This window comes from Hetaerina americana, unplaced genomic scaffold (assembly GCF_022747635.1).
Source record: "Hetaerina americana unplaced genomic scaffold, ioHetAmer1.1.p SCAF_81, whole genome shotgun sequence".
NCBI classification, from domain to species: domain Eukaryota; kingdom Metazoa; phylum Arthropoda; class Insecta; order Odonata; family Calopterygidae; genus Hetaerina; species Hetaerina americana.
Genome location: NW_027287439.1, coordinates 1,604,956 through 1,706,896, shown reverse-complemented (window position 1 = coordinate 1,706,896; position 101,941 = coordinate 1,604,956). Strand labels below are relative to the sequence as shown.

Genomic DNA, 101,941 nt, shown 5'->3' with positions numbered 1-101,941 from the left:
TATAAAAGCTAATGAAAAATCCTCAGCGAGTGAGCTCATATTTGAATAGTTCCATCAATCTTTAAGTATATACGTACGACCTTTTACTTGCACTAAGAAAGGAAACTTACTATTTAAACTTATTTGTGTGTATACATTCCTATCTATACATGCTTCTTTCACCTCTAAGACATTCATACATGGTTTTACCCGCACCTTTCTACTCGTGAGACTCCTAATATTCCTTTTCTTGGCTGTCTTTTCAACCACGATTAACCATGACTTTCTCGGTCTATGCCTTCCTCACCAGCCATTTACTCTTCTCTCTTAAGTAGGGTTAGGTGGAAGAAAGGACTATAAGTCTCAACCTCGCCCAATAAGTCGATTAATAGGTTAATTAAGTACGCAAATTGGTTAGGTGATTCGATTCTCATCTCTTTATTTCTTATGGGGCAAATGCGTAATAGGGGCAACTGTGCAAGCATGTTCTTCCCTGCGAACAATACTCGATTGCACAACTTTTCTATTCTCAACCCTTTCCATGACAAATTACCCCCCCCCCCTAGCCATACCATGCTTATATGGTTGACCATTTAAGGTATACATATACTAGTGGATGACAATTTTTATCACTCTGCAACGGTGGAAGTTCAAGGTGCATTTTTGTAGCTGGTAAGGAGAAGGATCAAGAACAGGGTGTTTGTTGGTACTTCCGTGGAGCGGAGGCAAATGTCTTCCGCAGATCAAGCTAAAACGAGCTGATCATGGAGACCTCAAGTACCTCTATTCAGTACCAACAGTTAAAAGGATAAGGGTTTGTTAAGCATATTGGTGTGCCAACATTTTTTAGGTCTCTATGTTAAAATAATCTGAAAATCCCCGTCACTCTAGTTTAGCGATTAGTATTTATCACATATTTTACGAAAGTTAACGCAATTTAATGACAGTATATTCCGAAGTACCAAGCAAATTACCGATATTCTAAAATAATATTTTGACATCATGCGTATCATATAATCCACAAAAGAATCCTTGCTTAAGGATCTTGAGAATGATTTTAATTACACCTCTATGGGAAATAAAAATTCAAGTAAATATTACATTCATTTAAAGTCCATTTATTTAATCTATTTCAAATTTTTCCTTTCTCTTACTCTCATGTCTTTTGCCACCTCTCCTTCTGTCTTTTTCTATTTCCGGGTATACTATTCGCCATTTGTTGCTGTTCCTTTAAATTTTCATGGGAAAATAATTGAGACTGTTTTCCAAAGTTATTTCTGAAGTAGAGGAAGGCAGAAAGAGCGGGTGGGGGATATTTCGAGGTGTAGCGTGATCCACGACGGCCATAGTTCAGAATATTGGGTTACTAAGGAGAGAGAAGAAGGGTACGTTTTGGGGGAGCCTATATGTTTGTATGCATACAGGTATATTTATGAAGTAAAGTCAAAATTATAAATAACTGGAGAAAATAATGTAGGTCAAACGCCAGGAAGTCCCCACGATACGTAGAACATGATAATTGTCAGGGGAATTCACATTTCTATATTTAATTAAATCTGGTGATGAATATTTACACCTCCTTAAGGCGTGTTATAATATCAGAAAAATGAGTAATCTGTACAGTTACTCGTATGGATTGTTTCCGTTTGCTACCATAGCTACACCGTATAATAAAAATAGCAAAAGTAAAATATTCTTTAAGCTAAATGGTATAAGTTAAGAAAATTAAAAAGAGCACCTAAGCTAAAAATAATTACCGCCGCTACTATCAATGCTTCCATTAATATTTCCACAAGTATAGTTCATTACGATCGTATAATATTATTGACGGTGGCATTTTTTCCTAGGGGTATTTCTATCTTAATGATGTTGATGCCAAAGAGATGTTAAAGCCAAACATTAGTACATATGAAAGAAGTTCATTCGCAGGAGGAGGCTCATAAACATAATATAAATATCCATGCATATATATATATATTTATATTTATATATATATATATATATATATATATATATATATATATATATATATATATATATATATATATATATATTCTATATACACACACACACACATAAAAAATTACTTAATTTTGTTTTCAAGTGAAAACAGTTCCATCTGGCACCTAAATTTAATAAAAGGTGATAATATTCTCTAAAGGCTGGACGGCAATGCTTTGTAAAAATATTCGGTACGCATCGGGGAAGCCCGAGAGCATATTTTATTGGTGCAAAACGGGTCGCCTCGGCAAACATCAGTCATTTTCCCATTCTTATATCTATTTCAACCGATATCAATAACGCGATAGTGCAGAGTGAACTAGACGTGATACGTTCATCACCTTCGCCTCCTTGCAGGTGCTGTGGCGGACCCTCGACCGTTTGCCTCACACCAGACTCGGCCGACTGCGCGACTGCAATACCCACGAGGCCCTCCGAGAGCTTTGCGATGACTACTGCCTCACGGAGAACGAGTACTTCTTCGACCGCCACCCTCGTTCCTTCGGGGCCGTGCTCAACTTTTACCGCACGGGCAAGCTCCACCTGGTGGACGACATGTGCGTGCTAGCCTTCGGTGACGACCTCGAATACTGGGGCGTGGACGAGCTGTACCTGGAGTCGTGCTGCCAGCACCGCTACCACCAGCGAAAAGAACACGTCCACGAGGAGATGAGGAAGGAGGCCGAGTCGCTGAGGCAGCGAGACGAGGAGGACTTCGGCGACGGCAAATGCGCGCAGTACCAGAAGTGCCTGTGGGATCTGCTAGAGAAACCCACCACGTCGATCGCTGCAAGGGTGAGTGGTCGGGGTCGCCGGAAGAGTCATCAATCCTCCTACCCTCCATTCTCCCACAAGTATACCTACCCACTTCATCATTACCCCGGAATTATCGTGTAGGGTCGGGAGCCCTCAAAGATCTCGCCCGGCGACTCTATCCTTGTCTCTATTAAGATTGATTGTTTTTCTTTCCCATTTTTTCAAATATTACCCAGAAAGTATACCTCTACCGTCGAAAACCAAGGGACTTTCCACAGAAATCGTCGATCTGCGATCACGCCGGTTCGCGAGCCTCGTCGCACTTTGAAAAGAACGGAGGACGATGATGGTTTCGCGAGGTAGTCGTCCAATCGTGTCCTCCGCGCGTATTCCGTCGCGGCCATTAAACCGGATAATGGCTTTTGGCCAACGATTTACCCCATTTCTTGAAGCGGTTAAGTGCATGCCCATTATGTAACAAAACTCAGACGTTCACTTCATAATAAGGGCCATATTTTTCCATTTTACGGCCATGTGAAACTGGGATACCTGATTTCGTGTCCCTAATTACGAAAGGGATCCTTTATCGTAGGCGTTTGGGATCGGGTATATGTCGTTGCGCTGTGAAAACGGCACAACGGCATCCATTTCCCTGATTTACCGCACACTAGCGTCTTTACGACGCTAACCATTTGATGACCCGCCTCTAATCCTGATAATCAAAACTATAATCGGCCTTTACCCTGACCGGCTAGATAAAGCACGGTGTAAATGCAGCTTTATGAAGATACGCGTCAATACTTTTGGCCATTGGATACGTAACTTATTGACTGCCTTCAAGTATTGAACCTGGTCTAAAGTAATTAGTACGAGTTTAGTCTCGTATCACGGATTTAAATCATGAAAATCAATTTTTTATTAAATCAGGTATAGTCACTATGCACAACTATACCACGACTGAAATCAGTCAAGAGCTATTGCAAATATCCAAGGGTCAAACATAGAAAAAGTATATATAGAATTAAAATAGGAATTGAAACCATAAAATCATCTGAAGTCACGAAAACAAGGGTGTTCCTTCAAGCGAACGCAAAGCAGTATCATTTGCAAGAGGTAAAATATAAAACTTCCCAAAACGTTCAAACGTTCTCCGATCACGATCATCGGATAAACAGACCTAAGGATATTTTTTATCACCTCCCATCAACTATTTATCTAGAACACGTCGTACTTAAAATCTTCGCAATAGGTCTCCCTTCTCTTCTTAATCAAAGTATTTTAATTCAGATACCAGCAAAATAAGCGTGCTAACAAATTTGGAGCGTGTACGCCAACGCACAGTTGACCTGCTTTCTTAAATAAGCACAGACGATTTTTATTTGAGCATTGCAAATGAAATCAGCTGATTCCCGCGACCATTTCCGGTGAAGTTTAACAATGGGTCTAAGATTCTTCGTCTGTTATATATTTCTACTGCTCAATCACTTGTTGCGGTGGCATATTCCTTTGTCAGCTGCTCGTGTGTACAAATATATATATATATATATATATATATATATATATATATATATATATATATATATATATATATATATATATATATCTTCGAAATGGAACGCTCTTCAGCGACGCACAAATATGTAAAAACACAGATTTAGATTTTTAGAATATAGAAACACAAAGAAAGGACACTCACAATTTGTTATTTGACGTTTCGACAGCACGGCTGTCGTCTTCAGAACCTTGATTCTGAAGACGACAGCCGTGCTGTCGAAACGTCAAATAACAAATTGTGAGTGTCCTTTCTTTGTGTTTCTATATTCTAAAAATCTAAATCTGTGTTTTTGCATACATATATATATATATATATATATATATATATATATACGATTATACGGAAAAACTCACACGAGCGGCACAATAATGGGCTGACACAATATAACACAAATAGAAAAGAATAGACACATTTAAAAGAACACTCACACGGTAAATTGTTCGAGCTTTCGGCCCTCTCAGAGGCCTTCTTCACAAGAGACTCTCTTGAAGAAGGCCTCGAAAGCTCGAACAATTTACCGTGTGAGTGTTCTTTTAAATGTGTCTATTCTTTTCTATTTGTGTTATATTGTGTCAGCCCATTATATATATATATATATATATATATATATATATATATATATATATATATATATATTAGTTTTATTGGACCAAGAGAAATAAGGAGTCAATACATCTCACTAACGTTTATCGAACAACGAGGTGGTGAAATGATTGATTGATTGATGCACTGGATGGTCCAAGGGACGAAGTAAAGCGAAGAATCAGCAGCATTGATAACTTAAATGACATGTTGATGCATTTCACTATGGAAACATGATACAGAGTAATGCATCAATTAATAGTTCTTTGGTTCGAAAAAAATATGATACCATTTGGAAATAGATACCATATATAGAACACGGTCTTCAGGGAAAATGTCAGATTAATAGAAAATTTCGGCAAAAGGAAAAACGAAAGCATTCTTCCCTGCCGTAAAATAAGGTATCGTTTCGGAACCTCAATATATTTCTGCGTGAATAGGAGTTCGTTCCATTTGTTTTACAATCCTCGGAACGAAAAGAAAAATATTTACTTCTGGGGTTATTACTTCACCAACTGCCCCAAATTTATCATTTTATTGACCTAAGGAAACAAAATACGGCGCTAGAGCTCAGCGAAGACAAATGAATACAATAAGTATCAGAAAAAGAAATTTTTGTTGACCACATTCGTTGATGCTGAGTTTACTCGAGTTTTGCTGCGTGCAAGGCCTCTTATGACTCTTATCTCTCGGAAGGCAGGGAGCGTTTTCGTTTCTAAAAACCTTACTGCAACGCTAGAGAAGCGTTGAAACACAAAATACCCCACATTAAGCAAACCTCGAAAGCTAGTTCAGCATTAATAGGTCAATCAATCTAGGAGGTCGGATAGTTGAGTGTGAGAGATGAATCAGCAGAGTAAATAACTAGTTAATTACAAGCGGTAAGGGAGAGCAAAAATTCGCGTTAGATGTAAACCCTGTTTTAATCCCACGTCATCTTAAGGAACATTTTCTCGTGCCCACCCATACTGTCAACCCACAGTTGACTAAGAGCTATGAGGAAATAATAAAGTAGAATTTAGCTAAGAAAATGAAAATAAATGAAGAAAAGGTGGGATAAACGAACGGAAAAGAGGAAATATTTAATATAGGAAGCATATTCTGTATTCTAAAGCACAACACGTTAAAAACCAAGAAAGTAGCTAAACGTATTATTGTCAAATAGATTTTGCAGTTACTCGTGTCCTTCCCTATTATATACAACCAACTACTGTAGCAACGAAAGATGAAATAACTCGGGAAAGATACAGGGTGAAGGACTGTTGTTCTTTTTTTGCCCAAGTGAAAAAATCCTTGACACCGGCTGTAACATTTATCGTCGTCGTGATCCGACCAAAGGATAACGAAGTTAAGATATTTGAAGACCCCGCAGATTGTAATGAAATAAATCGAGGAAACAGAAAATTGGCGCGAAGAAAACAAACAAAAATATTTTAAAAGAGCTTTGGGAGGAAATCCCCAAAGCGAACCTGGCAGCAGACACCCTCGCCGGAACCCACGCCCGAAAACACACACCAGGTCGCGAAAAGCCCGAGAAAACACCGGGAGGAGAGAGAGAGAGATAAAGAGAAAGGAGGGAAAGAAAAATGAAGAAGGCCGGGGACGTTCGCATTACCAAGAGGAAAGGGAATAAAACAGTACGGGAGACGAAAATAAACAAGGAAACTAACTTCAAAAGAGAGGAGGTTTGGCGGGGGTGAGGAGGAGAATGGGTTGAGTGAAACGGTTGAGGGAAGGCGGGAGTAAATGGGGAAATGAGGATGGAAAGTAGGGATTAATGGGAGACAGCCAATGATAGTTGTAAAAGGAGATCCAGAGGCCGGTGGGATTGAGGAGAGGGAGGGTACCGGGGAACCGCTGAGGTGGGGGGGGAGGAAAGGAATGAACCGAATGGATCCGTGAAAACTCGGGGATCACCGAAAGAGAGGAGTCCGTGTGGCGCGAGTAATCAAGGCAACCCTCCCCGCCCCACTCCTCCGCACAACCCAATGCTGATCTTACTTCAGCCCCGCTTTCCCCTCGCCCGTACTCCCACCTCTAGGAACCTCCTCTACCCTCCTCCCCACCCTATTTCAACTTCTCTCCCCCGTACCCTCCCCCCGTTCATCCCCCCTCCTCACCTCACCACACACCCCTCTTTCTCCTTCTGCACCGCCACGGCCACACTGCGGCGGAACTAGAAATCAAGCGGCAAAGGCTGGCGTGCAGAAAAGGGGGTCGGAGTAAAAGCTGTAGGGTTCCCCTTTCTCGCTCTCAATCCCTCAGCCCTCTCCGCCCCTCCCCGCCCTCCTGCCGTGAAGAGATAAGGTAGAATTGTAATGGGTAGGGTCCCACTCACCCTTCCCCCTCCCTCAATCCCTCTCTTTGCCGCTCTCCTTGGACAAGGGCTCTTGGCAGGAAAGGGGAGATAAAGCGAGGGGCGGAGGGGAAATTCGTTTGTGAGGAGACGGTTGGGGGAGAAGGGGGCGTAGATGGGGGCGGCGAAGCAAAAGGGGCGTGGGAGGAGGCAGGGGTGATGGGGAAAGGCGTGAAGGCAGATGAGGACGATATGGAAGAGAAGGGAACTTAGGATGGGAGAGAGATTTGAGGTGGGAAAGAAATGGCCAAGGAGAGACGAAAACAGAAGGGATAAGGTATAGATTTTCAAACAGGAGCACTCGGATCCTCAGTACCCAGTCCAAAATACTTCAAATTACTAACAACTTCCTGGCATCGTGGACGGTGTAATCAATTTCATGTAAACGTGAGACGCAACATTTTGAAAGTTAAGTGGGTTAGGCAGTTTTCTCACCAGACGACGGTATCATCCCTCTGGGGTGGGAAAAAAAGGCTGAATTGGCGAATTAATTTTGCCATCCATTGCCAAGAGTATTTTTTTCACAACAACAATCCAATATAATCAGCTTGCAGATAGCGACACAATCTAGAAACAGACGGTTGTTTCAACGATAAAATTAGTTGTCTTCCTTGGAAAGTTGAAAGTATTATCAAATAAATAAATTTGTATTATTTGATTACCTCGTCAAGTGGTTTGAATTCCCGTTTAATAGTGCATTTACTACACCATAGGGATTTAGATGTAACTTCATGAAAGATACTTAAGATTATTTCCTTTGAACGTTAATTTTTTTTAATCGCCAATTTCCCAAAGTCTCCCATAGCTTGCGGAATATTCAACGTTGGTGTGAACTTCGATGGAAGTCATTCCCACTTTCGCAAAACAAATATTCACCAGCGTAAAGATAAACAGAGCAGTCTTATGTGTATCTATTGCGTTCATCACTTGAGTGATATTTCATTTTTTCATTGTGGTGTACAATTTCTTAGTCGCTTTATTGCTTAATTGTTCAAGAGGGAGACCTACTCGCAAGGTCTAACTTTTCGATCCTCAATCAAAAAGTGTTACATTACGTTATCTCTCACTTGAAAAACATTGAGATAAGGTAGTAAAATGCTTACATTCAGGCTTCAGATGTTAATTCTAGTAAAACTCACCAAAAACGAACGCATTGGACGACCATGAAATAAACATTCCGTACTTCAGCGTAGTGGAAAAAATATCCATTAACCCAGAAGAGATACATACTGTGCATCCGGATGACGTATAGATGCACTTGATGGTTGAAGTGCGCACAAAATATGTCCCTGTAAAGGCATTGGTCATATAAAACTCTTGTTGGTAAGAGGTTTACGCAGAATATGATCTTAGCGTCAGCCTCAAAACCGAGTCCCATCCCTACCACCAAATGAAAATAGCCGGACAAGGCTACGCTATCGACGTTTTAAAAACACGAGAACGAGATAAAAAGTTAAAAACACTTGCGTGACACTGAGATTAAGACTCTCCCAACCCGCAATCTTGAAGTGAGTGAAACATATGTGAGCAAGCGGATTCCATCCTGAAGTAACATTAAGACTCCAAAAGACAAAGGCTAGAGGCGACGAAGATCCATTTACTCAATCCTATTCGATGTAAAATTCGATTTAAGTTTCTCGAATAAATACCGGGTGAAACGAAAGAGTACCAGGAGAAGCGACGGGCTGAGGCGAGCGAATAAATGTGCAGCACGGAAGAGGGCAAAAAACTGACCTTGGGGGGGTTACCAAAGAAACGCCAAGCGCTCGTTGTTGCTTATTAACGAAATGTTAATATGAAGAAATATAATCGCAAACTGGGAATAAAATTTTATATAATGGCCAAAATTAAATAGTGCCCAGCGCGCATGTTTATGGGCCCTCGAAAGGTTCACGCAACAGAGTCACGAATTTCGAAACCACGAATATGTTTCACGAGGTTCATGGAAAGGATAAGTTTCATTTTGCCTCAAGTAAGAGCTCCCGATCAATCTTAGCATGAGCTTGTAATATATAACGCGATCCAGCGTATGACAAAACAATACTAGCAACGAATCGGTACGCTTGTTGAAATATGTTCTCAAAAATACAGTGAAACATGCATGCTCACTCATTGAGGCCAAGGACCAAAGTCATTAAAAATAAAGTTGGCGTCTAACTAAAAATAATTATGATAATTTTTCACCGGCATAAGAACAATATACTTGACTTTTTTTAAACATGCAATGGTGAGCGGTTTCTTACAGCCGGTAATGGTTGGAGAAAGTGAGTTAATTGATCCTGCGGAAGAAAGAGGATTCGTGTAGGGAGCAAGGGAAGGTTTTAAGAGTCGAGGGGAGGAAGTACAGTAGTCCCACCAGTAAACAGGCTCAAATAGTCATGCCAGTAGCGGAATAAACGCTGCACAATAAACGCTTTGCGTGCCAACAGTTTACCATTGCCCACTCAAGTAGCATCGTTAGAGCTGCACTGAGACCCATTGCTGTTTTACTGCTTTGGCATTGATTTCGTTTTGACGTCGCTTAGGGCAAGTGTTTTCATTTTACCCTGATATCTCGTGCCTAACGTTCACTTAAGCTCGCGTTAATGTTGTGTCCAAACTATAGGATATGGTTTCTGGCCTTGTTGCATGCCCAATGGGCTTTCCGTCCCACCAAGAGAAGTTTCCGCGGGTTGAAGTTCCAATCCAAAGGAATTGGTTTTATCGCTCAGTTGTGATAGCAACAAGACGTTATTCTCCAATAACCATTTTTTTCCTATCCATTCTAACTCTCTATAATACAATGGGTGAATTAAGGGCAAAAAATATATTTGAAATGTCTAACCCATGCTTTTTCCTCATCACTGTCTTGTTCCAATACTCCACAACGAGTGGCTGCTTGACGCGAGGCAACCTTACGGGCTACATTCTCGAAATTGTCCGTTCGAGTAAACGCTTACTGCTCCGAGATTGATTTTGTTTCACTGCGAGTCGTCACGAAGCTTTCCTCTTAAAAAATTCAAAAATAACTTTTTAAAAAATTACCGCTAAGATTTTCGTGCTCGATCACTTAACACGAAACAATTGAAATGTGGGTTGAATGTCTATTGTGCCATCCAAAACCAAGAACCCATTATTTTTGTGGAATATTCTAAATACCTATAGTGGAATACTCTAAATGCCTGCCTTATAGTTCGACAGGTAACAATAAGGGTAGGGATGAATAATGATATTAATGGGCTTTCAGGAGATATATCTTTCTAAAATTAAAAGCCGACCGTGAGTCATTGTCATCAACCTGGAGATTGATAGAGCTCACGTCATAATAACGGAGGCTGAGATCATTTATTCACGGTAGTGGTGGGAAGGTAATTTTCTCTGCTTTCCCAATGGTGTCATAGTCTTTTAGTCAACTGTCTTTTCACCCACTACTTATATCTTTTCTATACACTTCAGAGGAATTATTTGAATTTTGAACCTTCAACCTTTCGATCAGCAGTATGTCCACCATGGTTGAAGTCGGTTCATAACGTTAAAGCAGTGGCTAGTCAATACCACACTTCGATAAACTTCCAGTACAATATGAGCAGAAACTTTTGTGCTCGACTTTAAAATTCATGAATGTTCAAATATACGTTAAATTACGACAGGTTGCGAATGTACACTTAATGATTTTTAAATGAAGGGAACTTCACGAAGATGCAGACGAAGGGTGACGGAATTTCCCAATCCCCAGAAGAAGATGTGCGTTTCGTACTTAAAAGAGCTACATACTATGAACAAATTAAAAAATACAAGAGAATAATTTATCTCAAAGTGAATTCATTGAATTATTTTCTCGTCCGTAGAAATAGCCATTCTCTTAATAAGTAAACATAAAGATGAACATGTAAGGGCGCTTCGGATAATAGAGTAACATCGGTGGTTTTGAAATGTCCGAACACAAAATCCTCCACAGTAAATCTGTCCAGGTAAATGATATCGTCCATAGACAAAACTCAAATGTGTCAGCACATTAGGGACACAATTGATTAAGATAAATCATCCGAAGAAATAAATATCTGTATTCCTAAGATACAGTATTTTGTATCTTAGGATTAATTACCCAACTGCTTATTCTATCAATCAGCTCATTTTAAGCTTTCTTTAAGAAGTTCTGAACGAGAGTAAGGGCAACCAGCGCTATATGTGAATTCATTTGTTTCTATTTTGCATTACCGTAAGTTATATTATGACAGGTGTTTAATATTTCAGTCCCTAGGGTTAAAAGACAATCTCCGCTTGTAATCAAGGGAGACAACAACATGAGCAAATCACATCCGACGCTGAATTTCAAGCAGTTTCCAACTAGATCCGACAAAATAACTCATCACCTCGGTAAAATCGACTGCAGTCCATTCCTGTGTGCTTGGGGCATTTTAAATGAAGCCGGGGGACCCGGAGAATAAAAAAAAACGAAACGTAAAAGGATTTAGGAGTGGAAACTGGAAGGTAGATATGGAGGGGGGGGGGAAAAGAAGAAAATTACGATAACATGGAAAGGCTGGAACTGAGTAAGGGACGGAACGATTCCTTTGCGTGAGCTCAGTGAGAGAAGGCATGGATGTGTGTACAGTCGGACTTTCCTTCTTTTTTTGGGGGGTAAATAAAACCAGTAAGGGCCTTAATCTCCTCTCCTCGCTTTTCTGATGGTGCAAATATTGAGTGGCAGTAAGCCATCCCGGGCCCTTTCCTCCGACGTTGGAACGGAGAGGGGGGTCTCCCGCCTCCCCTCCGAAAGGGTTGAATCCTCGCACTCCTGCGCGAGGGTGCTCCGGTGCGGCCTCGTCCCTCTCAAGCCGCAATAAGATTATCCCAAACGTCCGCCCGGTGGAGGGAAAGGCCTTTGAAGATAGCCGTTCCCGTGCTGTCTACCGGAGAAAAATTACCTTGTAACGGCGACGTGCACTGACACTTAGTGGCGTGAGTAAGAGAGGGGAGGGATGCGAGGAGAGCGGTCAGCACTGGAGCAATGGCGGGCGTTGGTGTGCCGATTTTGCCATGAAGCGATAGACGACATTCATTCATCCGCATTTTTTCGCATCCTGAAATTCCCAGGAAATTCAGGTGTCACTACGGATACAATAATTGGTTAAGAGCCAAACTCATTCCCAGTGACTACGTAGGGCGATGTCATTCCGACTAATAAAACTCAATTTCGGACTAATAAAAACTAAACCGTTTTCCCCGCGAGTGGATGTTCCACGAAAAATGTTAGCCGTGAAGACAGATTTGAAAATCGCCTGGTTTTCTGTGGCATGTGCGTACTCAAAACCTCTTGTGAAAAGTAGTATGACGTCTTCAGCTCCATAAGTTCGGAAAATAGTAGCAACAAATATAATACAACACCGTTTAGATACAGTATTCGGCAAATTTTGAAAATAACTATAACATAAATGTATTTAATAAGTAAACCACCGCGGTTTCATTACATGATTTGGATTTGACACTCAGCATTAAAAATTACGTTATTTTCCACTTAACACAGTCTATTCTTTTAGTCGTAGAATTCATCCCGTCGTGTTTAACTCATGCGCTAGGTGACAAATAAAATTCATACGTAAAAGTGAATATTACCCAACACGTTGAAATTTCATTTCTATAAATAACATGCAGTGGATAACCAGAACATTAAAACATCTTTATTTCTATCGAAATAAATGAATTTCACCAATTAATACTGGGAATCTTGTTGTAAAAAGTTAGGTTAGTTAAGTGTGACCGATGGCTCATCTACGCGTGCTTTTAAGTCATGTAGATGAAGCTAAATGCAACATTAGACTGTTAATATATATTAATAAATACCTTTTTCTGTTATGCATCAATTCACATATGTAAAAATAACCCGGCTAAAGATTTTCCAGAAATATAGCAGGTTGGCCCGTTAGTTCATACCTTGAACATTTTCATGTCAGTAGTTTTACTTTTGTTGGTTGGAAAAATTTTTGTCTACGGCTTTTTATGCCTATCTTTTAAGAGATTACGAATAATTATCATTTTAAAAATGTACATGCATGTTTGGAACACTTCAAGTTATCAACAAATTTGTTATCTCTCGTGAATACGTTCAGATTTTTTTCTGTTGGGAAGGAGAATTTCTTTACCATTGTAATGCGACAATATTAAGGTAGAGATTAATATTTTTGAATATGATGCATAGATTGAAAAAATACGTAGCTCAAAACTTGATTCCAAAAAGATTCGGATCACTTTTCAAGGTATCTTGACCATCCTAAACCCGAGTGAGATGAAAGCAAAACGGATGGAAATGAGAACAGCTTGAAAATACATAATCTTCTCTTCGTTCACTGTTCAAAAATCGAGCAAAAAAAAGGGAAAGCAAGGCCAAACCAGGAGGTCATAAGAAAAGTCAAGGAAGATGGAAACTTGATTCAAAGAATTTTGCGACCAAAGAAATCGCGTGACGGTCAACGCATTGAATAAATGTCGCCTCAAGCCACACTAGCCCCGTTAAAATTTCAAATGCAGCAACGTCTGGGAAAATTTACGGATTAATAAGGTGCGCTTAGACGAGTGAACTGGGCATCTCTCTACTTTAATGAAATAATCTACAGAAATACAAGCTTTCATTTAAATGCTCCTTTTGGGTGACATAGAGCGAATAATTGTTCATGGCCGTCGAAAAACCCAAAATGTAGGCATAAAGGAAATCTGAAACGGAATTCCGATCAAAAATAATTAGTTACCAAAGGAACTTACGAAGAAAAAGATGCGTAACTTTTATGAAAAGTCTAACTAAGAGAAAAAATGTCTTCGTACCGGAAGTATTACCTCCAATTTACCGTTTACTTCGTTCATGTCATTCTAATATTTTTATAAGCAGAAAAATGGTGCCATAAACATCGCAATATTAATGTACCGGAGTAAATTGTAATGAAGCTCAGAAGTGGCCAAAAAATAGGCATTTGAATAGGATTATTAAATATTTTAAGCATAATGGAAGGAGCTTCATAGTAAATCAGGTTGGTCTGTGTACATTGCTTTTGAGTTGCAGTTGCATTGGGTAATTAAGTATAAGATCATTATTTACTTTCAACATTTTTTGTCTATACAGTTATATGATCAGTGGAACATGAGCGATCACCACCAAAATCTCTTAATAAAATCAAGCTAGGAAAAATTTCATCAATTTCAAAGTTTACGATTAACAATTACCACTAATTAAGTTAATTTTTAGCATGGATTAGTACGTGAAACTTATTCGAATATATACTCATAATTTTGAGGCAGACAGATAGGTATATAAAAATTGTAATAAGTAGAGATTTTATTCGTTATATTTTGTCAACGGTTTCATGCTATCTTCATGGCTTAGGCGAAAGTACTGTTTAACGAGCACAAACTATCAGAAGGATTCTTTAGCCGAAAAAAAAATAATTTCTTTTTAGAAAAAGATTTGCCAGTGTAATTAGACATTAGTCGTCTACAAACTGAGTCTGAATTTGTGTTCTCTCGTAAATTTCAAAATTTAAAATTTAGTTGATAAATTGAGATGTCTTTTTAAATATAATGCAGCTGAACGCAGTAAAAAAAGCTAATTCCGTCCCTTCACGCCCCCGGAAATGCCCACATTCACAAATAAATTGAACTCTTACGGCAACACTTAAGTACAGTGGTGAAACAATAAAAGGGAACGCTCAGTTCATCTCGGAAAATGCATCGATCACCAAAAATTCAGGACGCCACGAAGCACCGCCAAAATTGTGCACGTAACAAATCAAGCAGAACGAGAGCGAATCGATATTAATGTCAAAACTCGGATGTATCATCGTATTTCATGGAAGTAAAGGTTAGCAAGCAAGGGTGTTTCGATGCCATTCGGATAGACAACGTCGCATTTCCGTCTCACCCTCGGCCCCACGGAAAAGCGACAGCGCTTGAGAGATTGACCGCTCCCCTAATTCCGTTTCTCTGGCCATTAGCCGAAGCTGCATCCCGAAAGCCATAGGTAATTGTCTCCGAAGCCATTGACAAAGGGAACCAGCGTTCAGAGATCTCGGAGGTGGACAGAAAAGTGGGGGAGTGAGACAATCCGATTCGGGAAGTCCGCCAAGGGGCGACGGCGAAGAAAAATACGTCCGCCACCGCGGAGCATGAAAACAAGCGATAGACAATTTGCTGGTCGGGAAAAGTGGGGATTATATGTGTGAGGGAATAGGAACAGTACATTCGTGGAAAAGAGAGAGTGAGTTTCGTCCTCGATAAATGACTCAAAAGAGAGGCTGTTAAAACAAGAGAGCATTGAAAGCCCTGAAAGCTCCTGTCCAGTTAGTAGAGAAGAGGCCTTAAGAGGCGAGACGTTCCCATAATCTTATAAGACAAGAAAATGAAATTTTCCAGCTTTTTCAAAAAAACTCGCCGGGTTTTTTTGTAAAAGTATGCCGAATTCCGTTTTATCGATCTACTTGCTGTAGTTTAAAGGTGCGGCTCGCACGGTGTATGTATGGAAAGCTAAAAATTTACTTAATTTTTTTTAGTTTGCTGAATAATATGGTAATGATAGGACGCGTTTTATGGGCATTAAAGTATGGCAAATTATCCAAAGCATTTGACTCATAAGGAGGCGTTACGTACACAGGCTCGTTCTAGCGTTCACAATTTAAAGCTTTATAACTTCTGATTATGTCAACTCCGCGTAAAAATGATGTGTGGTTGTTAGGTCGATTAAGCAATTTAGTTTTGCCTTTCTCTGTAAACACACAACAATTTGGTCGAAATCTGAGAATGGAAAAGTATCTCACTCACTTCTCACGGACGGTTTGATCGTAGCGTAACTGTTTTCGATTGCTGTGGAATGAACCCTTGGTTTTCTGGTATTTTTACTCTACCAACATCAAAACAACTATACAATCCCATGAGTTTTGGGTTATAAGAGTTTGGCTTACTGATGTTTGTTTCAGTGTGGTTGTTTTTTTTAAGGCTATTCATGTTGTATTACATCTTAAATATTTGTACATAACATTTTGATAAGGGAACCTTCTAACTCTTTTTATGCTAAAGTTCATATTGCATTTATATTACTTCTTCCTCTACTGTATTTCTATGAACTGGCGTATTGCAATACTTGTAAATACTATTTACTCACATTAACTTAGTATAAATCCTTCTTATTCTATCTTTCCATAGCTAATCAAGTATAATTTGCTGCCATTAAATGGCGCAAAAACTGGGCGATTTTTCCGGAAAAGTAAATAATCAAGCTTTTTTATAATATGAAATAATTTATTCATGTATCTCTTTTCTGGGTGCGGCTTTTGGAAGAATAAATAATCTGTCAGTATACGGCTTCATTTCTCAAGAATGGTTACGTGCGGTCAAAAAATGTCATCACCAAGTTGTGCCACTTTATGCTTTCATATTTTTTTTACATGAAAATGTAATAACTTATACTAAATTACTGGTAAACTATGTTACTTCTATCAAAATGAAATAAAAAAATTGCATTGAAATGCATATTAGCGGATGACTCAGTTAAAAGTTACTGCTGTGGCATCTCCCGCAGTTTCTTGGAATTTGATCAAACAAGCATTTGAATGCTATACATTAACTTTGTTACATATATCACAACTCTGGACCCGATAGTAACAAACTTAATGTGTTAATTACCAGGGTATCTCTGTTATGCATCACTGTGTTCTTTGTTTGCAAGTCCTTAGTCAAAACTCATGAGATTTTCAAATCATGACAGGCCGGATTGGCTGCAAAAACACTTTTAATGCGTATTCAAATGATCATTTTTTGACCGTTATGATGACCGAACATTTTTTAAATCACTTTATGCATGTTTCTAAGTGGTAAAATATTAACTTATCTAACACTCTTGAGCAAATGAACTAATTTCAACCCTGAATTAATACATTTCGTTTCGTAAATCATCTTCTATCATCCACTTCACGGATGACAGTAATGAAATAAATACGCTTAGCTCCACGTTCAATGCTTGGACCGGGCACCCAAGATCTAAACTTGTCATCACTCTCTCGCAATAGCGTCCGAGACAGCTCAAGGATATTTTATTGCTGAGCTTTGAAGGCAAGAAACACACGGGACTGGCGCGTGTGTTTGGATTAGCGGGAATCGCCCATCGTAACGTCTTCCTCGTGACTGTATCTTTGTTTTTTCCTCGATGCATTATATACTTGCCCTTCTCTGCCTCCTTGTTCTCTTTTTTCTCTCGCCTTACTAACAGCTCACAGCAACAGACTCCCGCAAAAGGCAAGAAAGCAAGAGAAGAAGAGCGTGTTTTAAAACCATTCTCCTCCTTCTTCGCTGCTTGGACTTTCTTCTTTTTTTAACAAACAAAAAAAATCTTTACCATCTTTGCCACAAGGTGGGACCTGGGGAGTGTGGGAGGGAGATGGGGGGCGTGAGAAACGGGGGCCGACGTACCCCCGTCCAACCCCCTGTACCCGCTCCCCCCTTCCCTCTCCCCATCCCTCTTGCCCACCGAAACCTTCCCTCAAATCCCCGACACCTTAAAAAAAAAATATATATATATATCCCAAAAAAAAATCCTTTCCCGCTCCACCCCCGAACACAAATTCCTAATCCTGCCCTCACCGAAATTTTCCTTCAAACCTCTGTAGAAAAAAAAATCCCTCTTTCCTTTCATGGGAGAGATGCGACGACCAGACTTTGCTGTGCCAAATGAATCCACTGCCTTCCTTCCCTCCGCTTTCAATTCAAATACAAACAAGTGACACTTCATCCCAGCGGCGCCATCTGGGGATCGCGGCGCCTCCGCCCAAGCTATTTATTTCCGTCTCGGCTCTTGAAGAGCGATTCAGAGCACAGGGAAAAACAAAAGACTAAAAATGCGGCCTCCGGATGCCTCACTGCTGCCCTCTACAAACGACGTTCTAAAACTTTCGGTTTTTTTTTCCTATCCGCTTGTCGCTGGAAGAGGGACGGACAGCAAAAAGCGCGCTGGCCGCTTATTTAGCGCGGCCGAGGCACTGCAGATCGGTTTTGACGGGTGACCCGAGCGATTCCAATGTCCTCGTCAGGACGCTTTGACTCTCGTGAGTTTTAAATCGGGTGGGAGAGACGGATGGACGCCCCCTTTTGTTGTTTCTGGCGTCCGCTTAGCTTCTTTTTTTTATTATCTTTCTCCGAGCCTCCACACCCAGCCTTCACGAACGGCTTCCGCTCGCGATTAGCTCCATTGGCCCTCGGGAGCTGCACTTCTGATCAGACGCGCCCCGAGGGGGGTCACTCACCACAACCGCTTTCCAACACAGAAAAAAAAACTAACACCCCCTACCCCACTTTTTGGAGCCCTTGAAAGAAATCTACGAGAATGATGATTAGGGGCTCAGAGAAAAGACTGGGAAAGGGGTTTTCAGTCAAGACATATTCCTTTCATGACAAACATCCACAATGCGTTTCAAATCAAATTGTCTCGATATTTTTTTTCAATCCCTTGCCTTGAGAATGTTCATGCTTGAGTAGTGACCGCAAGCATTTCATCCGAGGGCATGCCTCGAGGTGGCCGCCCGTCGCTATATCCGCTGGGGATCCTCACACCCGCAAAGAAGTAATTTTGCCACCATTGCATATAGTTTTGTGAAACCCTCGAGTATGGAAAAATAATGATAAATCTCGGTGACTTTTTAAATAATTTCAAACTCTGAGTAAAATTTTCCAAGAGGGAAGAAAGAAATAAAGAAAGAGATTGAAATAAAGAAAGAGACCCTTTTTTGATCGGGTGTTTGTAAGCTTGGGACGTGCGGAGGTGACGCGCGGTGCAGATTGACGCAGCGGGGATGTGGTTCAGCGGGGGAGGGCCGCGGCAGAGCGGGAAACAGGTGCAAAGATCAGAAAAAAATGGGGTGGGGCGTTCCAAAAGGGGAAGAGGGGGAACGGGGCCCGTGTCGTACCGATTTTGGGTCAGCGGGTGTCCGAACGGGCGTTGCTTTCAGACAATGCCTACGGTTATTTTTTTGTTTGAGGGGAAAAACATGGGGTTGGGGGGAAGGGACGTCGAAAAGCCTTGATTCCCGTGAGAGAAGGGGTGGGTTTAATAAGCAACATAATGGTAATATTATCATTTTTCACCTCTTTTGAAGAAGACACCTCCAAGCGTGCATTTACAATTTAACGAATTCATGAGTGTTCAAGTGTCCATCTTCGCCGATTTTTTTAAATGTACCTGGAGTCCTTTCATAGCCTCCTAAATAAAAATGTTCAAATGCAAATAAAGTAATTAGAATAATTGAAAATTAAAGAGAGGCCATTCAGCGACTGTGCTCATAGACCTATGCGTGCAACACTAACTGTTTCTGCCTCTTGCTTACTTCACCAACGACATGCCAGTCGCTTTCGAGTGTGAAACCACGATGTGCATCTGGAAAACATCATAGTTCAACAACTGTTTGTCTCGTCCTCCTCCAGTGACTAAGCCAATTCTGATGAACTCGACCCCCTGGCTCAGAGAAATCTCTGTTTGATTGTTGACATCAACGCCACCACTTGAAAACAGCTCGTGCGTCGGTGTCAAAAACTGTGAAGAACCTCGGGAGATAACACCGCCGGGACGAAGCCTTTTCTGCGAATTCGGCCATTCGACTCGTCCTAACTCTCTGCGGAACCCGGCCGCGGACAACCAACCACACCGAGAACATCTCTCCAGACACAAATGAAACCCTACCCAAATCTTCGATTATCCCCAGACACGATCTCAGGGGAAGCATCGGAAAAATTTGGTTAGTACGTGCCGCGACGGTGAGCCGTCAGACCTATTACTCGATCCCTCCCGGAAAAATATACTACTCCCACTCACCAACGTCGGAAGGGTGTCGCACAGTGGTGCTATCACTGACATGGGGAGGGAAGGGGGGTTTGAGATGTATGACCTGAAATGGGTGGAGTGAGAGGGGGGGAATGGAGACTGTGAAATACAGAGGACAACCTCCAGTGAACAGAGCATTCCTCGCGTCTGCGCAGTCGGGAGATGACGTGTGAGACCTTCTACAATTCGACTCCGAAAAACGTCCCAAGTCCTCATCCCCAACCTCTACAGCCCTTCCTGTTTAGGTATGCAATCGAAAGCAGAGAACGGAAAATGAATGGCGTAATTCCCTCATGGAACTTCCGTCTTACGCCCATCCTTTTATACCCCATCGCACCCCACCATCCACGACCCAATCCTACCCTCAACTCTTCCCTTGCGGATACTTCAAAACCCCCCACCCTATGCCTTCTTCCCTCCCTTTCCCGTCCCCCTCCTCCCAGCTCGCTCCTTGAACCCATTCTCCTCCAACAGCCTTACCCCCCGCCACGGTGGCCTCCATCACCTCCTCCCTCTTCGTCCGGCCCGAGTCTTCCGTTCCCCGACTTTCGTTGCCCTACATACCGAGTGGACCCCCAAAAAGTGGTCCGCATTCGATTTTTGCCCTGCCAGTTGGATTTCTATAATTTAGGATGGCCCCAATTTTCTCCCAGAAATAAGTTCATGAATTATACCTTCAAAACCGGCTCTTCGCTCGCAGTGGAGATAATAATCATTCCTATATAATGTCGGATCAAGATGCGATATGGCTAAAGCGGGACACGAAAGCAAATTAACTTTTTGCTGCGAGGAATATTTTACGATTTCATAGCTCTCCTCATATTGTGCACCTCTAGTTACACGAGATTGTCACATTTTGCTAATCAGGGGTTTTGAACTTCGTTTGAGCACTTTCATGTATCCGTTATGTTTTGAACCGTGGTGAAAAACTAGCAATTCCCACATATTAAATAAAAAAAAGTTATTTACTTACGTGGCTTATATAGTATTAGAAAACATAGTGAATATGCTCATTTAAGTTTAAAGGAAGAAATCTATCCCATTACGATGCCATGCAGAAATAATTTATGCATCAGGTTATGAATAACTGGTTTAACTGAATCAAAATTATTAATGTTCTCTATTGAACACCTTTTTCCCATTACATCATATAGCCATGCAGATTATTACTGGAAATATCTCTGTTCATTAGCACTATGGTTATTCCTTTTGCTGAAATAACCTTATTAAAAAAATAAATTTAGTATTGTCGCCTGGAAAGAGGAGTTATACCTTATATTATTTTTTAGTTTTTTAGCCTGTAGCCTGCGTTCGAAGAAAGCGCAACCGGTTTTCTTTTTAAAGTTATCAAATCGATTGATATTTATTGATTACATATTTTTCGGCATAAATATTTCCGGTCCCCGATAGATCAAATTCAAAGAAGACCGTACTTTAGAAAACGTTCAGTTAGAATAAGACCACAGATATAAACAAAAAAAGGCTTTTGTCCGTCACGTTTAATTTTTCGTTATATCGCACGTAATAATTATAGTGCATTTTATAAGCGCGGCATATCATTCGATAGTAGTCTTCCCACGTCAGAATTATAGTACACTTCCCGGCAGAAATATAGTACACTTCAAAAAGAAACCATTGCAATTCTGTCGGCGAATGAAAAACACCATATCTAATTGAGTTGAATTACAAAGTCAGTAATTTCATTTCACTATGTTGTGTTAATTCCATAAAGTTACGCCGGAGATTACAAACTATATTTAATATTCTTCTCTGTTCAAGTATATCTTGCACCAGATGGATTTAATTCCAGCTGTTATCTTTGCATACGATCAAGTGTATCGAATTTTCTCATTTTGAATTCCTATATTCTGTCCATGCCAACTTTTTTACAATCCGAAAATGAATTTAATTTGGGGAATTTGATTAATTGTCCCCCATCCGCTACTAACAATTTATAAGGGTTGAAGTGTATTAAATAGTCGTAGTAGAAGTAGTCGTCCCATGCAAACCGTAAAGATTGCACTACCGAACAGCGTAATTTATATGAAGGTTTTTTGAGCTAGTTTCAACATTGATACCACTGTAACTATGTTGATGTAATTTCGTTTGTGCAGGCAATATTTATCTTCCAAATTAGAGTATGATTCAATAAAAATCGGTCAGTTACGAGACAGCTCTCAACGAAAAACCTACCTACATCTATCGATTCAGTGTTTAATGGGCTTTGACTGAGGAAACAGTCAACTTTCCAAATTCTTCAATACAGTCAGCCCTGAACTTAAACTTGGCGAGTATTCTACTAATACTTGGGTATGATTTTTCAACTATGCATAACTGGTAACGTTCAACCATTACCATTTACCTCTGCAATATATCCGATGAACTTCAACTATCGGTTCTTCAGGTTTTTCCTTTCTTTTGCCTATTCATTCATCTCCAGTCCTCAACTCAATTTCCAACGCAAACTTGTCAACTACTGCCGCAAATCGCGCCCAAGTCAAAAATTTTGAATTCGGATAAGGTGAGGGGGGGCGTTGAAATGATCTTATCAATTCACAGTCGAAAACTCCGGAGCCCAATAGCTGAATGCATGCCGGAGATTCAATTTCCTTGTTTCGCGTGCGGAAGTGGGAAAGGAATGAAGAGGGCCACACCGCTGCGAAGAGGGTCCCAAAATGGTCCCCAGCTTCCTAGCGCCACCGTTCTCGACAGTTCCTGACTTCCGGATTCGGATTATGGACATTTCAACAAATTTCCGGATACTTCGAGCGAAATCCGAAAAGGTGGCAATTCTGATTGCCACGTGCTCCGCTTCTCTTCCTTCCCCAAACGTTCAACCATTGGGCTCGTGGTTCCCCAACTCGCGTTCATTTGATCTTCTGAGGGCTTGTGTATTCATTTTATGCTGAAGAGGAAGTTTGCCTTAACAAAGGCCGAATGCATAATTTTTTGCTTTAATAATGCGTTCCCCAACAGTCGCTTGAATGAATCGTTGAACACATTCAAGGATCAATACTTATCCGTTGTATCTTTCGTAATTTGTAACACGAGTTGGATTTTTCCCCGTGATTAATTTCCCCGAAACAAGCTGGTGCCTTATGGATGCGAGAAGTTGTAGAGAAACAATCCCTCCGTCGTCATCATAGATGATTTTATCCTCAATTATAAAATATCTTCGGACCACGGCCAACCCCATAACGTTCTGAATGTAGTAAATGCTGTCAATAAATCACAGTCTACTAATTCAGATTCGTAACAATTTACTCCAAAGGTTACAAGGTGACTTGAAGGCAACGTTAAATGATTCGAAAATTGGGAAGTATAGGCGCAGCAAATACAAGGGGTGATGCATTTGTATATCGTATCTAAAGAATGACTTCAGTCAGAGAAAATTGCTTCGTCCCTTTATTTTTTCTGCATAATCTCAACTACTTTCAACGTTCTCGTTTAAATCCACTTTTCCTCTTTGTCCTCAATCCCTTCAGTCATTTCTGTGTCCTCAAACTCCTTCCCAAACGATTCTTACCATTTACTCCGCCCCACTGCACTCATTGACGAGACCTTACTGTTGTACATAATACTTCGCTCACTCTATTTAAATAATCAACTGCATTTACTAACTCACCGACTAAATCTCGCTTTACTCTGCATTTTGAATTATCGCGCAAACTTTTTACGCTTTTTGGAAATGTATGCTGCCGACAAGGAATGAAGCTCATACATTGCAAGTTTTTTTTTCATTTACATATAATAATACTAACTTTAAGGTTCCCTGAACAAAACACCTCCACAGATATGCACCAAAATATTTATTATTTGATTACAGCTCTTGTTTTCTACTAAAATAATAGATAGAAATGTACGGGTAAACTTTTGTGTGGTTGTTTCCAGAAAAGCCATCAATTATCGATATACAACACAATATTCATTTTCTGAGACATTGGTACAACAAATTTGTCTCTTCGTGATTCTGTGTATCTTTAAAAATTAATTCATGTATTCTGATGTTATGTTGATATAGTTGTAAATAACAAATTTTTTGCCTATTAACAAATTAAAATTATTACTAATAATTGTAAAATTTAGTGGGCAAAACTTTGCACTAAAATTATCACCGAGAGGAAATAATTTAATAACTAATTTTTAAAATTAAATTTTCAATTTACGATACATAGATATAACTTATGTGCGGAATTGTATAATGAGACAAAATGAATGGATTGAGAGCCTGAAATGAATGAAAACTCGAATGAAGGGAATCTAGCATGAGAATTAATAGGAAGGTAATATATGAAACACGCCCACTTGGAATATTGGATTGTTTCCATGTCTCATAGTATCGCTGCGTTAACCCATGCAAGAGAGGGGTTTTCCGTTGTTAATGGGAAAGTTTTCTCAAAAACCACATGGAGCAAGGTAAGATCCCACTCCGACACTGGAGGGGGCACCTCTCATCTCCTTTTGTACCGTCCCCCGCACAAAACAACTCCCTGGACCACCAAATACACCACCTGCCTCATTAGCTTTCTGTTTCGCCACATCATTGTTCCAGTGCTTCCTATACAGCTTTCAAGTTCTACTTCCTCACTAACGAAAATTATTCTCCGTCAGACCAAAACGGCTGTTTAATGGAAGGAAGAAGAGCATTTAGTTAAATCAAATTTAAATTAATTTTACAGAAAATACATAAAAAACTTCTTCGTAGCATGGGTGCTCTCTTAAGTCTTTGGTAACATGCAGGTCCTCTTTCGTTCATTTTTTGCAGCTTTATTTTATAATCAGTACAGTGATTTCCCGTAGGATCAGAGGTTTGCACCCCATGAAATAGCCTATCTTTTCATGAAACTGTTGCGAAAGGGAATAAGTTCCTGTAATTGCAGCTACAGCCTCAACTCCGGAATATGTCTTATTAATTAATCGCCAATGAAAATGGCATCGCATATAGAAGGTCCGAAGTTAGTCAGCTGAAAATCTGCAAAATTTCCTCTATGAGGTTATTCAGCTGATTGTTTACGAAAGTCCCACCTGTGCTTAGGCATGTGAATGTACTATTTTTCTCAAGATATCACTGAGAATGGGAGCAAGCAAATGATACTCGAAGCTTCGAGTAGGTACATACTGGAAATTCAGCCGGTCAACCTATTGCAATTTTAACCCAGTTCGAAAAATGAAGGAGTGCTCCCTTTCAATATAAATACCCACTCTATTAAATTTCTCAATGAAACTTGTCAAAGGTTTTGTTTCCTCAGCGTAACTTGGCTAATTTTCGCTATCTATTCACTGAAATCGAGAAAATTTAGAGAATATTTTTGTCAATTCTTATGAAACTGCCTTTCCATTTTTCAAAAGAGTTAGAATTAATTCATTTAGTTTTGCAAGTCCATCCCAACGGCTGACCTATTAAAAATTTGGTATTTGATTAAAATGAAGAAAGACACATCTGATGTATTCTTACATCATAAAAAATTCTACCGGATTTCGTCGAAAACTCTGTAAGTTTGGTTTCGAGAAAACACCTTAATTCTTACTTACTTCCGACAGCTTCGGTAAATCATATCATGCTTTTTTTTATTCCTTTCCTACCGTCCCCTTCGCCGCGTAGATCCAAGCCGGAAAATCTCACCCCGACCTCGGGGGAGCCGTATCGTAACGCAAGGAAGGGATTCCTATTCCCTGCGGGGCAACAGGGACAGGTTTTGGCTTTCTACCCATTACCGGATGAGGTTCTATTTGCCAGGGGACGCAAAAATATGTCATCTCTCGACGCACACACCGCGATGCACCCACACGAGGCGGGACGATAACTTTAAACCGCAACCGTGAGGGCATTGCATAACTACACGCGCACAAATTCCCAACCAAATGAAAATCATTCATTCATGAGCGCGGAGCGACAACCACCGGTTGGGGCGGATCGATATGTCCCCTACATTATAAAACGTCCACCGCACGGTTTTTATTGGGGCAGCCTGTGACATCTTTAACGGCTCCCATGTCCCCCGTTTAATGGTTTGCATCCGCTTAGTGAATGGCTTCCCCGAAAGAGGAATTTCGCGACACGAACCTTCCGAGAATCCCCGGTAGCGGCGCTGATTAAAACGCATTTGCTCGAGTCAAAACTTGACTCTTTAATGTAATCCCCGCGTTAACTTTACTTTCGGGGAAAAGTCTTCCCCGAATTTGGAGACAACACAAATGTTAAACCCAAGTTATGTTACGCGACATTCTCAGAAAATGAACGGAAGCCAGTCTAATTCCAAAATAGCATTATTTATTACAATAGAGTCGCGCTGCATTTGCGCGAACAACTAAACAAATAAGTGACAGAAAAACAATGCTGTACAGCCTAATCTTCTGTCGTTGGAAGCTAAAAAATAAATGATGAGGTATTTTTTTTTCAAGTTATTTCACTTGTTATTAATCCATTTACAATTAAAATAATCATGTCCCATAGATACATCTTTATCGAATTTTTGAACGTTTAATAAATTGGAATTTTGGGACTCTCTTCTCCCTCATATTTTCGAATATGCCCACAAATATGTCATCAACCTTCACCTCTTATCAACCGATTTGATGTAAAATATGCGCTTTCCCGTTTTCACTTCGTTCGGTGATGAATGTTGTCCTCGATGCTTTCCGATGAATGTTTCCCATTAATTTAATTGCCTAATTAAATGGGCAGAATTACCATGGGGTTCCGTGAATTATAATTTCTATCAGCAGCACCCACACCCGTCGGGAACAAGCGTCGTGCTAATTTTGAATCCCCGACTAGTTTATCTCGGCTTTCTTTCCCACAGGGATTCGTTGTCTATTTTCCCCTAACTTCATCACATGTAGCGAACAGCACTATTTCTCTCTCCTTTACAGAACCTCACACATGCGTATTGTCTGTGGGCTTCATTTGATGTATACTTCTCAGTAGCCCTACGTAAAATTAGCTTCGTACTCATATTACGCACACTCTAATTACCTTTTGATACTTGCCACCAAGCAATTTTCACTAATCCACAGGAATTTTAAAGCAGAAGGCTTTTCCGAAGGCATTTCATGTTGATTGCGCCGGCAGGATCTATAAATCGCACTCAAAACCATCCCGCGCACTTCCTTCATCCGTTTTTCTCTTCGTTGCACATCGCGTAAACCGTCGCCTTCACCACCCTTAATCAACCTCGCTAACTCAGGGATCACGAAAAAAACTCAACTCAAAACTGCCAATCGCTCTTCTAGCAACAGGCCATCCATCAGCCATCGGATTCCCCTCCATCAAGTCCTCATTTTTCATCTCTTCCTCTTCCGCATGTTCGTACGGCGAGACCGTACCCTATCTCTCTGCCTCTCATGGTCCGTATTGATATTTTCTTTCTTATTCCACCCTTATACATCCCTTAATACATGTTCCATGAAATCCCCTACATTAATCTTCTCATCCCATTCTGCACTCACTTGTGAGTGTGTTCTTCTTCTACGTTCCGTCACCAAAGTTCTTCTGATTCCTATCTTCCACTAAATTCCACACTATTATGTCATCAGTGCTTGTGTGGACTACGATAATTGATGAGGAATCAACCAATCAATCCTCTCAGTTTCTTCTTCTTGATTTAATACCGGTCTTTCAATCGTATTCATATATATTATTCTGCCCATTTATCTATCTTCCTTCCCATACGTCCTAGGACTTCCCATTTTCTTCCCCATAGCCTAAAAGGGTGAGACAATGGGGACAAAACTAAAGAGATAAACCGCAGAGAAAAAATACTTGCTTTCCCTCGCACAATCCACGATCAAAATATAAATGGCAGAAAACACTGCAGTTCATTTCATCCCTTTAAGAACTGCCTCCTCTTTCTCGTGAACGGTTAAGTAACACCACCTGCAACACGTCCTTGCGTTTGGTTGAGGGATATTGTCCAGTAACATATATATATATATATATATATATATATATATATATATATATAGGCATGTGTGTATAATGTATATGAAGTTAGCACTAGCGAACAAAGACAAAAACACGGAAACACACAAAAAATAAAATAAACTCACCAGTTTTCGAATTTTCGATGATACAAGCCACCTTTATCAAGGAAGAAAAGGAAGGAACTGAGAAAAAGGTTATAACAGAAGGGGCTGGAAACGCTGGATGGAAGGGGAAGGAGGGGAAAAGCTAACCAGGGGAAGAGCTGGGAGGGGGATTTTTAGAAGTGTAGGAATAATATGGAAAGTGTTGGGAGCGGAGTGGGATTGAAAATATGTGAATATTGGGGCAATTAATGTGTAATATTATAAACTGGGTAATTCCAGGAATCCAAGAGCCAGATAAACGCCTGCTGTATTGTTTTGAATTTGAGTGGAGGGTCAGACGGTGAGAGGGAAGCTAAAATGGATACTCTATAGTATGTATCAAAGGGAGTGTTGTGTTCGGAGGCGTGTTTTGGGATTGGGAGCATCCCAATCAGGGAAGAATACTTGCATGAGGCCCAGTTATTATTGATTCTAATATTGAGGTGTGTAGTGCACTGTCCAATAAAAAATGCAGGGCTTAGTTGGCACTTCAGAAGGTAAACTACATCGCTGGAAGTACATGAGGAGTAGAGAATTGGTGGGAGAGAGTTAAAAAGCGGGTGGGAGAGGGATGAGATTCGGGTTTTGAAAATAGGACATGTTTTGAATCTAGGTTTATTGCAGGTCATGGGAGTGGTTGAGTGATGTGTTGAGTTGGATTGACTGGAGTTGAGTGAGAATGGGAGAGTCCCATGCCCTAATTTTTCTGAATTTTTTGGGAGGCTTTGTTCGCATGAACACTATATCTCGTAGGATGAATTAAAAACTATTTAAAATAAATTAAAGGCGAAAGTAAAAACTTCCTCCGCGGAAATGAGCGAAGCAGAAAGACGATTTTCCATATATCCTCTTTCTGTTTTATTTTCTTCTTCTGAGTCATTGGATGTTGCGCCTGGTACATTTTCTAATTTCCAGCCAGCAACTCTTTCTCCATATCCTTCCGGTCTTCCAATAAACTATCCCCAAAATTTTGGAAAAATACCATCCTATCTCCCTTCTCTACTTTTTTCCTTTATTCCTTCCTCGATAAATTTTGAACTAATCTCTGGCAAATATCAGATAAAGTTGTAAGAGTGGGCAATTATTTTGTTCTATCATCATCCTAGTGTTTGACAACATGCCCGCACCTTTTAAATGCTGATGAAATTTGAGGAAATCTTTCAAGCTTTTAACCATTGATCGACCATGTAGAGTAAGCCAATGACGGTCGGGAAAATTTCATTGATGTCAGGATTAGTATAGATCATGGAAAATCGGTTGCAAATAGTCTGATCTCCACATTTTATACTAGGGAAGAAGAAAGTATATGACATTTTTAACAGCTTCTTGTTGCTGTTAGTGCAAACAAAGGAGTACACTATTCGCTTGGGTTTGTGTACGCAGGATTACTGAATCTATGAGAAGCGTAATCCATAAGAGCAAAAACTTCCCAAGAGAAATATTTGGGTCTCTTACCATTGTAAGTAAAATTTTGTTCCGATAAGTTTCTATCATTTTTAGGGAGGTTATATTTTGATACCGCCAAATGTGGAGCATGAAGCCTTGTATTACGCGTCCGACTAGGTATCAACATTATCATTCTCAATAAAAACTAATTTAAATAAATTTGTGCAACTGAACAGTCTTCTAAAAAGAAATAAAATGACTCGGACAAAGGCGTCATAGGGTACATACCCAATAAATTTATTTCAAATTAAAATGTGTAACATTGTTGATCGTAACGATCTCCTTTCATAAATTTACTCTTACCGCCAATTCGCGATTTTTTCCTACTCTTATTTGTTTCTTTTCGTACCCGAAATTGCTAAACACACCGCTCTCTTATACTCCCCATCTACCTCATCGAAGGGCTCTCAGGATTCTAAATATATCAAGCCAAGAGCTCTCATCTCACCACTGTGTTTCCCCATATCGTTCTTCCGACGCAAACACTGAGCTTATTTTTGGATTTCTCCGAGTAAATAAACAGAGAATATGATCATTCCCCTCCCGGTAACTCTTTAATGGTCAACTCTCGTTTTTTTTTGCTGGTCCCACATAGCGATCAAAGCTTCGGATTGACACGCACGGGAATGCAAACATAATTTGCACGTTCCCTGAACTTGAACATGATGTACAAGGAAGTTCCGGGAAGAGGCGAAATGAAAATTAAAAATTAGCCCAAACCCATATTGTAACCAACCTTATTAACCATAACCATTGGTATCGTATCTCCATCTCTTACACATTCTCCACCTCACTCCAAAGTTTACGACCAAAAGCCTTTATACTATTCGTATTTTCACGGCCAATAGTGGCATTGTTAAATCTTATATTAATAATGGCCTCCATGTCGTCGGAACGAATTCTATATTTTAACACTGCCAACATCTAAAACATCTACAAAATAGACTTCCGTATCATCATTCTCAAAAATTGTTGACGCAATAATGTTCAAACCTTAGTTCATTTACTCAGGCTTCCTTTGCGCAGAACCGGTTTCCTTATTATGATTCCATGATTAAATTTAACATATTGATATCAGAAATACATATCTTAAATTCAGATAGCTAAACTTGAGTTAGAAGAACTTAAATAGAATAGAACTTTTCTCCATTTAAAGTTGTCAAAAAACCTTACCGACTGTGAGTTTAACAAATAGCTGACAAATCGATAACAAGTCTACATTGCGATTAAACAATAAATATTACGGCCTGGCGTATTTAATCTACTCACCCGTACATTTTGATGGAAATATCACATATTACGGCACCCGTGTTATTCTTCCTTGATGTTCACCTATTTGCGTTTCTATCTCACATATAGAAAAATAAAGTAGCACTTAATTATCACTTGTATTCAAACCTACCGGTATGAAAAACGTAATCTAATATTGATAAATTTTCAAGACCACATCAATTGTTTGTGGGAATGAATAATGTAATGTATTTCGTGAGGTTATTTTTCCGACATGCAATATTGCCATTAAGTCTTTACAAGTTAGTTATGACTGAGTAACGACACCCTGTACAGAGAATAGGAAGGGAACATACCCACCCTAAAACCGTCCAATTCCTGAAGCTACCTCCTCTCCTCATTCTGTACATCATCCCCTGTTCATTTCCTGTTGTCCCACTTTTCCCATATTTTCCCGATTTGTCTCCTTTTCCACATTTACAATTTAGCTACTTTCTTGCATATTCATCATCCCTTTCCTCTCCCTCTCCTACCGCGTTCAAATTCATCCCCTCTTCTCAGATTCCAATTCTTTCTCATCATATCAGTTCACAAAACTCCTGGACAGAACCCATCTCCTTTGCTCTATATATTTTTTAATCTTTTTTATGTTATTACTCGCATCGCGGCGGCATATCTCATTTTTCCCTAAAATGTAGAAAACATATACTACGCACTGAAATATTACATAGGTTCCCAAATTGTGATTGTGAGGGTCTTAATACCTATGCTACTCAAGAATACTTAATGCCGGCAGTACATTTATGTATTTCTGCGGGGAGTATATTTCAATAATGGTAATAATCCAGTTAGAAGGAGAGCAAACAAAACATTCCGACAGAACTCATTGCTTCAACCACACCAAAGAAGAGTATGAATAACTGGACTAAGACGAACATAGACAAAAATAGACTAGAATAAACTTCGCATTAATCGAATGAAGCGAGTTTTGGATGAATAAAAGGAAGGAAAGAGATTAGGGTAATTTGGATAGGGATCAAAATATATATGGTATAAGATTTATTGGTGGAGCTTAGCAATCAAAGATCATTTTAACTTCAAACATACTATCAGAATATCATCGAATAAAGTCTACATGGGAAAATTTGGAATATTGGGTTACTAAGGAAGTTACAAGGTCGTAACGTAACGTAAAGATAAGGAAACCAAAAACGCCGATGCCCATTTATCTCGGTACGTTTATACGTATATACGCGTGTGTGTATATAGATATATATGCACATGTATATATAAACGTACCGAGGTATATATATATATATATATATATATATATATATATATATATATATATATATATATGTATATATATATATGTATATATATATATGTATATATATATGTATATATATATGTATATATATATATGTATATATATATGTATATATATATATGTATGTATATATACACACACACACACACACTCACAAAATGCTAAGGATTACGTTTTACAATCGGTGGGAGGGACAGGAAATTATTCGGGGAAGTTCAAAGAAGGCAGAATGGAGTAAATATTGAGGGACTGTGGAATGTTAAAGACCGAAATGGAAGAATGAATATCATCAAACAGTAATTCTGGAAGAGACTGATTTTTCACAGTCCAATATTTAGCTCTACTCGGTAGGCTACATATGAAAATTGAATAAGTAGTGAACACAACAGATATCCGTAAACAATACAAGGTAGAACATGATGGTTAAATACGAATAAATTAGAAATGCTAATATATTCTTAAGAAAGAGATGTGGGAAGATTTTTTAAAGAGCGTCCAAGGAACGATGGAGAAAAATGTGACCGGAAAAAAATGGAGTGTTCTCACATGCATCAACAGAAATGGTTACGTGTTCTGTGTCAAATATAACTTCATTAAGGTGTACTATTCCTTCTCCTATGTATTGAGAAATGCATTAGTATTAAGAATGAAGTGTGTACATTTCTCAAAAAATATTAAATACTCATAAGAAGGAGATCAAAAAATCTTCAAGGATAGACCCAAAACTGAAGTCTTGCACAACGAAAAGAACTACAAGGAAGTGACTGAAAGCCTCTAGAAAAAAATTAACCAAGGCATGATTAAGGAAAATAGGAGCAATATACAATTTTAAAAAGCGATTTTAAATCCATTAAATGCAATCATATGGCATACTGTGCTCGAAGACGAAAGTAACATAAGGAAGGAATAAGTCGTTTGGTACGTTTGGTTGAAGTTCAGTCAGTATAAGAGGTTTTCGGAATACAAGATGGTCTGGGAAGAAGAAAAACGGGGCCAAGAATTGTATTTGATAGCGAATTAAAAGATATAATAGAAACTAAGTATAAGAAATGGGCGACATCAACGAATAAATTGACTGATCATTAGAGAAAATGGGAAGAAGAATACACTTAAATATATTAATAAGGCCAAAATATTAAATTAGCAGAGAAACTTGAGTTTATGACATGTCTCCAAAACACTAACGATTTCAATCAGAAGATTTATTGAAGAAAAAATTTATAAAGCATGTTAGAAGCGATTAGAATTAAAAAATATCTTCATAGAAAGCGAAGGATAGCACTAAGAAGGAAACAGAGGACAGTATAAACTACTGCAAGTAAAAGAAAGAAAAGGATATAACTCTTTTCCTGAGCTTCAAAAAAGCAAAAAATTAATCATATTGAACGATGAATAGCATTTTGTTTTCCTGATTACGTTGTTATTAAAGCACAGAAAAGAAAACGAGAACCTTTTAAGCACGTAGAAGCTGAAGGATGAGGATGCATTGAAGGATAATAAGTGGTTCATTCCGCACCCGAAGAAGTTACATTAAATAGAACAAGCTAGAAGCCATTAATGTCGGCAATCCATATTAAAGTATGTGTACGTGATGAAAATCACGGATATAAAAACGTGGACATTTAGAAAAAGGTATTATTAGAAACTATATTTTTTTGTAAATCAGTGCTGGAGGTGATTGCCAAAAATCAAAAAGGGCGGTTAAAAAAATAGAGAATTACAGAAGAATAAAGGAAACATTACGGAACGCCACATAAAAAAGAGAAATAGAATTTTGACATATTATAAAAGCCTATTAACTGTTAAGAAGGAATGGATGTAGAAAGAAAGTTCCAAGGCAGTTAAGCTGTGAATATGCCAAAAAAAATAACGTCGATCAGTGAATAATGAAGAATAACGACTGCATTAATATTCTGAATGAAAATAATACTGATACCCGGAAAAGCATTAATAAAATACCTTCAGGTCAAAGGTCGTTCTTTCAATGGCAGGACTGAAATAAGCAAACCAATCGCTTATGATAAGGCGATAAGTGGCGCAAATAAATTTCAATTAATTAGGTACGATTCCTTCCACTGGCGGGACTGAAAACTAGTGACCAAGATTTTGGTAACTGATTGGATGAGATTCTGTGTAACCAAAACAAACCATTACCCTGTTTTTATTTCCCATAGAAAGGCATCGAAAACTATCTATATGCACAAATCCATCTCCATGTTAGATTAATAGCATTAATCTAACAAGCTTATCAAAAGATCCTTTGCTAAAACGATATGAAAATTGGAATTGCACAAGAGCAATGTTGCAGAAACGAAAGTTCCAATTTTTCTTACAAAATATGGGTGCGCTCAAACTTTTCTCGTACACATCTCCCATCTCCTAAATATGAACGGATGACTACAACCGCAACTGAGAAAATTTTCTGATATTTAAATTATAAATGGCTAGTTTTATGTGATTCATTCCATCTGAGTTGTTTCTGGGTCTTTGTTACACCAGTAGAGGAGCAACTTAACAGCCTGATACGTGCTATGGCAATGTTATTTGACCACTATTAAAACACAGCTTGAATGCTGGAGCAGCTGGAGAATTAAGACCCCGCCTTATTATTCATTCCTACATTCATTTCATCCCTTCCCCTTCCACCATTTGTCTGCTACTTCATTGTTTTTTTATCGCAACTATTTTTTCCAAATTATTTATCTCTTAGTTAGATCTGCGCATTCCCGGAGTATTTCTACACATTTATCCTTTCTTTTCCAAACTCTCTTTTATTTTATATATACTCAATAACTCTACACCCTCCTCACTTCTAATACCATCCCCTCGACTTAGTTCACCTGTTCTGAACCCCTTACCAGCATCCGATCCTAATCCAGTCATACAACGCCCGCCCTCCTCCTATACCTACCGTTTCTACCTCAGGCCCTTCATCACGGAATCTGACCGTAAATGTCCCTCGCTTCGTAAGGCGGATTTGGACCCACCCGGCTAGCCTGGAGTAGACGCCTCCAGTTCAATGGGCAGGAGAAGCCGAGTCCGATGAGCTGAAGAATGAGCGTTCGGTGCCTGCGCCAATGAATAATTAACTCGGTGACCTCAGGGGAAGATGAGGGAAAGGGTTTGGTGGAGGAGTAGGACAGATTGTGAGAAGGGGAGGGGTAAGACGTGTGGGTAGGAACAAACAACTGCTGCATCGCGAAGGGAGCGAGCGACCCGTCGCTCTGAAATGCAGCGTCCACACGAATAATTGAAACGTGCGTAAATAAGAGCCGGACGAGTCACGCGCGAGGACAATGTTTTCCACAAAAAAAAAGAGGAGGAAAGAGACCGGAAAACGGGGTTCTGCAACATCCAGCGCTATTGCAGGGGCCGGTTTCTCAAAACTTAAAGTCAGTTGATGAGTTTTTTTGGCAAATTGCTCATTGCAGAGCCTTCTAGTAAAAATGAATCTATTGAAATGCTTATGGATTTCTGCACAATATCGATAATGAATTACAGAAAGTGACTTAGAAAAAAAGTGACTAATACCCTTTTGTCAGTTTGCTACGGATTTAAGAGTAACTTTTGGCTCCGGTTCGCTCATTGGGATTGTGGTGGGATCGAAACGTTCCTCCACATGTGGCACGTAAAACGACAGTACGGCTGCTTCGCCTTGGTATATATCGGAAAGTAGAACTCCACTTTAAATAGATTTTAGAAATATCTAAGAGAAAGAAAAATGGCATTGGGCTGCTTTCAGGTAAGATTTTCTTCGATAACTGCGAGATGGACTCAAGCCCAAAGAAGACTCAAGTCTTATTACATTAGTTCACTTAGTCGAAAAATTTCGGAAAATCTCACAGATTTTCTCGGAAAATAAAACACCAGCAGCTAAGATAAAAATTAAATTCCAACCATTCATCCATTCAAGACTTTAAAATCGTCATTCACGCTTCCTTGCTCACTCTCGCCCCTACCATGGAAATAAAGGGCTGTAAACCTGACTGCCCTGTGTCGTCGAGAAAATCCTATAATCCCCTGAGTATATTCTAGGGCTTCCGAGGCGCGGCAATAAAAATGAATAGGATGTAAATAAATCGATCGGTCCCGTTTTTATTGAGCTAATAGTGATTGATATAGGTCTTCCGAATACTTAGATAACACGCCAATGATTACAATTAATGGGTTGACTCACTCAGTTGAATAACAAGTCTGCCGAGGAGACGTTTCGCTCGGCTATTCAATGCTCAGCTTTCACTCCGACGTAAATGTATAGCTCTCCAAAATTAACCCTTCAAGTCAGCATTAAAGCTGTCGAACACAGTACCCTGTCGCCCATCGCAGCTTAAGTCGGAGCAATAAAGATTTCAGCCATTTGCAGTGAAAAGGATTTCAACTATGACATTAGTCATTAGGAGATAAAATTCCAACGGAATGTCATGAGGAAATTTCTCAAAATTACGGAGAAAACTATATTAACAGTTAAGAGCTTATTGTGGGCAAGAGGGGAAAAATCTGATGAGGTTTTATCTGTTAGATTTATGGAGAAAAAATACAATAAGGAGTGTAGTTCAGCTCCAAAGCAGAAGAAACAAAGAGAACTCACGTCACACAGCAAAATAACTTTTACGCAATGCTAGTGGCTCTCAAAAAAATATCTTTACAGCATCATCATACAGGGAGAGTACATAAAAGTGTCCTTCGTAAGAGTAAACACATTTTTGTTTTTTCCTTAAATCTTTTATCTTCTAACCCTCCATGGTTAACGATTAGAAAATCACGCTCGTACACAGTGATTCCAATCCAAATAATTGTCTAATTTTATTGAATGGCTACTGATTTATGACCTAAATGTGCGTTTGGATAAACATTTTTATCAAAGAGACCATGTAGGGTTTGTTCGGTGGAAATAATTTATTACCTGAGGAGGAAAAATAAGGTTATTTCATAAACAATCTCAAATAACAAGTTAAATGAGTCCATTCGAACAATTTCTTTCCGATAACCTTAATCGTGAGGAATTCTAATGCAGTTAAACAAGTGTGCGCAGTAAAAACCTACGTGTAATCAGAAAGGCAATAATTTAGCTAAACGTTTTTACTCTCAAATTTTCGAATAAGTTAATAATTAAGACTAGAAGTTATTCATATTTTTCTCAGTAAGAGAACACAAGATTAAAGTAAAACCATAGGAAGAAAGAGGAGCATAGTTTTCATCAACTGCCTCAAATGTTCTGGGTGATACGGAGATTCCTCGAATTATACATTTAATTGGCAGTTAATTAAGTTTTAACCCATATCTACTAACAATTGTTAACCCAAGGCTACTAACATCGATTAAATTGAGAAACTAGGGGCAAGAAGGAGGGCTGAAATGCTCTACCTCCCGGCTCCCTCTCGATTGATATCTTGCTTGAGGAATATATTTGAGTACTGACTCTCGGCGTCTGCAAATAACAGGTCATAGCGGTCATCTCCATTCTGTTCATCGTGTTGTCAACCATCGCTCTCACTCTGAACACCATACCGAGCCTCCAGGTGGTGGACGAGAAAGGCAACCAGGTGGACAACCCCCAGCTGGCAATGATCGAAGCCGTGTGCATCACATGGTTCACCCTCGAGTATGTCCTGAGATTCAGCGCCTCTCCCGACAAGTGGAAGTTCTTCAAGGGCGGTCTCAACGTGATAGATCTCCTAGCCATTCTACCCTACTTTGTGTCCCTCTTTCTCCTCGAGACTAATAAGAACGCCACGGACCAGTTCCAAGACGTCCGCAGGGTCGTGCAGATCTTCCGAATCATGAGGATACTTAGGATCCTCAAGCTGGCGAGACACTCCACTGGGCTCCAGTCCCTCGGATTCACGCTCAGGAATTCATACAAGGAGCTCGGCCTGCTTATGCTCTTCCTCGCCATGGGCGTGCTCATTTTCTCGTCGCTAGCGTATTTTGCGGAGAAGGAGGAGACGGGAACAAAGTTCATTTCCATTCCGGAGACGTTCTGGTGGGCGGGGATTACAATGACCACGGTGGGATACGGGGATATCTACCCGACCACTCCTCTGGGAAAAGTGATAGGCAGTGTGTGCTGCATCTGCGGGGTTCTGGTCATCGCACTCCCCATTCCCATCATCGTCAATAACTTCGCCGAGTTCTACAAGAACCAGATGAGGAGAGAGAAAGCCCTGAAGCGCAGGGAGGCCTTAGAGAGGGCCAAAAGAGAGGGATCCATCGTGTCCTTCCACCATGTCAATCTACGGGACGCGTTCGCCAAAAGCATGGACCTCATCGACGTCATTGTGGACGCTGGTGAGTAGAAAATTTCCTCACTTCCCTTTCCTTACCTTTCACTCAATTTCATCCACCGGCGGAGACACAGGATCACCTTCGACCGGTCGAAGAAGAGAACCTGAGTGTCCGCCGGTACCAATTTGACCGGAGATAAGATTCGGATCCTCCTTTGTTTCATTTCACATTTTTATGCTTAATATGAAAGGAATTCTATGTTCCTGCTAGCACACTGCTTCGATTTTAATCCCTCCTCTAATTAATAAAGAATATTCCTCATATCCGAGGGTTTCAAACATAGATTAAGACCCAAAAAATGCGTTTAAGCTCGATCAATGCGTTTACCAAGCGATCACAGACCGGTATGATCTTATTCCGAACTGGCAATTAGTGGCAAGCTGACTTGGCCCGACATTTTTACCAACAAGGATTTCGAAAATCGATGCAATAGGTTCCTAATCATCCATCTTATATCCAAGGAAGTATGTCAGCTATTTCTTTTTCTGGTCCAGTTCCAATATGTACAGATCTAGTTGAGCTGTGTAATATCGGGTTATTTGAAAGTTTGAGGGAAGCCATCTTATATTGTACGATGTAATATGGTAATTTTATTTATACATCGTATATTATCGGTCAATGATGTCGATGGGCAGAATAGACGTTCTCAATCACATTTTTTTTTCATTCCGCCTCATTTACTACTCAATCTACGCGAGTCATTGGGGATTCTCTGATGCGCTCAAGCGATCCGAGTCAACTGATCCAGATAGATTAATAAAATCGCTTGATTTACGATATCGATCTGAGACTGCTAGATAAATGTCTATTGTAGTCAGTAACCTACACCATCATCTGATAAAAAAGAATTAGGGGTGAACTACCAGCCATTCGGGTTAGAAACACTCCGATTAAATTTAAAATTTGAAAGAGAACTCCCTACTTCCGTCAAAGCAGAGGTATTTTCGTGAAGGATCGAGTGATATAGGGTTTTACAGGAAATTGCCGTTAGAATTTCAGAGATCCTATTCAAGGTGACCAAAGAGAGTAAGAAGCAGATCTAGTCATGTAACGAAGGTTATGTCGCTCAAAAGCTGAGGAAGGATTCGATGCTTCTAAACTCCAATTTAAGCGTTGAAGTTAGAAGAATCAAAGCCAGGGTCATATTGCTACAGCTAAGTAACTAACAATTGTTCAGGAAATTTTCCCAGATTACGACTCAGCTAGCATTATCAAAGAGTGCTAGAAACTTATAATGAGTCGGTTCGCATCGTCCCAAGGTAATCGTATATCCTGAAATTGTATAACAAAGGGAAATATTAATAAGCACGGGTCGAAAAGTATCTTTTACCTAATATTTCAAAGTTAGTTGTTGGTCAGGTGTCCTCTGGAGTACATTAGCTTCCGTAATTATCTCCAGCAATTTTGAAAATTACATTGAAATTAAATAAATAAATGCGTAAGGATTCCATCTAAGAAATCTAGCTGGAATGGATTGAGTTTTTTCGAGAAGTCGATCGCGTGGCTCAACGAAATGCCTTGCATGCATGTTTATATTCTTGGGAAGCTTGGTTGAAAGAACGCGTGTAGGTCAAAAAAACAGTGGTAAGTATACTCTTGAAAAGTTGCTCTTCGATAAACAGCCTCTTTGCCTCAATCAGCATAGCTTTCTTTAAAAAACGCCAGCAGTAATCTTAGTGTTTCTCACGTGTGAATCTTATATGGTGTATGTAGAAGTGATTATTTTTTGTTGGCAGGACCCCTGTTTGGAGCACATCTCTGTTTATTTCAGCGTGGAAATACTAATTTATTATCCTTTTCTCCACAGATCTTGTCGCCGCCTGAGTGTTCCACCGTAACATATTTACTAAAGTAATTTACCCTTACAGCATACACGTTCAACAACGGCAACTTCACCCGTATTCCAAAGGATGGAATCTCTTGGAATAAAACTGAATTGACCTTTTTAATGAAATCCATGTTGTTCAACGTTATTAATGACCATTAAACAAATGGCTTTTTAGATTTATTTTTTTTCATCAATGATTAGTTAGAAATGTGAAATGCGTAACTTCACAATACATACGAGTAAACTGATTGCTTAGTGAACTTCATTCGCCCTTTTTCTTGAAAAAAAACCTCACCTTAGTTTCATATCCTTACCCTACTGTGCAAGCACACCGATGAACAACGACACTAACACGTGGACTGAATATTCTAGAAACTAAGTAAAATAATCTTTGGGTTAAATAGATAACTTGTTGACGGATCTTTTGCACTTCTCGTCTCCTTTCCAACTCATCCAAAAAACTATCGAAGGTTTGTTGATTACATCTACATTATTTTTGGAATGATAACCACACCTTCGTACATTCATCAGTCGACATGCTAACACATTTTTTCAGTGCTATGAATAAAGAAAACATATTATTCGTGAAAACTTAAATGTAGAGATAATTTTTTCGAAATACAGTGAAAAGTATAAATAATATGCCGAGTTTCATCAATGACAGGGAGGAATGAAATTTATGTTCCTAGAAATTAGAATGCACTAATTCGTACGAAAGAGGTCAGAAATCCTGGGCGGGGTGAGCACAAAGGGTAACCCCATTCGGCAAGGCGCGAGAGAGGACCCATGAATAACGATATGGCGCAAAGAAAACTTTTTCACCCATCCAGAAAATCCAATGAGCTCAACTGAGGTCGACGCTTGTGCGAAACTCATTAAACGCCACCGAGTCCCACGCGTAACAAACATGTATCACAACTGGGAGATCCGTTATCTCTACCCCGCATGAATCCGAGAAAGCATGGGGCGGGACATTGCCTCACGTAACAACCAACCTCCTCTGAGAGTAACGCGGTGCGGACAAGACCCATTAAAAAGAGGTCAGAGTCGGGGAGAGGGTGGAGTTGCGGGAGGAAGGAGGATATAGACCAAGGATGGATTCGGCAAGGGGTTCTTCGCCTTGAGTGCCTGGTGGGGAAAGGCAACGAACGGGGAGGAGGTGGAGAGCACAGAAAAGCAAAAGTGCACGCGGACGGATTTATTTTTAAGAGCACGAACCGTGCCACCGAAATTTATCCCTAACCCCGTTTTTCCGCTTAGGGAGGGCAAAGAATGTAATTCCAACCTCCTTCCGGTATATTTCCCCTTCCCGGAAACCACCCGAAAAAGTGGCGGGGAAAGTAACTTCAAGCCTCTCTCTCTTTCCATAAAACGAAAATGAATTTAAAAGACAAAAACATAGCCATACAGAAGGAATTTTTATTATTTTTGAGAGACAAACGACTTTCTGAATATTAATAGCGTCCACGAGTGATAGTCTTTGCCGAAGAATTTAGCAGGAGCATGCATAATTCAACGATGACGCCCAAAATGGCCATTTTTATGAATCGGGAATCTCCCAAATATCCTTCGGCACCGTGCAAATAAAAATGGGCGCTATCAAGGTCGTACTATTTAAGGGGAAAGTTTTCTTAGCTTTCCTCATCCCCTTCTTAATTGCCTTGCTTTCCGATATCTTCTAGCCCACCCTTTCGCCGGGTCAATATTCAGCCGAGGGATTATAGATAGAAGATTCAAACCTGAGGATTACGTTATACCGTAAAAATCGTCAGCATCTATCTATCTTCTATCTATCTTCTTTATTCTATCAGTCAGCATCTATCTATCTTCTATATTCTATCACATTATCAATTCTAAAATCCCTGTATTCAGGTATGAGATCGCAATGCTAATTACAATAAATTACTGCAAATACAACTCAAAACGCCAAAGATCAAAGTTAACTTAATCTTGACTCCCATCATATTTATGGGCACTGTTCCTTATAAATCCTAATATTCTTTTCGTACTCATAATTTCGACCTTTAGAATTGAACCCCGAAATACAACAGTCACACTGTATTATATAAAAATATTCAATCAAAGAGCCCCTTTCATTAAGAGGCCTGATGTCAGCACGACAGTTAAATAAGTCAAATTATGTCAGCAGTATAGCATGTATACTAGGATCATCGGCGCTACTCAAAAGCTGAGAATTAAATAACCACCCCTTGAAATTTTAAAGTCAACCATGGATACGAGGTTAAGACTGGCCCTTGGCGACCCAATGAATAGTTAAAAGTTTACGATAGACATAAAACCAAATGCCTGAAGGTTCTTGTTACCCTTAAATCCTACAACCAGGCACATTTTATCAGTTTGTTGCGCAATAAATCGAGAGAAAGGGATAAATAATTTAAGGTGGCTTCAGCTAACCCAATTTAGTTAGAGCAGTTCTGATTCATACTGCGGCTCCCACTATCTAAGACGCAATATTCAAGAGGAAATATCATCATTTCCGTTTCGTTTTTTTTTAAGATGTCCATCTAATTTTGCTACTTGATAATATGCAGTAATTTCTATAATTTTTTTAGCGTCTTTCAATGGACCATTTAACAACATCAGCTTTAATTAAGAGGAGGAGGAACACACATCGTCATTAATTTTCACACAAAAATTTATTCTTCTTTGGTTCACAATTCCTTCCTTGGAGAGACTAAAATAATAGTGAATTCAATAGTCTTTCAATTTAATTGCCTCTCTTCGCTTCTTAAAGGGTTGTGAAACGTCTCACTACAGCTCCGCTTGGCTTGAATCAGAGGCCCTACCCTGTTGCATATAGCGCTGCGTGAGAGGTTTCCTTCAACACATTTCAGGAAACAGCGTCATTAACGAGAAATCGAATTCCCCTTAAACACCGTTACGTCTGTCACTCGTCACCAAAAGCTTCTCCCCACCCAAATCCTCCCTCTGCCTGTTTACCTTCACCGACGGCGCATAACCCGTCGAAAACCCTCATTTCTTCTCCGTCGCCTCCCCCCCCTCCTCCCCGCCTCCAAATGTCCTAATTCTCACCCCCTTCTCCCCACACTCATTTCTGCCCTTTCTCTTTTCCCTCGCGACCGTCGTGCTCTGTTTATTTCCCGCGTAGCGTCACGCGGAGTATATTTAGCGTCGCGCCCGCAGCTTTCGTGGGAGCTCGGGGAACCCTGTCAGTCTGGCGCCTTCCCGCGCTTCTCGCGCCTTGTGGGATTCCCCGCGGGTCCCGGTGACTTCGGCTGTCGCCGGGCTCGACCTACCCACGTCTCCACCTCCCCTCAACCCCTCACCCATCCCAATTGGGGGCCTTTCTCCGGACGGGGTGGATGCGAGAGATGGGCTCGCAGCTTCCTTGGGCTAAAGCTGCCTTAGCGCGGCGAATGGGGTATGCCGGACAGTTTTGATGGGAAAAAGGCTTCCGAGTCCCGGTAGACATTTAGGACGCTATTACAGGATCTGGGGAAGAGCGTGGTTGGAGGACGAGGATCTTGAGAGAAGGAAGTGAGGGCGGGAAATTTTCCTTCTTTCTCCCGCCCTTCGAGGAAGTAATGATCCGTGCCATTTCAACCTTCAAGCTGCTGGCATTTCCTAATTCGCAGAGATTTATCGCCTCCTTGTAAAATACGATTTTCCCAACTCACTAAGGCATATGGAGGTCTTCTTATCATGAAATAACTTTCGATTTCTCTTTTGTTGGTCTTCATTCCATGCGAACATTCTACAGCACCTCACTGAGAACAATCGTAATAGTCAAAGGAAACTGTTCCAGGTAACTGAGGCATCTGACATGGATGAATACATCTAGTGCAAGAACATTAACGAACGAATAGCTAATACTTCCTCACCTGTAGGGTCATGACATATCCAGATAACATTACTTCAAGGATAATAAAACTTATCAAGAACAGAAGTACAAGATCTTAATGATGGAAGAGAGATTTATTTACCGGGAGTGGAGTCAAGAAATTGAGTGAATTGTACGAGAATAGATGCACGTAACATTTTGTCAGTTAAAAATGTAATATTTATCATTGAAAAAGCCACGTTTAAAATATGTTAACAATCGGATCGCGTATAATTATTAAATTACAATGACTAAGTGTGAAGGACATTCTAAATGACTTTTGAGAGAAAAATATTTCTTTACAGACTCATGAGAAAACTTGAATTCCTCTTAGGTCATAGGACACTTAGCTTAATTCTGAGCCTACGTAAATTACTCATGGTATTCCAGGAGGTTAGTTTATCAATGTAAAACAAGGAAAAGTTATCATACTCTAGTTTTTAACTCTACTCATCTTTAATTCGATCAATTTTCGATCATATCAAAAGCAAAGCTAAAAACGGCATGGTCTCAGTTTAATAGTATTGTAATCGCAGATAAGTGGCTTGATTTTTGACAGTAGGTATCTTTTGACGCCCATTCAAAGAGCACGCACCAATATCTGAATGGTACTTCAGTAAGGAGTGTGTTTCAGAGCACATTGCATAACATTTTCATACTTAGTTTTGCCTAGTCATTATAGGAGGAATACTAATATTGCTAGTTTCACACATTGGTATTAAAGGAATTTAGCTACAAATAGTCCCAACACGATCGTTATGAGATGGTGCGGGGGCTAACGTACTGGCTTCCCACCCTGAGGGCGCGGGTTCAAATCCCGGCGGTGTTGAATATTTTTCAGAGGTATCTCGATCCCTGCTTAAGGTGCTTTGTGGAGGGCACTTTCAGTGAGTACGCCGTCCGTCGGATGGGACGTTAAACTGCGGACCCCTTGGCGCCTTTCATAAAGAGTAGGCTAATGCCGACGCCGGGTTTCTCTCCACCCTTCATCCTTTCTATCCCCTATGGCGCAAATGACCTTAGCTGTCGGTCGCCTCCCCTAAAAACTACTGCTACTACGATCGTTATTTTTTCCCCTAAGCGTAATAAGCCATTGAGTAATAAAAACTATAGGAAATGGGCCTGAAAAAAGATTAGACATAAAATATGAAGCATTGTGGGCTTCTGCAATGGTTTACTGTTACTGTTGTACATTTACCGCGTCGCGTAGTCAAGTCTCGCCCTAAGACTACCGAATATTTAATGCAAGTATTCCGTTATAGGGAATTCACGGCACGAAAACCTTTTCGCTTGAGAACTACCTCTCACTGAACCGGATGCACTGCTGGAAGTATCCTTAAAAATAATCCTAAATAATAATTGCCCTCTTCAATCCACAATACACCAAGCCTCTGTATCAGGTTCGTTTCCCATGAGTTATGTCTCGTCTCCAAGCACTAATATGACACAAAAATGATGGCCTCAGCTCCAATTCTCAAGTCACAATTCTTACGCCCGATTACGTTCCAAACAAATGCTTCTATGGCATCATCGCATAGCATAAGTGAAGCATAAAAAATTGATTTACTAATCTACAGTTAAAAGATGTTCCCACCGGGAAATATCATGAAATTGCATGGTAGCGTAGCAGTCGGACACATTTGCCTCCATCATATTTTTCACATAAAAATGAAATGGAAACTCGATTGCATTAGGAGAAAATCATATGCGTCTTATTTTCCATTACCCCGGACTTAAGTATTTCGGCGAAGTGTGCTGATTATTTTTATATGTTCAAAACAATTCTTCCCTCAGAGTAATACTGCGGTGCAGTTTGATAATGAGTGCTTAAAGTGGCGATACTAAAAGTTCCCACTACTATATGACTTTTGAAAAATTATTCAAAAGTTTGACCCTCCTTATCAGCAGGAAATCTTTTATAACTTGCACGCTTTTATGTAAAACCAACCTTACGAGAGAATTATCTTTGTTCAAGAAATTATTATGCTTATAAATAATAATAATCTTTGCTTATAAATAATAATAAACTTTGATATTCCTGCTTCGAATATCATATGCATCTAGGGAAAGAGTTGGCAAATATTGTTTCACAATAGTTCAATATTAATATTTTCATTGGCATGATTTAACTTCTTGAATCGGGCAATGAGTAGTTGGAATATATTTATCGTTTACAATTTTATGCCGTGAACTTATCTAGGAACGCATAATACCCTACAAGCTTTAGCCGCAAAGGTTGGATGGCAAAGGTGCAACGACACCATCCATCAAAAAGGAAATGAAGTTTATGATAAAGAGATTTTTGTAACATAAATGTTTCCTTCTTGTGCTGAAGTCGTATATGGTGCGTGAGAGCACAAATATTTGAATCTCTGTGTCCGACGCTCTATCTCTGTTGCTATTATTTCATCCTCTATAATTTGGAATTCTTCATTGCTCTCTTCATTCATATTTACGGGTTATCAATCTGAGAATTGGTTTGAAACAGTCCTCCAATCTTCCCTCCTATTTATCGATATTTTCTGGGTTAAATGGAAGAAGGGACCATTTGGTCTCAATTTCGCCCAAATTAAGACCTCTATCTATCTATCCATCTATCTATCTATCTATCTATCGATATTTTCATCCCTTGATAGTTTCCTTCATTGACGTCACCCATCACCTTATTCTCGTAATTCATCCTTCGCACTCCGCTTTAATTCTTCTTACCACCTTCAATTCCTTCAAATGTGGTCTTAATTCAACATCAAATTCGAGCCTCAGCATGTGTCACATTAATTTCCTTATTATTCTTGTTCAATTGTCAGCTCTAGCTTCTCTCAATACTCACTCTATGAAACCCTTTTCAATTAGTACCCTATCAGTACATCATAGTATCAACAATTTTCTGAGGAAAAAATTTCCATTCCTTCGAATATTTTTTTTTCTCTGCTCCTCCTTTCGTCCACGTCTCACAGACAAACTAGAAAAGTAAACTTCACCACTTCATTACCAGTACACGTAAAATTCTTTTACTTACTCCATTGCCTTACACTTGTCTTTTTCAGAGATAATCTTCCCTAATTCGAGTGCAGAACCGTTACCATTATTACCTTCCATATTGTTTATCTTGAGATTGAATGTCTTCGTTCCATTTTATACACAGACTAATTACTATTCAGATCCTCTCGCTTTTCTGTAAGTACTCGTACAGCTCAATTGTCCGACAATCGTGGAACGCTTACCCTATCTCCAATTATTTGCACGCCGCCTCTTATATTTCCCTTGAACTAGTTCATCACCTTCTCTATGTCCACATTAAAACTTAAGGGTAAAAATTATCAACCCTAACTTTCTTCTTTAATATTATTCTCTTATTTCATCACACCTAATCACTTCCGCTTTTTCTTAATATAAAACGAGTATGCCTTTGCTATTAAACAAAAATATTGGATTGCATCTACATGCTATGCTGACTTTGGGAACCACCAAAAAACGTAAGAACTCCTCCTAGTGCGATTGTGCATCGTACGTGAAAGGCGTGAACACCATGGCTCATATTTGTTGTTCAGCTAATAGCATAATTTAGTTATTAAAAATATGTAACTTAAAAAAAACAGAGTAGATTCTATGGAAGTAATATATTGCCATCAAAATTTATAGTCGATATGAATATAAAAATAAGATTCGATTTTGGAACTTGAAGAATAAATTCCATGGGGTGGCTATGCCAAATCCAGTTATACAGTTGTTCGCCAAATCGGTTACAGAAAACCGCTTACCCTCAGGAACGAAATGAACCAGAGGCAGAATAAATATAAAAATCCAGAAAAGCAACATGAATGGCTATAACTTTGTTTCTCATTTCACGATAGAGTAAAAAAACTCTGCTATCTGTGTCATTTTTCATTGAGATCTCTTTCTATTTTTCGAATCATGCACGCAAGAGTTCCAATTTTCTTCCACGGCCGTTAGAAAGTTTTCAGGAATTTTCCCGCGTACAGATATAAATATTCTTTTTTAGTGAGTTATAGCTCAGCCACAATAAAAGCAAAATAAAAACACCAACGAAACCGTTTTGAAAGCTAGCAATTTCAAAATCAGAATAACATACTCTTCGTATTCTTCCACAATTTTCCTACATCAACTCTTCGCGTAGTACATTATAATCAATATCACTATCGATTTTAAACGTTTCTGCTATCAATTCTAGCGGAAAAACATATATTATAGCGTGTTTGTGATTTGCTTACTTGAATACTTCATTATGCTTACTTTGTCTGAACCTAAATATGAAATTACTAATGGGAAATGGTGCATACATAAGTTATCATGAATAGCACCTAGACAAGTGTTTCTCTTTACCGAGTGTATGCAATAAATATCAGCAATTTAAACACTTTATGACTCCCGCCATTTTTAAAATTCCCGAGGCAAAACATTTAAGCCACATATGCACTGCAGCGATTTGTGACAGAGGGTACTAAGAGGGACTAGTTATATGTGAAGTCCTGTGTTCTTTCAACCACGATTTGCATATGAATACTTGTATGAGGATTCCTAGAAACTGGCCGTTCGACAGTACCTTTCTCTCCCATATTCCCCTGTGGCCTATATGTTTTAAAATAAATTCAGATGAACTATCGAAAATTTATTACCATACAATTTACTCCAAAAAGCCTGTCGAAACGGCCCCTCACGCTAGGCCCAGCGAATCAATCATCGGTTTGTGCAACTTAAACCCATATGAACGATCAAGAAGCCTATTCCCTCTACTCCCGAGGTTCGTGGAAATTCCATAACATACTCTAATTCGCGCGAGATGATCGAGCAAATCAAACAGGTCTGCCAACAACTACAACAGCCCCTCTCCGAGGGAGCGCGGAACTTTTTGGCGCTCTTTTACACCCTCACGTCGCCACCTCCTCTCTCTCTCTCCCTCCGCCCCACTCCCCCCACGCCCATCCTACCCCAAAAGCCTCGCCCCCACCCCTCCCCCAACCCCTTTCAGTGGGTGCGCCACGCGTATCGATTTTAAAGGGCGAGAAGTAGGGCGAAAGGGAGGAAGGTGGTGGGGGAGATATGTTTGGGAGGGAAGGAGGGAGTGTGGTGGGAAGCGCTGTAGGATAAGGGGGGACATGGGGCCACGAGGGAGGGTGGTGTGTTTTGGGCAGACCTGTGAGTGGAAGGGAAGGGGAAAACGAAAAGGAATATGGCTGAATATTTGGCGGGCGCGGGTGTGTTTGTGCATTTGTGCGGGTCGGCGGGAAAGGAATCCCATGCATTAGTGTGTGGAGTGGAGCGGCGAAGCGTTTGGAGATCCAAGTGGGATGGTGCAGAATCTTGACTCTCGAGTCAGCGGTCGGTCGAGGCTTCGCGGAAGAATGAACCTTAAGAGTGAATATTAAAATGTGCATTCCAACCTTTTTCTCGCGGGAGCATTCATAGCGCTTTCCTTTCGCCTGCGTTTAAGATGTGCCCCTTGTTCGATGATTGGAATGAGCGTCGGAAGAATCCTTCTAGTCCGATGGGCTGCAAGACTCTTTTGGTCCGCGCCTTCCTTAAGAAATTGAAAAAGAAAATTCCGCTGTAGGAGCAGAAAACTCCTACAGCTCCAATTAAAGTGGACAGTGTTATGATTGATAAATCGTGCCACGTACCCTTGAGTACCACTACCTCAGTTAATCTATTTAAACGAATAATCGCCATATTTCTCTAAAAATGTGCAGAATAAATTTGAAATGTTGAGACTTGTTTTACTCAACCCAAGCTGAATAGATAACTCATCCTGGGTTAAGCTGGGTACAGTCCGTGCTCTCACTTGGACGATTTCTGGCCCCATTTTCTTCCAAGCGTACACTTCGGCTCAAGTAATAATATTAAAACAAATTAGTAGTCCTGAATAATTAAAAATTCGCACCTGCTGACTGAAAAATCATGGATTCGTGTTTTGGCTTATAACGCTTAGTTTATTGATTCCTATGGCCACATGGGCAACCACAGTTGTCCGAAAATCACACCTCTAATTATTAGGAACATTTAACTGCGCATTCAGATTTACTTATCCGAAGTGTAGCAAGTTTGTTTAACTCAGCGCAATTCATTTGAATAGTGATTCCACAGCTAAGGACCGCAAGCTTTCTCACTATCCTTACAGAGATATACTTTTCATCTAAAAAGTAAAGCCTCTCTTGTCTTCAAAATCATGATTTTCTGAGCGTATGAATTACTCTTAGTATTTATACCGAAAATCCAAGTACAACTTCTCCATATTTTCAGAGTGTCGATTCAAATTTCATCGTAATATAAGAATACTCCTTAAATGATGGTAAAACAGATGAGTGAAACATTTTTACTACTCCCTATAGATAAAAAAGAAACCAGAGTTTTCTTTAATAGGGTTACTAAAATAATGCAATTCGGGGAGCGCGTGAAAAATTGCCCGAATTATCTATACAGAGGTAATCATTAAATTTGTAGATTTCGTGCGATGTTTCTCTGATATTAAGAAAGATACTTCATTGGAGTACAATGACAATAACACTGTCAAAACACACATTTCAATATGATGAAATACGTAGCCGACCGAAAAACTGACCTTCAAAAAATAAAAATTAGGACTTGTTCCAATTTTTTTAGTTGATTTTTGAGAACACTCCACGAAAATCCAACAATTTTGATGAAAGGGTATTGGACAGATGTGGCCAATAACTGATCATATCCCATCATTGTGAATACAAAATTTTAATTTTTCTACGTCAAATATACAATCGATTGACGAACGAATGTGTCTTGATTTCCGTCACCATTAGTCAATGAACAATTGGTAATTTGCCGAAAAGATACGCTTTTCTTAACTTGGGACCCTAGGATTTTCAGAGTAAGGTACTATTAACTATACCATACTCTGACATTGTTAGGTAAAGAATAGGATAATAATTTCTCGAAAAAGGAATTGTTTAATGGTAAAATTATATCAAAATGCCTATTAGGTTATTTGACGTCACATTAGTTTTTTTAGCAATGTTGATGCAAAACTTCAGGGCTAAAAAATTATCACTTTTAAGTAACGCCACTTCGGCGCTCTGCCACACCTAAAAGTCACAATTATTGACTTTTTCGACCCATTTCACATACGCTACGAGAACCTCTTGTTTGCTTCATTGGCTGCAAGCATACGAAATTAATACAAGTAATTACTTCTTACTGTCTACCTTGGCGAAATATGCACCTTATAAATTATATTACCTTGCAATGTTTTCCCTAAATTATCCCCATCGTAGATAAATATTAGTAAAGTGGGAGCAATGCCACTACTGCTATTTGATTTCTAAAATTAGGTGAGCTTCAGTAATTGATGGGTAAAGCTACTGAGTATGGGCCATCCCAATTTGCCCTGAATTCAGGCACGTCACGCTCTTTTGTCCTCTGACGCGCCAGTGAATTTTGAATAATCATTGATTGCAATGGATGTTCTTCTAAGGTTGATAATAACATAACAGTGATCAATTTGCCGTGAAACTGCACATGCATGTAGGGACGACCGTTACGATAGAGTGCAACGACGCCTACGGCCAATAATTCGGACGGTGAGGAAAGGGGGATTGGGGGAAATCACCGCATGCACATCGTAGCACAGCACACGCACAAGGATCCGCATTGAAATTGAGCTTTCTACGGAAAGGGGCGTGTGAGCCTAGTGAGTAGTGCCTTCTGCTACAGACTGGAGGGTCCAAGTTAGATTCCCGTTGGCTTTGGACAACCTCGGCCAGAATTTTTCGGGTACTAAATTTTCCTGGGAAACCTAAACCCGAACAGGAAAAGGAACCGTCCTCTTATCCTGGTGTGTGGTTATAATAAATTGCATCGTTATTGTGTACCTAATTTACATGGTGCAAAAAATGAACTTTTTTCGTATTGTCTCTTCTTCGTCATCACTGCCATCATTTCTTTCACCGATTATCAGTCACTTCTTGGAATTTTGTCAGCAAAGTCGCTTCGGGGATAACTGATTAAACATCATAAACTTGAAAGTAGCATTTATGAGAAATGGAGACTTGTGCGTCTAAAATATATTTTGCAGAAATTTCACTTGAACAGACTAACAAATCAATTGTTATTCGCACTTCAAGTCGTGCAATCATGGAATAAAAGTTGAAGGGGTGCGACTTAAATAAATAAACATGGTTAGGGAATATTAACATAGTTAAGTTATATTTCATACTTTCTTGGTTCTATGCTCAGGTTTTCAAGATGACCACTTTCATTTCAGAAGGGCCTTCCTCTAACTTATCACTCAAACGACCACATGAAAATTTATTTTCAATTCCATTTTCGTAATCACTTCTTGGTAATAAAATGAGCCCCAGTGAAATTAGTGCGCTCTTTCAAGGCCAAATCCTGTTTAGCAGACTATATTTCCCATTGTTACAATGCTATTGTGGAATAGGATCCCTTGATGGCCGGGGGACAGCTTACAACGGGGCGAAATTTTCTCTCCCTCTTTTTCTCTATCTTTACAACTCCTGATTCCTCATAAGAGGCATTTTTCAGCAGCAGTGTGAGACAATGAGCCAGTAGCAAAAATCCAATAGCCGTACAGCAGTTCACCAACTGCATAAATACATCCAATAAACAAAAAGCGTGTTTGTCACTTTGCATAACTGAAACATTAAAATATGCATGTACAGTAAGACAGCTAAGTTTGATTCACATTTGGGAAGGTATTAAGCACAAAATCGCTTAAGTGTAACATTTAATATCTTTTTTTGGTTAAAGAAATTAACGTATTTCTTAATGTTCAAAAAGGAAATATATAAAATAACAGTAATCAACCCGAGAATTGGTTTAATAGATGAGGGTAGAATTCACCTCGTACGAAGCCAAACGTCGTGTGTGTGTGCCGTCAGGTATCAGGGTAGGTGGGCTAGTTCCTTTCTCAATGCAGCCTGAAGGTTACTGGGAAGACTAAAAAAACGCACAGCTGAGGTGAGGCTGAGAGTGCTCAAATGCATCACCAGGAATCAAAGACAGACCCTATGGTCAATAGCCCAGCGCACTAATCACCAGACTTCCACGCCCCCAATGAAATGTGCATTTTACAGAAAATATCCTGTGGCGTGAAAGCATTTTAAAGTAAAATTTTGATAAAATAACCAGAAAATAAATCCTCGACCCCAATACCGGTGAAATGTAATGAAATAATTGACTTTGTAATTCCACACACGTCATTTAAAAAACACGACCCAGGTTTCGACGTTGAACGTCATCATCAGACCTGATGATGACGTTCAACGTCGAAACCTGGGTCGTATTTTTAAATAAAGTGTGTGGAATTACAAAGTCGATTATTTCATTACATTTCAATATGCTATGCAAATTCCATAAAGTTACGCCTGAGACAACAAACCCAATACTGGTGTTTTTAATAGTAATATTGGCATTTATTTGGTCATTTATTTCGGCTAATCATATTAAAGAATTTGCCTAACTACAGTGCACACTATACAAAAATTAGCTTTCGATATTTATTTCGAACACGGCGATTTAAAAAAGATCAATTCGTGACAACCTGATAATTATTTACATAATCTCGAGGGCGTCTTACATATATTTAAATTCTTAAATATAAAATGGTTGAAAAAGGTTTACAAGTTCGGAAGCAGGAATATCTTGCTACCCATGGTGGTGTAAAGTTATTTCTATAGGCCAAAAACCCCTCGCGAAGACGGCATTCCTTCGATTCCGCCCGATCCCTGAGGTCGGTCAGCAGAATAGAGAAGACCCGCTAGCCGCCGTTTTTTAATACTGTGGGATGCGTTTCGCAAAGCTACAATTGTTCTCTTACATTACAAAATAGCTTCCCTTCTATTATATTTCCAAATGGGCTAAAATATCCATACCATTTCCCTCCATTTAAAATATCCACTGGTTACCCACAGATATTGTTCACTTTCTTGTCACTTGGTCACTTTTATCGTAAAAAATTATAATCAAGGTTAACAAAAACATGTCATATTCAAAGCCTCGAATTCAATGCCAATTTCACAGTAAGTAAAAAGAACATTAGTCCAGTGAAAAAGTACGAACTATTTAAATATGAATAAATGAAAGCTTAAATTAGGCTAATAAGACATTTCGTAGTTTCGAGGAGATTAGACCGAATTTCACAAATTTCTCGGATATCACCGCACCTTCAATTTGATTATAGATATATCTGGATGCGGTTGGCTTTCGTTAGGTAAACATAATGAATTGCTTTAATTTGTTTCATAACAGTAGATTTTCAAGGTTGCCAACCCGCAGTCCATGCTTTTACGCCGTTAAATCGTCGTTTTGGTATACATCTGTGTTTTATGCGTAATATCGTCCCACATTTGTAAAATGCCATCCAAAAATTACCTTTGACACTTTTTCAATAGATGTAGTTTTACCATGACTTGAGATTATTTATAGCTTCATCTAAAATGCATGATATTGATTACATAGGTGGGGTGCCTATTTACCTTACTTTTCGTGGGAAAATATATTACGTAAATGATAATCTAATCAATTTACAAATCTTTAAGTACATATTGTACGTAATTTAAATGACTTCCTGAGTGATTGAAATCAAATTAATATGTGACCCAACGTCCAACAAAAATTGTCAGAAATCATTTACCTTCGCAATAAATACAGCATAACGTAGACAGTTTTATGGACAGTAAAAATAAGGATTGGTTAGCAGTAGAAATCGAACGCTATTACAGAAAGATTAGGGCCATGATATGATAACTCAATTTTTTCATTCGCAAGAACCATTACCATGACAACGATGACGTCACTCATTACCGTATTCGCAACAAAGTTTGTGTGTTGCCGGGTAATCAAAATGGAGAATATGGAGTTATTTCTACATAATAGTAGAGAGAGATCCATTTCACCAAATATTTCTACTCCAAAGGACGATAAGAGAATCCAATATATAAAATGGCAAAGTGTATCAAATACTTCTTTACAACTAAAATATTTCTTTCTCGAATACGCTCGTACTTCTCCATTGCAAGATATGTCTGGCCTACGTCCATGAAAAATTATAAGAAATCATTCACTTTCGCAGGTTATGTCGGGAGATAAGTACTGATAAATTCTACGAGTAAAGCTGTAGGAAGAGATCAATCATATAGTGATATATGTTTTTCTTCATACACTACCCTCAAATTATCTATTTAAACTATATATATATATATATATATATATATATATATATATATATATATATATATATATATACATACATACATACATATACATATATCCAACCGTACATCACTTCTAATAAATAGCAAGTAATAAGAGTTCCCTGCAGAATTGAGTCCATAATCACCACAGCTCTATTTTAAATTAAGGGAAATGCATGTTAATTGCGCCAATTCGTTCCTACTTTAATGATCCCAAATCCTACCCTAAAATAACATAGAAATATTATCATATACTTACTCTAAATCGTCCACATTGTAGGAACAAAATATTCTTTTCTTTTCTGCTAAGGTGATGCGGCGCGGTTTAACTGGAGATTATGAACGTTTTTAAACAATTGTTATGAAAAAAAGGAACGACGAAATGAAGAGAGCGAAATTTAATCGGCACTAAAATGTTTGATGTTTGTATATTAATTAAAGTGTCTTAAAGTTCTCAAAAAAAAGCATATTTTCCTCGTGATTTTCTAACTGGCTATTCTCATAGCGATGAGTGTCGCATTGCCGATATGGAGACGGAGAATCAGGTGATGAAAGGAGAAAAAATAATAAATGCGTATAAATGAAACGATACCTTCCGTGGAAAACTTGTATTGAACATTAAATTTATATATTTCTCGTTTGGTAAGGTACCTCTGGTGAATAGCACATCAGCAATTTCAACAAAACGGTTTTTTTTCAATTTAATCCGGCAGATTCTTTTTTTCTTTATGTGGGGAATAAAAGTATATTTATTTAATTAAATACAGTAATAAGTAAGTTGCCTAACAAACATCTTCATTTTCAGCCATTTATCGTCTGCTTCAATGGTCGCAGGTAAAATATTCTACTTTATACCATATGGTGACCTCTAATTATCCAAATTATTATTTCAATTGTGGTATAAAATAGCTAACATTCTCTCCCTTTTGTAATTACCCTGTACTACCTCGGAAAAATCAGAAAAAACCTAACATTTCCATGAGCTTATAATATATCCATAGCCAGTGTACCCTTTCTCTCATTAGTCATTCTCTGCTCAATAAATGGCCTTAATATTCAACAAAAAATTTTCCCTGATAATATATGCTGTCAGAGTATTTTTTTATAGTTTATGGTAGTTATTATTAAGTTCATTGAAGTAGAATCTGCAATCAATGAGATAAATGATGATAGTAAAGAAGTTGTATTTAATAAATCACTCATTGTATGATTAAATTAAAACTGAATTAATAAGGTATTATCATATACTGTTAAATTATTAGAAAAAGCCTCAGATTGCCCTTCTTAATGCAACAAATAGGTAAAATTTTTCCACGAATATAAAGGAGCATCATTTCAGGCAGAACTGTCTATGATATCGAATAAAACTTCAATACCTTTAGCACCATCACCTGGTGTTGCTCAAGGATTTAGAACAAATGAAATTTGTGCTTGCCATTTTGTCCTTTCAATTGCTATGATATTCAACAGATTCATTTTTTTTCTCAAGGACTTTTTCCTCAAGGCAAGAGCCATTCCCCACTAAAAATATTCAAATCAGTCAATGAAAGGAAATCATCATTTTGCTTAGGAGAAAAACTTGACATCTTTGTGCAGCAATGTTTTGAAGAACTTCCATTTGATCAATGGGTCACCATTCTGCAGCCTAGCTTCCACATATTGTGAGTCTAGGTCATTGGGTTTCCCATTTAACTCTGTATATGATGAGATGGTTGTGACTTGCTTTTATATTTTAAGAACAATCTCAACATTCTGAACATACAAAATTTTTTTGTTCTCTTAAATATGCTGAATGATTTTTTATTACGATTGGAGAAACCAGGTTCAAATGCTTCATGGAGTTACAATCCAAACTGTCTTTAGGACAGTCTCATCATCTTTCCTCCCTTTATAATCTTGTGATACTATTTTCATGTGCTTCTGTAAGTTTGCGATTCAATGAGTACAACTGGAGCACTGAGATGTGTGTAAGGCACCTACCAGGCCATATAATATCAGAAGGAAAAGAAAAGAATTGCCACTCGGCTCGCATAATCAATAAATTAAATTAGATATGATAACTGAACACTTAAAAAAAAGATGAATGAATGTCTCACAAGTCTGATAAGATTTTAATATAGATCCTTTTGGAAATAATAGGTATGGCAAGCATAACAAATTTCCAAAGTACCTACCATCCATTAAGTTTCACGAAAGGGATAATTTTATTTTGGTAATATTTTAGTGTGACCAGTCACTTTTCTCAGCAATTTTCCATTTTAGGCAAAGAAGATCTTCCCAAAGACCAAATGAGAACATATGATGCTGACATCATGGAGCTGCACACCTTTTCTTCATATTTGCTATGCTCTGATAATGCATGTCAAAAGTGTTATCCATGATCTATAAAACTTCTAGCCCAAATAAATTTACAGGTTTTTTTGGTGGATTTTCCAAGAAGATATATGTATATATTCTTAGGGTTATTTGCAGACCAATTAAAATTACATCCAGTGGCATTAATCAGCAAGACTGAATATTCAATCATTCAGTTTTTCTTACGTTACATTCAAAGGTATTAAAATGTATACTATTACTAGATTTTCACCTTCACTGACTTACTTATTTTACATACACACTCTGCTGTAACAATTAGGAATCAGTTGTTTAGTTCAATAGCTCATACTATGTACCCGCTATCACTATTTCATGTAAGAGAATAACAAGTTACAACTTTTGTAATGAGAATGGAAGAAAACATTTTTGGCAAAAACTCATTATTCTATGCCCATTCTTGAAAAAGAAAACTATGGAATAGAAGGTCCATTTTAATGTGGGGAAAAATTATATACATTGAAATTATAAACTTTAAACATTTGTGACCTTATGCGAGGACCTAATTTCAGAAAATCAAGATACAGAGACAAACTGGAGAGAATAACAGAAAGCGAAACACATTTATTTAAAATATTGGTTTAAGTATCACTAGAAACATAAAGATAACATACAAGATTACACTTAAGTAAAAATCATATGAGTTCAATGCTAGCATAGAGGAAATAATTTTAGCCCTATATAACAAAACGTTAAGTGAAGTTGGCTACCATAGATACTAGAAAGAAGACCCCCTTTCACACACACAATGCATGACTGCAACAATGAAAAATTTCAATTTTAGCAATAATAATTATAAATTTTATTTGCCCAGTAGATCATTATACATAAAAATATGTAAGATATAAGGTACATCAAAAAGAGAAATGATGCAAATATTAAATTAATACAGAGTAAAAGTCCTAAAATATAAATAAAGAACATTTATACTCAAATAATTCCCTTGATACAATTAATGAACTTATCACCTATGAACACATCAACAGAATAATTCATTTTTTGATTTATATACTTTTCAATTTGGCATTAAATAAATATATAGTCTTACAGTTTAGAAATTAAGCGGGAAGTTTATTTTACAACTGTAAGCCCATGTCACAAGGTCTTTGTATCATTTTATCTGTCCTGACTGATATACACTGTAAGTAATTGAGCTATCTGGAAGGAAAATTATATGGAATGTTAATTATTATTAATTATCTCCATGACTGTTACAACTACTAAACCATTCAGCCTCCAGGAATATTATTTCTGTTCATACAATATTTGTGTGCTCCCTGAGATAGGCATGAAAGGACAACTAAAATATTCACTGAGGTACATTAATTTAATTACTTATATTATCCTTTGACAGTACATATTTGTAAACATTAAGTTTGCATCAAAAAAATTTTATTCTTTCAATAAGTTTCTGGTTTCAGCTTTTCGCTAAAATAATTATCAAATTGAAAATATTCTGAAGCAAATAATTTAATCGTACGATTTACAATTTTGATGTAAATGATTGACTTTCATGTCTTCAATAATATAAGCTTCTTAATGGGCCACCAAACAATATACATTGTTGAAAAACATTTACTGATAGCAAAGCCTTGGGGATTCAAAATTTCAAAAACAATATTTATGTAGGGTAATTTTGAACCCAGTAAGATGGATAAGGATTAACATGGAGCTTAAGTGGAAATTGGGGTAAATATTGGATGGAAACTCATCTATACCTTATTTTTACACAGTAATTTGGTAATTTTCAAATGGGACCCAACTTATTTCTACCTAAATCAAAAAATTTCTAAGTGGAATAAACATAGTTTCCACATTGAATCCACCTTATTAGCAATTGTTTTTCAGAGACAACTGTCTATGGAAAACTATTTCCATTTTGAGTACCAGATTCAGAAAAAAATGCCATTTCTGCTCATAAAAGGCAGTGCCTCACTCAGAGAAAAGAATCTCCACTTCCATTTGACTTTATTTCTACCTAATAATAGAGGGAAATCAAAGGAATGTGTTTCTGCTACTAACTCCCAACAAGCTCTGGTGGATTTCACTAGGAATCTATGTGAATTCAACAAACTCGTTCTCACTGGGATGGTTCAACCTTTCCGGCAAAATCCAGCCAGTGAATTTATCTCTATTGATTCTCAAAATTTTAGACAGATAATAGAATGATTATAGATAAATTAACAGACTGGCAAAAAAAGACTGCTATTATGAGAACAAAATTAGCTGAAAATTGAATTGGTAACAAATGAGCAAAAGATAAGAAGCTTAAAAAACATTATAACAGGATTCTACTACAATTAAGCCCAATATTAAATCTCACCTGAATACAGCATATGAGACTATGAACCTATATTTTTTAATGAAAAAAAATGAAAGAAAATCCTATATTATATGCATCAATTAATTAAATAGGCAACTTATTTTTTGTGAACATCATTAATATTAGAGAAGAGTGAGACACGGAGTGTAATACATTACTCATTTTATCACAGCATGCCAAAGGCACTAACTGCACTTTCATCTCATTTTAAATTCAATACACTCTTAGAATTTTTACAAGGAGTTCAATAATTAAACATTTATTGCATGTTAGTTTCACAGCATCATTACATAGCACTTGTCCACATTCCTGAAAAAATATGATATGTATTCAAAGCAATAAATACCACTCTCAACTGACACATAGAAATTTTAACTTTGTTTTTTGCTTCTTTCAAATTAAATGGAATTTTACAAAGTTAAAGCTTCTACAGAGTACTTAATTTTGTCGTATAGCTTATTGAGTGTAATGGCACCTTGAGATGAATGGCTTAGCACACATTTCCTACAAAGTTATTTATAAATGGAGAACACATGAGTCATTATGTGCCAATAAATAATCCCAATGGAGACATATCAGATTGAATTCCAAAATATTTAATAAAATTCTCCTTTATGATCAAATTTAGAATTTTTCCCAAATTGGATATATATATATATATATATATATATATATATATATATATATATATATATATATATATATATATATATATATATATATATATATATATATATATATGCATTGTGAAAAAACCTATCAATTTCTTTAAAATCATCAATTTAAGCACATCATTAATAATTTTCAATGTTGTTAGTGCCTCCCAATTATTTTGAAATTATCAATACAAAGGGATATAGCTATATTCTTTTACAAAAAGATGGCAAATAACATTTCAAATACTAAAAGACCTCCCTTCCATTCCATTGTTAAATTTAAATAATTGAGTGATGTTGCAATGGAACCAGTTCAGCAGAAAGAAACAAGAACACTGTTTAGCAAAGCTTTTAAGGTGAAAAGGTATAAAATGGACAGAGAAATAAATAATTTCAAATAACTCTCATAAACCACTCCATCTTCTGCAATATTTCTGATTAAAAATCATACTAAAAGAATCATTAGACCTGTACTATAATTTTCTCTCTAATTTTTCATAAGTGATTGTACATATGATATAGATATGCCACTAGAAAATCTTTGATTCATCTGCAAAAACAATGATTCCACATCATTGCCAGTTTTCAGTGTGACTATATATGACAGGAAAAGGAAATAGATAAACATGTATTCATCTCATTTCTTTTGATTTAATTTGGTTGGTAAAAAGCCAATAACCAATAAACACTGCTATGGAGAAAGGCTTATCAATAATATGTTTTTCATCGCAATACTCTGTTCTGCTATAAAAGAAAAACATAATACTAACAAAAATTCATCACCAATAAGATTTATAACAAAAATAGACATTTCAAAATGAAATAAAACACTCCTACAGCAAGTCACAACAAAGATGAAATAACTATAGAAAAATGTATAGTCGACATATCTAGTAAAAATAGCATTTCAATTAAACTACGAATTGCATTTTATTAAAAGATAAATTCTCTTGAAGGCCACAATTTACTTCAAATTTCAATCCAAATAACTTCAACAAATAGTTTTCATACAAGTTTGTCAGTATTTATAAACTATAAATGGTTATTCCAACTTAAATCAACACAGTGAATAATAAAATGGTTGATTTATAAAAAAATATATGATGAATTAATCTTATGCTTAACTAGACCAATTTCTTCAAAACACACAATAGCATCCAAAAATAGTTTAAAAGAATCCCTAGCTTAAATATGTATTAAAACTGGTGACCCCAAATGTCAGACCTAAGACATTATTTTAATGCAGTTATTCTAACAACTGTATGTCTTCTCCAGGGTGCAACTTGGTCCTCCTGAGGGCCAATGGCTTTCTATTGCAAATTATATTTGGAGCTTTCCCTCCGTGGCCAAGATGAAGTGGTATGGTTTTAAAAGATTTAGTTGGCATTCAGTAAGTTTCTTAGGACTTTCTTAGACACAGTATTCCATTATGAAACAGTCATTAGTCGATAGTTTTAGATGTCTTAGCTGTATCATAAGAAGTCTCATAGATTCTTTATACTATCTGCCTCAGGTATGATATTTTAGATGTTTTTAATTTTTGAGACTGAACATTATTTAAGCTGAATAGTTTAGTATGTACATGTTACCTGCCAGTATGTGCAATTATAAGTATCGCAAAAACATTCAATCATTGATCAGGCCATTAGTTTATTTCAGAGATACATGCATATGTGTAAAAAAGATGTAAATATATGTATGCATGTACATTGAAAACATTTTTTCTGCAGTAAAGTAAAAGTTAGTGATGACTTGGATTTAAAAAGTTATTACATAAGATGATTTTTATGGTATAGTTACAATTCAAATATTATTAAAAATGTGACATGTTAAAAAAACAACATTTTTATGACCTCAATAATCCTTAATCAATCATTGACTGGGAAGAAATTTGTTTGCATGGTAAAAATATTTGAATATTCATACCAAACATTAGCAATAATGTGATATGATTTTCTTTTAGCAAGTTATTGTGGTGACTGGAATAGAGAAGCTTACATTAGTGTTCTGAGTATTAATGTGAATTATATTGCAGCCTTCAATGTTCAATTTTGCTTGGCCCAGTAGGATGTGTGATAATATTGACCCATTGTTTCCAGCCCATAACTACACCATGCCCCTCAAATATGCCTGAAATTACACAGCCCCAACCAATTCTCAAAATCCCACCAAATCCTTCTCCCCATGCCCATATCTTGCCTCTCACTCACCCAAACACAAACCCTTGCAACTTGTTTTATTGTCTCAAGGGCCCACAAAATTAAGTCTCGCCCATTTCTTCTACTTCTTTCTCTCTCTCTCCCCTTCTCTTCTTCTCCTTCTCCTTCCAGCTCCACTCCTACCTCCAGATAACAACAACGAGTGAGCTAGTCCACAGGTCAGTCAACTCCAAGGACAGAGAGAAAGAGAAAGAGAGAGACATATTTATCAGTAGCTTGGAATAGAGGTGCACGGAGTTATGCATTTAGTTCTTTGCAAGGCCCTGCTGAGTCACTTGCAGTTTCCCCCAACCCCAACTGTGCTATGCAACCTCCTCTTTATAACTGCTCAAACCTTTGGCCATGCATACTGTTTAATCTGCTTCCCTCATCTGCACCCCTCAAGCATCAAGGGCTGGTTCTAAATCTTGTACACACCAATTGTAAACGCCTATGCCAACTGGGATGAATACCCTTGAGAACCATTCCTTCCCAATTGTCTCATAGGAAACACTGTGGTGTAGCACTGTAAAAAAATTACAGATGCATCATTCCTGCTAAGTCCTTGTTCTGAGCTAGAAATTTATATCAGCAGTTCACATCTTACATTAATTTGAATAGTCAGCAATCCTTTAAGATAAAAATGAATTAAGAGCACACTTCATAAATCTGAGAAAAAAATTATAGCATGATTAGATAAATACAGAGATTCAAAATGTCTTTTTAAAAATATCTTTCCATGAGCAAGTTTGGAACAGAATGTACACATGTCATGACTTGTAAGAGGCAACACTATTATGAGGCATAATACTGTCATCCCATCTTAATTCAATAGCTGAATATTCAAAGCCTAACTTTTCTTAATGATTTTTGACAACAAAGTATAAGTTAATGAAATATGTCATTCAATTTGCTTATATCACAATTACACAGAGCTAAGAATTGTAACTTAACATTACTCAATTAAATCATTTAGGACAGTGCGTGGAAATACAACTTTTAGGGCTTCAAATGTCCTCCTACCAAATAAGGAATAACTCAAAAGCCAATTTCAGTGCATTAACATGAGTCATTCAGATGGGACCAGCCCTGCCCCATGAGCCCCAAAACCAGTCCCATTAACAACATCCATACCCCTGGCCAAGAGCATCTTTCCAAAGGAGAGCCAGACAAGTGCACAATGGTTGGTGGAGTGCCAAGATGCATGCACCAGCAATACCTCTGATGATGCAGAATCTTTTTTTGTTCAATAACATCCCAGCCTCTTTAGATGCATGTGCTCGTCTTCTGGGCCGGGAAACAAAAAGACTAAGGAAGCACACAACTGAGAATGAATGAAATTTGAAGAAATGTTTTTATTTTATGCAGCATTGAAATAGAGCTCTCTTTTTTTTAGAAAATTCTTATGCCCTTTTTGTCTTGTGGTAGATATTTTATTATTACAACCTCCATTTCGCCAAAGGCAGATTTACAACGAAGCAAGCATGAAGGATATGTAATATATAGTGACTTGAACTATTTTTAAATTACAATATGCAACTGCTTCCTCTTTTGCTCATTTGAAAATTTCCTGCTGCTGCTATTGTTGGTCTCGGTCAACATCTTTCATCATATTATTCATCCGTTTTTCTGTCTTCACCCGATTACCATTTTTAATATTTCCTTGCAAATCATTTAAGAATAATCATATCTTAATGCCTTCATTTTCCTATAAAATATGTCACTTTTTAAATCACATTGTAATTGCATGCCAGTAACACTGATTTGTATCTTCATTGGGCTAATTACCATGAGTATCTCCTACACATTAGAAAAGAATTCAACCAAATTAGTAATAAGTTCTAATGGTTCAGTGGCACACCAAGTGCCAAGTACAAGACTGGACTCTACCAAATAATTACTCTGTGAAGTTAATACTTAAATATTTTTCCTGAAAAAGTTACAGTTAATCATCCAGTTGAAAAATATCTATTAGTTGAAATAACAATTCCATTTGAATGTGCAATCTTTCATCATATTTTATAATTTCAAAATTAAATATGAAATTAATCAGTCAATATATTAATAAGATCAAAAAACCATATGTGAAAGAGTTTCTATTGTGTAGACATGAAATTCATGGTAATATATACCACTCTAATTATGGAGCAATAAAAAATAAAAACTGCTTCAAATTTAGCATACTTCCACCATTCAAAAGTTGTCATTTACATTACTTAATAGAACCAACAATAAAACCCAAAGACTTGTTAAATCCACTTACTTATTCTTGATTATTCAAAAATGATTAGCAGCCATGAGATTGCAAAAAATATTATTAATAATGTCATTAATAAATTTTCACCACCAAAAGCATCTGGTTCAAACAATATTACCACATGCACAGACACATCATTAGCACATATCATTAGCATCATGATGTAGGTATGAATTTTCTTACATTTTCTTGTATGTACATATGTTATATTTCTTACATGCTGGTGTAAAAGAGCTCCTATAATCCCTTGGAATAAACCAAATTTTACGTTGATATAGTTATGCTATTTATGATATAAGAAATAGTGCTGTACACACAAACCATTATAAGACATTTTTTTAAAAGCAAACAATCACAGACTTAATTTAATAACTTGACTAGTGGTAGGTGTCATATTGGCCAAAAATTCATTGATAAATTAAAATCAATAAAAATAATTTTATTGGATCTCTATTTTGACAATTTAACCACAGCCTTAAACTGTAAGATCAGTGGAGGATAGAATTTACTCATAAACAAACCCATTACAGGATCAAAAGTTATGTAAATAGAAAATAATGAAGGTAATGAAATGTGGCAACATTTGTGAATACAAGGACAGATTTTCTGAATTTATATTTTGCCTTAATATGATTTCAAATACACAGTATTTTTCACTGAAATTAAAGCTGAATTTTAAAATGCATGACCAAAATTTTTATTGTACATAATATATTTATAGGTTGGCAAGACAAAAGACATGGAATTATGCCCAAGGTTAGGTATTTCATTCTTTTCATTTAAGGATTTTTTTTCACTCTTTCATTTATAGAGAAAGCTTTCCCTATCCATTTTCAGGGATAATTCCCTGAAAATGAATAGGGAAAGCTTCCTTCCCTAATAATTCTTTCATTACTATTATCAGTCCATAAAGGAGTGAAAAATAGCCTTATGATAACCCATATTACTGAAAATTTAGTTTAGCAACAAAATTTCTACTTTTCAATCCATTTATTTTCCTAACCATAATGAAAAGAATGCTTTTGTTTTATACAACTGTATTTGGTTGAGGCACCATGCATTTCACTGCACAGTGGCATCCTCAGGTACAAAGTGAAGGGGCACGATCCCCTGATTCTCCTCCTACATCTATAAGAACTGCATAGACATGAAAGTGGTTGAGTTCAAAAGTCTCAAAGTCATATTCCTTCCTTTTGTCTCACACATCTACCTCCTTAACCTTCCCAAAGAAAGTTAGACCCTCAGCCTTCATTCCCTGACTATTATAAATCTCTGCTTGCTTGTTTACTTTGCACGTGACAATGCTAAAGTGCAGTGAAAAGCTAAGTGTTGTTACCAAATGACTCTGAGGAAAACTAAAAATTTCTTTTTCAATATGAAATTCAAGAACTACCACAGAGTAATGCCTGAGTATGTTTTATTTTTTATATTTAACAAATAAATGATTAATGTCCTCATGTTGCCCTTGGGAAGTTGGTGAAACATAATGGGTAAAAACATTACAGATTTTCATAATCTGCTCCAACAAGTGGCAATTATCTGTGATAAACACATGTAAGAAAATGAGATCCTGCTTTCAGAAATATTTCAGTTTAATTTTGATGTCCCTTAAAGAAATTTCATTTTAAAATGTAGTTACTCATGACAAATTATTCAAGTATTAAAGTCACAACAAGCACAGGTTAGGATCTGAAAAGAAGTTCCTGTAATATGCTCAAATTATTAAATAAATATGATTAAACAATAGCTGAAACTTGCTAATAACAAATTGAGCATTACTACCGAAGATTAACTTATATGTGATCATTTCCAACTCAATGGTAAATCAACAGCAAAATCTCGGGCCATTGTAGAAAAAGAAGTAGGGTACAGCACACAGCCAATTTTATTTACCAAATCTCACTTTTAGTACAGTAATAAATAATACAAGTAATAATAATACACTTTTCAGTAACAAAATGAATTATGGATGAACACCTTCATTTACTATTTATAGTGAATGCAATCTTTTAAAGTGCAACTAATCAAAATTTCACTACAACTACATGATTCTAACATGATTACTTTTACATAATTCCTTTGCAATGCCCACAATATTTTTGTTTGGTTTTCAACATGTTGCTCAACAATTTAAAGTATAGATGCAATGAAGTAAATAAGGGTGTACGCATATTTAACAATAGACACTAAATTCACTTCCATGAGCCATATCTTACAACATTAGGTTGATTACTTTTGCAATGTACATGCATACTAGTAGTAACAATCTTGAGCTAATGCTTTGTTGGTGGCAAGAAGCCTGTTGTAGTTCCCTAGTACTTGAATCATTTTCTGAATGTTATTTTCCCATTTCCTAACATGCTAATGATTTTGAGAAAGTGATTTTTCATGCTACTACAATGATATCCCTAGAAGTAAAAATAATATTAGTTTATAATAAGTTTGAATCATACTCATATATTAACAATAAATTACCGATGCCCACCAGACTGACACAAATAAAATGCTCAAAAATTAACACCTTCACGAAAATTTCCAATTCAAGGGAGGAATCAGTTGCACGTGTAGGTGAAGGAGGTAGCATCATAAGTCATCTCCCTTCCCATCCCCCTCAATCCATCCCTTTCATCACTCTTTCCCCAACACAAAACCTTTACCCTAATCCCCACCATCCTGTCACCTTTCCCATCTCACGTGATCCTTGCAGGTGCTGCTGGGGCCAATCCCGGAGGCGAGAGGGGCTTGAACCCAACGGCATCACTCACGGCCTCAGCCACAGCAGCTGGTGTGGCAGGCATGGCTGGGATGGCAGGGGCAGCAGTGGCTGCAGGGGCTGGAGGGGGCACTGGGGGCTTGATGGGTGGGGGCAGGGGGGCTAGTGGTGGAGGATCAACCACCATTCGCCCCACCCCTGCATCTGCAGCGGCCGCTGTTACGCCATCAACAACTATGGTCACAGCCACCCAGTTGGCATCTTCACCACCCATGGCTGTGACCCCACAGACACGGAGGCGGGAGAAGAAGCAAGAGCAGAAAGAGGAGGAGGAGGAAGAGGAGGATGAGGGGGACGATGATGATGATGGCACAAGGACACATCTGCTCAACCTAGCGAGGAAACAAAGACAGCAACAGCAGAAACAGCAGAAAGCTCAACAGAAGCAGACCCAGGAAACACAGACAATGGTGACGGGAAATGGGAGTTCTCCCATGGCTAGATCGCCACCAGGACTCCAGACTCCGGTAAGTAGTTGAGTTAGGAAAAGAGCAAACAATTTAATTGTCTTTAAAAAGCGATGTGAGGCATGTCAAATCTTTAAATTTTACATGCTAGTATTTATGATGATGGATGTCAAGTGTTTATGATTATGTGGTGAATATCATAGCAGGTTACGTAAGTGAAAATAAATTAATATGTTTAGTTCTAACTCTTAACAGACACATATACTCTCAGCATTAAAATTCATAATGTATTCTATGTACCATTGAGCTTGAAATTTGGGAGCAAAAACAAAAATTTTTCAAGTTACCATGCTGAATTTGCTATAAATATTTTTGAAGCATCTATGTCAGTAGTGTGAATGCCAACAAAATAGCGAATGCCTTCTCCATTCTGTGCCATGAATTTCAAACTTTACTTAATATATTAATCCACAGGTCCTTAATTCTCTAATCTCCAATGACTGAATTCATTGAAAAGCTACTGCTATACATAGCATACCCACACACCATACATAAAATTGTGTAAACTATCCTCTGCTTACTTCACACTGCTACACAAATATCACATCATCCTTACATATGCCATCGATTGGATTATTAGCTGCCCCAATCCAGGCCTACTTTACCTAGTCATCTTCCAACAATCACAAAGTATTATTATCAGTACTAAAAGAACTCAGGAAAGTGTGTGCTTGTGAATACACTGAATGAATTATTAAAGTATATATGTGCCTAACTAAACTTATGATTGCATAATGTATCGCAGCATTTTTAATAAAATGTAAAGGATAATCATATCGTTAAAAACTGAAAATTTTGAACTTGCAGATAAATATATAGACACTAATCCTTTTTCTACAGAGTTTCATCAAGAATCCATCAAATGTGTTGTAAGGTGTTATAATTTACAATATGTCCTATGTGTATTATGTTCCTGGTACACGTTACTCAAAGTGTAGCAACATGTTTAGGGAAATCACAATTATTGTGGCCATAAGGATACATCTTTGTTCTGTTTAGCATTTATATCCCATTAAACTATTCATGTTATTGTTTGATATATGGAGAACAATAGAGTTCGAAGTGGGAAATAGTGTATTTATAAGCTCAGGTACATTAATTAGAAATGTTTGTTCAGCTGGGAAGTATAGTTTACCAAGGGTAATGAGTAAAATTCAGCAGCATCAGATTAAAATAGTAGAAATAAGGATGATTCATATTGAGGACTTACAGAGAAGAAATTTGGCATGACAATCCTTACCCATGAAATAATAAGATTTTATGACAAAGTATCATATAATAGTATTCACTATATTCTTAAGAAACTATTTTCATCCAGAAATGTAAGCCCTAATAGATAAATATAATGATAAGAACCTCTGCATGCTATTGAACCTACACAATACAATCATGAAACATTTCACCCAACATGATCATGGATAAGAAAATTTGAGTTCACATATGTAATACAAGCCCACAATTTTAAGATTAACCCAGCAATACTCCAGCTTGACTTTTAAAATCGAACTATTTTCTTGATGCTGTAAAAATGGGGAGATAATTCTCCACCCAGGGCCATAGCTGCAGACTCGTGACTGCACCAGTATAGAAATGATATAGTGATGGAACCAGTGAGGAAATCAGCCACCAACATTTACAAACAGCCCGGAATATTTTTTTGTGAAATAAGCATGTTATCAAAAAAATATTATCTCTATAGATTCGCGAGACCTGACAGGCTTGTGACTAAATGTACTAGACAGTAACACATTTAAAAAAATATCAAATTAAATCTAGTGATTGCCATTTTCATGGCTTCACATAGGTGTATTTTATCATTCAAGATACTGCAATTAGGAACAGCTTAACTACTAGGTGGTGCAGTGTTGAAAGCTGGTATTCACTATTGTATGCCATGCAGCAAAAGACCTTGCACTGACAATAAAGTTTGAAACTCATAATACTGTAACATCATCATCAGAATGTGCCAAAGACGTTACAGTTAATTTTCTTCATTAGCAACGATAGTTCATCAATGAACCAATTTTAACACTTCTTGTTCAAACCTGAAAATGCCATAAAATAGTTCAAAAAACTGAAACAAACCTTCTTTAAATCCCTGCAGACTTGGCATATTCTTTTTATTTAGTTGACCTTTTTAATTTTTATTAGGCATGTTTTTTTTCTTATATAAACATTAGTTCACATAATATCTAGTATTTCTTTTTAAATCAAATGCTGTACAACCCAGCATCAAATTCACAATGGCTTAACTCTTGCATAACTTTCATCAATTATTTACCTATAATATCAAAATTAACTCAAGCTAAATATTTTAAAAAGAAATAATAAGATTTACAAGCATCCCATAACTTAAAAAATATTGTGTACCCAGAATCTGGATTAAGTGCACAAGAATTGAAATTAATAAATGCTCAAAAGAAAAATATAAATTCAGCATCTCAGATTAACTTATCAAGTACTCATACTATATAAAATATACTTTTGGGTGGAAATTTGTAAACTCTATTTGTGAAAACCATGACAGAAATTGAAACTAAAAGACGGTATGATAAAACACAAGCTATTCAACAAAATAACTAGAAACTGACACTACATAAAGAATTTCAATTGTACTTATGTATTACTCTGCAATGAAACTAAATTGGAGCACATAAAAATAACTAAATATCTTGCAATGTTATCACTGATAAGTAAAACTGCAATTTGTGTGATTAACATCAACTTTTTCTATTAAGTACATTTATTTTGTTTCTTGATATGTTCTAAAACCAAATGTTAAATGTGCAGTAAATTCAATAAATGCTTGACATAAAAATCTTTTTTAATAAAAATTAAATATTTATCATTATCATTATTTTATTATCGGCCACTTGATTGATAGCAATTTTATTCTAATTAAGTCAAATCATACTTTCTCATTTCAATGTCTGTGACAAGTCTGCATATTCCAAGTCTAAGTCAAATGTGGTAAGTTAAACTGTTAAGTTCATTTTATTGCAAAATTTGCTTTTTAGATAAACTGACAAAGCTAATAACTTACTAACGTTTGGAAACAGAAATTACTTAAACTTAAATAGCAAAGATTTATTTTGGCTGACAGCCATTAAACTTAATCTTGTGGTCTCGCAATTATTTACCAATTCAAAGATCAATCAATTTGAGTTCATCAATTTTTTACATTTGGTAGAAAATGAACTGAAACAGCCACGATTAATTAAAAGAAAGATCAACTGCCAAATATATTTATTTCTAAAAATTTCCCGTCTCACAGCATTAAGAGAATCTTTTTACATCTATTTTTTTCAATATTAACAACAAGCAACATCTTCTTCAGCAAATCCTCTTCTCAGCCACCAGTAACTTCCATAAATCTTCCTAAAGCCTTCTTGCTTAATAAAAAACCCTCTTCTATCTACACACATCTATTTCTTCTCTTTGTAGGAGGACAGCAAAAAAGACAAGAAAAGTGAGAAAAGTGACGAATTGCCTAGTGAGTTCGAATGTTGCTTTTGCACCTCGAAGGTAGTATTGCGTCTTTATTCCCTTTTTCAGATTTGTAGCCCTAGAAAGTTACTCTGTCACTGTAAATTAGTAGTGTGAAAAGAGTAGTGCGATTTCTTTGCCCGTAGTGCTGATTGTGCTCTCTGGCTGTTAAAAAAAGGATGGAAGCACCACCCAAATTCACACTGCTTCATGAGCATAAAGGGTACAAGAGCCACAACTACTAGTCCAAATGATGCCTTCATTTTAAAAAGACAATTTGACTCTACCAAGCATGGTGTTGTTTTTAATTTCATGGAAATCACCACCACATAATAATTTCTTCTCCACCTCACAAATGATGGCACACCACATAATAGATTTTTAAAAATAACAAGTGTTTATCCAAACTTTGCGCTTTATTACATTCCTAACACTGTACATAATGCATAAGTAGTTAGAAATTACTCTTAATTCTCATCTTTACATTCAGGACAATAAAGGCACATAAGCTAAAGCTTATGCACCTTTGTAATGCTGAATTATCAGCATCGTTTTTCTCAATGAATGGTAAGTAGGTACTTCATCACTACTGATCATTTCATACAGTATCCTTAAAATATATTTAGGAGTAACCTCTAATATATGGACCACATATACATAATTCTAACAAACACATGCAACTTAACAAAAGATGAAATATAGATAGAAGAAAAACATAGAAGGCATGTGAAACGCTGATGAAAACAACTGAATGTGGACCTCTGTATTAAAGAGGGTTTTCTCAAATACCAATGCAGGATTGCGAATGAGCCAACAAATACATAATGAATATTTATCCATTTTAATAGCAATTATTACTATTAAATATCTTTTTTTCATAATGCCACTCTTGAAAAGAGAAACTTTTTCTGCAGGGGTCACATGATGACTGTCATTTTCACAAATTTTGGGGTAACACTATACATAAAGTTGTAATAAAAATGCACTGTGTATCACAGCACTGCAAAAAAAAAAAAAAAAATATATATATATATATATATATATATATATATATATATATATATATATATATATATATATATATATATATATATATATATATATATATATAAGTCAGTAGCAGGAATAGTGATAAGAAGCCACCCAACATCTATTGTGGACCATCACAGAGTACCAATTCAATTTCATTAGTGAAAGCTGAACCATTTGCCTTAGCATATAATAATAGCAAATATAGCAAGCTAAAATAAAAAAAATAAGTTTTTCTCATGACTTGATAACGCCATGTAAATATACTTTTAAAAGATTGGAGGCAATTTTAGTAAGTGCTTAAATGAGGAAATAAGAGAAATGAGGATTCATTTTCTGAATAGATTCAGCTATCAGCACCCTCAGTTCCCCCATAGCTCATACATCCTTGTGGATTTTTCCAATTTAGCTCACCTAAGGCATCTATAAAAATGTGTATCAACATCCAACACTTAAAATCCTCTTATGAAATTCTTAGGTAAGACTTCATTCATGTGTCTGTGCAAAAAACAGGAATTTTATATCACTCTTGTACCCGTATACTGCTCCTGGCAGCCAAATTTACACTTCATAAACTTTGGAGCCATATTGCCTTAGAATTTTCCAGTTTTTAATCATTTTTCAGAATGCAGTTTTTAAACTTATTACTTATTAGGTAGGCTTTCAAATATTAGCATGTTTATTTACATCAAGCAAGTACGCACCATCAAAAAAAAATGACCTCTCTGTCTGCACGATACTTGTGGCTCCAATGATTTATTGTATTGCACTTATTAAAAAATAATGCCTTGTTTCAATCTTTAACTAAACCACTTAAGAATTTAAAACTCTGAAACCAATTTCAAAGGAAAAATTGGAGTCATTTTACTTATTCTTTACTGGAAAAACTAGTATTTTTCATTTCAAAAACACAAAGTGCGGTACCTACTACTTGCATAGTCATCATCATGAATTTACTTGCTTAAAGCACTCGGTTTTCTTTTCTCAAATTTGATTTTATGGAAAATGATTAAAATATTTATTTAGGAAATGAATCTTAATCCCAAAATTCATTAGGTTACTTAATTTAATATCACTGAATGCTAATTCAAATATTTTTTCAATGTGAAACTATGAGGTACCAGTGTTGTAAAATTATATTGAAGCTTACTAACAAATGCCCCACTCTACTTAAGTGAAAATGTGAGAATTTTGTCACAAAATCAAGTTTTTTGCCCAAATCCAGTTTAAGATCTTTGATCATTGAGAATATAAATTCTCGTGATTATCTATTACTTTATTATATGCAAGAATTTTTGGTAATCTCATATTCTATTTCAGGAAGAATGCCCACTCACAAAAAAACATGTGCTGCTTAGTATAAGATTTATGCATGCTTAAAACTGCATGTGTGCTTTTTGGTGAATGTGGTCTGCATACTGCTTGCTGACATTTTGGAATGGTAGCTATTCCACATAACTGGTAATCAAGGATTCTGAATGCTTATATTGGCTATCATATTAACAAAAAAATCATGTGAACCTATCATTCAAAATCTATATCAACCCTTTTTCTTTCATCAATAACCTATCAAATCTCCTCTCTATATGAATTTGTATCCACCTATTAAATTATAATTAAGTTTTTCTCAAAGGTAATTTTAAAAAATGGGTGTATAGTGAAAATTATTTGAAAATGAATTTAAAACTGAATTATTGGAATTGATTATGGGCATATTTTTCTATTAATTGACTATCATGTGATCACATCAGGCATTTTTAATAATGCGCTCTAGATTATCTGACTACAAACAGGCTAAGAAAAGTTCTCCTTAATTTAATTATGGTTTGGTATCAAATTAATTAGGTGTTTAACTGCTACTCTCTTGTACCATTGACAGTTTTTTGAGTTGAAGGGAAATTCCCATACCATCCATATCAGTTCTCTGTCAATCCTCTGTGATTGAAGAAATATTAAAAATTTGAAAGTGAAAGATTTTGTGAGGATTAATCATTATTCTACAGCATTTAAAAGAAATCTTTACAAGACTAATACGATAACCCCTCATTGTTTAGAGTAATAGTTTTCATAATTCAAACACCCATGCTGTCAATATGAGCCTTCCTTTAAATCTGGACTTAGGTATTACTGGTGCACTTACTGGGACTAGAAGATTAACACGAAATATTATGCCACATCTCTTCAATCTGTGTAATCTCTGATATACTGCAATGAACATAGTCCACAAATTAACCATTTTACCTCAAACACAATATTACACTAATTCAACCATTAACTATGCCATGATAAATATATCCTTTGGTAGGCCTTGTATAATGAGAGTAGTCCAAATTCTGAAAGTACTAATGGAAATGGAAGAATTAGATGAGGCACCAAATCTTAAAACATAAGCAGCTCCTTAAGGAAAAAAATTAGAAAAATATTGTACATTATAATATATTTTATGTTTTCACCAGCCAAAGTGAGGATACACATTAAAGTGGAAGACTGCAAAAATGTACCACATATGTAAGTACCTAAAACATTAAACAAGAAAGGTAGCCGAATTTGGCATAAATAATATGCAAATAAATAGGAAAAAATATTAAAGAAAAAAATGGTAGCATCAGAGACTGGATTCAAATGCATGGGTTTTAAGTTGCATAAATTTGGAAATAGTGACACTTCGAAACTTGGCCATCACCGCACAAATATTCAGGTGCATGTATACAAGTTTACTTAGAGTTTAACCTTGTATGAATATTTACTCATTTGATTGATACCAATGAAGTACAATAAATGAATGCATAAACACTTATGTATTACAGAATAATGTATATATATACATATATATATATATATACATACATATACAGGTGTATGTATATATGCTGTATGTGGGTCGCGGTAGTCCAGGGGGTAGAGGGTTGGACTACTGACTGGAGGGTCCCAGGTTCGATTCCTGGGCAAGTCTCTGGGCACCTGCAGCTCCACCCAAGCTATATGATTTTTTGGGTACCAGATCCTGGGAAACCATAACCGGCACAGTGAAAGGAACTGGCCCCCCTACCCTGATGTGTGAATTTCACACGCTGTCGGGCTTAGTACTGGGTGAACTCTACCATCACCAACCAAACCGACCTTTGGGTTGATTACTGTTTTTATGGTTTATATACATATATATTTATACATACATACATACATGTATATACAACTTTAGATAGCATGAAGGTAGGAGGCAGAAGTTACAAAAATGAGAAAAGAAAACTTTTGAAAACTTACTGGAATTCTTGAAAAAAGCCTATGGATAAGCATGTTTGAAGTCATGGCTACAACTCTACAATGGAAACCAAAATTGGTTATCACAGAATACATATTTGCCAACTATAAACCTGAAATAGTGTATTCTGTTAGAGGCGATATTGCTTAAGGAAAAGAAAAAGTCTGTCTGATTTATTTTGCTTCATATTTTTGGAAGTACTTTAAACAACTATTACAGTGTGATAATTTGCCACCCCCTCCCTGAAAATGATTATTTAACATGGACATTATTTAAAAGACTGCTGAAAAAAGGGGGTTTACTTAGGCCATCTAGGATTAATGTTCAAATAACAAGGGCAGAATCAAACATACAGACCACCTAGTCTTTTCAAAAGTCTACATACATGTAGCACTTGATAAGGTTTCTTGAGCATGTAAACAGTAGGGTGCAATTCATAACAATTCTTGTAAAAATCAATAAGTAAGATTGTTGTAAAGTACATTGGAAAACAATATGCAATGGTTCATAAGGCGGAAGCAGAGTGCAAAAGAAGTGAAGCTAAAATGTCAATAAAAAAATCATAAAAATGTAACTCCTCACAACAAAGAGTTATTCTCTAGTAAATGACAACTTGCTCCCTGCCATCAACCTAGCAGTTGTAATAGTTTTTCTCAAGTTGCATCTTAGAAGTAATACCCAAACATAATTTTTTCACACCTTTTAACAAAGCTATACTCTGAAAACTGTATTATGTCTCACTAACACAAGCAATCGCCATTAGTTGAGTAGGTGCCCACCTATATTGTAATCATTTCAAATGCATGCATGAAATAAACACCAATTTTTTTAGGGGGGAAAGCAGCATTATAATACATCATGAATAGTTATATATCATGAAAGTTTAAAAAAATTACACTTACAATTTAGTGAATTGGCATCATTGATGACCAGAAATGTTTCATGAGAAAGAAGATGATTCATATTTAATGTATGAAATAATTAATGACCAAGAAAAAGAATGAGAGACACATATTTGCCAACGCTAGACTCCCTCTACTGGCTTTTGCATTAGCCATTAACTGTCCAATATTTTTAGAAGTATGATACACCTTAAAGATCCTCACTGACCTTATTGTTCATCAACGAATTCAGCGGCACAGGATAAGCCATAGTGACTAATTAGCTACAAAACATATAGCAGCACATCAATGTTTCCTCACCTTCTTAAGCAGTTTTTGGCCAAGTTCAGATCATTAAGCATAATGACCCCCTTGAGCAACTTGAATAAATAGGTACTCTGAAAATGTGAAAATTAAGCAATTAATGCACCAAGTATGGCATCACTTTGCAATTAAAAGTAAAGGACAATCAAAGAAGAAAGTTTTCACATATAAGAGATACAATGAACACATTTATAACTACCACTCAATGTTCAATAGCTAGTTTCACAATAACCTTTTCACACTGATTGTGTCTAACTAAAAGCCTCTTCACATTCATGCATTTTAGAATGTATTTAATTTAATGAGAATTATTTCAGCTTCTTCAGAATTTCTGCATTTCATGCACATTATTGCTTTCCTTCAGAACACATCTTGCCCATAATCATAGTCCATCAACAGATTACACAGTAATTAAATAGAAAGATGAAATCCAAGGCTTATAAAAAGCTAATAAATGTCAGGGAGTACAAAGATATACCAGATGGCCAATGTCTCTCAAATGAGTTATAAAAAACAAACAGTCAATATTTTCCTTGCAAGTATCAGTTTGGCCTGCAAAAATTCTTTAAATAAAGTATAAGAATTCACACATCCACAGTAGGTATGATCGCTCATAGGATATAAGGGAAAATGTAACTATGCCTCTTTTTTGAATCAGGCTTCCTAGATGATCCTCATGCTTGGCATAATGAAATTGCAATGGACATAATTGCAATAAAGAAATTATCAGAAGCTTTGGGGATATCATCCTATATTATCCCAAGGCAGTCGTGAGTGCAAGGGCGATCAATCGTGAAAAAAATTAGGAGAGTACAGAATTCAGCATACTTATTTCATAGCATTCCATTTCATTTTAAATAGTGCATATTCATAGAAATTTCTAAACAGTAAGAGAAATTGAAAAACAAATGATAGAATTGAATTAATTGTTTTTCTATAATAGGTACGTAATATTTCCAGACCACCCTCAATCTTAGATATTTTAATTTTCTGCATTTGATAGAGTATGTTTCTAAGATAAAACATGAAAAAATTGAGGATTCTTTAATTTAGCCATTTAATAATTATTTGATATATGTATTATTCTGTGTGAGACATCTCAACATGATTCCATAACACTTATGAGAATAAATCCTTAACTAAGGACACAGTCTTTAACACCCACAATATAAAAAAATGAGTTACTTACAAAGTTAAGGCACCATAACAAGTTAGTATGGTATTTTAGTCTAGTCAAAGAAAATGAGGTATTTTATATTAAAACAATAATTAAATAAAACTATGAGAATATATACCCATTCGCCCATCAATATATCACTAGGATGAAGAGATAACACTAATTTCAAAAAAAGTGTAAACCTAATCTCTAATTTCAATAGATATCTATAATAAACATTCTATTTTGACATTATCTACATTAAAACTGTAGAGCTGAATAAATCCCACTCAAAAACCATAAGAGGCATAATAATGGACTGGTAAAACAAATTTAGTTAAAAAATAATTAAATAATTAAACAGATATCCATTGGCCACAATTACTAATTATGTAATTACTAATCATACAAGTACTAATAATATACTAAAATGAGCTGTGCTCCATTAAAATGAACAAATAGAAATTATGCCCACAGCTAAATTTTTCAACACTAAGAGAATTTTATGGTCCCTAATTAAAACTATAACCATTACTTACAAATACAATTGAATGTTGAATAATGCCAGCATCTTTTACAAACTAACTAACATTTTCATGTGTGTCTTTCCCTATAAGAATATCTCATTTTAAAGGGAATTTTCCACAGAACTACATTACAATCTCAGATAAATGTCAAAATACTGTAGTGGTTTGCATAAAATAGGTAGGTTCTTTAATTTCATATCTAAGATCATTATCTCATGGACCTCAAAACAAGAATTATCAAACCTTCTGCTATGAATGCTTACTTTTACCTATGGCAAATTTAATATTTATCACTACATTGCATTGCTTCTGCTATAAAAATATAACATATATAAAAACTTTAAATGAATGCTTCAATGCTTTTCTTTAATTCTATTCAACATATGCCTATGTTTTCATCTGCTGATTTTTATCTTAGAAACATGGCACTATCACACTATATTAAAACCCCTCACAAACTTTAAAAAAACAGCTTCCAGATGCATATGTTATTATATAAACACATTATTCTAACCTTACTGCATATGCATTCTCAAACCTTTTAATGCATTAACATTTTTTGTTTCACTGCCTTAAATTATGTTTATAATAGAGTAAAAACGTTCACCACTAATATTTTACAAGTGCTTCTTTTAATACATACTTTTGTACAGAATCAAAACTAAAACCAAACGCTTTACTAACTTTGTATTTTCATGCAGAGATTTAAATGAAAATTAAAATTTCAAAAAATAAAAGCTGTCAGGTAAACAAACTTTAAAGTGACTGACTAACAAGAATTCTCCACCGATTAATCAACCCATTGGCAACAATGCATTGCAGGAGGATGGTGCAGTTGATGATGAAATGAGGGGACAGGAGAGAGGAGGAGGTGGAGGAGGAGGGGGAAGGAGGCTCACGGGTGGAGAGACGGGTGCTGCCAAAGGGCATAATGTGACCCCTCTCAAATGACAAGCTCTCTCCCTCTCTCTAACTCACCAACCTGAAAAAAAAATGTTGTGACTTTGAGGAGTGTGATGTGAGAGTTGATGGCATTGACTTCAATGACTTGCTTATTTTAATTGTGAGGTGAGGGTGTGTCTCCGCGTATGAGCAAGCAGGAGGTGAGTGAGACAATCCACAAGCAGAAATCCCCAAAAAGCAAGTGATTGTTTAAGACCTTAAGACCAAAAGCACAGATTGTAAGTACTGTTTTGATGGAGGTTATGAAACATGTACGTATAACACCCTTTAAGGTAACTGGTCTCATTATAACAGCCATGTGATTTTCATATAGAGAGGAGTTCCTTAATACCCCCATTTCTACCTATCCTTTGTCTCCATGTGTTTCAAGGTTGAAAATCATCCATTGACTTCAAATACTTTCATAAAAAATTTTAATTATTATCAGCATGCAGCATAGCAGACTGCAAATACAGTGATTTTTAAACTGCATCTAGAGTAGTTTCCACACTGACATCACCATTTTCCTCAACTTAATATAAAGATGAATGAGTGATGATCAGAATTAAATGGTTTTCTTAAATAGCCTCTTATAAATATACCAACACCACCACACTATTTCTTATTTTCTCACTTGAATTAAGTATTGATTCAACCACTAGAATTACACACAGAGGGACAAAATTATGATCCTCTGTCATCTACACTCCTGCAATGTACAATTATTGGATTAAAAAGCTCAAAATTCCAAACATATATGGTCAGAGTAGTACAAAATTCATTCACAATGTATAGCAGATTATATGGGTTTTGCACTCAACTACATGCTTATAGAATATGACAACTCCATTTGCTCTCAGTATAAAAAAATCTAACTTCATTAATGATCAAGACATGCCTATTTAATCATACTCATGATGTAAAGGTAAGTGAACATCTAACATTTGATTCCAACTATTACACAATTCAAGCATGATGAGCTTCAAGTGAGTAGCTAATATTTACATTCTGCAAAATATCAAAATAAATTACTGCAAAACACAATTATTGTACGTGTACACATAAATAAACATTTTAATGAGGTGGAAAACAATATATTACGCCATTAATTACTGAGGAAATTTGAACTTTTAATGTGTCTACACAAATCAAAGTGGTGTAACTGTTTATGTAATAACATCGATTAAAACAATGATGAAATTTTAGTATCAGATTCAAAAAATTTTCCATTCCTAAAAGATGGTTCAAACATCTTGTAGAGGCCTATTTCAACAATAATGGCAAAAAAACTCATGAATCACATCCAAGAAAAATCTTCTAACTACCCACATGTTTCTCATAAAAACATAACATCATGTTAATGTGTCATTACTATGTTTGCCATTTGCTTTACAGTTCTTATACATAATATATGTGGTGATAAAGTGAAAAACTAGCTGGCCATTCAAGATATCAAATTCTCATATGTTTAAGAAGCTGAATATCAACCCCACACACGTTTAACCGACAAACATTTGTTTCATAAGTGTGTCTTAATATTCCCATGATTTTGCTTACACACAATGCTGCAGGACTTCAAAGAATTCATCGACGCTGAGAGTCTAATGCCTCTACCAACAAGAGACTTCCCTCAACAGCAACTACAAACTTGTAATTCCCCGCCACAAAATGCCATTGAAATGATGTCATTTCGGCCAGGAGCAATAAAAAATGGAAATGGTGCCCGGGGACTGGAGAATAGTCTTGGTAGGCTGGAGGGCATCACAAAGGAAAGGAGGGATTGTGCAGAGAGGGATGGTGGAAGCAGTGTGGATAGCTCAGAGACATATGCCAGCTGCAGGACACACCCATCAGCCTCCCAGGCCGACCTCCTAGACGATGACTCAAACAATCTCTACGTGAACCCACTTGACGGTACTAGGAAAGTGGGAGCAGTGAGCAAGGGGGGAGATATGACAAGTCCAATTAGCCCATCTTCAGGAGCCCTTGTGCCCTTCCCTTCCACACCAACCCCTGCAATGACCTCACCCTCCTCTCAAGTGGGTGGGATGACAAAAAGTGCTTCTGGAGACACGGCTCTTGTAAGTGCCTTGCGAGGGTTGCTTGCTGAGGAAGCAAGCGTGACATCTTTAGGGCAAAAGTGTGACAAGCTAGGGATGGGAAGTGGGCGACAGTTTCCATTGGGCGGGAGCAGAGGCAGCCTGGATGATGACGCCCCACTCCCAAAGCATCGAAAGACACGATTCCAACAAGTAAGTGCGGACATTTACTTCCAAGAGTTCATGAACACAAAATTTCAAGGGAAAAAAAATCCAGGCAGGATCATTCCAATATTTCTTTCAAATTTAAAAACTATAAATCTGTCACTTTTTAGCCCAAAAATGTATATGTAAGGCTGACTCAATTGGCAACATTCAATATTTTTCTTAAGCTGTAATACAAAATCCAGCTAATAGCATACTATTTACTCTCAAATAAAAAAAATGTTTGCAGACAAAACTATTAAAACCTCATTCTCATCAAGCTCATATTTTAATCCTTTGCTGTAGAAAAGAAAAGGATTATGATTTTTAAAATGTTTTTAACTGCAGACAACCAAAAAATTATCATACTTTTCAGTGTAGCTAATCAGTTAACCATCGATGCTCCACTCATTAACTCTAAAATAATAAATCTTTTCACAGAATTTCAAGAAATGCTATAAAGGTTTATAATTAGAAGACAAGGCAACTGGCAATAAATACTATTGTTGGTTAATTTATTAGAGAATGCAGAGGTATGGGAGAACATTTCCTAACTGCACTTTTAGATGCCTCAAACCACTTTATACTGTAATATTTTTGTAACCTCCTAGCAAACTACGCTTCTCATTCACTATTTAACCTACAATTTTTCTGTAGCTTAGATAAATTGACAGCTTGTACTCAACCAGCAAAAGTAAGCTTTATGACACCTACTGCTTTTATTATATCCAACACTTTAAAATAGAGTATTCTATTTATGAAAAGTATGTTTGCAACTTGATACATCATTTGAAATATGGAGCATGGGTCGTTTGCCCATTATCTACAGACTGAAAAATCAATATATAAATTTCAATATCATTGAAAAATCTAATAATTTTTCATTAAAAGCCTTACAATATCCTTTGCACCCTTACAATTACCTACTTAGCTGCCAAATACCATCTTAAAAGCCATGAGAAACCAAACATTTTGGTCTAGAGCATGCAGTTAAGTGAGCATTTTAAATATCTTTAAGTATTTATCAGATAGATAGAAATGTAAGAGCTAAATTAGGCTTGTACATTTCAAACATTTGATGTATCTGAACTATAATGAAAACCCTTTGCGCTCTCAATCTGATAGTTAATAGATTTTAACGACATCATTCTCTGGGATATTTGCTAATGCCAATGAATCAACCATGTCAGGGGGCAAAGCAACGCACTCGGTTTGGTGACTCAGAAAAAGGTAGCACAGAAGATGCAGATTGGGCAGATGCATCTATGGCCACTGGGACGACAAGCATCGCAGCAAGTACAACTCCTGACAAATACCACCACCATCGCAGCGCAAGCAGCAGTAGTGGCAGGAAACCTTCCCTCTTTGCAACTCCTGGTCGCAGCCTTGCTTCATCAGCAACACGCATCCTCAACCACCATTTATTTGGCCTTCAATCCTTAGCCACTTACAGGGCTGGTAAAGTGGCATACCCTACATATATGAATAATATATATAGACATTAACCAATAACAGTCAACTTAAAAAATATATTCATCAACCATTTTGATAAAAAACACATGTGCTGTAAATTAGTAACAAATGCTCCCAAAAGACACCAATACACAGCTAATACATTATCAGGCTATCTTGGATGCTTAGTGCAATAAATCCTAGATCTTAAGCTAATGGTCAAAAAACTGTGTTATGCTTTGAGTATAGAGATATATAAAGCTAATTAGAAAAGTATTTAAAGTAGAACATAAAAATTCATTCTACAAAAAAATGTCTCACATGTGAGTTGGGTGAAATGTTATTTACAACTTAACAAAAGAAAATATGCATGTAAGAAAGTACTAATAATAAGGTTAAAAATGGTATTTCAGAGTAAAAGTTTTCATGGAGGTTCCTCAGATGTTTTAAAATTATGTGCTGGAAATTTCATGAAAACTTTTATCCTAAGATACCACTATGATTGACAATGCCTCACTTTCATTCATCATCAATGGTTATCTAAGTTTCTCCTTACTTATAAAACTAAAATGCAATTTTTATATAATTTTTATTTGAACTATTTCTTCATAAATGAGGACTCTTCATTCCAGGGAAAAATGGGAGTAAGTCATCGCTGTCGGTAGAATCGATTGACAACACAAATGAGCAGAGGCGCAAGAAATCAATACTCAAGAAGTCAGACAGCACAGGAGGCAGTGGAAGTGGAGACTATGGTAATGGCAATGGAACAAAGGCATTAATAGGGTTCGGAGCTACGGGCATTGGAAATAGCAGAGATGCTATCGGCTGTGGCAGCACAGATGGTGGGAGCACAGCATCCGTTTCACACAGGCATTTCCATCACCAGCGCTCATCCGTGATTGCAGATCCTGAAACTGAGAAACTCATTCCCACTGATACTACAGCATGCGGAAACACCTCTGATAATGGTGGAGCTACCTCAGGTGGTTAGTACCTCTCATTCATTATCCAACTACCATTCCAGCTCTTGGTCTACCAGGGACTCTTTGTTTCCATTCAAAAGAGCTAACAGATGAAAGCCATAATTTCAAATACACTAATATAAAAACAATTCTTCTCAAATTAAAATTGAAGAGGAGAATGAAAGGCATTAATAGGGTTCAGGGGAGAGTGAAAGGTCAGCAGAGATATATCCATATCCATTCAGATTACCTATATAGCCAAAATCTCCACACTCTAATTTTTGCGCTCAAGAGAGAAATCAGAACAATTGCTTCCTGAAACTAATCCATTTTATTCCGTATTCTATTATTAAGGGGAAGAAATATCTATTAGGAAATGAAATAAAGATGCTTTCATTGATATGAAAAGAAAGGAATAACAGGAAGCAAGTAATAAATCCTGGAAGAGGATCAGGTGATAGCTATGGAGAAAAAAGGTGGGATATCTTAAAACTGGGATAAAAAAAGCCCCAAAAAAAAAGAGAGGAGATTATGCAGTGGAAACGCCTTAGGAAGCCAGAAAAAACTTAAGGGATTATTAGGAAGATGAGTAAGATAAGGAAACAGAAGCATTTAAACACAAATTTAGGGAGAAGAAAGTGAAAAGAGCTAAAAGTATATGATTTTAACCATTTTATGATAATACTATGTCAACGTCAAATAAAAATGTATTTGAGGAAGTAATGGGGTGAATGAAAATTAGTTGAAAGAGCAGTTCAAGGCTATGGAGAACTTAGAGAGAGGGGGTGAAATAGATGCATCATTCAGGAAAATGAAAAAACTGTCAAAAAGTTTTGAATGAATCTCTTCACGATATCAGCAATATAAAAATAAATATTTTGAGCTCGGAAAGATTCAGTAAGATGGAAAGAATATATCCAAGAATTTTATGGTCAAAGTATTAGGCCAACAAGTTTAGACAGACTGGGAGTATAATGTCACTAAGGGTAGCTTAAGTTTAGGTAATCTCACTTAACTGTGAAATAGAAAAGGTGATAAAAGAAATTAAAATGAAAAAAGAGTAGTAGTAGTTTTGAGGGAAGGCGACCGACAGCTGAGGTCATTTGCACCATACGGGATGGACAGGAAAGGATGAAGGGTGGAGAGAAACCCGGCGTCTGCATTAGCCTACTCTTTACGAAAGGTGCCAAGGGGTCCGCAGTTTAACATCCCATCCGACAGACGGCGTACTCACTCAAAGTGCTCCCCACAAAGCACCTCAAGTAGGGATCGAGATACTTGAAAAATATTCAACACCACCGGGATTTGAACCCGCGTGAGCACTCGTGAACAAAGAGGTGGGAGTATATAACATCCTGGCAGAACTACGACGGAAGTTTGAAAAAAGAAGTTTTTATGGGATCATTTATGAGGGAGAAATTTAGCCTTAAGATTTCATTCATCCAGTATTAATTACCATCCCAACAAATTGGAAAAGCAAAGGTATGTGAATACTATAGGATCATAAATTTGATTTCAAATGCAACAAAGGTAGTATTTAGCAGCAGCAACAAAAGGATAGAGAAAAGGGCAAGGTAATTTCCCATAATTGGGGGAAGATCATTTTGAGTATTTAGGAAAACTGTGCACATGATGCCATTGACGTAATGAGGTCACTGATGGAAAGGAGTGCAGAATACAACTGGGATATATTTGTTTGCTTGGCAGATCTCAAGAAGTCATTCACCCAATAAATTTTATACAAGTTATTAACATACTGCAGAAGATTTCTATGCTTTTAAATTCCCATATGAATGTATACATCAGGAGGAGATTCCACTTAAGTGATTACTGTGGCATTTCCTGCCACTCTTGAACAAGGAACTTCTTCTACCTTCTAAATGGATATATAATTGCTCATCATCTTCTGCATGGATTCATATTTTCTTTGTGAAATGGACAATTTGTTTGATGCAAGCAAAAATATTATAGTTAAATTATCTTGAGGATTAACTAATTAGTAAACCTGATTAAACTTTACTAAATTAAATTTTAACTTAAGTGAGATTGCTTTTGTGGCTAACTTATTAAATCTACTTAAAAAAAAGTCACACTCATTACTTACATCCAAGGATAATGTTTAGTTTGCTGCATAAGATACTCCTATAAAAAACTAATCCAACCAGGTTTCCATTGATTGACTGCAATTTTCCTCAGAACGATAAACTTTGCATCTTGCACCAAAATCATTTTTGTGTATATTTTATTCTGTAGGGTTTTAATATCCAATTTAGCAACAATTTTCAGGGTATATGATTCTTAAATATAATTTTCAGATGTAACAGGAGATGAGTACTCCCCAAAGCTGAGACAATCTTCCACTTCGCTTATACCAGCAAGACAGCACCAATCATCATTGCTCTCCTCTCCGGACAAAATTCAATCTGCTGCCATGATTCAGAGAGGGATAGGACCCAAAACTAGCACAAAGCCTCATGCCTTACCAATAAAATTTATCCTTAATTCTGAACAAAGTGGCCCCAAAAATTGTACTCCTGGTCCAGATGAGGGAAGGAAAAAGTGGGGCATCGACTCTACAGGCAGAAATGCAGGCATTGCAAAAGGGGAAACGTCAATAAACCCAATAGCAAGGCGCATCCCCCTATCCTCCACTGGGTTGAGCCATCCAACCACCGACCTCTTGCTTATCAACACAGTTACGCAGCCTGACTGGCTGCATGGTAAGGCCTGTACCAGCTGTGGGAGGACTATTGCTCCTGAGAGCTGGTTACAAAGTGAAGGGTTGACAGCCAATAGCGTGAAGGCAATGAACAAGAGCTCATGGGGACACGGTAATGCCCAACTGATAGGGAAACCAAGTGCTGAGATTAAGGATGGAGAACGAAAATGCCCACACTGCGGAATGATAAACATGCCGGATAAAGTGTACATTTGCCCGCCGACAAAGACTGAAAAGAAAACATTGGTCGATGATCTCCTCTTTGCAGACTGCTCACCCACAGAGGAGACAAGCTTACTCGAAAATGTTGCGAATAATCAAGCCAAGAAAACGGAGGATAGCACGACACCATCTTCTGGAGTTCTGGGCACTTCAGGAGTCAGAAAAGTTCTCCCTCCATCATAGCATTTGCGGGTGGGCCATGCCAACAGCAAATACGTCTTCCTAGCTTCCTTTGGCATAATGGCAAAGTCACTCTAAAACTGAACAAATGCTCACTGTGTGCATTCATTTGCCTTTCCACATTGGCTTCAGAGGCCAAAAAACTTATTTGCTCAAACACTGAGCAATTTCTATAACAGCTATGAAGGAGTCATTCCAGAATTTGTCCTTGGTCCCATTCCTTCTATATAAGCATAATAATCTAAATTATATTTTTTTTACTGCCCTATTCCCTGAAATATTTTACTCTGAATCTTGCATATTAAGGATATTTTCTTCCAATTTTTTTAAACCAGAAAATCACCTTGATGTGAAATTCATCATGACTTCCAATGAAATAGATACATGATAACTAAAAACAAATATCTTGATGGAAATACTGACAAAAAAACTCCTGATAACATTTTCTTCCATAACATTTTTAAGAACTCACTCTAAATTAACAATTTTATATAAATTATAAAATCCATTCCCATCAACTGAAATGAGCATGTGCAAGTTGGTATGATCCAGATGTAATGCTAAAAATTTTTGCATGTGTCAATATGTGTAACTACAGTTAAAGAATAAGTTTCCCTTCTTTTCAATTTCGAATGATTTAAAATAAATTTTATTTCATGCCTCGTTGGAATGTCTTCTTGTAGTTATATGCCTTAAATGTCCTCAGTAGGTATAAAAAATAGCAGGAAATACAGTAGGTGGAAAAAATGAGTGACATAAGTCTTTTGAAACTTTGAGTGAGAATATTTTCAACAGCAGGTCAAAGAAAACAATATGTCATGGTGTGAAATGAGTGACTGCATGCATTGCTGATGTGAGCTACTTGATCCTAGAAGAAAATATGGCAACTGACATAGTGATGCAAGACAGCTATATTAGGTTGGCCATTTATAGTGAAAAATGTACTTATGTGAAGCTTTTGAGCCTGTGATTATATTGTTTTCCTATGTGTTGTCTTTTTCAGACAGGAAAGCTGCAATATATATTAAGACATGATTGATTTTGAAAGAAAATACATTTGAGTAGAACATTAAGAGATAAAATGAACAATAAATATTTAACAGCCAATATGAAGAACAGGTTTTTATCTAAAAGAAGTGCATGTGTATATTTGTTTTTAAAAAGAAAAAAGATGGTGCATATTTTAGAATGTGTGAATGTGAGTATACTAATTTGTATAAGAATGCTTTTCAAGTGTAGAATTTAGAACTATGTGTTGGCATAAATCACCAAATTGTTGTTGTTGCTCTCGTTATAAACATGAACAGGTTAGAGAGAGACTATGAATTGTTGAATCTGGTTTTCAAGGAGAACCGCAAGAAAATACACTCACGTGGTGTGTGCCATGGTTTCTTTCTTAGTTTGAATGGTTGGTTAAGAAAGTTCACCAATACAAGGTAGTCTGTAATTGCACAAAATTTTAGCACATGATTTGCCTGATTCCTGGTGTTATGTAGGTTTAGAAGCACCAACGCATTTTCCAGAGTAAAGGTCAGAGTTTTGTGGAAAAGTGATTGTATTTGATAAGTATATTTGAGATACATTACTAAAATGCTCAGGCAATTCTCATGCTGAATTCATTGTTACTTTACCATTTGGTCTACTTGTTTTTATTCAGAGTATGACCTTTGTGTTATAGCCAATCATGAAATTTTTATAAAAATACTTTGTAGACTTGCACCAAGCAAATTACATGTGATCGAAAAGTTTTGGTATCACTCATCTAGAGGTTCAAAGTTTTTTGTGTGATAGGGTGAAGAGTGGTGTGACTAGAAGGGTATGATTGGAGCAAAATGCTATTCCTCCTTAAATATACAATAATAATAATTCCATGCTCAAATTACAAAGCCCACTTCGAGTGTTTGATGGAGTAAATGCTAAGGGTGAGTGCAAGCAATTACGCGATTCTCATTTGAATATTGGAAGAGTTAGGGGGGAAGGCCATGAAGCTACATTCTAAGAGGCAAGCCTATAATTACTGTTGAGTGATATTTTTATTTAAGGCCTAATATTCTATTATTTGATTGTTATGTGTGGTAAACTAAGAATTAAGTGTGAATTCTAAATCCATTTTGAGTACATACATAAAACATTGTTTTCATCTGCTATTATGGTCAAATTATTGTTCTTCATAGTTTGAACATCACAACCAAATAAAGTTATAATGTTCACTTGATATAATAATGCATTGATAAAAACAGCTGAATAAAGTTTGCCTCAGAAAAATGAAAACATCTAATGTCATGATTTCTGCATGCATAAGATTAAATATGATTTCTGCATGTATGTGACTAGCTAATAAGTTTTGCATTTGAACTGATTACAACACAAAATCATACAAAAGAATCTCTTCACTAACATCAACCAGTCGTTGACATCATCAAGTGAATGAAAACCCAAATTACAAGAATATTTTGCAGGAAAAATAGTCAAAATTCACCATGGAAAGGATACAATTACTACTTTAATTGATGAGTCAGTATGTATGTTTACCTAACAAATTAGGGCAAGTAGGATTAAGAAAGAAGAGGGAAGGAGGAAAATTCAAAGCACGATTTGTTAGTTCAAATAAGAGAAAAAGAGGTACACTTTCTATCCAACCATGAGACTGTCAATTCCAGTTAAATCTTAGGCATGAATCCTGAAGCATGCCTCAGTTGAACTATAGACAGTTCTATTATCAACATAGATACTGTCAAGAAATGTGCTATCCTGAGCATTTATGATATAAATGCAGGAATTTTGGTGTACATCAGTGGTTGACTTCATCTAAGTACCTAGCATGGCATTTGCAGTAGTTCTTTCAACTTTAGGATAGTGGCCAAGTAATTCATTTCATCTATAAAGTGTGCTCTACAAAGTAATCAGGCAGGAGGAAAAAATTCAAACGAAAATCACTTCTCCCAGCAATAAGCAAAGAGTGGAAGAGGAGAGTACATTTGTCATTCCCAATTTGTCATTGCAAATTGATTTCCAATTCGCTGGCAATATTATCAAATTATGCATGCTCTTCCCCTGGTCAGCTAAGTAATACTATTTTTATAGATTATATGACAGAGATACATATTTCACTACTATTGAAAATTACTTATAGATAGATGGCATCACTTAGATATTTCAGATTTTATGACACATGTAATTGTGAGTAATGATACCCCAATGCTGAAATGTCATTTGCAGGCTAGTAAAAAATTATGAATTTTTAAGACTTTCATTATCCAAATGTTAGAAAATTAATTTAGATCTCACACAAATCCATGTTAACCATCAAAGAATGGGGAGTAAATGGTAAGAATTTGGCTAAACCTAAACCTTTTAACAATTCCATCAATTATATATGCATTTGATACCTATAGAGCAGCTATATAGAAACATATATATGCATACAAGGGATGTCTAAAAAGTACTGAGCCTACCTGTGTATGAGTCATACAAGGAAAACTGCGCTTTTGTATTTCTCTCCAAAGTCCTCCTGTAGTATGACGTAATTCTTCCAGTGATGTTCCACCTTTGTAAACCCTTGGCAAAAGTTCTGGCATATCTGTCTTGATCATCTTTCACCAGAAGTCATGGACTAGATCGATTACCTCTGGTGATTAGAGATGTTTGGATTGTTCCCTCATTGCCACGACAAATTTGCAGTGCCATTTATAGTCTGGGGTGATCATCATGGTCCTCAAGAAATAAAATGATTGCTCTGGAAAAAATGGTTTTGGAATCAGTGTTCTTAATCAATCAAATGTGAACTCTCAGGGGAACAAGCACACTTTCCCATGAGCAGGTTGTCAGATAATGACATGGACGAATTCCCAAGAATTTTGATGTATCAAATTGAAATTTGAATCAATATGATGAAAGCTGCACTTCAAAATCCTGCAAACTTCATCTCACTGAGGCCAACTAGTAAGCTCACTACTTTTCAAATAACCCCTAATGCATATGTACCTATATGGAAAACATACCCCATATACTTTGCATACTTTCAGTAGAAACCCATTACTACAGATTTCAGGAACATCTAGGACCTAATAAAAAGAAACGTTTCAGGCATGATATGGTGGAATATCATGATTAATTAAAAATTGCAATGGCATGAGAATGAAATTGCTATGGCATAGTGGAAAATTGCTACTTTTAATTAATCTAGGACCTAGGCGGTGATTACGACTATTATTAGTCTCTTCACTATTGGTAACCATAATGCAATTTTCTCTAAGAGATACTTATAGATCACAGATCTTATAATCCAGTACCATTGTTTGTTGGTACCACCAGTAAAACTATGTTGGTCCTATAGTCTGAAGTATTAAGAAAAGTAATAGCATTTCAATTTTAAATCAAATTTATATGCTTTATGATTATAATTATGCATGTTATCATCGTAAAATCCTCATGTTCTTTAGATGAAATAATTCTCCAGAGTCCATTACAGAAAATATTGATAATCTGGAATCTCTGCATAATGTATGGGTATATTTTTCAGATTGTATCAGACATGCAAGCTATGGGATAAGATATACAAGCTACAAAACATCACAATATATAACAATTTTTTTAAAAGAGCTACAAGAAATACCATATTTTTAATTGGGTTATATTTTGGGGAGTCAACTGAAGAAAACAGTACATATTAGAGAAAATTAGACCTGGACAATCTGAAAGCTTTTATCTAAAAACGATGGTTTCTGCTGCTGCTGATGTATACTGTCCTCTCTTACAACAGTTCACCTATAGATTGAAAGTTACTCTTCTTTATTTATGCATACATATAGGATTCCAGTTTATTGGCAGTTATATTTTCTGCTACAAAGACAAACAATGAAGATCAAGAAATAACATAAAAAACATTTTAATTACTCAGGGAAAATTCTGAGTAGTTTCAAAATATGCATATCTGTGTAAATGGTTTGATTTCAATAATTTTTCACTCCCACCATTTTATTCAAAAAATCATCCTATTCTGCCACTTATCACACACATTTATGTTTAATACTTATCCTGTTTTCTTTACTCATAACTTCCCTGTTTTAATAATCCTCGAATCTCTTAATGAATGAAATTCCACACATTTCTCTAAGATTTATTTCTAGACTCACAGCTTTCTTATGAATAATAATTGTAAGGCTATAATTTAAAAAAATACTAAAGAGATTACAAATGGTTACACTCAAGAAATTCATATGCAATCTTGACAGCAGTGACAGCATTACATATCAATTTTATCAAACACAGTAAGATAACAACTGTTGCTATGAAACAATTACTATGAAAAAGTTACTATACATAACATAATATTGGGCAACAAAGAAAGAAAATATTAATTCATGAGAACTACAGAAGGTGAAAATTACTACTGAACATCAATATGACTTTAAGTGCTGATGAGAAGCGTGAGATCAGGAATAACATTCTAAAAGTTTTACAGAAACCCCATATTTGGGAAACAATAACCATTATCAAGAATAATGTACCAATTAAAGTACATGTACAAGAATTGAAGGTAAAACCCTATTGAACAACAAGGAATTATCTACAGAACACAGGCCTGATGAAAGTTTCCTGGAGAAAAAATGGAATTTTCTGCACGATTCCCTTTTTCACATGAAGCCATGGCTTCATGTTTCCAATTATCCCACTGTACATCATGATTGACTTTGGTTTTTTCGTGAGTAAATATAGTCTTGCCATGTTTATTTCCATTTTCTCCAATATAAATTAAATTTTACCATGCAAATTTAGACTGCAAAAATTATTCCTGGAAACTTTCACTGGAACTTTAATTGGATTAGAAAAGGCAAGAAATTAATTGGGTTCAACATAAATATTTTCCTCTTTGGCTTCATCCATTCAGTATTTTATCTTCGGGGTTGAATTTACATGAATCATATATTTTTACATTATCATATATACATAGTTCAATAAGTTATACATTGTTAGCTACCTATTAGAAAGAAAGAACTTTCTTGACACCCTGACATACCAAGTAACAATCTTGGTTGACAATAATAATAATAATAATTTTTATTTGTCCAGAGACTGCATCATACAAAAAATTGTACACATAGTATAGGACATGTCAATATATACAATAATACACAATGTAATACATATACCTATTCTAAGTTTCATGTTCCATGAAATTCCTAATAGAATAGAACAAATTCCTTTGAAGAAAAGCTCTCAATTTCCTTTTAAATAGACAAATGTTTGTGCTGGATTTCAGGTCCTCATTTAGCTTATTAAACATAAGGAGACCCATAGATTTAGGGCCTATGTGGTGGTTCTAGTTCTTACGTAAGTTCGGTGCAGATCATTTTTAGACCTGGTCCCATAGTGGTGAATACCACAATTTGTGTCATACATTGAAAGCTTTACAAAGGTGTACACCAGTAATACATAGATATAAATACATGGCAAAGGTAGAATGTTCAATTTATGGAATAATAGACGACAAAGAGCATTATGCTCTGCTTTGACAATTAGCCGTACGGCTCGCTTTTGAATTTTAAATATTGTGTCTGCAAGCGGAGAAGAACCCCAGAAAAGGATACTATATACTATACAGGAGTAGATATTTGCATAATATATTGACATGAGGACATCCATTGTTACGGTAAACCTGATGCTTCTAATAAGGAAGCAAATGGTATTCAGTTTTTTGCCCAGGTGACATATATGCTCCCACCAGGACAACCGCCCATCTAGAACTATTCCTAGGAATTTTGCATGGGGCGCTTGGGGAATTAGTTTTCCACTTGATTCAATTGCAAAAGTGGCCATGTTTTTGTTTTTATTTGCAAAGTAAAGTTGTTGGGACTTTTCCACATTTAAATTCAGCTGATTCCTGCTACACCATGAGTTCAGATGTTGAACAGTTTGTTTAGCATTGTTTGTTAAACTTTGGACTGTAGAGGCAGTGAGTATGATACTGGTATCGTCTGCAAATAAGAGTGGATCATCCCTTTCGTTGGTTCTTATATTCTCAGGTAGGTCATTAATGTAGAGGAGAAACAGGATAGGACCCAGAACTGAACCCTGTGGGACACCTTGGCATACAACTTTACCAGGAGAGATGAATTTTTTTCCATCATTGAGCAAAACCACGTGCTGCTGACGGCCCTGAAGATATGAGACTAACCAGTCATGTGCATTGCCCCTAATGCCTAATTTATGCATTTTTTGCAATAGTAAATTGTGATTTACTGAGCCAAATGCGTCAGAAAAATCGAAGAACATTCCTACAGATTCTAACTTGCAATCAAGAGCTGTCAATATATTATCTATTGCCTGATAAGTAGCAGATTTGGTGGACCTATTCTGCCGAAAACCATGCTGAAATTTTGACAGAATCTTCTCAGATTCAACATATGGGATGAGGCGATTGAGAAACACTTTCTCAAATATTTTGCTAAACTGATTTAGGAGAGATATTGGGCGATAAGAATTCATTTCGTGGGGGCTACTTTTCTTTTTATAGAGCGGGATAACTTTTGCAACTTTCAAAGGAGGAGGACAATTGGAATGTAACATGTGCATATGACATTGAAAATGAGTTAGTGAATAAAAATAAGGAGGCAAAGATTAAAATGTAAGTTCTTTTCAAATGACACAATGTTTTTGGATAGGTTTTGTGTCACAACAGTTAACATTAGGTACTTATGGAATTTCTGATTGGGCAGGCAAAGGTTCGAGAAGAGTTAACCAAATATGCATTTTGACAGATGTGATGCTATGGTTTCACAATATGATAGCTTAAGTGAGTAAGTAATGGCTTTGTGCTCAGCAGCCTAGGGCCTGATAAGATCATTTCATATTTGGAAATTGACTTGCAAATCACACAATGTATTTTATACCATAACCAAACATAAAAGAATTCCAATTCTACTCAATAAGCCAGAGAATGATTAAAAATAATTTTTTCATTAGATATCCAATCAAAGCCTTAATATTTATCATATTTTTAATTAAGATCCACCCAACTGATCTGGAAGACTTTCCTTATACTCAATTCTGAATTGGATTTTGGTGGTTACAATAGCTTGTTCTTTTCATGTAATTATCCATCATCTATAGTCCTCCTGTCAGGCAGACTGATAACCTTTTAAAATATTGAAGATGCATAGTAATATGTTCCCGGACATGTATTTTCACCAATATTTTTAAAAGCAACAAGACACTAAATAACTTAAAGTGAAGTATGGTGCCCAGCAGGACCAAGAACCTATTCCTCAGAGCTATATCCAATTTACATTCCTCTCCTTTCTTTTAAACACCTTCCTTATCCTGGAGACAACCCATTATCACCCAATCATAATTTATCGAAAGTACTAACGACATTTTAAATGTACATAACTTCATCAGAAAAAACTTATTTAAAAAATTGACGATTTAAAAGGTGATCAATCGGACAAAATGGAATCCAAATCAGAATAATATCAGGTGTTAGTGATGAGAGGAAAAAGGAGAGAGACCACGATTTTAATAAGGCACTTCTTCCTTATCAAAAGAAATGTAGCCATAGATTATATAATTATTCAATTTTTTGAGAAATGGACAAATTTTTGGACTCTAATTTTTGAAATTATTAAAAATATATATATTTGCTAAATTAGGCTGACCATTTTAGGGTTAATTCTGATTTAACTTCACCAAAATAATCTTGGCCTTTGATTTCTAACTCAATTAAAATAAAAGATATGTAACTTAATTTTAACAAGGCCAAAGTCATTCCCCTTTCCCTCTCTCTCACATGCCTTTAATTTCTCTTATTGACTCAATAATGAATCATTTGAGGCTCCTAATATGGCGTTTGATAGTGAAGTAAAATTTTATTATTATTATAACAATGTTATATTTTACTCTTTTTGCATCTTTTACTGTTCAGTGTGGCCACTCTTTGTATGTATTCCCATTCTCAACTTTCTCTTAATTTTCCCACAATATACTGTCCTTTTTCTCCCAGATGTTCAGGATATGATGATGCACTATTGTAGATCAAGTATCACTGGTATCAAAAGTCAGTCCCACTACGAAATCAGTTTTTGCTATGGGCTTAATGTCTAATGGTCTATGGCAAACTCCAACTAATATCGCAACTAAAAGAAAGTGCTCTCATTAGGAACTCCTGATTCCCTTTGTGACGTTGTGCTTGGCGCAGCGTCACTTGCCCAGTTCGAATACGCGCGCCCCTCTCGCGAGCCGTAGAACGGCGGGGCGCTATTTGTGGGCGCCGACAATGTATGTAAGAAAAAAAGAAGAGCGGGGCGCGCCGCGCGCGGAGAGTGCCGGCCAACACGTGGTAAGGAGAGTTCGTTGTGAGATGCCCGAGAGAGAAGGTCGTGTGCTATCATCGTCGAGTCACCGACAGCCTGCGAACACCGGGGGTGCGCGTGCCAGCAACCGACCTCGCCGTGTGGGCCCCCCGCAGGCCCCGACCGGAACATCGGGAGCCAGGAGTCGACAGCGAGGCGGCCACCTTCGGCTGCAGCCGAGCGGCCACCCAACATCGTGGCCCAGCAGGCGTCGGCACCGCGCGTCATGTTTGCTTGGGAGCGCCCACACCTTTTCTTGTGATAATAAATAGTTCTTGTGAAGTTTACTCGTCGTAGTCCATTTTTATGCGCCTCCTAGCGTCCCTCGTGATTTCAGCTGAAGAGCCGCTGCCCACCCCGGGGCACATAAAAGGTGAGCGAGCCCTCCCCTGGGACGAGGAGTGTGATGGGCCAGGTGACAGCCAGCGGCGTGACTCTGCGGCTAGCCATGCGGCTAGCCTGGCGCCCTCAAAACAAGTAGAGTCGCGGCCTCCCTTGTCTCGCGGTATCGGGGAAAATTTATCTATGAATTAAATACCGCGTCACACCTTATAACATATCAGATTTGTACATTGAACTCCCAACTTTTTCAAATAAAGTCAGCTCCCCATTCTTTTTTAATTTTTGGAGAATCTGCGTAATAATTAAATTTTTTCCAATTTTTCTGACCATCTGAGTGATCATCCTGAATGTTCAATGTCCTCAACGTTTTCTAATATCATCATGAAAACCACAGTCGTCAACACAAAGATGATTTTAAAGTGAGAATATTCTGGCATCATGTACCAGATTGTGTGAAATGCCACCTTCAGGAGGCAGTCCATTACCCTGAGTTGTTTGCAAATTTCTAGGAAAATCTAGAATGCATAACATATAGTATGGTATAGGCATGGGGTACACAAATTCAACCCCTGAATCTGAACCAGGGGCAAATCCAGAAATGGCCCCAAATATGTGAAATGGTTGGTGCACTCGCTTCAGACTCTGTTAAGGTTGTTACAACATAACTTTAATGCTGTTAAGATTTTTCCTTTCTTGAGACTGTCCCGATAAAACCCGACAACCCTCTAGTCAGAAACTCAGTGCTAATTCAACCAAGATGTCACTCAATATCACCATTAATAATTCTAGTGAAAAAATATATTTTGATGAAGCTAATTTTAAGCATAACCTATGGTATGGTAGAATTTTCAATATTCAGTATCTTGTTTCAATCCATGTACTCACTGATTAACATGTAATGACTCAAAGGATAGCATGTACTAATAAACACCACCTCTGACACAGGTCTATAGTTAGCTCTAGTAGCATATGGACAACACACTTTATCAAAATATAGTCATTAAATAGGTATCGCCCAGCCTCTTGTATGTTTAAAAATTAGTACACATGAATGTACTGCAGTGAATATCCATGTCCGCCACCAAATTGTATTGCATTCTCAGATCCTTCCTTATCCCAGGTACCTTTTTCTGTGTGATTATACATTTTTAAAATCAAAATTTTTAATGTAATCAAAATGGAAGCAGTAATTTGATAAAATTTTATGCAAAATATTTTTCCTAAGTACTATGCATGTAGCAATTCATTATATCATGGCCAAACAATTAATTTCAGGAAAGAAAGTATACCAAAGCAATTTCATTTCTACAAGAGCATTTCCTCACATCTGAACATCTGTGCAAAACAGTAGATATAACTTCGAGTCCAATAGGAACATCACATTTACTACACCTCATGCTGACCTGGCTAAGGGATGGAATATCTCTAGAAGTAAGTTAACATGATTGTTCTAAAGGTATTTCATGTATATACACCAACAAAACTTAACAGCAACAAATAATCAATAGAGTTTCTGAGTAACAAGTTTAGGTAATTGTGGTATGATTTAACCACTAAAGCCCACTTGCATAAAGCAAGAAATAAAACTGGAAAATCAACTAAATATCAAGATATCCAAGAACATTGAGAAATGCTATGATCATATGATCAAACATGACTAAAATGGGCTATCTGAAGTAAAAAGAGAAACAAAAATATGAACCTCCCTCAAAACCATTTCTAACCCTTCGCTGTTCATTGTCTGTTTTGAGTGCAATATTTCTCTAGCACAATGCTAATATTTTCCTGGTAGATAAATAAATGGTTGTGAATACATAATATTTTATAACTCCTTGACTAATATGAATTCCACTACACTCTAAATACTGGCAGGTCTTGAATGATATCGAAGATTTTACTAAGATGGACTTGGTATACCTAAGTTAATCATAATTGACCAAGAAGTGACACTGATCATCTGGGTGACACAACTCATCAAAAATCTTTTAGAAAGTCAGTTTCATGATTTGATAATTCAAAACCAACTTATCACTAAGCTGTGATGATTTCAAAAAGCTTAATTAGTTTTGGCCTGGCTAGGCCAACTTGAAATATTGCAAGGTGATTGAAATTGCCAAAAGTAACCAATGAACTTTGGTTTCTCTTTTTAGCATAGCATCAAGACTAAAGAGCAATTTCGCCAAACTACACACAGTAATAACTATCTAATAGGTAAAATGAATGGTAATTTTTTTCATAAAGTAACATACTCTATTAAAGTTAATGATTATACACTCATGACTGTGCTTAAAATCATCAAGTGTAAATCCATACACTTAATTGAAGATGATGGGTTGGTATCTATGTCTAGAAGTTAAGATGCAAAAAGGTGAATGTACCAGATGAATGAGCAGTCATAAACAATAAGCTATAGTACTCGTAGGATATAGAAGTCCATCTTTTTGAAAATTATTCTGAAAATTCTAATGAGCCACCTTTGGTACGTGGCTGCTGCCAAAAACAATATTTTGTCATTTACTTGGAGGAGGGAGCAGTAAGCTACCTTTTAATGCAAGAAAAATTACTTCAATAACTGTAGGACTGTTTTGTGGAAGCAAAATTAAACTGCCACATTACAATCCCAAGGAGCAGCAGTTCGTCTGATGTCCTTGTTCGAATTTTATTGATTTAAATAACATAATCGATGGAACTTAACCTTTACCCTCTTGGACAAAATATCACGGTGGGGATTAGCCCTCACCCAGATCTCCTAATTAAGGCTTCTTAGGAATTCATCAGTCAATTTTTCAATGGATCTAGGATTAGGAATTGGAATGTTAGGTCAGTACATACATAGAAATTATGTAGAAAGGCAGAGATTGAGATTAGAAATATATTTTAAATGAAATGGCTGGTTAGAGGACAATTTTGCAATGGTACCCACAGGATAATTCACACAGGTTCAGGAAATATAAATACAGTACAGGGGATAATACTGCAGAAGAGGGCTGCAATGAGAATTAATCGAAAGAACCATTATGGTTAAGTTAACAATCAAACCCAAAGACAACATAATGGTGCAAGTATACATGCCCTGGATTATGATATGAAGTTATGACAAATCTAATTATGCCCAGAAACTTTAATGCATTCATCAGCGATGAACATTGAGAGATGAGAAGGAAAATCATTTGGAAGATATGGACTAAGGCAATGAAATAAAAGAGGTGAATGGCTTTCATACTTCTTTGAACAGTACAAACTGCTTGAAAAATATTGTTGTTTCAGAGTAAAAACTTCAGGAACTAAGACCATAAAGCAGCTCTATTTGTAATGTTTATATAAAAGGATATAAACCCTTGGACTTGAAGAATAATATAATCATCCCATGCAAAATTTAAAAGCACAAACATTGTGAAAACTTCTGAACAATTGAATGGAGAAGGGGATGAAAACAAAGATCAACACTCAAGATGAACAAGACAACACTCAAGATGAACTGGAATAAAACTTAAGTTCTGCATTTTAAGAAAAGAAGACAATCTTCAAATGAGAGTAGGCAAAAATTTGCTTAAACATGAGGAAGAGTTTTGCTATATAGAAAGCAAAGGGAGTATGGAGAAAAAGCCTTACTTTCAGAAGAGAAAACTACTGATAGTATATAGCACCATTTTAAATAAAAAGTTGATTCATTAAAAAATTTTCATATGCCTGACCTTCCTACAGCTAATATGAATGCCTAAATCAGCTGAGAAAAGAAAATGTGGTGTTACAACAGTGGAAATGTGGTGTTACTAAGGATGACGATAATGAAATAGACAGAGTAACAAGGTACCATGGTTTACTGAAGAGCAAAACTGAAGGCAACACTAAGGGCAGGAATTGTAGAGGGTGATAGTAGAGGAAGATTATGGAGGGCATTGGAGCAGGGAACTACGAATAAATGAAGAGACTGGCATGGAAGAAATCATCCTGGAGAGCTGCTAAAAATCAATATTTTGATTGACAACCTATGGTGATGATGAGTACAGTTCAATCAGTTCGGAGAAAAAGTCAGCCAGTACTAATTAGGGATGGCATGCAAAGTCCAAAACATCCAGTAAATTTTCTCACCTATGAAATCTTCCGAGTGATATTCTCATATCAGATTCAGTGCATTAATCACTTATGAAAATAATTCAGTATGTCATATGCATGAATAGTAAAATATTATACATAATTTTCCTAATTGGTGCATTACAGGTCAAATGTCTTCTGCCCAGCACCTTGTTTTTTTTAATATAAGTCACTTCCTAATCTTTCTACATCCATTATTAAAAATAAAATCATCACCACGGTATTCTACCCATTTTGAAGGTAGGTTTTGGACAGTCTCTGACAACTTTTTATCTATTTCTTTCTTCATCTCTTCCTTGCTGGAGCTGTCTACAAAGCCCATTCTCTTCCTTCCTCTACCCTGCTTTCCCAATGTTCTCCCTTCTATCATGGTCTTCAACATCCCACTAACTTTCAAAATTTCCTTCACCCACTT

At 36.9% G+C, this 101,941-nt stretch overlaps 1 protein-coding gene across 1 annotated transcript; it reads left to right on the top strand.

Annotated features, from left to right (window-relative positions):
• Nucleotides 1-2,337: 2,337 nt before the first annotated feature.
• On the top strand, nt 2,338-90,004 carry LOC139698305 (uncharacterized; the record flags this gene model as incomplete). The annotated part of the gene is made up of 9 exons (XM_071597189.1): nt 2,338-2,775; nt 37,573-38,419; nt 67,822-68,354; nt 71,295-71,324; nt 71,799-71,879; nt 81,530-82,210; nt 83,392-83,659; nt 84,286-84,642; nt 86,934-90,004. Coding segments are annotated over 9 exons (4,044 nt in total), but the record flags the coding sequence as incomplete, so codon positions are not given.
• Nucleotides 90,005-101,941: the final 11,937 nt, after the last annotated feature.